The following is a 124,821-nucleotide window of genomic DNA, read 5'->3' as shown; positions in this document are numbered from 1 at the left end:
TGTATATAGAAGTATTATATATGTTTCTTTTTTCCATTATGTTTTCTAATTAGTTACTGCTGATATGTAGATAAAGGTATTGATTTTAGTATTAATCTTGTGTATTTAGACACTGCTGAATTCTCAAATTGGTTCAAATAGTGTCAGTCAATTTTCTTGGATTTTCTTGGATATGTGTTTCCCAGAGAAATGGCCATCTCTGTTTGGTTTGTTAAGTATGTGCATGCATGTTGTATATATGTGTTTTGAAAGCAAGAACAAGATTTTTTAAAAAAATGTTTTAATGCTTTTTGTGCGTCTTCTCAGGTGATCATATGGTTTTATCCTTTGATTGTTTAGTATACCAAATGATATTGCTGGATTTTTCTGTTAAAGCATCCTACCATTACTCCTTGGAAGGAAAGTTATGACCAACCTTGATAATATATTAAAAAGCAGAGACATTACTTTGCCAACAAAGTCCATCTAGTCAAGGCTATGGTTTTTCCCGTGGTCATGTATGGATGTGAGAGTTGGACTGTGAAGAAAACTGATCGCCGAAGAATTGATGCTTTTGAACTGTGGTGCTGGAGAAGACTCTTGAGAGTCCCTTGGACTGCAAGGAGATCCAACCAGTCCATTCTAAGGGAGCTCGATCCTGGGTGTTCATTGGAAGGACTGATGCTAAAGCTGAAACTGCAATACTTTGGCCACCTCATGCGACGAGTTGACTCACTGGAAAAGACTCTGATGCTGGGAAAGTTTGGGGGCGGGAGGAGAAGGGGACGACCGAGAATGAGATGGCTGGATGGCATCACCGACTCTCTGGACATGAGTTTGAGCGGACTCCTGGAGTTGGTGATGGACAAGGAGGCCTGGCGTGCTGATTCATGGGGTGGCGGAGAGTCGGACACGACTGAGAGACTGAACTGAACTGAACCATTACTACTACTATAACCTCTTCGCATTCATGCTTGGCATTGTTTACTTTTTAAAATATACTCCAGGTGGGATTTTTGCCTCCTTGATTGAAGTGGTATTAAATTATGGATTTTCTCCATGCTATCCTTACAAAATGTTGGTATAAACATTGTAATAGCCTCATAAAATGAATTGCCATCTTTTTCTCTGTTCACTTTGAAGAACAATGGCATTATCTATTCCTGGACAATTTAATAGAACTTCACTAATAAAACTCTTTGCTTCTGGTATATCTATGGAGAATGGAGTTGACCTTTGATTACCATTTCAGTATTTTGTGGTTATTACTCTTTAGGTTTCCTCACTTTCCTTCAGCTAATTTTGGTAATATTCCTCTTTAGAAAATTGTTTCATTTAGGTTTTCACTTATATTGCTATAAATGTAGGCAAGGATGTGACACAACTAGGATTTTCATACAGTGACAATCTCTTATATAGATAAACTTACATTTACCATCAGACCCAGAACTTCCACTCATTTAGGAGAAATGAAAAAAAAAAAACCACTTGGAAATGAATTTTCATAACAGTTCTATTTGTAAGAGCCTCAAACTGGACAACCCAGATATTCATTAAAAGAGGAATTGATTTTTAAATTGTGGTATATCCTTATTACCAGCTACCCTGGTGGCTCAGATGGTGAAGAGTCCGCCTGCAATGCAAGAGACCTGAGTTGGATCCCTGGGTTGAAAAGAGCCCTTGGAGTAAAGAAAGGCTACCCACTCCAGTATTCTTGCCTGGGGTATCCCATGGACAGAGGAGCCTAGTGGGCTACAGTCCATGGGGTCGCAAAGAATCGGACATGACTGAGTGACTAACACACACACTTATTAGGCTGCTATTCAGGAAAGAAATGTAATGAACTATTGATATTTAACATGGATGAATTTCAGGATAATTTTGTTGAGTGAAAAAAGGAATATATAAAAGGGTAGAGAGATATCTTGATTCCACTTATACAAAACTCAAGAAAAGGCCAAACTATTGTATAGAAATAAGATGAACAGTTGTTGTTTAGTTGCTAAGTCATGTCCGACTCTTTGCAACACTGCCCCTGCCCACCTCCCACCCCTCATGCCTGCCCCAGGGGTTTCCCAGGCAAGAATACTGGAATGGGTTGCCATTTCCTGGGGATGTTCCCAGACCTGGGATGGAACCTGTGTCTCCTGCACTGACAGGCAGATTCTTTACCACTGAGCCACCAGGGTTGCTCAAATCAGCAGTTACCTAGAGCTAAGAGGTAGAGGGAGGGGAATGACTGAGAACTGACAAGAGAACCCCTGCGTTGTCAGAAATATTTTATACCTTGAGTACGGTGGTAGTGGTTACAAGTGGCATATAGTTATCAAAATTTCTCAAATAATACATTTAAAAGGTGTGCATTTTATTGTGTGTAAATTATACTTCAATAAAGTTGATTTAAAAAACAAAACTTATTGGCATAAAATAGTTACAATATTTGTTTATAATTTAAAACATACATATTCTAATATTGCTTTCCCTTTTCATTCCTAAATGTTATTACTACCTCCTGTCTTTTTTTCCTCTTGCAAATGTTTATTTTACTGATCTTTAAAAAAAAAAAAAAGGTTTGGGTTTTTTTTACTTACTTTAATTATATTATTGTATTGGTTTTGCCATATATTGACATGAATCTGCCCTGGGTATACATGTGTTCCCCATCTTGAACCCCCCTCCCACCTCCCTCCCCATCCCATCCCTCTGGTTCATCCCAGTACACCAGCCCTGAGCATCCTGTATCATGCATTGAACCTGGATAACATACATGTTTCAATGCCATTCTCCCAAATCATCCCACTCTCACCCTCTCCCACAGAGTCCCAAAGACTGTTCTATACATCTGTGTCTCTTTTGCTGTCTCGTATACAGGGTTATTGTTATCATCTTTCTAAATTCCATATATATGCATTAGCATACTGTATTGGTGTTTTTCTTTCTGACTTACTTCACTCTGTATAATGGGCTCCAGTTTCATCCACCTCATTGGAACTGATTCTAATGTATTCTTTTTAATTGCTGAGTAATACTCCATTGTGTATATGTACCACAGCTTTCTTATTGATGAACTTTACAGTTTTTCTGTTCCTTTTTATTTCTGCTTTAAGTTTATGGAGTCCCTCTGTCTATTTCCTTCAGGCTATTTTGTAGTTCTTTTTCTAGTTTCTTGAATAAAAAGCTTCATTCAAGTATTTTCAATTTCTGTTTACTATTGTTCTAGGTTTCTTATTTTTCCATTTTCTGCTTTAGATGGATTAATCAGTATTTTTTACTGTGCTTTTTCTTACAGTGGTTTTAAGTCATGCTTTCTATTTTGCTTCATTCAGGAGCTATCTATATTTTTAAGATACTTGTTTTAAAACATTTTTATAACAACTTATACAGTTAGTAGGTATCCATACCCATTCTTCAAATAGACAAGAAGCTTAGAAAACTTGCTTTCCCTCACTTAGTATCCCAACTCACTGCTCCACCATTCCACTTGTTATTATCTGAGATTTTAGTTTCAGATTGTTTTTTTATACCAATGTTGCGACATAATGGAAGTATAGTAAATTAAATGCATATATCTAAATCATACAACTAGATGAGTTTTAACATATGTATACAGCTGTGAAACCATCACCACCATCAAGATAATAAACATGAAGAAGAAAAAGAAGAAGTGAAGTCGCTTAGTCGTGTCTGACTCTTTGCAACCCTGTGGACTGTAGCCCACCAGGCTCCTCTGTCCATGGGATTCTCCAGGCAAGAATACTGGAGTGAGTTGCCATTTCCTTCTCTAGGGGATCTTCCCAACCCAGAGATCGAACCCAGGTCTCCTGCATTGCGGGCAGACGCTTTAAGCTCTGAGCCACCGGGGAAGTTCTTTTACTGCCTCCTTAGGCTCCTTGAAGTTGGCCCACAATTCACTGACACTCTGTTCGTTTGTTTTTCCTTCAGCCTTTGTTCTCTGTGTTTCATCCTGCAGTTTCCACTGTTTCTTCATGCTTACTAAACTTTTCTTTTGCTAGACCTAATTTGCTACTAAACCCATCCAGTGTATTTTTTTGTATCAGATCATTTAGTTTTCATCTCTAGAATTTTATTTAAATCTTTCTTATGTCTTCCATATTTCTACTTAACATGGTCGATCTGTCTTCTACCTTTAACATTCAATGTAGTTATAGTTAACTACTGACTGACCACACATTCCATCATCTGTGTCATTTCTGGGTCTGTTTCTACTTGTTGATTTTTCTTATTATTATGGGTTTTATTTTGTCCTGCTTCTTTGTAAGCTTGGCAATATTTGGTTGGATGACTGTTTTAAATTTTACTCTGTTGGATGCTGCATATTTTTGTAATAAATATTCCTGTGCTTTGTGTTATGTTTTTGGAAACATTTTGGGTCTAGTTTTACCTCCTTTTGAGGTTTGCTTTTATGCTTAGTTATTCAGATTTCAGATTTAGAGCAACCTTTAGGACTAATTTTCTCCTCTGCTGATATAACATGCTTCTGAGTACTGTGTCTGATAACCCATGAATTTGCAGGTTTTTCCACTTTGGCTAATGGAAACACAGACTATTTCTAGCCCTGTGTGAATTTCAAGGATTGTTCCTTCCAGTCCTTTCAGGTTGTTCTTTCCCTGGCACTGTATAGTTTCCTCCCACACATGCACTGATCAGTATTCAGCTGCAGCTCCAAGGGAGATCCTCAGCAGATTTCCAGAGCTTTTCTTTGTGCTGCTCTCTTTGTCTAGTACTCTGTCCTGTGAACTCTAGCCACCTTGGCCTACCTAGACAACAAACTCCATCTTTCAAGGAGACCACAGGGCTCTGCCTAGGTTACTACTCTTGGTTCTGCATTCTGGATACTCTCTCTGAGCAGCAACCTGGGGCAATCACAGGGCTCACCCTGTTTGCTTCTGTTCTTTCAGGGATTATTCACCTCTGCTCCCTGATGTCCAGTTTCTGAAAAGATTGTTTCATATATTTTGAGCAGTTGATAAATTCATTTCCTGTTACTCCATCTTGGCTCAGATTGCTTTATCTTATTTTAAACACTTAAAATAATACTTGGATTTCACTGTTAAATGTTTAGATAGGTGATCAGAGGCAAATCTTTCTGAGATGTCATTTAAAATGAGAAAGAATGCAAAGATATGGAGCTAGTCATGTTAAGAGTTGAAGAAGTGCATTCCAGTCAGAGGGAACAGTGTATGAAAAAGCCTCACACAATAAAGAGCTTGGTGAATCCTCAGAACAAGCAGTATTCTGAGGTTGCTGTTGCTGAAGTGTATCCAGTCAGGTGGAGTGTGGTGCTTACTGAGGATGGAGTGACCAGCAAGGACCTGGACATGGCCAGTATCAGGGGTTCAAGTATTATCATAAGGACGCTGGTGGTCATTTAAGAGATTTTTAAAGTGTCACATGGTTTAGAGTTTAAGAAGGTCACTCTTGATGCTAGCTGGAGAACAGTTTCAAATCAAGAATGGGCACGAGGAGATGAGTTAAAAGGTTCCTTCAGGAGTCCATGTGAAATAATGATGACCTAGAATAGAGACATGGAACAGACATGGAGAGGTGACCATGGTTTTAATTGTACTTTGTGGAAAAACAGAACTAGCCGATGGATTGGTTACAGAAGTAAGAGAAAGGGAGGAAAATTAGGCTTTTGATTTGAGTAACACAGTGGCAAGTGGTATCTTTTTCTAAAATAGCAAGGACTGTACTAGTACTAAAGAGGGTCTGCTCCTCATAATACTATTATCTACTCCCCTCCTTCTTTGTTTCAACTGATTGTTTTCTGGTTTTACTTAAGTAAGGTCTGACGTAAACAGAATAGCGTTCCCCTCTTACCAGCCACATGGATCTTCCTATTCAGAAATTCTACAGGGTGGCAGGTTTTTGTTTGGTGCATGCACGGCAAGGGCAGGGGGGGTCAAGAGTCCAGTTATGGATGTTAATTTTGAAATGCCTATTATACATTCAGGTGAAGATGTCAAGCAGTCAATCGGCTATCTATCTGGAGTTCTGGGCTAGCAACAGAATCTGGAAGTAAGCCACATAAAGCTGGTACATAGACTTATGGAAATGGATGAGATCACTTAGGCTGAGACTGAAGAGAGAAAAAAAGGACCCACGATGGAGTCCTGAGGAACACCAGCATTTAGAAGTCAGTTCATGGCACCTTGTCCCATCACATCATGGCAGATAGATGGGGAAACAGTGGAAACAGTGACTGACTTTATTTTTCGGGACTCCAAAATCACTGCAGATGGTGACTGCAACCATGAAATTAAGAGATGCTTGCTCCTTGGAAGAAAAGTTATGACCAACCTAGATAGCCTATTTAAAAAGCAGAGACATTACTTTGCCAACAAAGGTCCATCTAGTCAAAGCTATGGTTTTTCCAGTGGTCATGTATGGATGTGAGAATTGGACTATAGAGAAAGCTGAGCACCAAAGAATTGAAGCTTTTGAACTGTGGTGCTGGAGAAGACTCTTGAGAGTCCTTTCTAAAGGAAATCAGTCCTGAATATTCATTGGAAGAACTGACACTGAATCTGAAACTCCAATACTTTGGCCACCTGATGAGAAGAGCTGACTCATTTGAAAAGACCCTGATGCTGGGAAGGATTTTGGGTGGGAGGAGAAGGAGACGACAGAGGATGAGATGGTTGGATGACATCACTGACTCAATGGACATGAGTTTGAGTGAACTCCAGAAGTTGGTGATGGACAGAGAGGCCTGACATGCTACAGTCCATGGGGTTGCAAAGAATTGGACATGACTGAGCAACTGAACTAGAAAAAGAATGGGGCTACCCTGGTAGCTTAGCTGGTAAAGAATTCCCTGGAAAAGAGGAGACCCTGGTTCAATTCCTGGGTCAGGAAGATCTGCTGGAGAAGTGATAGGCTACCCACTCCAGTATTCTTGTGCTTCCCTGGTGACTCAGCTGGTAAAGAACCCGCCTGCAATGTGGGAGACTTGGGTTTGATCTCTGGGTTGGGAAGATCCCCTGGAGAAGAGAAAGGCTACCCACTCCAGTGTTCTGGCCTGGGAAATTACATGGACTAAATAGTTCATGGGGTCGCAAAGACTCGGACATGACTGAGCGACTTTCATTAGAAAAAGAAAACCTAGTAAAAGTAAGGAAGAAGGAATATCTGAGGAAGCAGGGAGAAAACTAGGGAAACAAAGAGTTTCCAAGAGGAAGTGCTTCATTCATTTAATAAATATTTGTTCAGAGTCTATGCAGTACCAGGCTCTACTTCAGGCACAATAATAAGTAGAACAGAACAAAGCTTATAATGAAGAAGGCAGAAAATAAAGAAATAAATAACTACGTATATAATATGTTGTCTGAACACCTTATTGGACAATAAGTCCAATGAAGAAAGACAATGCAGGATAAGGAAATAGGGATTGATGGAAGGTACAACTTTAGCCTGGTCAGAAAAGGCCCTATTTGAGGAAATGACATTTAAGTAAACTCTGGAAGTGAGGAAGCAAACCATGAAGATATCAGGCAAAGATCACTCCCAATCAAGGGAATAGCAAGTGCAAAGACTCCAGGATGGGCACATGTCAGGGATGTCTGAGGAACAGCTAAATAAGTCTGTGGTTGGAGTGAAGTGAGCAAGGCAGGGGAGGGGCTCAGAGAGGATATTGCAGAGGGATCTCAGGCCAAATCATACAGGGCTTACAAAGACAGTCTAAGAATTTTGGATTTCAATCTAAATGGGAGAGAAGCCATTAGAAATATGGATTGGATGGCTTCTACTTTTTTAAAAATATTAAGTATGAGGTGTGATTTTCAGCCAAGTGAGTATGAAACCACCCCAAAAAACACGGCATTTTAAGAGAATGTTTTTCTTATGTTATTTTTTTTCCTGATGCTATTTTAAATTAAGGCCCTGACAGGATAGAATGCATCCTCCAACCTGTGCTAATAATAGTAATAATAGCTAACATTCATTGAAAGCTATTGTGTCAGACTCCCTGCTAAACACTGCACAAGGGTTATCTGATCTCCCCTCTCCATAACAACCCTATGAAAGAGATTCTATGATCTTCTGCAATGTGCAGAATGGGAAATTGGGGCTTCCCCAGGGCACACAGCCCATGAATGGCTCTGACCTCTGTGAGATCCCTGCTTCTTTAACACAAGTATTCCAGCTGTTCATTATAGATGCTCAAAGTGTTTGTTATACAAGGTTTTGCCAAAGCAAAAAAGGGGAATTTCCAAGTTCCCCATCATCTCTAGATGTTGCCTGAATTCACACCACATTCCTGAGTAACTCAGCCTTAAGTCTGGCTGATTTCTCAGCTTGCTCAGTCTATACATATACAACCTCTTGTCAGGTTATGTGATTCCACTTCCTATGTCTCCCTGTAGTGTCTCTCACGTAGAGTTTGCTTCCCATTCCTGCCACCCAATAGCGGAGTTCTGCTGCTTGTTCCTTCTTGGGTTCTTATGATGAGCTCTCCCACTGAATAGGCCTCTGCCTGTTGTCTCTCTTTCCACCAATACATCCTACATCCTGTGGCCACAATAACTTGAGTGAAATATATGTCTGATCGTGTTTTTCTGCTTAGATATCCTTATGAGCGGTCCACTGCCTGCAGAGTTAAGTCCAGGCCTGGTAGCCTGGCTCCCCTTGTTCTGACCTCAATCTGCCTTTCCAGCCTCATTGCTGACTCACGCTCCTGGCAGCAGGCCCCACTCTCACCTCAGCCCATTGCTTGTGCATCTGCCTTACCTCTTGCTCCACTTCTGCTTCTAGAAACTCTGCCCAGATCACGTTTAGGACTTAGCTCAGGGGTCGCCTTTTCATGATGACATCTCTGACTGGCACTCCCACAGGTAACTGACCCCTCTCCCTTTGTGCCCCCACCATACCTACAAATGTCCCTACATAGGTCCTGCCACACTATCACGTTCAAAGGCCATGTGTCTGACTCTCACTGCCCCCAACACACACACCCAGCCACACCCACAACTGTAAGCTCTTTGACAGAAGAGGCTGTGAGTCATCCATCTTCCAATACCTACTCATCATGCATTTCCGGGCAGCATAGTGTCTAAAATATATTAGGTGCTCAATGAATGTGTATGGAATAAGTAAATGAATGAATTCAAGAAAGAGAGAAGAGAAGATGGGGAAAAGGGAAGTAGGCCTTGGAACAGGTTGAAATCAGACAAAAAACATCTTGATCATCTTTGTGTACAGGGAACTCACTCAGGATTGGGATAGGAGTACAGAATTAACAGTCTATGAGACAGCCTCATGCTACAACTCCAACACAAAAGTCAAGGCTGCTGTTTTCTAACACTAGTTTTCAAGAGCCCACAAATGACCCTTCTGTTGCTTGAGCAGCTTCCTTTCATGATGTTCAGTGTTCTGGCTCCATTTTCCCAATTGCCTTACCTGCCTATTTTCTGGGGGTGAGGTCAATGGATGACATACTTATTCACTTCCTTCCCTTAGGGTCCATCTTAGACCTGTGCCTGGGGAGAAGGCCTCTAGGAGAATGCTTAGGGCTGAGAAGCAATCTTCTAGTTTAATCACCAAAACCTAGAACCCAAAGAACCGATAAAATACAGAAAGACAGGCTCCCTTCATCATTCCCCCTTTGGGCTAAAGGATGCTGCTTGATTACTGGAATCTGCTCTGCTGCTAATTTGGGGGTCTGTCAATGCTGTTCTGATTTCCAAGGGATGCTAACACTGAAACAAAAACAGAAACAAAAGCAAAAGCCAAAGATAGGGCTCATAAAGGAGAAGCAGACTCACTTCATGTTTGGCTCTCTGTTACTCAGAAAAATTATAGGTTGAACTGTCAGAAAGGGTTCCCAGGGCTTCAACCACTAATAATTAACTTGATTAACAGCTCATGAATGAGACAGAATGAGAGCAGGTGTACATTTGGGGGCTTTGTATCTGGCTAAAGATATAGGCCTGACAAAACCTCTGTCATCACTTCTTGCTGACTCTCTCCTTCCTCCAGTGATGTCCCAGAGACTGAGGAAATCATGGCACAGCTGTACCTATTGTCTAAGCAACAGCTTCTACACTGCAGAACCATTCACGCATATAGAAAATCTAAAGAAGAAAATATAAGGGAATGACTGCACTCCCTGATACAACCATTATTACTCTTTTGTTGTTTCCATTGACTCCTTTAAATGCATTTTCCATATTTGTGACCATGCTCTAAGTATAATTTGATGTTCTGCTCTTTTTTCCTGCACATTATCCTTGGATGGACCTCTATGGGGAAAATATAGAGAGCTAACTCAGGTGGGGGCTGCTGACTGTTGGTGGGGTCTGGCCTCAGGATGAGGCAAGCTGACATCATCTAATTCTGTACCACCCCCTGCCCCCAGCACCACTGCAGTTTGATTTGAAGCCTGAAACAGCAGGCTCTTGGGTTAAATCTGCTTCAAGTTCATGAAATTTTCAGTGTGTTCTCCCAATCTTTTACTGTTTTGGCAGTACAGCTTTTTAAAATTCTTTGGCATCATGCACTTTCTATTTGCATTTCCTTTCTTTAAAGCATTTTCTTAATGAAACAATTTATTCTTCAATATGAAAGGGCTTTCAGATGGAAAATGTTTCCAGTTTCTAGTACAGGGTGCTTAGAGTCTTCAGTATTTGTTTGTTCATATTTATTTATTTATTTTAGTTTCTCACATTAATTTAGACTTTAAAAAAATTATAATTCATTGAAGGTGGTTTTGGAGAGATGAGGGATGGGAAAGATAAACTGAAAAGATAGCACAAAGGAAGGAAGAGAAACAAAACTTAGATAAGAAACACGGTGTCTGTTTGAAGGTCACACCTCATAGATTTCTCCTGGAAGACCAGATAGGACAGAAGAAGAAATGTGATATTATCTGTGTGCTTTAAAAAGACCTACATTCCACAGAATTCATGTGCATACATGCCTATGTGCCTGCAATGAAATCATGTTTTAAAGAGGATTCAGCTGCATTATATTTATAACTATGTGGTTGCTACCAGCTACCAGCCTGTCCCCTTGCAGTGGTTCACTTCTCTTTTCTCCATGTCCTAATTCTGTTCTAAAGGGTGCAGCTTTGCTGAAGCCACCGGTCAGTCCACACCCTCTTCTCATCATACACAATTCCAGCTGTGGCTTCCTAGGAATCCTGAACTGGTCCCACATGGGCCTATGTTCTGACATTTTTGTCTCTGGGTTGCATAAGAAAGTTTGAAGTGTTGGGGATCCAGTCCCTTTCTTTGGTGATGAAAGATGCATCTCTATGGGAGTCCTGTCCTATTTGACCAGGATAAACAGATAATTAGAGATTAACTGGATCTGAATCTGAGGCTCATTGGCAAACATGAAGTCAACAGCTTCCCCAGAAAACAAAGAAAGTGACTAAGTAGGTCTTCTTAAACATTAGTGAGCTTTAGAAGCATGCGAGGAAGGTGGTTAAAATGCAGATTTCTAGGTCTCACCCAAAGTTTCTGATCTCAAACTTTTTAGTAGACCCTGGGAACCTGCATTTAAGCCAACATTTTCATGTGATTCTGATGCTGGACGTTCAAAAACCATGCTTGGAAAAGCATCAGGGTTCTAGTGTTATATCCTGCTATGAACACCAATTCGGCAAAATAATGCCATTGTCCCAACCTCCTCTTACCTCTGTCTTTAGGTTGCATGTTGCGAATCATTAGGTGTAATGATTTCCTCGTAACCCTCCATTACCTTTGTTAATATGTATATTGGGGAGGGGCACACACTCTCCAATGACTTAGTCCAGTTTAGCATCTCCTTCTTGGAGAAGAAAGTGGCAACCCACTCCAGTATTCTTACCTGGGAAATCCCTTGGACAGAGGAGCCTGGCAGGCTATAGTCCATGGGGTCACAAAGAGAAACACGTGACTTAGTGACTAAACAACAGCAGTCGCATCTCCTTAGGGATGGCCCGGACCCCATCCGCTTAGGCAGTTGCTGACCAACTGTACCGCCCTACTTAGAAGACAGATGCACAGGGCGCTACACAGAAAACAAGTTCCCAGAAGGTGGACAAAGCCCCTATGTTCTATGATAAACCCTGGAACAAGCTCTTTTCCAAGTGCCCAGACTCCTTGCTGATGTACACACTCTAAGCACACATTCAAAGCTCACTTTTATGGACTTTCACTTTCCACTTTCCATGCACATCCAGGTTTCCTTCATCCAGTCCATCTCCCATTTCCAATTTCTCAGCTCCTAATCCAGTTCAGTTCAGTCTCTCAGTTGTGTCCAACTCTTTGCAACCCCATGAATGGCAGCACGCCAGGCCTCTCCGTCTATCACCAACTTCCGGAGTTCACTCAAATTCATGTATATTAAGTCGGTGATGTCATCAAACCATCTCATCCTCTGTCAGCCCCTTCTCCTCTTGCCCTCAATCCTTCCCAGAATTATGGTTTTCAAATGAGTCAGCTCTTTGCATCAGGTGGCCAAAGTACTGGAGTTTCAGCTTCAGCATCAGTCCTTCCAATGAATACCCAGGACTGATCTTTAGGATGGATAGGTTGGATCTCCTTGCAGTCCAAGGGACTCTCAAGAGTCTTCTCCAACACCACAGTTCGAAAGCATCAGTTCTTCAGCACTCAGCTTTCTTCATAGACCAACTCTCACATCCATACATGACTACTAAAAAACCATAGCCTTGACTGGACGGACCTTTGTTGACAAAGTAATGTCTCTGCTTTTTAATATGCTGTCTAGGTTGGTCATAACATTCCTTCCAAGGAGCAAGCATCTTTTAATTTCATGGCTGCAATCACCATGTGCAGTGATTTTGGAGCTCAGAAATATAAAGTCACTCACTGTTTCCCCAACTATTTGCCATGAAGTGATGGGACCAGATGCCATGATCTTAGTTTTCTGAATGTTAAGCTTCAAGCCAACTTTTTCACTCTCCTCTTTCACTTTCATCAAGAGGCTCTTTAGTTCTTCTTCACTTTCTGCCATAAGGGTGGTATCATCTGCATATCTGAGGTTATTGATATTTCTCCCGGCAATCTTGATTCCAGGTTGTGCTTCTTCCAGTCCAGTGTTCCTCATGATGTACTCTGCATATAAGTTAAATAAGCAGGGTGACAATATACAGCCTTGACGTACTCCTTTACCTGTTTGGAACCAGTCTGTGGTTCCATGTCCAGTTCTAACTGTTGCTTCCTGACCTGCATACAGGTTTCTCAAGAGGCAGGTCAGGTGGCCTGGTATTCCCATCTCTTTCACAATTTTCAATTTACTGTGAGAAAAGCCACACAGTCAAAGGCTTTGGTATATTCAATAAAGCAGAAACAGATGTTTTTCTGGAATTCTCTTGCTTTTTCGATGATACAGCGGATGTTGGCAGTTTGATCTCTGGTTCCTCTGCCTTTTCTAAATCCAGCTTGAACATCTGGAAGTTCACAGTTCATGTATTGCTGAAGCCTGGCTTGGAGAATTTTGAGCATGACTTTACTAGTGTGTGAGATGGGTGCAATTGTGTGGTAGTTTGAGCATTCTTTGGCATTTCCTTTCTTTGGGATTGGAATGAAAACTGACCTTTCCAGTCCTGTGGTGACTGCTGAGTTTACAAATTTGCTGGCATATTGAGTGCAGCATGTTCACACCACCATCTTTCAAGTTTTACATAAAATATCCTTCTTATGTATGCTTAGATACTAAGCATTATTCAGACTTTCTTTCATGCTTTGTGTGCACATGCCCACCAGCGTACAGACACATACTCAGTACATGTGTGTAAATAAGTTGTAGACAATAAACATACCTCGTTAGATCAACCCTCTGGTCTAGATGTCCCTGTCATAATGCAAACGGCATATGCTTTGGAGGAAATGGAAACCACTCCAGTGTTCTTGCCTGGAGAATCCCAGGGATGGCGGAGCCTCGTGGGCTGCCGTCTATGGGGTCGCACAGAGTCGGACACGACTGAAGCGACTTAGCAGCAGCAGCAGTTCAAATCTACATGGAAACAACCTAGATGTCCATTGACAGATGAATGGATAAAGAAGCTGTGGTACATATATACAATAGAATATTACTCGGCCATAAAAAGGAACACTTCTAAGTCAGTTCAATTGAGGTTGATGAACCTAGAGTCTATTATATAGAGGGAAGTAAGTCAGAAAGATATTAAGCAGAAGATATTAAGAAGAGATGGCAAGAATACACAGAAGAACTGTACCAAAAAGATCTTCACGACCCAGATAATCATGATGGTGTGATCACTCACACTCACCTAGAGCCAGACATCTTGGAATGTGAAGTCAAGTGGGCCTTAGGAAGCATCACTACGAACAAAGCTAGTGGAGGTGATGGAATTCCAGTTGAGCTATTTCAAATCCTGAAAGATGATGCAGTGAAAATGCTGCACTCAATATGTCAGCAAATTCGGAAATACTCAGCAGTCACCACAGGACTGGAAAAGGTCAGTTTTCATTCCAGTCCCAAAGAAAGGCAATGCCAAAGAATGCTCAAACTACTGCACAATTGCACTCATCTCACATGCTAGTAAAGTAATACTTTAAATTCTCCAAGCCAGCCTTCAGCAATACGTGAACGGTGAACTTCCAGATGTTCAAGCTGGTTTTAGAAAAGGCAGGGGAACCAGAGATCAAATTGCCAACATCTGCTGGATCATTGAAAAAGCAAAAGAGTTCCTGAAAAACATCTATTTCTGCTTCATTGACTATGCCCAGGCCTTTGTGTGGATCACAATAAACTGGAAAATTCTGAAAGAGATGGGAATACCAGACCACCTGACTTGCCTCTTGAGAAACCTGTCTGTAGCTCAAGAAGCAACAGTTAGAACTAGACGTGGAACAACAGACTGGTTCCAAATAGGAAAAGGAGTACGTCAAGGCTGTATATTGTCACCCTGCTTATTTAACTTATGTGCAGAGTACATCATGAAAAACTCTGGGCTGGAGGAAGCACAAGCTGGAATCAAGATTGCTGGGAGAAATATCAATAACCTCAGATATGCACATGACACCACCCTTATGGCAGAAAGAGAAGAAGAACTAAAGAGCCTCTTGATGAAAGTGAAAGATGAGAGTGAAAAAGTTGGCTTGAAGCTCAACATTCAGAAAACTAAGATCATGGCATCTGGTCCCATCACTTCATGGCATTAAATAGATGGGGAAACAGTGGAAACAATGGCTGACTTTGTATTTCCGGGCTCCAAAATCACTGCAGATGGTGATTGTAGCCATGAAATTAAAAGACGCTTCCTCCTTAGAAGGAAAGTTATGACCAACCTAGATAGCATATTAAAAAGCAGAGACATTACTTGTCAACAAAGGTCCGTCTAGTCAAGGCTATGGTTTTTCTAGTAGCCACGTATGGATGTGAGAGTTGGACTATAAAGAAAGCTGAGTGTCGAAGAACTGATGCTTTTGAACTATGGTGTTGGAGAAGACTCTTGAGAGTCCCTTGGACTGCAAGGAGATCCAACCAGTCCGTTCTAAAGGAGATCAGTCCTGGGTGTTAATTGGAAGGACTGATGCTGAAGCTGAAACTCCAATACTTTGGCCACCTGATGCGAAGACCTGACTCATTGGAAAAGACTCTGATGCTGGGAAAGATTGGGGGCAGGAGGAGAAGGGGACGACAGAGAATGAGATGGCTGGATGGCATCACCGACTCTGTGGATATGAGTTTGAGTGAACTCTGGGAGTTGGTGATGGACAGGGAGGCCTGGCGTGCTGTGATTTATGGGGTCGCAAAGAGTCGGACACGACTGAGCTAGTGAACTAAACTGAAGTCATAAAGAGAAAGATAAATATCGTATACTCATGCATATATCGGAGAAGGCAATGGCAAGCCACTCCAGTACTCTTGCCTAGAAAATCCCATGGATGGAGGAGCCTGGTAGGCTGCAGTCCGTGGGGTCGCTATGGGTCGGACACGACTGAGCGACTTCACTTTCACTTTTCACTTTCACACATTGGAGAAGGAAATGGCAACCCACTCCAGTGTTCCTGCCTGGAGAATCCCAGGGACGGGGTAGCCTGGTGAGCTTCAGTCTATGGGGTCACACAGAGTCGGACACGACTGAAGTGACTTAGCAGCAGCAGCAGCAGCAGCATGCATATATATAGGATCTAGAAACATGGTGCCAATGAATTTATTTACAAGGTAGCCTTGGAGAAACAGACATAGAGAACAGACTTACGGACTCCGGATGTGGTGGAGGAGAGGGTGAGAGAGTAACATGATAATTCAAATTGCTGCTGCTGCTAAGTCACTTCAGTCGTGTCCGACTCTGTGCGACCCCATAGACGGTAGCCCACCAGGCTCTGTCATCCCTGGGATTCTCCAGGCAAGAAACTGGAGTGGGCTGCCATTTCCTTCTCCAATGCATGAAAGTGAAAAATGAAAGTAAAGTCGCTCAGTCATATCCAACTCTTCACGACCCCATGGACTACAGCCTACCAGGCTCCTCCACCCATGGGATTTTCCAGGCAAGAGTACTGGAGTGGGTGCCATTGCCTTCTCCCAATAATTCAAATTACCATATGTAAAATACATAGCCAATGGGAATTTGCTATATGACTCAGGGAACTCAAACTGGGGCTCTGTAACAACCTAAAAGGGTGGGATGGGGTGGAAGGGATGCTCAAGAGGAAGACGACATATGTGTACCTATGGCTGATTCATGTTGATGTTTGACAGAAAACAGCAAAATTCTGTAAAGCAATATCCTTCAATTTAAAAAATCTTAGTTCAAATCTAACTACTGCCATTTATTAGCTAGCTGATCTTCAGTTCAGTTCAGTTCAGTCGCTCAGTTGTGTCCGACTCTTTGCAACCCCATAAATCACAGCACGCCAGGCCTCCCTGTCCATTACCAACTCCCAGAGTTCACTCAAACTCATATCCACAGAGTCGGTGATGCCATCCAGCCATCTCATTCTCTGTCGTCCCCTTCTCCTCCTGCCCCCAATCTTTCCCAGCATCAGAGTCTTTTCCAATGAGTCAACTCTTCGCATGAGGTGGCCATAGTATTGCAGTTTCAGCTTTAGCATCAGTCCTTCCAATGAACACCCAGGATTGATCTCCTTTAGAATGGACTGGTTGGATCTCCTTGCAGTCCAAGGGACTCTCAAGAGTCTTCTCCAACACCACAGTTCAAAAGCATCAATTCTTTGGCGATCAGCTTTCTTCACAGTCCAACTCTCACATCTATACATGACCACTGGAAAAACCATAGGCTCGACTAGACGTACCTTTGTTGACAAAGTAATGTCTCTGCTTTTTAATATGCTATGTATGTTGGTCATAACTTTCCTTCCAAGGAGTAAGCGTCTTTTAATTTCATGGCTGCAATCTTAGAGAAGTTAAATTTTCTGGGCCTGAGTTTCCTTATTTGGATTGAGAAAGATTGTAAAACATCTAGGACTATGTCTAGAACCTAATAGGAAATCCACATCCCATAGACAGAGGAGGCTGGCAGGCTACAGTCCATGGGGTCACAAGAGTTGGACATAACTGAGCATCTAAACCAATTAATTGTTAGGTATCTCCTTTATTTCTATTTTATTTCTTAATTTTTTATATGAAAGAAAACAATCCTTCAAACTTCTCTCACGCAGCATCTTAGTTAGGGTTCTTAATTGCAAACTTCAGAAAGCATCTCTGGACATATCAAGCAAAGAGGGAATGTACAAGGGGACATTGGGAAGCTCACAGAATCACTGGGAAGCCTGAAGAGGTAGGTACAGAAAATGAACTGGAACTCAGAGACGATTTACAACCAAAAGCACAGCCAAGATCTCACCTCAGAGTAGTCTGATGGCCTGATATCTGCCACCATTGACCTGTGAACACTGGAGGCTGCTGTCCCCTCAGTGGCAAAACCAATTCTCTGCTGACTCTGCTTCTTGCCTCACGTACTCCTGGTTCAAAAAGCTCTGAGTGATCAAGGAAAGACAGGATAAACTCTACTCTGGGTTGTACCAGCATCACACCTGGGTGTGCGTTCTCCTAGTCTCCCATCAATTCCTCAGCAATTCCAGTACAGGCTTCCAAGCAGCCTGCCCTTAGCTTATTCAGAGGATCCACCATGTTGTAGTCTGACTTGTCCACTTGGGCTTGGGAGGCCTGCAAACAAAAAAAGAAAAGCTCTGAGTGAGAGGGTTCCTGGTTGGTGAGACTACTCTGGAGTTTTTGGTTTTCAAGTTCTAGTTCGGCTTCCATCCTTGACAATAAGAAGGGAATTGAGATGTCAGGAAGCCATGAAAAACCAGAGTAAATCCTCACCATTTCTGATATTCACATCTCATCCTCATTTCACATATACGCACATTCATTCCTAAGGTTGTAGAGTCTCTCTCCAGGGACTCTCCTTAAGCCTAGAACCACTCTGTTTTCAGAGCACCTTTGTGCCTCATCTCCTTTCTTTCCTCTGCCCAGTATTCCCCTGCCCTGTCCCCTTTCCACCACCAATCCCTCAACATAACAAATCCTGTCCATTCTGTAAACACCAATTGAGACATTAATTCATTTTTACTGGTGTTGCTCACTCCCCCCACTCCCCAGCCCCACTAAACTGCTCCTTTCTGCATATCTCCACCATCATATTTGCTCTGTTTTTCCACCAGTATGTGTTTTGTGTTTAATGGTCTGATTTTCCTCCCTCTCCTGTACCCAAGATGAGGCCCCTTAAAGGCAGAAAGTCTGCTTTCCTCATCTTTGCAGCTTTGGCTCTTAGCACCTAGTAGATGTGTGATACATGTTTGTTAATGTATATATTTCTTGGTTGTCTTGAAACATACATTTAGGATCCTTTCCTACACACACAGATAAATCTTTTTTAAAACTGAAGTAATCCATTTACATACGCCCTGCAAACTGTAAGTGAAAGTCGCTCAGTCATGGCCGACTCTTGCTCCCCTGTCCATGGAATTCTCCAGGCAATTTACCAGGCAACAAGTGGGTACCCATTTCTTACTCCAGGGTATCTTCCCTACCCAGGGACCGAACCGGGTCTCCTACATTGCATGCGGATTCTTTACCATCTGAGCCACAAGTGTGCCTTTTTTTAGACAAAAGGCCGAGAAGTGATTAAATGCTGGACAAATGTGAGCCGTATAATTGTTCACTTCATTCTATATTTACCTATTTTCTGTTAAAGAGCTGCGTGCCCTTATCTCATAATGTTTTAACCTCATAACGTTTTAAAAGAAGAAAGTTCGGATGCGGATTCTCGCGTACCTTTTCCAATTCTGCGGAGCCCCTTGGTTTTTGGCATTGTCAATAAGCGATCGGGATGGGGGGGCAAGGGGGTTCAGCGAAAGCCCACAGCCTTGCCAACAAGTTATGCCAAGTCGCCGTTGGTCCCTCTCTCTCCAGTTAGAATGGCCCTAGCCACGTGGGTACCCAGACTCCCTCCTCGAGCCCACAACCCCGCTTCTGGCTGCGGTCCCGAACGCTGGCTTCGCTGGGAGCTGCCGGCGCTGATCGCTCCCAGCTCGGCGCAGCCCGCCCAGCCGCCACCCCCGCAGCCCTCGCCCCCTTGTACTTTGTCTCTCGGCCCTGACCTCGCGGCCGCAGGGGCGTGCACGTGACAGAGAAACTTTGGCAGGCCCTGCGCGGCGCGCGGCGGGGCGGGGGCCGGCGGCCGAGCTCCCCCGCGCGGCGCGCGCTGCGGCGGGAAGGCGCCCGGCCGGCTGCGCTGCCTGCGCGAGCGGGTGCGCCCGCGGGCTGGGAAGGCGCCGCCGAGCGCGGGGCGGACTCCGGGAGCCCGCGGCAACGCGCGTGCAGCCTGCGGCGCTGCCGGCCCGGGGCCCCGCCTGCGCTGCCGGGCCGGCGGGCGGCTGCACCGGGGACGCCGGGGCCCCGCTCGCGCCCGGCGCCGCGGCTGCGCCGCCGCCTCCGCCGCTCGGTTACATAGATCCTCCATCTCTGCCGCTTCCTACTTCCCTCACTCCTTAATCTGGATGGGAAGTTGGGGGAAATGGACAGAGTCGTGATGGCTTGGGTTGCTCTCCTCTGGCTAACAGGTAAGAGGCGTTTTCAACCGAGACGGATAACTTGACACGTATTCCGCTACTGGTACTATTCTCACCCTCCTCGCCACCCCATCCCCAGTTCCCCCAGACTGTCTTTAAAGCTGCTTAGCAGGCTGGTGGTAAGGGGGGAGGGGTGTGTGTGTGTGTGTGTGTGTGTGTGTGTGTGTGTATTAGAATGGTGGGGGAGGCCAAGAGAAGCCCGATCATCAAGCGAGCCGGATGGAGATGCAGGTGTTTTGACTCATTCGAGATATGAGATTGTTCTTGCCAATGTACATTTCCCTTTCCATACCACGGTTCTTCCTCAGTCTTATCCGGAGTTTGTATTATGTGAGTCCTGGGAAAAACCTGGCTGGGAAAAAAATGAAAGCTCAGGGGAGACTGATTAATTAAGAGAACTAGTTTTCTGGAGGTTGGAGGTACATGAGTACCTTGATTCCTTCCCTGGAGAAGCCCGGAGCCCCAGGGGCATTCTTCTGTGGCTTCCAGGGGTGCAGGGGAGCTGGAATAAGGAAGGAGACTGGGATGAAGGCTTGATTGGTTGTGGAGTTGAGGGCCTTGCTTGCGCTCACTCATTTGGTAGCATTTGGGGAGTGGTTCCATAGAGGAGAAGAGCCTTCCTCCCCTGATAAACAAGTGGGAACGCCTCCTAATAGTGATAATTTGCAGAGATATTCAGAAGGTCGGGTTTCTCTTTACCATTAGAGTCACTTCCTCTAGCTTGGACCCCCATATTTCCCCCTCCCTTTTGGTGAACTTTCTTCTCACCCTCCTGGGATCTGGAAAGGCTGTAGTTCCGAACCTGTGTTCCCACAGGATGATCTGAGAGGTTGAGAGACAGGTGGCCAGGCAGGGTGGGCAGCCCTGAGAGATTCATGGAGCAGCCCTGCCTGGGGTGGGGATGGAGGGGTTAAGCAAGCTGGAAACCAGGTGATGGAGGAGAGGAACAAGGGAGCAGAAAGGTGAGGACAAGAGGGGGCAGTGAAGGGCACGAGAGAACATGTAAAATAGCACCAAAAATAAAGTTGTGTCCCCTCTGGGGGCATTGAAGACTGGGAAAAATCAAGTCAGTAGGAAAAGAGGAACGAGATTAAAAATCTAAAGCAAGTGATTGAAAGAAGGTCAATAATACCGTTAAGAAGAAAGACAAAACTACTATTTCCCTTCGTTTCAGAGTAAGGTTATAAATTGCCTCAGTTTTTTTCCTATTCCTGATTAAAGGTCCCTAACACGGGCTCCTGCCCCCTGCTAGGTTTAGGTTTGGGGGGAGCCTTTAGCAGAGTTAGCCACTTCTTTTGGCTGCTCTGAGTTCATCCCTCCCACATTATTCAAATCTTATTCATCTCTAATTTCAGGGTTTGGCTGATCCATGCTTCCCCACTCCTCTGGCCTCCCAGTGCCTTCCACATCTACCCTTACTGATTCTGAATGTCCTTAATTTGCCTCTGCTTCTCAGTTATCATATTTGAGGGGAACTTTGGCCTTGAACCTCTATCACATCCCTAAAGTCCGCTAGTAATCTGTGGAAGAGTCCTTGATTCAGAGATGCTCTTCTAGACACCCTGGGGTGTACCCTAGGAAAGCTCTCTAAGGATTTTCAGGGCATGGGCAGAAGGGGAAGGTATAGCCCACGCTAGAGGGCTGACAGCTTTTTAATGCAATGGTCCCTGGAAGGAACAACCTAGTTCAGTCCTCTCAATTTATACAAATGGAGACCCAGAAAAGCAATATTAACACAGCAAGTTTGTGTTGGAGCAGGGGCCAGAACCCAGTTCTCTCGAACCCTGGGCCTGTCCTTCTCCTGTCGGCACCTGGAGAGATTGCTCCTGCCTGGAAACAGGCAACAGGTTATCAGGGCCATCCCAGCTGTCAGACGGCCAGAGCTTCTAGGCTCTGCAAGTCAGGTGGCTCCAGAGATCCCACTGATCACCCACGGGCATCCCCTGGTCCTAGTTTCCACTTCCCTTTCATCCCACGGTGGACAAGCCCTTCAGTCTCAGCCAAGTGCAGGAGCTAACAATGGCGGCTGGGGAGGGGAGCGGGGAGGAGAGAGGAGCAGTCAAGGATGAGATGGATTCAGACTCTTCGTTCACAGAGCAACCAGGAGAGGAAAGGTAAGACCTTTTAGTCCAGCCCAATCAATGAATTTTCTCTTGAGGGGGTGGTGGAAAGGGAGGGAAAAAGGAAAGGACAGATTAAAAATGAGTCAGAGAGCCAGAGGGGAAAAAAACACATTCATTCTCCCTCTCCCTCCCTTCTCTCTCCTCCCGCTTCTCTCCTTTTCTCCTACTCTCCTCCCATCCACCCTCCCCGCCCCCCCCCCCTCCAGTTTCTCTGTTTTAATGCAGGCTGAGCAATTTCTAATCAACACTTCAGGTTTTTTTTTTCCTCAGGCTCTAGCAGCTTCTTCCTCGTCTTTCAATGCAAACATTCTGCATTTCTTCCTGCTGTATGTTTAGCCTCCTGATTTCCCATTGTCAGTGTGAGGGAGCCTCCAGCAGTAGACTGGTTGGTTGTTGCTATTGTCCTTCTTGTTTTGCACAAAATAAAATGCTTACAGCTGCTACTTTAGCAACAGGTTCCATCTGGCAATAGGACTTGAGGAGGGTTCACTGTGTCTTTTTTCCTGAATACGGATGGCGTTTCAACCTTTCTGGCAGCAGAGGCTGTGAGAAACGCCAGAACTGTGGTGACACTCTGGGAACATACTCTAGGAGCAGGCAGTGCATTTTCCTGGAGACTCTTTTGGGTCTCTCTGTGATAAAGAGTGCTTATTCTATTAGTATTTCTTTTGGTACCTTTTTGGTGGTATTGACTGATTTATTCATCCATTTTCCAAGTATGTCCCTAATACCTGTGGTTTCTAAGTATTTTGATAGGTGCTGAGAATACAGAGCGGAGAAGGCAATGGCAAGCCACTCCAGTACTGTTGCCTGGAGAATCCCATGGATGGAGGAGCCTGTAGGCTGCAGTCCATGGGGTCGCTAAGGGTCGGACACAACTGAGCGACTTCACTTTCACTTTTCACTTTCACACATTGGAGAAGGAAATGGCAACCCACTCCAGTGTTCTTGCCTGGAGAATCCCAGGGACCGGGGATCCTGGTGGGCTTCCATCTATGGGGTCACACAGAGTCGGACACGACTGAAGTGACTTAGCACCAGCAGAGAATACAGAGAGAAAAGACATAGTGTTTGCCCTCAAACAGTGGTCAGTCTAGTCAGTGACTCAAATGAGTTTTCAGATAATTTTGATATGGAGGTAAAAAGTCCTACAGTAAGAGCCGTGAGAGCCACACAGGTGCTGTAAGGGCATGGATGGGGCATAGCTGCCTCTAGCCTGGGGTGGGAGTCGAGCAACTCGGAAGCAGACTCCTGGAAGAGGTGATGGCTGAGTTGGCATGTTTAGTCACGCACAGTCAGCTGCTGAGTTACTATCACATCCAGGCATTGTGCTGCGGTTAACAAGACAGCCCTGCACCCCAGCAACTTACAGTCTGGTGGTGGTGACATCAGGGGCGCAACTGTGAACAGTTACGGAGGACCACTTGCAAAGGCGACCGTGGAGACATGCACCAAGTGTTGTGGGTGCCGTAAGGTGGCTGCTCACCCAGGCTACATACAGCAGGAAGGGAAGTTTCCAGGAAGGGTTGTTACCTGGTTTGTTTGCATTCAGGTAGATGCCTGGTGACCATATGAGAATGGGCTTGCGTATGGGGAATTAAAGTGTTATGAGTCCTAGAGAGGCAGGAGTTTCTTTTAAAGATTCCTGACACCTCAGCATCTGGCGTGCTGCAGTCCATGCGGTCACAGAGTTGGACACGACTGAGCAACTGAACTGAACTGTCACCTCAACTTCCATTATCTCTTTTTTTCCATCCTTTCAATTCCCTTCCCTCTGTCCATTTTTCCCCATAGAAGAGACCCTTTTTGTACTGGAGCATCTTTTAGCACTTTATTTCAACTCTCTCCACTTTCTACCATAAGTCTGGATGCTTCTTCCCGGACTAGGAAAGGGAGCTTGTTTCATATCCCATTCACTGCTCGGATTTTAGAGTCGTAGTTCTGCTGAGTGTCTAGCTCACACAGACGTGGGCATTCGTTCTAGCCGTCCTGGTGTGATACTGTGCTAGCACTACACTCGTCTTAGTGGGAGTGCCTAGTCCTTACAGCGTTAGTCGTGTTGGCACCAGGACTTGGTCAGTGGAAAGAACTCTAACCTAGGATTTGAGGACTGGATTCCAGTCCCTTCTCCACAGATTAACTGTATATCCATGGGATCTGGGTCTTACAATCTGTTTTTTTTTTTCTTTTGGCACGTAATTTTATTGAGATATAATTGACATATAACATTAGTTTCAAGTGTACAAGATTCCATATTTATATACGTTATGAAATGATCACCATAATAAGTCTAGTTAACATCCATCATCATATATAGTTATAATTTTTTTCTCGTGATAGCTTTTAGCATTTATTCTGTTAGCAACTTTCAAATATGCAACATATTATTATTAACTTTAGTCACCAGCCTGTGCATTATATTGTTGTGGACTGCAGAACACTGGGCTTCCCTGTCCTTCACTATCTCCCGGAGTTGGCTCAAACTCATGTCCATCGATTTGGTGATGCCATCCAACCATCTCATTCTCTGTTGTCCCCTTCTCCTCCTGCCCTCAGCATCAGGGTCTTTTCCAGTGAATTCGCTCTTTGCATCAGGTGGCCAAAGTATTGAAGCTTCAGCTTCAACGTCAGTCCTTCCAGTGAATACTCAGGGTTGATTTCCTTTCGGATTGACTGGTTTGTTCTCCTTGCCCTCCAAGGAACTCTTAAGAGTCTTCTCCAGCACCACAATTCAAAAGCATCTATATTTGGTGCTCAGCCTTCTTTATAGTCCTACTCTTACATCTGTACATGAGTACTGGAGAAACTATAGCTTTTATTACATGGCCTTTGTCAGCAAAGTGACGTCTCTGCTTTTTAGTATGCTGTCTAGGTTTGTCATAGCTTTTCATCCAAGGAGCAATTGTCTTTTAATTTCGTGGCTGCGGTCACCATCTGCAGTCATTTTGGAGCCCAAGAAAAAAAAAATCTGTGCATTATAAACTCAGGACTTATTTATAAACTAGAAGTTTGTACCCTTTGACCCCCTCACCCATCCCCCACCTCTGGCAACCACCAATCTGTTCTCTATATCTTATGAGCTTGGTTTGTTTTTTTTTTTTGGTAATTAATTTATTTTTTATTGGAGGCAAATTATTTAACAATATTATATTGGTTGATTTTGTCATACATTGACATGAATTCGCCCCAGGTTTACATAAGTTCCCCCTCTTGAACCCCCCTCCCACCTCCCTCCTCCCTTTATCCTCCCTCTGGGTCATCCCCGCATGCCAGCCCTGAGCATCCTATAACATGCATCGACCCTGAACTAGTGATTCGTTTCACATATGACAACATACGTGTTTCAATGCCATTCTCCCAAATCATCCCACCCTCACCCTCTCCCACAGAGTCCCAAAGACTGTTCTATACATCTGTGTCTCTTTTGCTGTCTCGTATACAGGGTTATCATTTGCATCTTTCTAAATTCCATATATATGTGTTAGTATACTGTATTGGTGTTTTTCTTTCTGGCTTACTTCACTCTGTATAATAGGCTCCAGTTTCATCCACCTCATTAGAACTGATTCAAATGTATTCTTTTTAATGGCTGAATAATACTCCATTGTGTATATGTACCAAAGCTTTTTTATCCATTCGTCTGCAGATGGACATCTAGATTGCTTCCATGTCCTGGCTATTATAAACAGTGCTTCAATGAACATTGGAGTACATGTGTCTCTTTCAATTCTGGTTTCCTCGGTGTGTATGCCCAGGAGTGCGATTGCTGTATCATATGGCAGTTCTATTTCCAGTTTTTTGAGGAATCTCCACACTGTTCTCTATAGTGGCTGTACTAGTTTGCATTCCCACCAACAGTGTAAGAGGGTTCCCTTCTCTCCACATCCTCTCCAGCATTCATTGCATGTGGACTTTTGGATAGCAGCCATTCTGACTGGTGTGAAATGGTATCTCATTGTGGTTTTGATTTGCATCTCTCTGATTATGAGGGATGTTGAGCATTTTTTCATGTGTTTATTAGCCATGTTTATGTCTTCTTTGTAGAAATGTCTGTTTAGTTCTTTGGCCCATTTTTTGATTGGGTCATTTATTTTTCTGGAATTGAGCTGCAGGAGCTGCTTGTATATTTTGGAGATTAATCCTTTATCAGTTGCTTCATTTGCTGTTATTTTCTCCCATTCTGAAGGTTGTCTTTTCACCTTACTTATAGTTTCCTTTGCTGTGCAGAAGCTTTTGATTTTAATTAGGTCCCATTTGTTTATTTTTGCTTTTATTTCCAATATTCTGGGAGGTGGGTCATGGAGGATCCTGCTGTGATTTATGTCGGAGAGTGTTTTGCCTACATTCTCCTCTAGGAGTTTTATAGTTTCTGGTCTTACATTTAGCTCTCTAATCCATTTTGAGTTTATTTTTGTGTATGGTGTTAGGAAGTGTTCTAGTTTCATTCTTGTACAAGTGGTTGACCAGTTTTCCCAGCACCACTTGTTAAAGAGACTGTCTTTTCTCCATTTTATATTCTTGCCTCCTTTGTCAAAGATAAGGTGTCCATAGGTGCGTGGATTTATCTCTGGGCTTTCTATTTTGTTCCATTGATCTATATTTCTGTCTTTATGCCAGTACCATACTGTCTTGATGACTGTGGCTTTGTAGTAGAGCCTGAAGTCCGGCAGGTTAATTCCCCCAGTTCTATTTTTCTTCCTCAAGATCGCTTTGGCTATTCGAGGTTTTTTGTATTTCCATACAAATTGTGAGATTATTTGTTCTAGTTCTGTGAAAAATATCGTTGGTAGCTTGATAGGGATTGCATTGAATGTATAAATTACTTTGGGTAGTATACTCATTTTTACAATATTTATTCTTCCAATCCATGAACATGGTATATTTCTCCGTCTATTAGTGTCCTCTTTGATTACTTTCACTAGTGTTTTATAGTTTTCTATGTACAAGTCTTTTGTTTCCTTAGGTAGATATATTCCTAAGTACTTAATTCTTTTCGTTGCAACAGTGAATGGAATAGTTTCCTTAATTTCTCTTTCTATTTTCTCATTATTAGTGTATAGGAATGCAAGGGATTTCCGTGTGTTGATTTTATATCCTGTAACGTTACTGTAATCATTGATTAGCTCTAGTAGTTTTCTGGTAGAGTCTCTAGGGTTTTCTGTGTAGAGGATCATGTCATCAGCGAACAGTGAAAGTTTTACTTCTTCTTTTCCAATTTGTATTCCTTTTATGTCTTTTTCTGCTCTGATTGCTGTAGCCAAAACTTCCAGAACTATGTTGAATAGTAGTGGTGAGAGTGGGCACCCTTGTCTTGTTCCTGACTTTAGGGGAAATGCTTTCAGTTTTTCACCATTGAGGATAATGTTTGCTGTGGGTTTGTCATATATAGCTTTTATTATGTTGAGGTATGTCCCTTCTATTCCCACTTTCTGGAGGGTTTTTATCATAAATGGATGTTGAATTTTGTCGAAGGCTTTCTCTGCATCTATTGAGATAATCATATGATTTTTATTTTTCAGTTTGTTAATGTGGTGTATTACGTTGATTGATTTGCAGATATTGAAGAATCCTTGCATTCCTGGAATAGAGCCCACTTGGTCATGATGTATGATCTTCTTAATATGTTGTTGGATTCTGATTGCTAGAATTTTGTTAAGGATTTTTGCATCTATGTTCATCAGTGATATTGGCCTGTAGTTTTCTTTTTTTGTGGGGTCTTTACCAGGTTTTGGGATTAGGGTGATGGTGGCCTCATAGAATGAGTTTGGAAGTTTCCCTTCCTCAGCAATTTTCTGGAAGAGTTTGAGTAGAATAGGTGTTAGCTCTTCTCTAAATGTTTGGTAGAATTCAGCTGTGAAGCCGTCTGGACCTGGACTTTTGTTTGCTGGAAGATTCCTGATTACAGCCTCTAGTTCCGTGCTTGTGATGGGTCTGTTCAGATTTTCTATTTCTTCCTGGTTCAGTTTTGGAAAGTTGTACTTTTCTAGGAATTTGTCAATTTCTTCCAAGTTATTCATTTTATTGCCATATAATTGCTGATAGTATTCTCTAATAATCCTTTGTATTTCTGTATTGTCAGTTGTGATCTCTCCATTTTCATTTCTGATTTTATTGATTTGGTTCTTCTCCCTTTGTTTCTTGATAAGTCTCGCTAGTGGTTTGTCAATTTTATTTACCTTCTCAAAGAACCAGCTTTTGGCTTTGTTAATTTTTGCTATGGTCTCTTGTTTCTTTTGCATTTATCTCTGCCCTAATTTTTACAATTTCTTTCCTTCTACTGACCCTGGGGTTCTTCATTTCTTCCTTTTCTAGTAGCTTTAGATGTAGAGTTAGGTTATTTAGTTGATTTTTTTCTTGTTTCTTGAGGTGTGCCTGTATTGCTACGAACTTCCCCCTCTTAGCACTGCTTTTACAGTGTCCCAGAGGTTTTGGGTTGTTGTGTTTTCATTTTCATTCATTTCTATGCATATTTTTATTTCTCTTTTGATTTCTTCTATGATTTGTTCATTATTCAGCAGCGTGTTGTTCAGCCTCCATATGTTGGCATTTTAATAGTTTTTCTCCCGTAATTGAGATCTAATCTTACTGCATTGTGGTCAGAAAAGATGCTTGGAATGATTTCAACTTTTTTGAATTTACCAAGGCTAGATTTATGGCCCAGGATGTGATCTATCCTGGAAAAGGTTCCGTGTGCGCTTGAGAAAAAGGTGAAATTCATTGTTTTGGGGTGAAATGTCCTATAGATATCTATTAGGTCTAACTGGTCTATTGTATCATTTAAAGTTTGTGTTTCCTTATTAATTTTCTGTTTAGTTGATCTATCCATATATTATTGCATTATTGTTAATTTCCCCTTTCATACTTGTTAGTAATTGTCTTACATATTGCGGTGCTCCTATGTTGGGTGCATAAATATTTATAATTGTTATATCTTCATCTTGGATTGATCCTTTGATCATTATGTAGTTTCCTTCTTTGTCTCTTTTCACAGCCTTTGTTTTAAAGTCTATTTTATCTGATATGAGTATTGCTACTCCTGCTTTCTTTTGGTCTCTATTTGCATGGAATATCTTTTTCCAGCCCTTCACTTTCAATCTGTATGTGTCCCTCATTTTGAGGTGGGGTTTTTTGTTTTTGAAGATTACACGTGTAAGTGAGATCATGCAGTATTTGTCTTTCTGATTTATTTCACTCAACATAATGATCTCAAGGTCCATCCATGTTGTCACAAATGGTAAGATTTCATTCTACTTTATGGCTGAATAATATTCCATTGTGTGTGCATGGATATAAATGTCAGTTATACACACACGCATGTATAAATACGTAGTGTGGCATCTTTTTATCTATTTATTAAATGACAGATGCTTAGCTTGTTTCCATATCTTGACTATTGGCTATTGTAAATAAAGGAGCAGTGAACACGGGATTGCATATATTATAATCTTTTAAAAACCCTTTTCTTTTTATTATTTTATCTTTAATTGGAGGATAATAGATTTACAATGTTGTCTTGGTATTATAATCTTTTGAATGAGGTCATGTCTTTCAGCTCTAAGACTCTTTGGTGCGGAACTTTTCTCCCTTTAATTTTGATGAGTTGGAAATCAGACTTACAGAGCCCTTAGTGCCCCTTCATGGATCACAGCCTTGTCATGGCAAAGGGACTTGCATAACTCAATGAAGCTATGAGCTACGCCATGCAGGGCCACCCAAGATAGACAGGTCGTGGTGGAGAGTTCTGACAAAATGTGATCCATTGGAAGAGGGAATGGCAAATCACTCCAGTATTCTTGCTGTGAGAATCCCGTGACCAGTATAAAAAGGCAAAAAGATATGACACCAGACGATGAGCCCCCCAGGTCAGAAGGTATCCAGTATGCTACTGGGTAAGAGCAGAGGGCAGTTACTAATAGCTCCAGAAGGAATGAAGCGGCTCAGACAAAGCAGAAATGACGCTCAGTTTTGGATTTGCCTGGAGGTAAAAGTAAAGTCTGATACTGTAAATAACAATATTGCATAGGAACCTGGAATGATTGCTGAGAGAAATATCAGCAACCTCAGATATGCAGATGATACCCCTGTAATGGCAGAAAGTAAGAGCCTCTTGTTGAGGGTGAAAGAGGATAGTAAAAAAGCTGACTTAAAACTCAACATTCAAAAAACTAAGAACATGGAATCCAGTCCCAACACTTTAAGGCAAATAGGAAGGGAAAAAGTGGAAGCAGTGACAGACTATTTTTTTGAGCTCCAAAATCACTACTGATGGTAATTGTAGCCATGAAATTAAAAGACGCATGCTCTTTGGAAGGAAAACTATGACCAACCTAGACAGCATATTAAAAAGCAGAGACATCACTTTGCTGACAAAGATCCGTCTAGTCAAGGCTATGGTTTTCCATTAGCCATCTATGGATGTGAGAGTAGGACCATAAAGAAGGCTGAGTGCCAAAGAATCGATGCTTTCGAACTGTGGTTCTGGAGAAGACTCTTGAGAGTCCCGTGGACAGCACGGAGATCAAACCAGTCAACCCTAAAGGAAATCAACCCTGAATATTCATTGGAATATTCATTGAAACTGAGGTTCTAATATATTGGCCTCCTGAGGCAAAGAGCCAACTCATTGGAAAAGACCCTGATGCTGGGAAAGATTTAAGGCAAAAGGAGAAGGGGGCAGCAGAGGATGAGATGATTAGAAAGCATCACTGACTCAATGATGTGAATTTGAGCAAACTCTGGGAGACAGTGAAGGACAGGGGAGCCTGGTGTGCTGCAGTTCATGGGGTTACAGGGAATCAAACTCAACTTAGCAACTGAACAAACAAACAAACAAAATGTCCTCAGTGAGGAGCCACAGAGGGAGCCCCTGTTATCTTCAGCCTTTCTCTGACCACTAAGGACTGGAATGAAAAACAGCAGCTGGGAAGGGAGAGCCCATGTTCGCATTTTCAGAGCAACGAGTAGCACCCAGTGCCTGGTGGACAGGATAGGGTCAACTCTAAATTAAAGGTTGTCACATTGGGAACTGTTGAAGTGAGTCAAGTGCTTTGGGCCAGGTGGGATGAATCCTGCTCTAGCCAACATGGCCCTCAAATGTCCTTTCTGGTCTCAACTTTTTGTTCCAGGACACACTTACCTCTTTACTCCTTCCAATTATTTTAGCTCTTATACTGACTTTCCCCCAATTAGGAATTATAAAGAAAGGTAAGGTATAATCTAATTGTTGCTCTTGCTTATTTAGATACTATAATGCTTTTCTAGTTTTGTGAGTGGTAAAGAATCTGCCTGCCAATGCAGGAGATGCAAGAGACACTGGTTCAGTCCCTGCCTCGGGAAGATCCCCTGAAGTAGGAAATGGCAACCTACTCCAGTTTTCTTGCCTGGAAAATTCCATGGACAGAGGAGCCTGGCAGGCTACAGTCCATGGGGCTGCAAAGAGTCAAACATGACTGAGCGTGCACACAATACTTTTTTAACGTGTTTTATGACTTTTTAAAATGTCTTTTGATGCTTCTAAGTAAGACTGGTTATTATCTCCCTACACAGAAGAAGAACAAGGCTCAGAGGAAGTAAATGACTTGTCTAAGCCCATTGCATCTTACTGATTAAACATTAGAAATAATGTCACTGACTTACATGTGACTTGGTTGTTTCAAATGCCTGCATCCAAGGGAAACATTTTCTAGTTAAGGTGGGTGAAACTAGAACTCCTGACTTAAGGGTGCAAATCCAGGTGTCTGGGCTTCCCTGATGGCCAGTGAAAATGAATCCACCTGCCAAGCAGGAGATCACACATTTGATCCCTGGGTTGGAAAGATCCCCTGGAGGATAAAATGGCAGCCCACTCCAGTATTCTTGCCTGGGAAATTCCATGGACAGAGGAGCCTGGTGGGCTACAGTCCAGGGGGTCATAAAAGAGTCAGATGCAACTTTGAGACTAACAACAGCACAGCGTGGTTATCTGTCACAGGGCATTGGGTAACGAGGCTCAGAATTCACAGAACTCGGGGAAATGTTACAGGGAAAAGTGGTAAAGAATAGCTTTTAGTATTTCTAATTAAATCCTAAGATCTACAGGAAAGGAGTGAGTGAGGATTGCTCCAGTGAGGCACAGGAGAGCATCAGCTGTGGCCCCGTGACAGCAGAGGCTGCTGGCATGTCAGAGCCCAGCTGGGAGTAGCGGCTGGTGCTGTGCATCCAGGAGCCACACAAGAGGTAGCATATGTAGCTTTAAAATCTTGGTCTTTAAGATAGCTTCTGGCTTGCTGGAAATGAAAGATGGCATCTTGGATGACTAGAGTTCGTTATGGGCCAAGAAACAAGGAAGAACTCAGAAGAACATGCTGCTTCCCTATTCTCCTCCAGCGGCTGGAGCCTTGCAGGAAGTATTGCTCTAAATTAGGAGTGGAACCTTCACATTCAGCTGGAATCCTGCATCGTCACTCCTCTCTTGCCCTGGGCTCATCAGGAGGCAGCTGGGAAAGAGGGATAAGGCTCAAACTGACTTGGATTTAAATACTAAATCAATAGTTTACCTTGTTTTCTTTAGCTTTAAAATGGGAAAGCTAACTTACCTTGTAGGGTTAAAATGATCATTAAAATGAAATGATGTATAATTCCTAGCACAGTATTTGGTACATAGTATGCTCTCGATGCTTTTTATGGGCCCAAAATAGGAATATTAGTCAGCATTTTGATGTAGCAATAATCAACCTCATAATCTCAATAGCTCACAACACCAAACATTTAGTTGTTCATATTATATGAGAGCTTCAGTCAGCTGCAAGTCAACTGTGAATTGGCTAGAATTGGTGGACTTGGCTCATTTCCAGATGTCTTCTTATTCCAAGACCCAGGATGAAGGAGCAGCTACAATGTGGGCATGCTGTTCTCCTGGTGGAGGACTCAAGGCTGATAGGGAGAGGGCACAGAGCCAAATGGCACAAATGCCTTTTAAGCTTCTGCTTGGACAAGTCTTATGGCACATGTACTCACATTTCATTAGCCAAACATGTCACCTGGCCAAGCCATAGTCTGGAGTGTACTCTTCCTATGGGGAGCAATGCAAGAGTGAAGAGAGAAAACTAACTGGGAACAAATAATACAAAACTGGGTTAAATCATTCACCTGAATGTGTTGAGTACCTACTAGGTAGCAGCTTTTAAAAGCCTTCAGGAGAGAGCTTGTTGTTATTAACAATGGCCAAGACATAACTAAATAGAAAATTCTTGGACAAGATGATGTGCTTCTCTAGGGTACTATGACTGCAGTAAGAGTGAGAAGAAACTTTTGTATAAGAAGTGATAGCTAAGGAAGTCAGGAAAGATAAGTTGAAGTTACTAGAGGAAGAGTGGGATTGAGGGAAGGGAAATTTACAGAGGAGACAGCATGTGCAAAAGCCAGGAATCAAAAGAGGACATGATGTTTTTTGAAAAGTATAAATATTTTACTTTTTTTTTTTTAAGTGAGTGAATAGCCTGTCCCTTCTCCAGGGGATCTTCGTGAGCCAGGAATTGAACTGGAGTCTCCTGCATTGCAGGCAGATTCTTTACCAGCTGAGCTACCAGGAAAACCCCATGGAAGAGGGTGCCCCCATTAAAATGAGTCCTTGTACTTCTGAACGCCTACAGGGAGTATTTGAAAGTGTGAGAGCAAAGGAGTGCTATGACCAGATGTGCCTTTTAGAAATATTATTTGAACCTCAATGTGGAGGGTAGATTAAATGTAGACAGACATGCAGCAAAAACCAGCTAGAAGATCCCTGCAGAAAGAGAGGGGAGACACGATGAGATTCTGAGCTCCGGTGGTGCAGTTACGATGGGAGGAGAAGACAGTGACAAGAGATGGCAGAGGTAATCCTGGCTTGGTTCCAAGTGGAAGCTGAAGGACAGGAGTATCAAAGATGTCTCCAGGTTCCTGTCTCGGGACTGCTGGAATGCCATTTGTGGACATGAACTAATATAGGAGGAGGAACATGTAAGGGAGGGAGATACAGGTTAAGTTTTTTGCATTATATTAGTTAGAGTAAGCCTAAGATGCTAAGCAACAGTTAGAACTGGACATGGAACAATAGACTGGTTCCAAATAGGAAAAGGAGTACGTCAAGGCTGTATATTGTCACCCTGCTTATTTAACTTATATGCAGAGTACATCATGAGGAATGCTGGGCTGGAAGAAGCACAAGCTGGAATCAGGATTGCCAGGAGAAGTATCAATAACCTCAGATATGCAGATGACAACACCCTTATGGCAGAAAGTGAAGAGGAACTAAGAAGCCTCTTGATGAAAGTGAAAGAGGAGAATGAAAAGGTTGGCTTGAAGCTCAACATTCAGAAAACAAAGATCATGGCATCTGGTCCCATCATTTCATGGGAAATAGATGGGGAAACAGTGGAAACAGTGTCAGACTTTATTTTTTTGGGCTCCAAAATCACTGTGGATGCTGATTGCAGCCATGAAATTAAAAGACGCTTACTCCTTGGAAGGAAAGTTATGACCAACCTAGATAGCATATTAAAAAGCAGAGACATTACTTTGCCAACCAAGGTCAGTCTAGTCAAGGCTATGGTTTTTCCCGTGGTCATGTATGGATGTGAGAGTTGGACTGTGAAGAAAGCTGATCGCCGAAAAATCGATGCTTTTGAGCTGTGGTGTTGGAGAAGACTCTTGAGAGTCCCTTGGACTGCAAGGAGATCCAACCAGTCCATTCTAAAGGAGATCAATCCTGGGTGTTCACTGGAAGGACTGATGCTAAAGCTGAAACTCCAATACTTTGGCCACCTCATGCGACAAGTTGACTCATTGGAAAAGACTCTGATGCTGGGAGGGATTGGGGGCGGGAGGTGAAGGGGACGACAGAGAATGAGATGGCTGGATGGCATCACCGACTCGATGGACATGAGTTTTGGTGAACTCCGGGAGTTGGTGATGGACAGGGAGGCCTGGCATGCTGTGATTCATGGGGTCGCAAAGAGTCGGACACGACTGAGTGACTGAACTGAACTGAAGATGCTATATCAAAGAGACCCTAATAATAGTTTAGAACTCACATAAAATAGTTTTTTTCTCTCTCCTGTAACAGAAGAGAACTAGTGGGACTGAGTCTACTGTTCCCATATGTGGCTCCCAAGACTGCTCCAGTGATAGGTATTTTTCAGCTAGTAGAGGCAAGGAAAACAGAGGATCAAGTATTTGTTTTTAGGGAGGTGAGGTGAAAATCGCATACATCATCCCTCCTCACTATGTCCTGAATCTAGTCCTATGACCATAATTAGCTACAAGGGAGGCTAGGGAATATAATATGTGTCTGTCTTGGCTGGCCAGATTAAAACCTGGAAGGTTCTGTTTCTAAAAGAAGTGGACAGTTAGCATCTCCATCTATAGAATGATGAGCTTGGGGCGCTTGCGTAACATTCGGATGGAAAAAGAAGTTATATATTTGGGTCTGGAGCTTGGGTAAGAGATCTGAACTGGAAATACAGGTAACTAGTTGATCAAAGTGGAGAAGAGCTTTCTCACAGGAGCTTTCTCTGCCCACATGGCTGGTCCATCCAAGGAGTCTGACCCACCTGATTGAATCAGGACCGCTTCCACAGTTCCTGGGCCGTGCAGGGTAGACTGACCTCTTTTAGTACTGCTTTAGTCACACTGGAACAGCATGTAAGCCGGCTAGACGTTACCCATGAGCTTGCTTCAGATCTCTGGAAGATGAGCAAATCAAATAGAAAGGAGATGTGCTTCTGGCTTTCATTTGCACAGTGGTGGCAGAGAACGGGAAAGCATGGCTCAGTGGGACACACAGGACGTATGCTTAATGAATGGCAAGCTCTGTGTGCATAAGCGCCAGAGCTATAGGCAGCAAATAATAAGTAGGCCATGAGCAATGCCCACCTGAGCAAGGGTAACACCAGTGTTTACTTTAGCCCAATAGAAATGGGGAGATACTGATGCTTTTTAGGACCCTTGGGGAGAAAACATGAAAGAATATTGTCATATTTTTAAAATATTTTTTAAAAGAAATCTCAAAATAGTACATCTGGTTACCCTAACCCTAAAATGGATCAAGCCATTAGGTACTGTGGTAGCAAACAAGAGAAACTGATTCTGTTCAGTTTAAGCAATTGGACAGAAAGAAATTTATTGAAAGAAAATTGATTAACCTACAGGACCAATAAGCAAACTGGAGAACTAGGCTTAGAAAATAGGCAAACACTAAGAGAATGTCTATGATTCTTGGTAAAGCCTTTTTTGTTTTATAACCCAACTATATCAAAAGATGAAGTTTCTACTTCTGGTGGTTAAAAGGTTCAAGTTGTGTTTTGTCTTTAAAAATTGAGGTCAGAATTTCCCAAAATGCTTTGTTTTCCATGCTGACAGTACTAAGGGATGGACACACTGTGGACCAAACCTAGTGGAGATGCTTTAGCACGCATTATTCATCTCTTCTGCTTAGAAAACCTGCCTATCAATTGTTCCTAAAACAATGTCATAGGAAATTGGGACAGTGTGTTAAAAATGTGAAGACATGTTTGATTTGCATTTCTCTGATTATGAGGGATGTTGAGCATTTTTTCATGTGTTTGTTAGCCATCTGTATGTCTTCTTTGGAGAAATGTCTGTTTAGTTCTTTGGCCCAGTTTTTGATTGGGTCGTTTATTTTTCTGGAATTGAGCTGCAGGAGTCGCTTGTATATTTTTGAGATTAATCCTTTGTCAGTTGCTTCATTTGCTATTATTTTCTCCCATTCTGAAGGCTGTCTTTTCACCTTGCTTATAGTTTCCTTTGCTGTGCAGAAGCTTTTAATTTTAATTAGGTCCCATTTGTTTATTTTTGCTTTTATTTCCAATATTCTGGGAGGTGGGTCATGGAGGATCCTGCTGTGATTTAGGTCGCAGAGTGTTTTGCCTATGTTCGCCTGTAGGAGTTTTATAGTTTCTGGTCTTACATTTAGATCTTTAATCCATTTTGAGTTTATTTTTGTGTATGGTGTTAGGAACTGTTCTAGTTTCATTCTTTTACTTAAAAGTAGTTCTGATTTGAGGTTTAAGATAAAAAGGATAAAACAGAAAAATATGAAATTCTGAGATCTTTATCTGAAAATTAGTTAACAACTTAAATTAACCAATGTATTTCTTAACATTTTTAATGATAAAATTAGAAATAAGTGAAATAGCAATAATAATAATAGTATTTATAATAAAATTTTCACTTAAGATAATTTTGAAAACTAATTCTAGTGGAAAGAGAGAAATATGAAAGAACATTTGTTGACTCAATTTTTTTTTTTTATAAAAGTATTAATGCAAAAACAATAGTTTGTGGAGCTGGAAGATGGGAACAGACATAGTAGATTTAATGAGATATGAAAACATAGTTAGAAAACAAATATTAATAAAGTGTTATGAAAATTGTCAAAAAAATGTGAAGACAAAAAGATGAATTTCTTAAAGATCTAACTTAAAGGCAGGAAAAAGAAGATATGTATTGTCATATTGAATGAAGAAAAAACGCAGGGCTCTGAAAACCAAGACATGCTGGTGAATGGGCAATTCTGAGGGCTTCAAGAGTTGAAGGATGGATGAGCTTGATATAAATTTCTAAAGATGCCAGTCTGTTGTGATAATAATTTTCCATTATCTTTAGCAGCAATCTTTACTTCTCTAAAATGGGGCTGTGCTTACAGATCTGCGTCTCAAAAATGCTGGCAGGAATAGCTTACAACTAGTGGGGAAAAGAGACTTGCTTTGAAAAAAAAGAAAGTGCTAAAATAAGAACAGCATTGCTGTAGATAACTGCTTTTGTTATCCTTGCAAGAACACAATTCCTCATGTATAGAATCCTTTTTTTAAAAATGAGAATTGGGTCAGGAACTTATTTTGCCATATGTTACTTGTAGCTGATCCTCCTGGTGATTAGCTGAGATGGGGCCTGAGGCTCTGAGCTGTCACTCATCACTCTACTTTTAGGCAGCTTTTCTAGTTATTGATCAGAATCCATTCTCTGCACTGAGGACCACCTGCTGAGAAAGGCCCTTTGGATTCACTTACTCATTTCTTCATTCCTTCTTTGATTCATTCCACATTTTTGAGCTTCAGCTCTATTTTATGGCCTTGCTGTATAATGAGGATACAGAGTCAACCAAATCCACCAAGCTGGATTTAGAAAAGGCAGAGGAACCAGAGATCAAATTGTCAAAATCATTGGATCATCTAAAAAGCAAGAGAGTTCCAGAAAAACATCATCTACTTCTGCTTTATTGACTATGCCAAAGCCTTTGACTGTGTGGATCACAACAAACTGTGGAAAATTCTGAAAGAGATGGGAATACCAGACCACCTGACCTGCCTCTTAAGAAATCCGGATGCAGGTCAGGAAGCCACAGTTAGAACTGGACATGGAACAACAGACTGGTTCCAAATAGGAAAAGGAGTACGTCAAGGCTGTATATTGTCACCCTGCTTATTTAACTTCTATGCAGAGTACATCATGAGAAAGGTTGGGCTGGAGGAAGCACAAGCTGGAATCAAGATTGCCGGGAGAAATATCAATAACCTCAGATATGCAGAGGACACCACCCTTATGGCAGAAAGTGAAGAAGAACTAAAGAGCCTCTTGATGAAAGTAAAAGAGGAGAGTGAAAAAGTAGGCTTAAAATACAACATTCAGAAAACTAGGATCATGCCATCTGGTCCCATCAATTCATTCAAAATAGATGGGGAAACAATGGAAGCAGTGACAGACTTTATTTTTGGGGGCTCCAAAATCACTGCAGATGGTGACTGCAGCCATGAAGTTAAAAGATGCTTGCTCCTTAGAAGAAAAGTTATGACCAACCTAGACAGCATATTAGAAAGTAGAGACATTACTTTGCCAACAAAGGTCCATCTTGTCAGAGCTATGGTTTTTCCACTAGACATGTATGGATGTGAGAGTTGGACTATAGAGAAAGCTGAACACTGAAGAATTGATGCTTTTGAACTGTGGTGTTGGAGAAGACTTTTGAGAGTCCCTTGGACTGCAAGGAGATTTAACTAGTCCATCCTAAAGGAGATCAGTCCTGAATATTCATTGGAACGACTGATGCTGAAACTCCCAATACTCTGGCCACCTGATGCAAAGAACTGACTCACTGGAAAAGACCTTGATGCTAGGAAAGATTTAAGGCAGGAGGAGAAGGGGACAACAGAGGATGAGATGGTTGGATGGCATCACTGACTCAGTGTCCATGAGTTTAAGTAAACACTGGGAGTTAGTGATGGACAGGGAAGCCTGGCATGCTGCAGTCCATGGGGTCGCAAAGAGTTGGACACGACTGAGCTGAACTGAAATCCACCAAATCCTGTTCCTTGCCGTCAGGGACCTTAGAGTTAGAAACCAATGTATATTGGTTCAATATATAAAATTCAATTTATATTGAATTTTTCAAGATCAGAAGCTGGTCTTTTAAATTTATTTCCCCAGAACTTAACACTGTATTTTAAAACATGTTTTTGAATGAATTTGAGTTAGATAGTCAAGGGCAGTTTTCCTGAAGATCAGGGGCACAGTATAAACTGGAAGAATGGTCTGGTGATCCAAGAATGATGACTCCTTCTTTTGCAAATATAGGAAACCACCTATAATCTTCAATCTTCAGTGTATCATCTCGTGCTTCTTTTGGCCAGGAATCCTAATTTTTACAGATATGTTCCATATAGTATGATCCCTTACTTGACTTACCTTCTTTTTCTGTCTTTTGCTGTCTTCTCTAAGCAGTCTCCTTCCAGTTTGGGCGGATACTTGCTTTATTTTGTAGAGTGAAATATGGATTCTTCCCATACTTCTATAAATGTTTTTATAAGAGCTTCAAAACACATATCCTTTCTGGTGTCACCAGTGCCCAGATTCCTAGTCCCAGCCTTCCCCTTGTGCCAGCGGGTGCTTCTCACGTGTGTGCATGACCTACACTCAGTGCTGCTGTCTACCTCCCAGAAACTCCCCAGCTACATGTCCTGATGTTTCCCTAGCTGGGGGAATAACATGTTTACAATAAAAGAATGGAAAACATCTTAGTATGCCTGGAACGTGTGTGGGGCCAAATCATGGAGAAAATCTTACATGCCATGTCAAGGCATTTGGACCTTATCCTGGAAAGAGTAGGTAATCTTTTGAGCCTAAAAACAGGAGACTGTCTTTTCTGAAAGAATATTCAAGATATAAAAAATGTGGAGTGCACTGGGCTGGAAGTAGGGAGACCACTGAAGAGGCTGTTATAAACCAGGTTTTGAAATGAGGACTTTTGTAAAGTGGTAGCAAGAGCTTTGGGCCCAGTCTAGCTTTGGGCTTCCCTGGTGGCTCAGCGGTAAAGAATCCACCTGCCCATGCAGGAGACCCAGGTTTGCTCCCTGGGTTGGGAAGATCCCCTGGAGAAGGAAATGGCAACCCACTCAAGTATCCTTGTCTGGGAAATGGCATGACCAGAGGAGCCTCATAGGCTATAGTCCATGGCGTTGCAAAAGTGTCAAACACAACTTAATGACTAAAGAACAATAAAAGCCTAGCTTCAAATCTGTCACTTGCTAACCCTCATGTGTTAGGTAAGATACATACATTCTCTGAGAATCAGTTTCTTCATCTATAAAATGGATGTAATGATAATATCTACTTTATAGGATTTTTTGAGAGAAAGATACTACATGAATGACACTTAATACAATTTCTAATATATAGTAATTCTTTCACAATTACTTCCTGGTAGAAGGAATAGAAACCTGATTTATTCCCCCTGGGAATGACCGTAGGAATAGAGAAGAGTCAAATTGGAGAAAGATTTGGAATTAGTGACCATCATTAGAGGAAATGATCAAAGCTTTAATTTCTATCTGCAGGGACAGAACACGGGCAGTACTGGCAAAAGAGCTAGTGAGACAAGGAAGACCAGTCTATGAGCAAGAGTTGAGGTGGGAAAAGAGAAAGTGATGTATGATTAATTTGAATATAGAAAGTGAAGTCGCTCAGTCATGTCTGACTCTTTGCGACCCCATGGACTGTAGCCTACCAAGCTCCTCCGTCCATGGGATTTTCCATGCAAGAATACTGGAGTGGGTTGCCATTTTCTTCTCCAGGAGATCTTTCTGACCCTGGGATTGAACCCAGGTCTTCTTCACTGAAGGCAGAAGCTTTACTGTCTGAGCCACCAGGGAAATCCTGTTTAATTTGAACTATCTGTTAAACATGCAGGTGAGGTTTCATGAAGTTGAGGGTCTGAGACATAATTGGTAGTTAGAAATATGGGAGAATAAGATTTCTTAGATCAAATGCACAGGTGAACATTACAAAGTGGCTGAAAATTTTCAGTTTATTTACCTGGCACTCAAAGATGTTTTTTATTAGCCTGTATAGACCAGTATAAGAAGTACTAGGTTTTTGACATCTGACAGGTGGTGACATAGAAAAACAAAAATCTATAAAAGGTGGGACTCAAGTTCAGGACACTAACCTAGCCCCAGGGCAGATCTCTTGGGAACTAGAGTCAGAGGGAGGGTGTCCCCAGGTCAAACCTCAGTGTCCACAGGAGACTGTCAGTCTTCATCCTCATCCAGACTTGCCATGACTCTGAGGGGCCTGATCTGGGATAGGAGTGGGGATTCCATGAGAGGTGTTTTTTGAAGTTGAGTGAATAGCAACTTTACAGTTTCAGATATAGATTAGTCATGTGTCAGTATATTGGAAACAAAACCTAGTCCTCAGGAGAAGGGCCTTATATCAGGGCCCAAGCAAGCAGGGCTGGATCTCGGGACAAGGCTTTGGTCCCAGTGGATAGCAAGCCAGGTGGAAACACAGCCTAATATAAGCATGGACTGAGGGAAAGACATGTGGCTCAGGGGGTGTGGGAATCGCAGCCCTCACCCAGAACCCAGGGTTAGGGCCAGAAGAGCAGTTCTAGGCCTCGCCCTCCGGTGGGAATGGGGCATCTGACAGGGCTGGCCAGGACAGGCTTGGGGCCTGGGTTCTGTGTATCCTACAGTTTTGAAGCTTCTAGAGCTAATGCAGGGATTGGCTTCTTTACCCTTCTAACTCTTCACTCTGGTCCTCAAATGTTCAATAAGCTGACATTTCCTTGAAATCCCTAGTTTTGTCCTTTCCAGCTATCCAGATGTATCCCTAGCTTAGAGTTCCAGGATTTCCATAAACCTGCGTATGTATGCATGTCTGTGTATGTGCACACAGAATCAGGGGTACCCTCTGTTTCCAGCTGCTAGAGGGTATGGATGTGACTGTGCTGGGCACCCAGTCATTGCTGAACACCGAATTACCCAGTCTGCAATACTATTCCTTTGCAGTTTCTGCCCATTTTGCCCTGTAACTCACAACTGTGTGCTCACCTAGCTCTAGGTTAGGAGAAGGCAGTGGCACCCCACTCCAGTGTTCTTGCCTGGAAAATCCCATGGACGGAGGAGCCTGGTGGGCTGCAGTCCATGGGGTTGCTACTAGTCGGACACGACTGAGCGACTTCACTTTCACTTTTCCCTTTCATGCATTGGAGAAGGAAATGGCAACCCACTCCAGTGTTCTTGCCTGGGATGGCAGAGCCTCCTGGGCTGCCGTCTATGGGGTCGCACAGAGTCGGACACGACTGAAGTGACTTAGCAGCAGCAGCAGCAGCTCTAGGTTATATGGCTTTACAGAAGTCAACAGATTGTTATTGACAGCATTAGCAACAACTACATTTATTGAGTGCTTACTTTACATCAGTATTATCCTAAATGCTTAGGATAAAATCTTATTTAACCCTCAAACAGCTCCACAAAATAGTTACTATTATTCTGGTTTTACCAGTAAGGAAACCGAAACTCCTAAGAAGAGTAATCTGCTGCAAGTTATGCAGCTAGGAAGTAGTAAGACTTGGATTCTAAATGAGGACACACTCTAAAATCCATGCCTTTAACTATTGTGCTATAAAGAGGCAAATGTTTCTGAAAACATATTATTTATTCTTTGGAACATGAGCCTATGTGTATGTCATAGAAAAAACTGAGTTAACTAACCTCTGTTAACAATTGAGTGAGTCCATGATTTTAAAAAATAATGATTAATGGTGTCCCATGGCTTGGTCAAGTGGCCAATCTCATTAACAAACAGAGCTGAGAAGGAGGTTATTCTTGGTAATCATGCAATGGAGAAAACCCTATACGTAAACAACCCTTCCCCCAACACTTTCTGTGCTGCACCTGCTGTCTTTGCTGGCTTCATTTATCCTGGAAGGGCTAGGAAATATTTCATTTCCCAAGTACAGCCTGAATAGGTAGCAGAGAAGAAAGGTGGTTGGTCAACAGCCAACACTGTGATTGACTGGTCATCCAGCCTCAGCGACTGCTCACTGAAGTCATTTCGCCTCTCTGTCCTATTTTGTTACCTGGAAAATCAGACTGTGAATAAGGATTTGAAGAATTACAAGGTTAAAAACGCAATAGAATTCAAGGAGAAGCTGTAGAAAACAACAACAACAACAACACACACAAGTCTTTTCCTCATCTAGATTCTAGATGTGTGAGTTGGGAAGAACGGAATCAGTGACACCAGCGTTTGGGGGTGGTGGAGGGAAGCAGCAGAACCGAGGAGGTTCTTTTCTGAGCTGCCAGATGGGAATTATCTGCCCCTCAACGGCACTGATCTACATAATCTGGCTATAATCAAACCTTTTGGAGACGAATGGTCATCAAGATTCAAGAGCGTGTGAATGGGAGTCAAGGGGAAAGGCAGGAAAGGTAAAAGAGGGTTCTCATTTGAGATGTACCATCTCATGGTCAAGGCTCTCTTAAAGAGTCCTCTCTCTGCAGGCACCCAGAGAGATAAGGTTAACAACTCTGTTGAGTTAAGGAATATGAGGCTCATTTTACAGGTGGAGGTGGCTTAAGAGACTTCATTTAGGCCTTACCATTAATGTGTAGCCAGATGAGATTCAAAACCTTATCTCTCTGATGCCAATGCTCTTTTACGATACTATGCTGTTTATGTCATTGAAACGTAACTGAAGTCCTAGAAATTTTCATAATTATAGTCACTCATTCATTTACTTGCCCATCCCTTTATTTATCCTATAGCAGCTATTCAGTACTTAAGGTTCAAAACACTAAATCTTAAACACTCTGCTGTATTCACTTCCCAGTTCGATAGGATGAAAACCTTTTCTTCTTAACAGGAATTAAAACCTAGTTTTCACAGTGCTTTCATGGAAGAGAGGCTAGTCTGGAAATCAGAAGTGAGTACAAATGTGGTATCTTGCCCTTGTTGAGCGAGCTATAAAGCTATTATTCGTGACTCTATAAAGAGTCACGAATACATGCATATTCGAGTTGTGAGAGTGAGTTTGCTTTGTGGGATGTCATCGTGACCATGGGCAGTAATGAAGGACAGTAGGCCCCCCTAGGAAACTCGTCCTTCTGCCTCTGAAGTCCACCTGCAATTCTAGGGTGAAACTCTTTGCCTCAAGCTACCTGAAGGTGGCTTGGCAGCCTCCTGGTTTCAACTCTGGACCTCTTTAGCCTATCTTTCTCTTCATATTCCTTTTTTTGCTTCTCATCATGATTCTGCTTCTGTTACAAAACAGAATTAGACCAAGTTAGAAACTCTTAACTCTCCCAGTAACCTGAAGAAGTTGTGTTCTCTTTGTCTGGAGTTTCTAGACCTAACCATTGAGTTCATAGAAGCCCTTTGCCTCTCAAACACTCCCCTGGGCTTTCATTCATAGAAACTTCCCTCTCTTTCTTGGACACCAAGCTTCAAATTGATCTTTTTAACCACTTAAACTTCTCGTCTGCTTTCTAGTCTCCCCCCACCTCTTTTTGGATCACCTTCAAAGCTTTTGAACTTGTTCTACTGCTTTTGATCTGAAATTCTCCATTTCTGTCAAAGCCTTCTTTCTCCCTTAATCTCTGTCTCCTTTGCTTGGTCACCAGCTAGAAGGGAAGTCACTTCCTCCTAAATTCACACTTCCTGGATTCATTGTCCTCATTTATCAAATAGTTTAGTGTCTATGGGCTTCAGGAGCCAGGACAGCTAAGTAAGACACATTACTTACTTGACCCGACAAGTCTGATGGTGTGAAAATAAGAACTTGCGAAATTATTATAGTAAATGTCTGACGGAGAATGCTGGGGACACTATGGCGCAAAGGAGGAAGTGATAAATAGATTGACTGGTCAGAGAAGGCTTGACAAGAAGGCTTTGAACTGGGTTTTAAAAGATGAAAAAGAGTTTCCCAGGAAGATAAGTGAGGAAAAAGCTTTCCATAAACAAGAAACATTATGTGCCAAGATCTAGAGGTGTGATACAGCACATCCCACTTAGGGAAGCTGTTAGTTTGGTGTCCTCTGAGGTTGATGCTGAGACAGGTGCTGCACGAAGTGAGGCTGAGGAAGAGTTAGACGATGAAGCACCTTAAAGGCCTTGCTGAGAACTCTGGGTTTTGTTCTGAAGGCCATGGAGGATGAGTGAAGGATTTTAAGGAGGAGAGCCATAACAGTCAGGTTTAGAAAGATAACCTGAAATTATAGCAAGGAGAATGGATACATGTGGGCAACTGCAGGTGGAGAGACCAGACAAGAGATTATTGCAAAATTATAGGCAAAAAATGAGGAGAACATACACGGAAGCAATGGTAGTGGGGTTAAAGAAGGGGATGGAAATATTAAAGATGTTAAGAGGTCACGTCGACCTGACTTTGTGACCAACTGGGTATTAGGAATGAGAGCAGGTTTCTGGGCAGGGCAACCAGGTAGATATTGATGTTATTCATTGTGATGGAAACAACCAGGCAAGGGACAGGTTAGGAAGGTAAGGCAGAAAGGCACGCCTGTGTAGGGTGAGGTGAGGTCCAGGACACAGATGCTGTTTGGACATCTTCTTTCTGTTTTGCAGCCATGGCTGAAGGCCTTCAGGTTACAGTGCCCGACAAGAAGAAGGTGGCCATGCTCTTCCAGCCCACTGTGCTCCACTGCCACTTCTCTACGTCCTCCCATCAGCCGGCAGTCGTCCAGTGGAAGTTCAAGTCCTACTGCCAGGATCGCATGGGGGAATCCCTGGGCATGTCATCTCCACGCACCCAGTCTCTCAGTAAAAGAAACCTGGAATGGGACCCTTACTTGGATTGCTTAGACAGCAGGAGGACTGTTCGAGTGGTAGCTTCTAAACAGGGCTCGACTGTGACCCTGGGAGATTTCTACAGGGGCAGAGAGATCACGATTGTTCATGGTAATAATGCCTCTGTTTTTAAGGAATGGGAGGGAGGTTGGTTTCATTCTTCACAGGTGCAAGAGGATGTCAGCCATGCACTTTTTCAGTCTCTCAAGACTTTGATTTTATGGGAGATGATAGCATCAAGACGCTTTCATGAGCTTGACCTTTATTCTGATAATAAATTTATTATTAGCACTGAATTGAAATAGGTCTAGTGAAAGCTTTCTCAGTCAAATACTTTACACCTTGACACCAGCCTTTATTGCCCTTAACTCAGAAAGTAAACTTCTCTAAGAAGTTCTTTGCTGGGAAAAGGGATGCATGTGTGTAAGTGCAGAGCCAGGTCAGTGCATGGCCCAAGTCCCAGGCAGTTTTGCATCTGTTCCACTTTTTCTCCTGGTCCCTAAATCTTTGGACAAGAAAAGGTCCGAAGTCTGGTATAACCTACTTGATTATTGGAATTTTGAAGATCTCCTGTGAACCAGTCTTGGGCTTCCCTGGTGGCTCAGATGGTAAAGACTCTGCCTGCAATGCAGGAAACCCAGTTTCCATTTCTGGGTTTGGAAGATCCCCTGGAGAAGGAAATGGCAATCCTCTCCAGTATTCTTGCCTGGAAAATCCCATGGACAGAAGAGCCTGGTGGGCTAACAGTCTATTGGGTCTCAAAGAGTCAGATACGGCTGAGTGACTAACACTTTTCACTTCCTGTGAACTCAGCTCATTTCCAGGAGTCCAGGTTAATTCTGGAATTTACTTGGCTTTCAGGGGCCTCTGTTAGCCTGGTTGAAAGCAAGGGTTCTATTCCTGAAACCAGCCTACAACTAGACCAGTTTCTGTGTGTGAATTCTCTCACCTTAGGGATGATAGATTTTATCATTGTTTTGTTGTTTGTTTCCAATAAAGCAAACATCACATCAACCACCATTCAGGTGAAAAAATAGAACACTGCAGACACCCAGAAGCACCCCACTTCCACCCACCCTCTGTTGTTCAGTGTTTTCTTCAAAGGACAGAAATTAGAACCAGGTCCTTCTCTTTGTGATAACAGACGCAGATCTTCAAATTGGAAAACTCATGTGGGGAGACAGCGGACTGTATTACTGTATCATCACCACCCCTGATGACCTGGAGGGCAAGAACGAGGATTCCGTGGAAGTACTGGTGCTGGGTAGGTGACAGCCCTCAGCAATATTTTCATCTTAGACCGCTTGTACTGCTCCTTCTTCTCACTTCTCCCTGCGTGTATCAGCAGGTTGCACACACGGGCTTTATCTTCGGTGCACAAACTGATTTTAGAATATGTTCTTTATGAGCAGGAGCAGTATCTGTTGTATTTTGTTTCTTGGCTGCTGTGACCCCCTTTTTCGCATTGCCTAAATGTTTCTTCTTCTTGCTTAGCTTTTTTCTCCTCCTTTCCACTTGTACCTTTAACCCTGATTTCTTTCTGCTTATTCTTTACATATGCTGCTAGTGAGGAAAATGCCAGCCGCCTTTGAAGCAGGGTAGAGACAGGAGTTCACTGGTGTGTTAGGATCTCCTGAGGCCTTTGGGCGTCTTTTTCCCATTCAGTTATCTCCCCTTAAGGCAATCCTAAGGAAAGATGGCTGTGCACTTTTAATAAGAAAAGGCACCCAGTGCAAAGAGCTCTGGGGTTGACCTGCTGGTGTGTAATTGGAGGGCAAATTTCTTGAAAGCTAAAGTGCCTGAATTAGTCTCAAAGCAAATATAATCTCATCCTTATTAATATTAATTCCCTCATAAGTGAAAACTCATTACTTCTGGCTACTTTTCTCTTTTGTGGCTTAGAAGACTGTCAGTGGGAGATGACCTCCTTGTATAAAACTGAAGAACAGAGCACGTATTTCAGGCTCTATAAATGTTAGTTGAACAAGAAAATTGGAATAAAACATACAGAAATTAAGACAAGAAACAGCATTAACGATAGGATAAAATGTACATCCTTGAAGCCATTTTCAAAAGAAATTACATTTTTTGTAGCGTCTAAGAAACCAGGTGATAACAATTTGGGGGCACAAATAAGGTGCTTTCTTTTAGAGGCAAATAAAATTAAAGGTTACTTTTTACCCCCTGTGAGAAATTCAGTGACCAGGGAGAAAACGGAATTTTCTACTGAGGATGTTTAGTGTTACTCTGTCATGACTGGCAAATCAGGTTTACTGTTGCCTTGATTTTACAGTTTACAAAATGGACTAAGGTAACTATTTATTAATTATTAACCCTTTAATAATAATCAACAAATTGATGCTTTCAAATTGTGGTGCTGGAGAAAACTCTTGAGAGTCCCTTGGACTGAAAGGAGATCAAATCAGTCAATCCTAAAGGAAATTGACCCTGAATATTCACTAGAAGGACTGATGCTGAAGCTAAAACTCCAATACTTTGGCCACCTGATGTGAAGAGCCAAGTCATGGGAAGAGACCCTTAGGCTGGGAAAGATTGAAGGCAAGAGGAGAAGGGGGCAACAGAGGATGAGATGATTAGGTAACATCACTGACTCAAAGCACATGAATTTGAGCAAATCCTGGGAGATAGTGAAGGACAGAGGAGCCTGGCATGCTGCAATGAGTTAACTGCTGTGATCTGTAAAAGAAAGGGAAATATGACATATATTCAAAAGGAAATAAAAATGTAAAAGGTTTATATTGACATTGTAAAAGACTACAGGGAAGTCAGATTCAGGACCTGCTGTGACTCTGTAAATTTGTAGGAATTAAAAAGATAAATTTCTGCCTAATAACACAACTCTAATGGTCAAGTTTGAAGGAACAAGTGGCTCATTGAGCCTGCAATTAGCTAATTGTGAACACAAGTTATTTGGCTAGTGCAACCATTTGCAGCAAAGTAATTGCTTGTGCAGGAAAAGGAGGCCAGGTAAAAACCACTTGAAATAACTTGGTCCCAGTTCTGCAAATGTGGGGAAATAAACAGAGTGAAAGCCTTGTCATTAGAGGATGTGCTGAAGTACATGAAGGGCATTCCTCTGGATTGAAACCTACAGAGTAACTTGGGCAAAGATGCTATCCTCAGGACCAAAAGGTGGGTGAGGGGAAGGCTCAGATGAAAAGGGTCAGCAATGATGGGAGAGAAGATAAGAAAAATTAGTGTTATCCTAAAAAGGGATCAGAAAGGCCAAATGTGGATGCTGCAAATCAGACAGAAGCAGCACATTTGTGAGGTAAACAGATACACAGTGGAGTTCTTAGGGAGGAGAAACACGTAATTCTGCTATTGTTGTTTAGTTGCTAAGTTGTGTCTGACTCTTTTGCAACCCCAGGGACTGTAGCCTACCAGGCTCCTCTGTCCGTGAAATTTCCCAGAGAAGAATACTGGAGTCTGTTGCATTTCCTTCTCCCGGGGATCTTCCCAACCCAGGGATCGAACCCGTGACTCCTACTGCGTCTCCTGCATTGCAGGCAGATTCTTTTCCACTGAGCCACTGGGGAAGCCTGTATCCCACATTAATTAGAAATGTTCAAAGCATGGTAAATTTGCCATGTAAACTTTTTAGGGCAACACTGGTTGTGTTAGTTAATTAAAGGTGTTAGTTTGAAATCTAGGAAAATTTTCTGAATGCAGTATTTACTTTCCAAATGCAACATTCTGAATCTTCTTGGTCTTGACACCCTATTATGGAATTTTTCAAAACATTGTCACAGTTTTTAAAATTCTAATTATTTAGTGGTTATATCCTTCAGGCCTGTTCATGAGGTATTCTTTCTGTGTGAGATCAATAGAGCAACCTGATTTCTGAAGTCAACCTCAAGGAGATAAAGACCTCTGTAGGAAGATAATGCTGACTACAACCGTCACAAGCCACTTGTGGTCACTGAACTTACTATGAGGAACAGTTGGAGGAACTGGGAGGATTCGGTCTTATGAAAGAGGACTTGGGAAAGGGAGCATGGGAAGTCTCTCCAGATGTCTGAAGTGAAATTGTGTAGGAGAGATTGGAAACTTAGCCTATGTAGCTAGGTAAAACTAGAGCCAGGAGTGGAAGTTACAAAGGGAGGGAGTCTGTCTCAGGATAAAGAAAGAACTGTTAACAATTGGAGAGACATCTGAAGATGCAGTGTTCTTAGGAGTATTAATTTCTATGTCCTTAAGAAGGTGGAAGATTTCTTTTGAGTTATTGTATCAGGTATTTATAGGAAAAGGTGTTCAACTCATTTATTTTTGAGCTTTACTTCAAATTTAAAATTATTGGTTTAAAAAGTAGATGAATAAGAGTGCTGTGACTACTCTGATAAATGAGAAAATAACTTCCTGGTAATTCAGTCCTCTTGACAGAGATAAAAGGGTTACAAGTTGGTTACAAGAACATACAGGATAGCATTCACTCAAAAGGAAGCCAGTGGGAATGCACCGTGGTCTTTTGTGGTAGGTCAGTGTTAAAAGAACTGATTCCACAAGAATCCGAATAAACTTGATGGAGGCTTGTAGGAACTGAAACGAGCTCTTCTTAGAGGATGATCACAGCTTGAGGAATAGAAAGCTGTAGAATTTCAGATGCCCAATTAGTAAGGGAGATAGTTAAAGGGATGAATCAGAGGCAAAGTTAAGAAGAATTTGTTTTTTTCGTTATACTCACAAAGATAAAGTTGGAGAAGATTATGAAGTGTCTTATATATCAGACTAAGCACTTTGTGTTCCATCTGAAGACTCTGAGGAGCCAGTGAAGAAGCCATCACAGACGAATGAGATTAGAGTTCAGGATCAGAGCAACAGTGGCAGGGTAGACAATGCATTAGACAGGGGCACTGGAACAGAGGGCTCAGTTATGGGCCTGCAGCAGCAGGGTGAAAGGGCACGAGATTCGGAACCAGAGTAGTGAGCTGAGGGCAGACAGCATGGGAACTCTTCTCAGAGGGAAGTGATGGACATTGAGAGAGAGGGGTGTCAAAAGGACACCATGGTTTATAGTTGACTGGGTGGCCAACTGTTCTGTCAACCAAGGGAGAGGCTACAGATTGGAAACCAGGCTGGAGAGGCCGGAAAATGAGTTTGGTTCTTAATACATGGAATGTGAGATGTCTTGATGACAGTAGAAATATGGTCTGGAACTCAGTGCAAAAACAGGGATTAGAGATTCATGAATGATAGTCACAGCCATGAAAGAATAGATGAGTCACCCAGAAAGATTATATAAAGTGAAAAGGGCCAAGGACAGAGCCTTACCAGTCTTATACTCTAGTCTGACTTCCTGTCAGTGGTGACATTGGTACTGCATGTACATTCGTCTTACTGTCCCTTACAACATTGGACCCTTCTCAGGAGCGCTGGAACATGAGCTTTTCAATGGCCAGGACCAGCTCTCATTCATCCATTTGCATTGGTTTGCAGAGTTTCTAGAATAAAGAAGTTTAAGTGAATGTTTTTTTAAATGATAAATGGGCAGAATCTGTAACTAATACTTGCTTTGTACCTCTTAAATATTAGTCAATGCTGAGTATGTATTTGTTGACTTATGAAGTGTTAATACAATAAATGTTTACAGTCTCAAGTGAGATATAACATCATTTAATCTCATTGGTCATGATTCTTTATCTAGGTATTTAAATTTTTCCTAGTGACAGAACCATCAGGAAATATGGTTGAAGCCACAATACCACACAACCTATCTATATTACGAAGCTATAGAATGCTCCCTGGCATCAATCATGTTTTCAAAAATGTAACTGCTGCTTTAGGTAATGGTTTTTACTTGTCCCAGATTTGCTTTAGTACTTCATTTCATTTCTCAGTGAAACTCTATAATCATTAACCTAGGCCCTCACTTCAAAGACATAGTTATCCTGTCTTTACTGCTTACCTCCCCACTGAGTATGACCTACCTTCTTTGCCCCATATGTCTGAACTATCTATGAATTGTTGCTGATGCTTCTTTCAAAGGTTCAGAAATATCCAAAGATGTGATTTAGAGAAATGCGAGGATAACCACTGATTCACCATTAAACTCAAACACTGTACTGAACACTTTTTAATCTCTTTTTGATGATTCAGAAGGTAGAGTCATTCTGAAGAAATGCACGTGGTGTTTAGGGTGCTTTGAGATGATAGTGACAGGTACCTTAGAAATATTTAGAGAGATGTTTGGGATTGTAGAGCCATGCCAGCAGACAGTTACAGAAGGTGGAAGTGTCCAGAAAATCTGTCACCCTGAGATTAGACATTGGTCTAGGATCAGGAACAATCTGTTTATAACCTGGAACCATGCCACTGTTTGAATAGGAATAAAGTTCCCTCGGGCAGTTCCAGCTGGCAGGAAAAGGACTTCGCCATTCAGGAAGGCTCAAGTAGGGAAGTTGCTATTTTAAAATCTAAAGGCAGCTCCCCTTGTTCTTACTTCTTTCTGTGCACAATGTAAGGGCCTGACCCCTTCTTTCTGATGTCTCATGTGATAGCTTGTTTCTTAAGGGCCAAAAGAAAAAAGGAGGCAAAGGGCCCCTTTATTTTTTTTTTATTGGAGGCTAATTATTTTACAATATTATATTGGTTGGTTTTGCCATACATTGACATGAATCCGCTCCGGGTGTACATGAGTTCCCCTTCCTGAACCCCCCTCCCACCTCCCTCATCCCCTTATCCTCCCTCTGGGTCATAAAGGGGAAAGGGCCCCTTTAGGGGACAATGAACACTTGTGCCTCTGGACTGAGAAAAGAGTAACGACATGAGCCTGTTTCAACGTGGAACAGGTTCTCTTGTCCAGGTTATCAGGATAAACAAGATGGCTTTAGCGTCCTTTCTATAATTTTGACTTTATCTAAAATATCCACAAATTGCAGAATTAACTCTATGTAGGTGATGCCCAAATACTGCTGTCCTGTTTTGTTTAATACTGCTCTGTTTTAGGAAAAGTGATACCTCTTTATTATAAAAACCAAACAAAACAGAAAACACAAGAGAAGAAAATATCTTTTAAAAAACTCACCACCCAGAGCTAACTATTGTGTTCTTCAGAACTCTTTAATTGCAAGGGACAGATTCTCAAACTTGGCTTAGGGGAACTTTTTGGCTTAGGTAACCAGTAAAGTGAAAGTGAAGTTGCTCAGTCATGTCCGACCCTTTGCGACCCCATGGACTGTAGCTTGCCAGGATCTTCCATCCATGGGATTCTCCAGGCAAGAATACTGGAGTGGGTTGCTGTTTCCTTCTCCATGGGATGTTCCTGACCCAGGGATCAAACCTGGGTCTCCAGCACTGCAGGCAGACTCTTTACTGTAACCAGTAAGCCCAAGGGTATTCCTAACTTCAAGCATGGCTGAGTTCCAGTGTTCAGATTATGTTTTAAATATCTCCATCTCCAGCAGGCTGTCTCCAAATGTGACCCCTAGCAGATCTTTAACACCTTTGATCTCAGGAGGATAAACTGCCTCTTTCCATAGTGTGGCAAAAATCCTATTGCTGGGGGTGGGCTGTGCATTCTGAGAGGAACATAGGGTACCACCAGCCCCAAATGAACCATATGAATTGAAGGGAATAGTAGTAGCTTCATAAAGAGAAATTGGACATTTGTTTCCAAATGAAGAAGAAAAGAATGCCAGGCAGGCAAAAACACAGAGTTTATATCTTTATGGAATTCATCAATTTCTGCTTCTTTTTAGGCCAAATGCAATGCTATTCCAGGAGGCCAGAAATAGGCTTGCTCCCAGCAGGTCCTTGTGAGTAGGCACTAAGTTGGAATTGATTCTTCCCTGTGAAGGTAATGCAGCAGAATTACCTATGTTTTCCTGTCATGCTTCTGTTTTCCCTTCCATCTCCTCCTGTGAGTTATCCTGAAGTACAGCATATATTACCTTCACAAGAGGTGGAGAAACAGGCATACATTAAATTTTTAAAAAATCAAATTATTCACAATACTGTGCCTGAAATTGTTATTCTGGTCTAAAATCAACTTTTTGGTCTGCTAGCATTAAAAAGCCATTAAGAACATAATGAGAAATCAGGGAATTCTAGGGAGGGACATCTCAGAACTAGTGGTCCACTTTAGGGATTTTTGATAGGAGTGTGTTTCTGTGGCTGTGCAGAAATCTCAGGCACACACCCTCTGTCAGCACTGCCTCAATTTGAATCCCATTGTACTACCCGCCCCCCCCCTCCCCCCGCCATTAGTTCTGGCTGTTTAGAAAGATTACTTGTTGCCAAGACTCCCCTCCCCCTTCTCTTCCTCCCTGCCAGCCCATGCTGCTAACCAAGGAGATTTGCCGATTAGAAGGGCTTCAGCTCAGAGAGTTCCCATGGCAACAGACTCCTCAGAGGTCTTTGTTGCCTGCTAAAACTTTGATCTCTGAGAGTGGCTGCTGCTATTTCTCTCTAAGATTTACAAACAGGAAGAGGAGAAAAGAATTGGAGGAGAAAAAAAGTTTACTCCTGGCCAAAAGGAGAGAAGGTATTAATTACAGCCACACTCTAGCCATAAATCTGGAGGTTACTCCTTTGGAACATCTTCCATTTGGGCTGTTCCTACATTTTCATTTGTAGACTCGATTATATTTCAGCTATCATGGTTTCAAATGAAAGACTTAAAGTGGAGTTGATTCCTCTTGGAAGGTGGACCTATTCTATCCATCGTCAGATTTCCAGAAGAGTCGAGATAACTGCACTGGCTGCCAGGAAAGCAGAGACACAGAACTAAAATCGGGAGAGAGCTTTTTAGGCCCCAGACCCACTGGCTTTTCTCCCAGCCCTTTCTCTTAATTCTGGCCTACTCTGCTCTGAGCTTACCTACACGCCTCTGTTGATCTTGGTTTTGAGAAGAACCAGAGTAACGTGTTGAAGGGGTGGAGAAGAAGGAAGAGGCAGAAAAATCAGCCAGGCATCAATAAGAAGTTGATTCTGTTTACTGGCTGTCAGTGAGCCTTCTACCATCTGAGGAGTGATGTGGGGTTTGTGGTTGCTCCAACGACTGGAGATCATGCTTTTCACTCTTTGCAAGAAACCTTCACGCCTCTTTATGGCATAATCACAACCTTGTTCTTTGATGGGCATCATGGAATGGAGTCAGTTTTGTTTCAAGTGTGACTTGTATTTGCATTATGATTTAACTTTTAACCAGTCTTGTTTGCATACTATGTCCCTAACACAGGGAGGATACAAAATAAATAAAAGGCACTGTTCTGTCCCTATATAAGTTACCATCTTTTGATAAAGATGAGTATTATATTTCTGAGGCAATGAGAGAACAATACAATAAAAGTTAAAAAGTGTATTGATATTAAATATCTAGGCTACTGATTCACTTTTGCCCCCCAGAAGATATTTGGCAATATTTGGAAACATTTTGGTTGTCACAGCTTGTGGGATGCTATGGCATCTAGCGGGTAGAAACCAAGGAAACTGCTGAATATCCAACAATGCACAGCCCTCCCACCTCCAATAAAGGATTACCTGTCCCTACATGTTAATAGTGCTAAGGTTGCAAAACCCTGATCTTGATCAAAGGTCAGTCTGGATACTGGATAAGATCCACTATGAAGGGCAGGGGCTTTGGGGGGTCACATTTATGTGGACTCTGTGCAGCCATATAACCTTTAATGACTCAATGTTGATGAGTCATGGTTTCCTTATCTGTAAAAATGAGGGAGGAAAAATAAAAGTTAACATGGAAAACCTATTGTGAGGATTAAACAGCACAGAACGCAAACTCAGTACATGTCAGTTCGGGGCTTCCCTGGTGACTCAAGGGTAAAGAATCCGCCTGCAATGTGGGAGACTTGGGTTGGGAAGTTTGATTCTTGGGTTGGGAAGATCCCCTGGAGAAGGAAATGGCGATTCACTCCAGTATTCTTGCCTGGTAAAGCCCATGGACAGAAGAGCCTGGCAGGCTACAGACTGGGGGTCACCAAAGAGTCGGACACAAGTGAACGACTACATAGCAACAACAAAATGTTAGTTTCCTTCTCCTACTTCTTCCCATGCCCCACATCTAATTTGCAGTGTGCCACCCCTCATCTGAGGGATCCCTCTACAGGGAATTCTGTGTTCTGGGACTCGTCCTAGAGAGCGATTTTCCTTTAGCCTGTTCCATAGGCAGAGGTTTTAACGAGCCATCTGAATTGGCGATCCTGTTAATAGGTTCATGTTTTTTCCGATGACATCTGTGCAGTGCTGTGTCGTGGTGACCCTAATCAGCCCCGTGGGAATCTTCCTGCTAGTGGGTTTCAGGGATTCTGTCCCAGCATGCAATCTTTTGGTTGCGATGTTTCGGTAGCTGTTGAAAGCCCCTGTTTCTCAGTTAATTACACAGTGTTTGCTACCTGACCTACATACAAGGATGAGGTCATACAGGCCACTTGATGAAGGCCGGAAGGGTTTGGGGAACACCTAAGACTTGGATTAGGGTCTGGATGGACTTGGAAAGACTTTAGATAGGACAACCTTATAATTTCTTGTCCAAATTAGGACACTCTTGAGAGTGAAAAGGGGATACTTTAAATAATTTATATCAAGACAACAGGCATACAGGTGTGATGATCACCCCGTCTTTAGAGATAATCACCTGTAAGGGTTTTTTGTTTTTAAATAGAGAACAGAAGAGCCAGAGGAGCTGGGAGCAAATTAGTTTCAGCTCACCTTCACCTGCTGACCCCAGGATGTTAGCAGGCATTCTAATTAGGGAGCCTATGGATGTGCACCAGCTTCCCTGGTAGCTCCTGCCAATGCAGGAGACCCTGGGGCGGGAAGATCCCCTGGAGAAGGGAATGACAACTCACTCCAGTATTCTTGCCTGGAGAATTCCATGGATGGAGGAGCCTGGTGGGCTGCAGTCCATGCGGTCACCAAGAGTCTGAGACCACTGAGCAACTAACACTTTCACTTTTGCAGGACTGTGTACATCTCCATCCATTTACTAGAAGCAGGCAAAGAGGTGGTGGTTTGCGGTACTACTTGTTCATTGAAAAATGTGTGCGAAGACTTCTGAAGGGTAAAGGACGTTTAGGCTCTTCACTGCCCTGGGTTGTTAGGAGAACAAGCGAAGTCTTGAAGGCACTCATTGCCCTCCCCTCACCCACAACCACCCAGCCCCGAGCTGCGACTGCTCTCCCCTCCCCGCTTCCTCCGTCGAAGCCTTTATCCCGCCTCACTATTTTTGCTTCACTTGTTGCTCATCACTGTGGGAGGAAACTGGGCCTTCAATTAGTGCGCATTCCTGAAGCCCGCGGTTGCCGTGGTTACCCGGGCGGGAGCGGGAGCAGCCGGGTCAGCTCGCCGGGCGCATTGTAGTCGGTGCACCGGGCGGGCGGCGGCGAACGCGCCAAGCTGGTGCGCGTGAGGGCGGGGACGCGGCCGGCAGACCGTGGCGCTGGGGCCCGCGGGAGAGTGGGCGTCGCCGAAAATCGGCTCAGCTCTGGAAAGAAAGAATGGCAGCCCTTGAAAGCCAGTCAGGAGACAGTGACGGCAGTTTTCTCCAGAGCCAGCTGCCGGTTTTCGTTCACAGAGGGGATAGTGCCTCTGAGTTTGCTCTGGGAAATGCCCCATGCTCAAGCCCCTCACACTGAGAGGGGGCTGGCCATGGAGGAAAGGGCAGAGTTCTGACCATCCAAGGCCTATCAAGCTGTGTGCCCCTGAGGTCAGCCTCGGACCTCCTGGGCTTTTTTGGTGAAGGAAACTAGCCATTTTGATACCTTTGCATCTGTGCTATCTGTGCTGGTCTGATGGATGGAGCACAGTGAGCTCAGGAAATCACACTGGGCACCAAGAAACTAAATTTCCTTCTTCCATTAAATCCCACCCTCCTCTATGCTATTTTGGAGTCAAATCTACCTGTATTGAGCATTTCATCTCATGCCAAGTTGAGCATGTTATATTACTAATAATACCTTTGCATCTGTTCACTCTTTAAGACTAGGGAGTTGGATCACTATAGCACTTTGCAAAGGCAGAGTGCTTCACAATCATTTTTATTATTACTTTTAGTAGTTTGCAGCAGCACAGTGAATACCTTTTAATTAGCTCATCCTGTGTTATGTATTCAGTAATCATTTTCTGGTCACAGCTTCAAAAGGTGTTGAATTGTTAACCATCTCCAGTCCAAAAATTAGACTTGAGTTATGCAAGTAGAGCAATAATGCCACAAACACAGATTTCTGCTTTGCTCATTGCAAAGACTAGAAATGCTTCATATTTCTAACGTCTCTAAATTTAGAACAAGCAAAGCTTGAGGCGGACTGAGATATTGGGAAGGATACAAGAATACCCGTGAATAGGCCCAGGTTCTACTCCTGGTTTGATTATTAATCAGCTGTGTGATTTGGGGTAAGATTCTTAAGCTCTCTGAACCTCAGGTTCTTGAAAATATGAAATGGATTATGGATTAGATGACCTCTGAAATCCTTTGTAGCAATACAATCTGATTCTAGAATTCTGTGTGAATAGAAGTCAGTGCCTTAGGCTAAGCTTACAACCACTGCCCAAAAGCCTGAAGCGTTTATTAACAGTTAATTGCAGATGGTCTGATACCAGTCATTTTGTGGAGAGAATTCAGTGTCAGAATTACTCCCTATAATTTGAAGTGAACTAAAATGAAAGGGACAAGAAGAGAAAAAATACACACACGAAATGCTTACATAGTTTAAAAATATAAAAGAGAAGCTATTCCACATTTGTGATGGATAATCATGAACTGTATATATTGAATGCATGGTTGTCATGGGAATATAGAATAAAAACAGAGATGTGTGTGCCCTTGGGAAATTTCCAATTTGGGGGGATTCCAAATAGTCATAGAAACAACTTTACACTTTAAAGGACCAGAGAGAAACATCTGCTCTTCTCAGAGACTTAGGAGAGAAACATTCTGAAGGGTTAGTAGCTGAGACAATAGGGGTGGATATAGTACATCACTGAAAATGGATCCAGGGAATGTTAGGAAAGCTTGGAAGTATGATGAAGGCCAGATGTGCATTAAGCAGAAGGGGAAAGGAGGGAACCTCAAGGATCTGGGGAAGAAAAACATTCTAGATTATCCTGAACAGAAGGTTCATTTTATAATATATTGGCAAACCCAAGGAGGACTCCAAGCTAGTATATTTCAGAGAAATGGATGGAGATATCAATGTTGTCAGTAGTTTGGGCACCACATGGATGAAAGGAAGTACCATTTTTCCTTTTCATAAGTTCCAGTGTATAACATAACGTGTCTTATTATTACTTATATATGTGTCTGATAATTACTTAATCAAGTAATTAAGTAGCAGATCTAAAAATCTGAAAACAAGTTTGTCCTATGTACCTTCCATTGTACTTCAAAGGCTTGAAACAGAATCTGGATTTAAGTTTTAAGACTAGAGACAAAAACCAATTTGGGGATCTCTCTGTAATGACTCGGAGAAGGCAATGGCAAGCCACTCCAGTACTATTGCCTAGAAAATCCCATGGATGGAGGAGCCTGGTAGGCTGCAGTCCGTGGGGTCGCTAAGGGTCGGACATGACTGAGCGACTTCACTTTCACTTTTCACTTTCACACATTGGAGAAGGAAATGGCAACCCACTCCAGTGTTCTTGCCTGGAGAATCCCAGGGACCGGGGAGCCTGGTGGGCTTCCGTCTATGGGGTCACACAGAGTCGGACATGACCAAAGTGACTTAGCAGCGGCAGCAGCAGCTGTAATGACTGCCTTGAAAATACCCTAGCCTGGTGGCTTTCAGCTTGTAGGGTTGGGGTAGGGTGGTGCTTCAGTTCCCCGAGATGGCAAGATGGCATTTGGGGATATTTCAGTGACCTGAAGATCTTCCTGACATTGAGCCCTGAGTCCAGGGCTGCTAAATATTCTCCAGTACATAGCATAGTGCTGAATGAATGGGCAGTTCCTTTAGATCCTCATTAAGAGCCCATTTCCATCTGGGATGGATAAAAGGCACTGTGGTGAACAGTAAATCAGAAGTCTAGCATAGAAAACTTGGGATTTGCTGCTGGGAGAACTTCAAGGTCCTGATGGGTGAGGTGAGGCTTGTGCCAGGCTCTTAGGGATGCACCATAGACACAGTCCCTGCTCCAGAGGGGTTTCCATCCTGCTAGTGGAGAAAAATGTAAAGGAATCACTGCAACCAAGATGTGTTCTCATGAAGGTGTGTACAGTGGTCATCAGGAGCATGGAGGAGGATCACCCTCTCAGAGCAGTATTCTTAGAGGACTCTGTCAGGACATATTTCGGAGTTTTGTAGACTGTGCATGGTATGGATTTGACTGAAGCAGAAGTTCATTAGCTAGTTATCTTAGTACAGAAGGTAAGTACGTCCTGCATTGAGGACCTGGCCAGCCACGGAAAAGGGATTAGAACCTTGGGGAGATGTTACCAGGACATGGTCTGTTGTTAACATACAAAAATAATGCCATGGGTAGGAGAAGAGTGGGAGACCAGGGAAGGACTGTGTCTCTGAGGGAAGGCCTCATGACTAGGGGGAACCTGTTGTCAAAAATGCCCCCCAAAGCTGATGAAAACATGGAATTTGGCAGGAAGATAGTCCTTTGACCTTGGTAAGTCATGTGACACGGAAGCAGATAAGTAAAGGTGAGTTCTTAACCTCACACTGTTGGACAAGCTGCATGGGCAAGCCTGTGACTTTCAAGCGTAGGGATCATGTCTTCTACTCTGTGTCTCCACCTGGCACAATACACATTTCTTTATTGATTGAATGAATGAATTGGAGACATTCCAAAAATGAGCTTGTTCTCGGGAATATGTACCAAGAGTTTAGTTGGGGATAACTTCAAGTTTTCAGTGGCAGAAAACAGCTGAAATGGGGAATTATATAGTTAAAATCTGTAAGTTATTTTATTCACCATGATTGTTTTCTGCCCTCATCATTCAACCCAAAATATGTGAATGTTTTGGGCTGTGAAGTTTCTGATGGTATGGTATGGTATCATATTGGCACATGCATATGTGCATTACAAACTATTAGTATGCTTGATTCATTTGGTCTATTCATGTGGAAGTTTCTTTAAAATAATGGATTCTGCAAGGTTTGGGGAAAACTGAGTGCTTACATGAAAACTATTTTCTACTCATAACTTGAGCTGGGTTTGAAAAGAGTAAAGGTGGCCTATTTGCGGGGTCTGTTCTCTACCCTTTTCTTAGACATTAAAATAACTTCTGATTGCCACTCTAACTGAATCCTAGAAGAATGACAGTGATTCACAAGTGTTAGTAAAGTGCGGTGGAAATCTGGAATGTATTTACTGCAGTTGTTCGGACTCTCAAAGATCAAACCTTCATTGGATATGATAGAATAGAAGAGAATGGGAAGAAAAGAGCATTTCTAACTGACAACAGCATTTCCTAGAAATTGTTAAGCAAGAAGCTGAAAGCAAAATGACGTTCAGAAATATAGGATTTCAGTATAAATCCACTTTTTAAATTGCCTTTAGCTCCAGGAAAATATAGGTCATGGTACAAAAGCCAGAGAGCTGTTCTCTCTCTCCCTCTTCTCTGTACTGTTGACATGACATAGTGGTATTATCAGCTATCCCCAGACTCCCACTATGTTCTGAATTTTGAAGACATTTAATTTTACCCACTTTACTGCCAAATTCTGTCACTCACACCACACTGGGGCTAGCCCTGCATGGGGGCATTATGGGAAGGCTTTACCATCTTCTGAAACTTCAGCTTTTGGCTGTTGCTTCAGGGAGAATGAGAAGCCTGATGCATGTCTCTCTGTTGGAATGACAAGTTTTGTGAACCTCCTGTCCATATTTCTTATTGTAAGTTTTTTAATTATACATATAAAAAATCTAAAAATGAAAGCCCCTTCATTGTTCTTCATGATGCCCATTCCAGTTCCCCAGAAATAAGGGCTAACAATTTGGTGTATCATATTGTTGCTTTCAGATTTTAATTTGAACATCGTGCCTAGAGCTTATATTCACTAACATTCTGTTTGTAGAAGTAGTGTCAGAACACCGTCAAGATGTTGTTTTAATCAGTCTCTGGGGAAACCCAGCTTTTGTGTTTTACCCATCATAATTATATCTGTGTTGATAACTCAGTTGGTAAAGAATCTGCCTGCAATTCAGGAGACCCCGGTTCCATTCCTGGGTCAGCAAGATGCACTGGAGAAGGGATAGGCTACCCGCTTCAGTGTTCTTGGGCTTTCCTTGTGGCTCAGCTGGTAAAGAATCCACCTGCAATGTGGGAGACCTGGGTTCGATCCCTGGGTTGGGAAGATCCCCTGGAGAAGAGAAAGGCTACCCACTCCAGTATTCTGGCCTGGGGAATTCCATGAACTGTGTAGTCCATGAGGTCGCAAAGAGTAGGACACATCGGAGTGGCTTTCATTTTCATATATATCCCTCAGTGATTGCAAACACATGATCTCGGGGTTTTATAGTCCCCAAACATATTTTGCATGGCTTGCCCAATGATTTTTAACAATCTATGAATCAGTTGCCAGCATCTGAAAATCAGTATTCTTTAGATAAAAATCTGAGGTCTGGCTAATCTTGAAAAATAGGAAGATTTGCAACCTTGAAGACACATTTCTGTGAGGTAACAATTGTCTAGAGGTGGGTAGGAGCAGCCGCTACAGATACAATATGCTGTTTGCCATACCCTTAACTGCTGTTGGTTGTATTACAGAAGGGCAGCTGCACTTGTTTTCATTACCTACTGGTCCATATAAATATATAGAGTTGAATTTACAACTGTAATCACTAACTATCAGATTTGAGAGTAGAAAATGTTATGGATACGGTGACCACATAAATAATTGTCCAAATTAGAAGACTTTGAAATTAAAAAGGGATGTTCTTAATAATTACACCAGGCATAAACCAGGACTGTCCTAGACAAACCACATAAATAATTGTCCAAATTAGAAGACTTTGAAATTAAAAAGGGATGTTCTTAATAATTACACCAGGCATAAACCAGGACTGTCCTAGACAAACCAAGATGTAAGGTCTCCCTATTTATTGATCTCTTCCTTCCTTGACTAATGAGAAAACTGAATCCTAGAAAGAGGAAGGAATTTGCCTGTTAACGGTCAGCAAGTAAACTCATGGCAAAGCTGCCTTCCTGATTCCCAGTCCCCTACTTTCTCCAATAGAACATGCTCTGTATAACAGGTGTGAGCACCATATCCTCCTTCAATTTTGTATAGTTAAGGATTTTATATTTATAGTTAATGATTATCACGTAGCTAATTTTCTGGAGAAATTGTATACAAATCAATAGCTTGTATCATCGGTAACATTTCTATTATGAATGTAATTAATGAAATGGGCTACAGTACATAAACGGATGTTTAAAACATTGGTAGGCTTGAGAACTAGAGAGTGAACACAATAAATGTCTCATTTTTCTAGACACAATAAGAGATATATTTAAAAGTGCTAATTGTCCATATTTAAAAAAAACCTTAAGTTATCTGATAACTGTCTTGATAAAAAGCAAAGAATATTGACTTTTTGATCATTGGCTGTTGCCTGGTAATTAATACTAATTATTCCTTTAAGACATGTCTAAGATCCTAAATTCCCAAATCCTTGACCACCTGTCTATTACCTTGTTGATTTCCAAGAAATATTTGTCCACAGAACACTCCATATGAGACCAATGGATGCTCTTCATCACTTGCTTGGACTTTAGCCCCATATCTGTGTCTCTTGTAGGGAACTGGACTGGACCACATGTAAGCTTTACCGTTACCTCTTAGCCTTTCATGAAGGCTGAGGCCAAAGGCTAGTCAGAAAACTCTCCTTCAGGATGCCACTTCCAGTGACCTAGTTGGCCCCCACTTGTCTTTCCGAGAGCCCTTGCAAGCAGCAGGCTACTCTTACCATATCAGTGGCACAAGAAGGAAGACAGAAAGAGGAAACCCTTCTTCCAAAACCTGAAACAGAGCTAACCGAGCGGCCCGCTCCATGCTTCATTTTCCTTGGAATGTACTCTGGTCCTGACTAACTTTTCAAATGTGGGACCATGCAGGAGAATGACAGGGACACATTTCACTACACTGGCCTTGTAGTTGAGGAGAGCCAAGAAAAGTCAAGCGGAGTCCTCTCACCTGGCTCCCTTACAGCTTACCTCTGCTGCAACATCTTCCTCTAGTCCTGCAAGAGCTCCTCTTTTCTTTGCCTTTTGTCAGACCTGCTTTTCTGTGGAGTGATTTGATAGAGGAGAGGATCAGTGATCAACTATGTCCTTTAGGCTCAAAATATAAGCCACACACATGGGTAACTTTTTCTTTAACACACCTCAACAGGAAAAGTTGTCTTCTGAGTCAGAGAGACCAGGCCACAACTCAGTGCCTGGAGCTGTGCTTTGTAATAGTGATGTGTGGCCACTGAGCCTTTGAAGCATCAATATTTTGGCTACATTTATACAAGTGAAAATATTATGAAGCTAATTTCATCTTTTTTTAAATTTAAACAACATACCTTTTTATTTACAACAAAGCCAACTGAAACAGCTACAAAAGGAAATCTTTTCAAACAAAACACAAATTTACCAAGATAGAACTTATTTTCAACAAATCATATTTTTCCATAATATAACTGTTCACAAAGTTTTTCATATGAATTGTTTCATCCCTCCTCCCCTAGAACTGTGTACAGTATGCAACCCTGTCCCTAAATGGTGGGGGGTAGGGTGGATAGAATGTGCAGATGCATACATACAGGATGCTTCTATAGGTGTGAGACATCTCTGGAAGGATTCACAGAGACTCATAACAATGGTCACCTCTAGAGATGGGTCCTGAGAAGCTGGGGTCAGAAGTGAGAAGCCCACTTGGCACTGCATGCCATTTTATACCTTTTAAATGTTGAATTCCATGAATACAGTTTTAACTTTAACAAAAATGGGATCATACTATACACTGTATTATAATCTCTATGTTACATGATGTTACAAGCATCTTTCCTCATTAACATTCCATCATGTATAGATTCTATATCTTAGCTTTATGGCTTTAACAATTCTGTTAGTAAAGATATAACAACTATGTGTCATCCCACCAAACTAGGCTAATCATTTGAATTCTCAGTGGCAATTCCATCAATCTTCCTTCGATATATCCTGAATTATATACTTTGTGCCAGGCCCTGCTGACTCATATGGTGAAGAATCTGACTGCAGTGCAGGAGACCCAGGTTCAATCCTTGGGTTAGGAAGATAATGGCTGTCCACTCCAGTATTATTGCCTGGAGAATTCCATGGACAGAGGAGCCTGGTGGGCTATAGTCCATGGAGACGCAGAATTAGACACAACTGAGCAACTAATACTTTTACCTTTCACTTTGTGCCAGGTACTATATTATATATATATATATGTGTGTGTGTGTGTGTATATAATATATAATAAATATACAACTCATTGAGTCCTATCAACAGTTCTATGAGGCAGGTACCATGAATATGCCCATTTTATAAAATTTAAAACACAAAACTGAGGCTTAGAAAGATTAAATAACTTGTCTAAGGTCATAAAGTCATACATTCTAAAATCCACGCTCTTTTAACTTCTTTTTGTCCTAGATTGAACCCATTCAATCTAGGAGAGACAACTCTCCAAGACTGAGCTTGTTAGTTCCTTAATTGATCTCAAAGCAGCAGTGTTGCCTGCATACATTTTTATGTGGTTTCAACAGTGAGAAAAAGAATGGTGAACCAGGCACTTCACCACACAAGATAAGTCTACAACATTAATAATTCATCTCTTTCACAGCTGATGAAAATTATGCATAGCACATTTTACTTTACAAATTACAAAAGTCTCTAAAGTATATGTGCTTGTGAAAAACATATCGAACAGTCTATTCAGTTAATACACAAACAGTAATTACAGTATTAAAAATTTTAAAACATACCTATGTACAAAGTTGGGGCTTCCCAGGTGGCACTAGTGATAAACAGCCAGCCTGCCAATGCAAGAGACAAGAGATGCAGGTTTGATCCCTGGGTCAGGAAGATCCCCTGGAAAAGGGAATGGAAACCCACTCCAGGATTCTTGCCTGGAGAATCCCATGGACAGAGGAGCCTGGCAGGCTACAGTCCACAGAGTCTCAAAGAGTTGGACACAACTGAAGTGACTTAGTATGCACCCATGTACAAAGTTAGTTGTTCCATCAGTAGGGTCAATGACCCATGTAGGATTGTCAGTTAAGACACCTTTTTTACCCCAACTGCCACAGATTACCGGAGAAGGCAATGGCAAGCCACTCCAGTACTCTTGCCTAGAAAATCCCATGGATGGAGGAGCCTGGAAGGCTGCAGTCCGTGGGGTCGCTAAGGGTCAGACACGACTGAGCGACTTCACTTTCACTTTTCACTTTCACACATTGGAGAAGGAAATGGCAACCCACTCCAGTGTTCTTGCCTGGAGAATCCGAGGGACGGGAAACCCTGGTGGGCTTCTGTCTATGGGGTCACACAGAGTCGGACACGACTGAAGTGACGCAGCAGCAGCAGCCACAGATTACTCACCAATGAAACTGCAAGATGTATCAGTTCAGTTCAGTTGCTCACTCATGTCCAGCTCTTTGCGACCCCATGGACTGCAGCACACCAGGCTTCCCTGTCCATCACCAACTCCCGGAGCTTGCTCAAACTCATGTCCTTCGAGTTGGTGATGCCATCCAACCATCTCATCCTCTGTTGTCCCCTTCTCCTCCTGCCTTCAATCTTTCCCAGCATCAGGGTCTTTTCCAGTGAGTCAGTTCTTCGCATCAGGTGGCCAGAGTATTGGAGTTTCAGCTTCAGCATCAGTCCTTCCAATAAATATTCAGGACTGATTTCCTTTAGGATTGACTGGTTGGATCTCCTTGCAGTCCAATGGACTCTCAGGAGCTTCTCCAACACCACAGATCCTTTTCCTTTATGGAAGAGGTAAGCATTTTTTCAACTTTATGATCAGTGTCTGTTTGTATTAGTTGCTCAGTCATGTCTGACTCTTTGCAACCACATGGACTGTAGCCTGCTAGGCTCCTCTGTCCATGGGATTTTCCAGGCAAGAATGCTGGAGTGATTGTCATTTCCTCCTCCAGGGCATCTTCCCTACCCAGTAATCGAAGTTGGGTCTCCTGCATTGGCAGGCAGATTCTTTACCATTTGAGTCACCAGGGAAGCTAGTAGCAGTTACCAAATCAATTGGAGAGCTTTTACTCATAGCATTCGTTTCATTTCTTAGAGCTTCATGAACCACCTCTCCAGCTTGACTTGCTAGGGTTACTGCATAACCAATGCACTTGTGCCAAGGATCAACCACCTCCTCTTGCAGGAGGACATGAAGCTGGGACCCCCCAGCAGGATCCAATGCTGGGCTCTTCCAGAGGGATAACTAATTTCAACTTGAAAAAATAAAAGCGCTATTTTAATGCTATTACTGGAAATGCTAAAATTGCCAGTTACTCACATTAATTTCTACTGGACAGAGCTATTCTATAGGCATATGGCATGCCCATAAATGAAGTCAGATTCAGTTGCAGGCTTAGGAACCATAGTGGCCTTTGCCGTCACAAGTCTGAAATGAGTAGAGTTTGCTAGTTGTTACCTAGTAGAACTTGTTTACTAACAAGGCTGCATGTGATAGAACCTGGTAGGGGCAGAAGTTCTATCATGGCCTTTACATTTGCCTGGATATGAGAACATGGTGGAAGCACTCAGCCCTTCTTTCTGTATAAGTCAGGCCAGTTTTTTAAAAGACTAATTTCCTTCTAGGGTGCTGTTTCTTGCACAGCTTCCCAGGGTCCTGAGCAGCACCTGTTCTGACACCAGCCCTTAAGTTTCTGTGCTATATCATGCAGAAGGCACATGGTTCCATACCACACCAGCTGTGGGTGCCATATGGAAAAGCCATACCATATACATTGAACAGAGTGTTTCTGAAGCCAGAAGGAATGTCGAAGAATGTGTAACTGATCTAGCTGTATCTTTTCCTTCCCTTTGAAAATTTTAATCATTGACATATCTTTAGTCTATAAACAGAATCATGTCATGTAGGGAGATAATTCTGAGTTAAAACCAAGTATGTACTTTTGTTTTTATATGGACAAGGGGCTGTATATAGATGTATGAAGATGTAGGTTGCCCATTTAGATACAGATGTGTTTGACTTTCCGATAAAATATGTGGCTGTATAAATGAATGGAGATGGTATGTATGAAGCAGGACTGTTTTTGTATTTGAAGCAAAGATCTCCTCCTTCTATAATGGTTGGAAAGTTCTGTTTCTGCTTCTGCCTGCTTTAGGTGCAGAGTTCTCCTAAATGGCTGCCGAGGATTGTTGGAGAAGGTCATTGTCTTGTCTGGGCCCAGCCTTGGTGATGTGCCTTTCATCACTCAAAGAGCAGGGCTCAGTGGCCCCATGTAGGGATGGTACCAACTGAAGCCAGGCTGTATTTGCCTTTGGAGTAACTGCTTTTCTTCTTTTCCTTCCACCTCTTCTAGGCAGAACAGGGCTGCTTGCTGATCTCTTGCCCAGTTTTGCTGTGGAGATTATGCCAGGTATTCAGTCATTTAACTCTGTATTTGCTTAATTTGCTATCCCTCCATCTGTCTTGCTTCTGCATTAGTTACTAATTGCTCCTTTAACTTATTTGCACATTTTTCTATATATGTCTGTGGTATTTTCCAGGATGAACTGAGCCCATTGGAAGAGCCTTCAAATTGTATTTCTTCTGTTACTAGGCCCTGAAAGAATAATGGTGGTTAAAAACAGGCTGAGATGGGTAGTTAGAAACAGCCCTTCCGTGTCAGGTGTGCAGGCCCTGTGGCAGTCTCAGCATCTTGGTTGCACCCTGTTGCTATAAGTGTCTTTAACGGAATTGTTATTTGTCTGCATTCCTTGTTCCCTAAGTTTCATGTTTGAAAAGTGAAAGTGAAAGTTGCTCAGTCGTGTCCAAGTCTTTGCGACCCCATGTCCATGGATTTCTCCAGGCCAGAATACTGGAGTGGGTAGCCTTTCCCTTCTCCAGGGGATCTTCCCGACCCAGGAATCAAACCGGGATCTCCGGCATTGCAGGTGGATTCTTTACCAACTGAGCTATCAGGGAAGCCCAAGTTTAATGTTTACCCATTCATTATTGTACAACCATGTTACTTGGAATTGCCTTTTATAACTTTATCAAAACATTTTTTCAAACCTTATGAATGCTATGTACCCCTTCCACCTTGAAAAGTACACATTTACAGGTCTGTATTGCTTTGTGTACAATCTATATTGCTTTTGGAGAAGGCAATGGCACCCCACTCCAATATTCTTGCTTGGAAAATCCCATGGATGGAGGAGCCTGGTGGGGTACAGTCCCAGGGGTCACTAAGAGTCGGACATGACTGAGCTACTTCACTTTCACTTTTCACTTTCATGCACTGGAGAAGGAAATGGCAACCCACTCCAGTGTTCTTGCCTGGAGAATCCCAGGGACGGGGGAGGCTGATGGGCTGCCATCTATGGGGTCGCACAGAGTCGGACATGACTGAAGCAACTTAGCAGCAGCAGGAGCATATTGCTTTGTATACAATAACAAAGCAATTACAAAGCAATTAATACTTTTTGCCCTCCTAAATCCCTGGGGTCCATGGACCCTGTCAAGGACACCCGCACCAGATGCACACCTCTGTCTTTTTATGTAGCTTCCGTTGAACATATCAGCTAGACCAGCTAGGAACAGTTTGATGCTGCACTATAGTCCATCATGGGAGGAGCTCAGAGAGAAACAAGAATGAACTATGGGAGAAGTCATATCCAAACACAGAAAGCAGAAAAGGGTGAGATTCAGTTTTGCCTTACAGGGCTTCTGCCAAAGGGTTAAGAGCTGACTAATAATTGAGGGCGACAGAGAGATACAAAATAATCCTGGCGATTTGTAGACTTGATTCGAGCTTTAAGAAACATCCAGAGTCCTCACAGTTGAGCTTCACTCTTCTGTGAAATCTCCAGATCTTTCCCGTTAGCTGGTTAACCCAAATACAGACATTCTTCTTACTGATGTTGATCCCAAGATCACAAATAGATATTTCTTTGTGATCCGCCTTATCCAGAGTTCAGTCTAATTGTGCTCATTTTTTCATCACAAAAAAATCCACAGTGTTACACTGCATTGCTTCAAACTAGATGTTGTATCCCCAAGTCCCAAGGAAAAGTTATTGTATTTCTCATATCCGGTCCTGGTCCTCTGAATTTCCCCGCCTTCTGACTCCAAGAATCCTTTCATGGCTAACGTTTTTTGTTTCTCCAAGGCAACCTGCCAGTCTTTAATCCTTGACTGCCTGACCCGAGCTGTAGCTACCGTGCCACACAGCTCTTCTAGTCCTCAGGGCGCATATCTGTCTCGGGTCACATCGTGTTATTATATTAGTGCAAAGGCAAGGCCAAAGCCTTCAACATCTACTGTCCTCAGCAAGAAGCTCTTCCAGAACATTCTGGCCTTCTCACTTCTGCCCTGAAGAGAGGGTGACCTGGTTAATTTGAGTGTATTTTTGTTGGGTGAGTGAAGAGGGACACTTAGGAAATCTAAGTTGTGTGTTTTCTCTGAGAAAATTATGTTCTAACCAAAGGTCAAATAACTTTATCATTATCACAAAACCCTTTATCTAACCAAAATGTCATATTCTCAAGCTCCAAATGAATGTCCTATTTTGTTGAAGAAATATTTAATAACTAAAATTCAAAGAAAATAATGTATACTTGAAGTTGGTTGCAAAGGGATTTTTGGTAGGTGGTTTTCAATCAAAATGAATCACTTTAATCTTTTGCTTTGAAAGGAAATCATGGCTCATTCCAGCCCATCCCAGGCCCCCAGCAGGACATTAGGTCTTTTAGCCAAGTCCCAAAAGCATGACATCAAGTCACTCGAGGGCCACAGTCATTTTTATCTAAGCCAAATAGAATTTGTTTCCTTTCTCTTTAACTGTTAGATGGGCAAATGAATTAAATTCATGTTCAGTCTCTGGCAGAGCTGTGAAAATAGCTGACATTAACAAACATGGTCAGATGTACACAGTAGCCTTGCCAGTCATAGCCTGAATCACTTTAGTCCGTGGCTATGCTGACTATTGAGCGTGGTCAGCCTGCCTGGGACAGGGACAGCATTTCTCTATCAGAGCCTATGTCTCTAGTTTTTCCTAGGAAATGGTTTTCATCTCAGCTCTGATGCTGAGCACAGGAAAGGTGTCAAGAAGCGGTCAGCAGGGAAAGCAGGCCTGGCCACCTAACGCTGTTCTGAGTTAGACCACGCAAACAGGGAGAAATTTTCTCAGGACTTACACTATTAAGGGATGAGACTAACTTGACTACAAAAGAAATGTGTACATGGAAATCACCACTTTATAGCTCAGCAAGCCAAGTCCCCTGTCCCCAGCCAGGAATTTCTCCGATCTTGTCCCCTACCTCTTCTGACACCAGTCAATAAGGTAAGCCCTTTCCCTGGGAAGGGGCCCTGAAACTGCTCCCAGCATTTTGTATTGGACATTTTGCGTGCTCAGTGTGACCTGGGCACCGTCCCTGCCCTCCACGCCCCAGCCCTGGGCCGGGCTGCGCCTCTCAGTCTCAGAGCCCCTCCTGAGTCTGGGGGCTCTGCGCCCTGATACAAGGTGCCGGCTTCCCCAGGCCACGCCCACTCGTCCCCCCACGGGAGACGCCAGCAGGGGGCGGCCGCGAGTGTGGGTTTCTCTGTGCATCCTTCCAGAGTGGGTGTTTGTTGGTCTGGTGATCCTGGGAGTCTTCCTCTTCTTCGTCTTGGTGGGGATCTGCTGGTGCCAGTGCTGCCCTCATAGCTGCTGTTGCTACATCCGCTGCCCGTGCTGCCCGGACTCCTGCTGCTGCCCTCAGGCCTGTGAGTAACGTGACGCACGGGGAGAAACAGAACGAGCAAAAGAAACGTCAGCTTTCCGTCGGACAGCTGTGTGCCCTGAGCGCTTGTCCTCCACCTTCCCTGTCCTCTGCTGGGAGCCCCTGACTTCCTGAGATGACCACTCCTGTTTGCCTTCTCACACACAGGCACCTCTCCATGCTTTTGATCCACGCTTACCGCCCCTGCATTTGGAATTCCCTTTAACACTATTGATGAAGGGCAGGTTCAGGATGGTGAGGTTGCGGGGTAAGGCTTCTGCCCTCTCCTTGGGATCCAAACTAGAGAACACTTTCTCTGGCCATGCCTCTCACATGCAGAGAACTCTTCTTTTTACCAGCAGCATGTGCAAAGTACAGCCTTTGGGTCCCCTCCAGCCACAGATGAGTTTTATTTACTCCTATGACAAAATGGTCCACAAAGGAACTAGTCCTCATTTGGGGATTCACAATTTTACCTCCCCAGCCAAGCCCATATAGGCATTAAGTTTGGCACCCCTGCCATAAACATCTTGAAGGAAAGACACACAATCTGTATCTTTAGTATTCTTAGACACACAGTGGTTTCTGTGAGGGGTCAGGTTATTTGCCCTGTCTTTGAACTCAAAGAGCAGGGCCATGTGTCAGCGCATTGCTGGCTTCGCCTCTCTAGAAGAGGTTAGGATCCTCTTGGAAGCAACCCTGGGCAGTCCCAGTGCCAGGCCTCCTACAGAGGGCCGAGGCAGCCTACAGACAGGGTGGCTAGGAGTGGGCTGCTGCTGTCACAGGGGTGCTTCTGTGACGGCTCCCAGCACCACTGAGTCACTCAGTTGCCAGGTCCTACTAAACACTGTAATGTCACTGCTGGAGGAGTCTGAGAGAGTAGCGGAGAGTGTTTGCAATGAATCAAGTCAGGCCTAGTAGAACACACACACATGCACACGCAAGCCCGCGCCCACATCCAGGGGCTCCCTTAAGCGCATCTTCAGGGATTTTTGGTGCGAGGGTTGTGGAGGGTGGAACGATGTAATCTCTCTTGCTCTTCATCTCCCTCCACAGTGTATGAAGCAGGGAAAGCAGCAAAGGCCGGGTACCCTCCCTCTGTCTCCGGTGTCCCTGGCCCTTACTCCATCCCCTCTGTCCCCTTGGGAGGAACCCCCTCATCTGGCATGCTGATGGACAAGCCGCATCCACCTCCCCTGGCACCAAGTGACTCCACTGGAGGAAGCCACAGTGGTAAATGCAGTTCCAGACTGTCCTGCCCCATGCTCCTGTCGGGCTTCCACTCTGATTCCTTGCTGATAAGAACCATCAGCCCAGTGATGCTTCTGTGGACAAAGATTATCTCCATTCTGGAAATGGGATCCTGACAGCTGTATCAGATATCTACTGAAATGCATGTCAAGCTTGCCAAGGGCTGCAGGACATAGCTGCCCCTTGCTTTCTTCCTGGGCCCCACAATAACTAAAATCATAAGAAAAACAGGCAAGGTACCCCCTGAATGTTGATCATTCAGTTAATAAATGGTTATCCCTTCCATACCTAGTGCTCAGGACTTTACCGGGCACTCTGAGGAACACCCAGACGTGTAGGACATGGTTTGTCTAACCAGCAGCATGGCCCAGCCAGGGAAAGAGAATGGACCTTCACTAGACAATTAGATGCTATAGTGTATGTACTGGGAGTTCAAAGAAGAGCTGGAATGCTTACAAAGTCTTCAGGGAGGAGGTGAGATTAGAGCTGGGCTTAGAGGAGTGAGACGGATTAGGAAAGCAGAGACACTCACAGGCCAGCACAGTGGAAACCCAGAGCTAAAAGAACAGTGTGTGTGTTTGACAGTGTCCAGCTTCTTGGTCTGACTGGAAGACCATAGAAGAATATGGTGGCGCCAGATTAGGCAGGGCCTTGGAACCCCTCCAGAAGAGCCTGGGTTGGTGCCATAGTAAATGAGAACCCCTGCAGCCAGGCTCCTGAGTGGTGAGGCGAGATGCCGACAAAGCTAGTGGTGCGTCGGGTGGAGGAGAGCCAGAGACCTTGAGCCGAGGTGTGACTGACACGTTTTGGGTGGGACATTATGATGCAGACAAAGAGAGTTGAGTGGTAAAGCTGAGAGATGCTTTCAAAGAGCAACCAATTAGATGTTAGAAATCTTTAGGATGAGCCCAAGTTGTCTAGCGGTGTATATCCTAGGCAGAGATGAAATAACTGGTAAGGAGAGTTTATCTGGATGATTAGTACCGCTGAGGGCATAATAAATTTGTTGTTGTAGGCAGGGGTAGAAGAGTATAGGGGTGTTAAAATGTAGCTTTCCTGGAGGCGTCTGAAGAGGACATACAGAGTAGTAAAGGTTAGGACTGGGCACAGAATATATTTAGGAGGTGACCTTTAAATCCCTAGATGTAAATGAGCCACTAGGGTTGGTGAAACAGACGTTGCTTCCCTGGAGGGCTCTGGACAGACTTCAGTGGGAAGCGGGGGAGAATGTCTAGTTCATTTGGTGGCCTGTCAGTGCTCCACCATGGAAGGGGTGGATATCCTCAGTGAGTAATTGGTACTTGTGTTTTTTCTCTCTCAGAAACTATTAGTAGAATTCTGACGTATGAGATTGGGAATGAGTCATAGACTGAGAAGTAAAAGTTAATAATCAAGGACACACGGGGTATTAGAGAAATAAAGACAATACCGTCCATTTTCCCAAAGGATGGAGAGGACAAAAGAGGCATTAATAGGACTCGTCTCTGCCTGTTTCTCCCAGTCTTCTTTCTCTTTCCTTCCCAGCAGGACCCTTCCCCCTTAGTTTTTATTGAGTAGATTCTCTTAATAAAATGACTGTCATTTATAGGATGGCAAATACTTCTCTCCTGTTTTCAACTTTTTCCCAGTTCCTGCTTGTTGCAGTTCACTCATTTTGACTCCATCCTGCCATGCTAACCAACTGCAGTTAGAAGTGGCTTAAAAAAGTAGGAAAAAAAATATGATTTCACATAGTGAGGAATTCCAGGGTAAGACGGTCCTGGGCTTGGTTAATGGGAGACTCCAAGTGGCATCGCCGAAGGACCTGCTTCTTCCCATCTTTTGTTCTGCATCACGAGTGCATCCTCTTCTCCTGGGCCAGCTCCCCTCCAGATCCCACAGTCTCAGATACTACATGCATTCAGAGATGGAAAAGATCTGCTTCTTCCTTGTGCTCCTTTTCCCAAGAGGGAGGAAAGCTTTTCCATAAGTCTCCTTCCCTTCCAGCAGACTTCTACATGCCATTTTTTTGGCAAGAATTATGTCCTGTCTCCATTCCTAAACCAGATTGACTTAGACCCACCAAGACTCATCTCTTAGGCCAAAACACCTATTCACCTCAGAAATGAACAGTCAGAATTCTGTTAGTCAGGAAAAAGGGGAAGAGGCACAACCAGCTTTGGCCACAGCTAGTCTGGCTCATGTTATCTGGCTTGCTGAGTCAGGAGTGAATTCTTCATGATCCCTACCAGGCACATTTCTGTACTCATGGTCCCATGGCCAGAATTACTGATGGCATTTAGCTATTTCTCCTTTAAGAAATGTGGCTTAAGTAGTGTTCCATGTACATTGTTTTTCAAAGAATGTTAGAAGTGTTAAGAAATGCTGATTTATAAAGATGTAAATTTAGCCTATCTTATATTTTCATGCTACTTCAGTTTTAGGGTAATCATCTAGCAACAGTAATTTTTCAGATTACATTTGTACACAATACTCTTTGAATGTTCTGTGTGGTTGAAAAGGCATCTTTGATGAGCTATGTATAGTATAGCCAGTTAGTTACCAAATGGGGGAGACAGAAAAGGAATCCTGACTCCCTTTCCCATTCTTCATAGCAGCTTTACAAAAAAAAAAAAAAAGGACTGTCTCCTCCTGCCCTGCTGTGGATCCATTGCTTTGTCAAGGTTCTCTTTTTATTGATTCTCCAAATCCCACCCCATTCCCACCTCAGGCGTCCGGCCTTTCCTTCTTTAATGACTTCTTCCTATCAGCATTCAATGCGTGTGCAGATCTCTCGCATTAAAATACAACAATTTGCAAAAACCCTTAGTCCTCTAATGCTGTGTCCCTGTCCACTTTCCCCTCTTCACAGATAAACTCCTTGATAGAGTTTTGAATATTTAATGTCTCCATTTCCTCTCCTCAGCTAATTTCTGTCTTGCTGTCACTTTCACCACTCAAAAGACCAGCTCTTGCCAAGACTGCCTTATCGCTAAATCTAATGGATGCTTCTTAAAAGTTGCCCCCCTTGACTTCTCAACAGCACTGGCCACCCCTGATGATATATTCATATTCTTTGCCCTCCTCAACACTGTGTTTTGTAGCTTTTCCTAGCCATTTCACTATATGCTGGCTGTTCTTCCTCTCCACACCCCCTCGATGTTGGTGTTTCTGTTTTGTCCAAGGCCCTCTCCCTGGGAAGTCTTCTTGCCCATGGCCTCAGTCATCGTCTGTATGACTGCGAGTCTTTATGTCCATCCTCTCTCCTGTTCCTCGGTCCCACATATCCAACTGCCTTCTGGACATTTCTACCTGAATGTTTTTCAAGCATTTCCAATTCAACCTCTACCTAGGAAATGGAATTAATCTGCTGTTTCTCAGCCTCAGAACAACTCCAGCATTTCTTATTTCAGCGGATGGCACTGTTAGCCACCTAGAAGCCCAAACCAGAAGCAGGGAAGTGATCCTTATCCCTTCCTCTTCCTCACTTCTCTCATCCAATTGGTCACCAAGTCCTTCAGATAGGATCTCAAAATAACTTTGAATTGGTCCATCTCTACTCAACTATCCTAGTCATTGCTGCCATCATCTCCCACCTATTAATGCAGTTATCGCTTTCCTTGCTTGAATCCATTTTATTTTCATATTTACCTGGTCTCCACTCATCCTTCTTACAAAAGAACTGAATAGGCAAGTAGGGTTTTGAAATGTCATTTTTCAAACTAATAAGGATATATGCCTACTGTATGTGTACAGAGAATATGCAAATTTTAAGCATCACTTCTCCCACAGCTGAGTTGCTGTCACACTGGGGGTGGAATCTGGCAGCTGTTCTATTATCCATAAACAGCCTTCCTTAGCTTATTAAGATAGGACAGGAAGAACAAGTCTATATACCCATGTATATCTGCCTTAGACCATTTTGCAAGTTCTACAAATTTGATTTGGCATTAAAGGGGAAATTAGCTGAAAAATAGTTGAGTCTTAATTGGATCAGAATTATCAGCTCTAATCTTTTAACAATAAGAATTTTTAAAATTTGGCATCAAAATGAATATCCCAATATTCCCTCTCCAGTAAAAATCAAAGTTGGTGAGGCTAGTAAATTAGAGGAGCTGAAGTATGAAAACCACACCAACCAAAGGACTTGGACCAGACTGAAATTCAAAAGAGAAATAAATCTTCCATTGACCCTGAACTGAAACATCACCAGGAAAAAAGTCATTTTCCAAACAATGCTGGTCTTTGACCAATAAAGATATTGTAGGATATTTGTTATTAAATATTATAGGATATTTCTTTTTAAAATATCACCACACTTCAGAGAGTTATCTGATCTAAATTACAGATAAAAATCAGCCCGACACCATTCTGTTTTCAAATCAAGAAAAATTTAATGAATGCCTACAAATTTTTTCTCAAGGATTTTATAGTCCAGCAGAATGGTTTTGGGGGGCTTGTGAATGGAAATAAAATGAATAAAATACAAAGGAGCATGTGATAAGACTGATCTCTGATGTCAGCTCAGAGAAGGCAAAGTCTCATCTGCTTGGATGGATAAAGGTTTTCTGATGTTTTCTACGCTCCTGAGCATATGTGTGACACAGAGTCAGTTCCTACCACAATGAGAGAAATTAGTTATAGTGTGCTGCCTAATCGAATTTACAGCTTTTCATTAAAAAAAAAACAAAAATCTTTTCAAGGGAGAAGTGCCTAGCTTTTTAACTGCTGAAACCAAACGGACGATGCCTCTGAAGTCTATCAGTGCTCCACTCTGCCCTTTTTGCCGAAGGAGACAGGTTTAGATTTCTGAAGTTATGAGCTGCTGTGACTGAGAATAAAAGCTGAAAGTATTGGGCTGGCCAAAAGGTTTGTTCAGCTTTTTCATAAGATGTTACAGGAAAACCCAAACAAATTTTGGCCAACCCAATATGTAGTACAGTAATGTCTCTTTATAATGCCAGTACTGAAAGGCAAAGCTGACATCTTCATCTGAGACTGTAGTTACTGTAACTTTTCAGAGGCACGATAACCTACACGTGCATGATCAATCTGTGTCATAATTAGGAGCGTAAATTGTCATAATGACACAGAAAGCAATCTAAGCTCCAATCCAAGTTGCAGTTAAGGGAGATTTCCAACTGTTGCTTGGGGTGGCGGCCTTCTCTTGCCACCAGGGGACAGCTGGCACATATAGCAACGCTCTTCCCCCCTTATCTAAGTATTACTGAATGTCTGCCATAACGGCGCTTCACATATTAACACCGAGATAAAGACACATCTGCAGGTAGAGTAGACCTCTTCCTTAAGGCCTGTAAACACGCTCCTTTTCTTAACTAAAAATGTTGCTGTTTACAGTCCCTAAGTTGTGTCCGACTCTTTTGGAACCCCATGGACTGTAGCCCGCCAGGCTCATTTATCCATGGGGTTCTCCAAGCAAGAATACTGGAGTGGGTTGCCATTTCCTTCTCCACGGGATCTTCCCGGACCAGGGATCAAATTTGCATCTCCTCCACTGGCAGGTGGATTCTTTACCTCTGAGCCACCAGGGAAGCAGACTAAAAATATAATATCAATAAAAATAACAAAACTTGCCTAAACCTTGCTGCTCCCTCAAGCTACCATTCAAGGCTTTCCCTTCCTGTTCAGAATTCTCCCACAAACCCACCACATGTCTCTTCTGCCTTACTTTGTAATTCCTTGTAATACAGCTTCTATTCCTGATTTTTATTTCTTTCATTCATTCATACAAACTCACATGTTCGGAGTGTCTGCCATGTGCTAGGCTCTATGCTAGGTGCTCAGCAATCATAGATACACTGAGAGAACTGGTCCTTGATCTCAGGAAGTTTATAATCTAGAGAGAGAAATTCTACTGTAAATAATCTTTCTTAAGAATGCATTAACCTCACACCCATCCCCAGGCTGGCACCATTCCAGCTCAAACATACTACGTTTGTTTAGGAATATATTCTGTGTCGAGAACCATCCTGGGCATTACACTGAGCTAGAATGATACGCATTCTTTTCCCTCAAGATTCTTTTGGAAGATTAGACATTTATTTACAGATATCATTTGAAACAAATAGGAATATATTAAGGGATATATGGTGAAAGTTCAAAGTAAATGATTTGTAAGTTGGGGGTTGGATAGAGAGAGAAAAGAGGAAACTTTTCTAGCTAGAGAAAAGGAAAGCCTTTTGGATGAGATGTTGTTGGCGCTGCCCCTAATAATTACAAAGAACTCAAAGTGCTCCACTGAGTTGGTCCTTGTTGTCTTCTTTTTTTTCTTCCTTTTTGGTTTATGCATTTGTCTTCTCTTTCTTATAAGATTATTTAAAAGGTGAAAATTATTAGTTGTATTTTGTAGACATGAAAACTGAGTCCTGGATAAGTCACTACTTATTTGAGGTCTTCGTGGCCTACAGGGTGCCCAGTTCCCCACTTCCCAGCCCTGTGTTTTATGCATCAGACACAAACGCCTCAGAACAGACAGAGCAGTTCTGTGGGATAATTGCATTTTAATTGAACTGTCTGTGCTACTCTGTAAACGCCTCTGCAGAGATGGAAGGGAGCGGAGGCTGATAAATAAAACCATTTCTGCTAATAATTGCTTCTGCATAAGGATTAAGGATCTAACCTCTGGGAGAAGGTGTCACTAAAAAGCGTGTGCTGAGATTCATTAATTTTTTAAAGTAATTCCACAATTGAAGCTGAATGTGGACTGCCCATCCTGTGCTTATATAGAAAACCAGTGCCCTGCAAATGGATGTGTGGGTATCTTCCCAGTTTTCAACACCAGAGCTGTGATTAGAGCCGGGGAAAGGTGATATTTCAATCTTCCACATACATGCCTGTGTAGGGGGCTATGTCCACAGCAGGGGAACATAACCTGAGAGCAGAAGGCACAACTTTCTCCAGAGATGCATGCAGTTGTGTGGTTTCTTTATTGTATTTTCCCTGCTCTGGGAATAGAGAATGCTGGGGTGGCTCATCTGCTTCCATCCCCATTGTATGGTCCTGACTGGCTGCATGGTAGGATAGTGCCTCGGGTGCCCAAGGTCCACCTCTGCGTTCTTCCTTTTTGTCTTCCTTTCGTGTCTCTCTGCTGCTTCTGGCCCCAGACTCCAGCCAGACAAGAGGCCCAGTATGGTTGGGCTTCCTTCAGACTACATTCCAGTCCCAGCACTGTCACTTATTGCTGAGCAAGTTGTAAAACTTCTCTGAACCAAAGTCTCCTCGTCTGTGCAATGCGGCTGCTAACAGCTAACTCCTTATGCAGTTGCGAGGACTCAGTGTCCGCGGAAAGCATGTAGCACAGTGCCTAGCACGTTCCAGTGCTCGCAGGTGTTGTCTGCCACCCTAGCTGTTCTGTCCCCACCCCAGTCCTTTCTCTTTCTTGTTTTCTCTGTCTTATCTGTGAATATTAGATCTGCCTGTGTCTAATCACCCTTGGGGCTGGTATTGGATTAGATTGATGCTTAAGTGATACCAAGCTTCAGCAGCCTTTCTCTGACAAACGTGAGTGATGAAAATGTAGAGGATGGTATTCTCTCTCATGCTTTAGTTTTGTTTTGTTTTTATTAAGCCCTGAAAATAGCACCTGCCTGTAATCACACTGCAGCAGGTTGACTTAATCATGTCTAAAATATGGTATTCCCTTTCCTAAGGGGAAAATGCTTAAGAAATAATAATGGAACCATAATTAGTAATCCATGTATTTTGCATTTTATTTTGTTCTAATGTGTGTAAAGCCTGCAATCTAATATTAGCTCTTCTGCATCACCTAGTTATGGAGTTTTTGTACAATCTCCCAGGCAACTACAGGCTTTTAGGCCACCTGTGTCAAGGTCTCTGATGTTTTTGGATATCTGTTTTAAAGCTACATGTGCTTCCACCAAGTGAAGGTATGATCCTCAGACTGTAGAGTGATCTATATCCCTAGTCTAGAAAGTGGTCTTTTTTAGTGTAAGTATATTGGGGGAGGGAGGAGAAGGGGACAACAGAGAATGAGATGGCTGGATGGCATCACTGACTCTGTGGACATGAGTTTGAGTGTACTCCGGGAGTTGGTGATGGACAGGGAGGCCTGGCGTGCTGTGATTCATGGGGTCGCGGAGAGTCGGACACAACTGAGCGACTGAACTGAACTGAATACTCCCCTAAACTTTGAGAAGATGATTTTTAAGTGGAGCTATAAGAGGTCAGGAAGTAGGAAGGAGAGGTTACTGCAACAGAATTTTTTTGTTGATGTGCCAATCCTCCATCCTAATGGAACCATCTGATAAAGGGTATCCATATATAGAAATATAGGTTACTATTTCTGGGTGATTTCAAAAAGAGTTGTTCTATCGGGGACCCATGTTTTCTACTGGTAAGTTACATGGAAGTCCCCTTTTCCTGATTTTTTTTCAGCTTACTATCTTGTTTGTTTCTCAACAGTTCGCAAAGGTTACCGGATCCAAGCTGATAAAGAGAGAGATTCCATGAAGGTCTTATACTATGTCGAGAAGGAGCTGGCTCAGTTTGATCCAGCCAGAAGGATGAGAAGCAGATGTGAGCATCTGTTAGTTTTATATGATCTGTGCATCATGCTAAAAGGGATTTGGGGGTGACCATACATGGGGAACCCTTAGCTTTCAGGGTTGGAACTAGTAGGGATGCTGGTGACACCACGCTAAATAAAGTAGCTTTGAGTACACGGAGGAAAGAAAAAAGGGGTTCTGGTATGAAGAATAGGGTGATAACAGGGAACTATATTCAATATCCTGTAATAAACTATAATAGGATAAAAAAGAATAGAGCAGTCATGTACCATCTTGGCTTCTGTTGCCTCTCTCCATGGGGCAGTCAGTATTGCTGGGCTGTGCAGTGGGGTTGGCACCATTTCATTAAAACAGCCTTTCCCTACTACTCCCTTTCAAATATATTCAAAATAATGGCTTACAATGTGGAAGCTTCAGTATCAGTTTTTTCCAACATGAAAGGCCCTAGCCTCAAATGACAGTCCAGCTGCCAACTTGCCATATCAATGAAAGTAAAAGAACAAGTCTTCCAAATGAATCTCATAAAAAAAAGATGCCTACATTCCTTTCAGATACCCAGTGGCAGAGACTGAGGGGCAAGCAAAAAGTCAAAAGAATGTTTTAATTATTGAGTCTATAGGCAGCAGGGCCCCAACCCTGAACTCACCCACAGACCTTGGAGACTTTGCTGCTGACATAGCTGATTCTTGATTTGGACTCCAAATTACTATCTACCATGAAAAGCAACACAGGGCAGGTCTGACATGGATGGGCTAATTATCAGAGGTGCTGGCAGGCGTGGGAGTGCGGTCACTACATTTCTCTCTTTGAACCCTCCTTGCCTTGGAACCAACTCGAGACTCAATGGCATTGTTGGGAAAACAGTCCCAGACTAGAGGAACTTTATTCAGATTAAGGACAACGTATTCCTCCCAGTTTGCAATTCTAATTTCATCCTGTCTGAGTTGCATCCATTGCTGCCTCCTCCCACCACACTGGCTATAAAAAGACCATCTCCAGATTGGAATGTCAGGAATGCAGATGTCACTGCACTTGACAAGCTAGTTGTAACAGTGTTGTCATGGATCCCTGTAAGGGGACAGACACAGAGATAGTCAGAGTTCAAGGAGAAAGAGCCTGTGGAGGAAATCTGTGAACACACAGCTCAGAGAAAAAACAGAGGTTAAAAATAAAGGGTAGATCCCGGTTTAGGTGATGTCTCCCATCTGCCTGGATTAAAATGGTCTCCAAAGGCCTGGCTGGCCAGAAGGTAATGACCAAGGAATCTTAGAGTCCAAGGGGTGGCCTGGGTCAACAGATGAAGAAACAGAAGCCCAGAAGGTTGAAGTGACAGTATCAGGACTACAACCCAGGTCTGCGGATTGTTGTCCTGTGCTTTTCTGCTTAACTAGAAACTTGGGCACCAACTGTGGATGATGCCATGGCTGCAGTAGCAGTTTATGTTCAAAGATCAGAGCCTTCTAACTCTTAGGACTTTAGGATTTTGGAGCTGGAAGAGACTGAGATTGTTGAATGTACCTCCCTCATTTTATGGAGGAGGAAAGGGAGGCCGAGGGGTACTCACTGGAGTACTCACTGCCAGTGCCAGAATTGGAACCCAGAGCTCCTGGAACCTGCAGGTTCACATTTCAGTAACTGCACAGAAATGAAGTAGAAATCTAAGTTCTCTTTACTTTGAGAGGTTCTATCCCTGAAGAGCAAAGTAAACCCTGGGATGGATCATGCCCATGGGATAGTCTTGAAGATCTCATCATAAAATGAGCCACACCTAGTTTCAGGTGTGGCAAAGGAGTAATAGATTCTGTGAGAAATGGGAGTTTCAGGGTCAGGCCTATGAATTTCCCAGAATGTGTGATCCTCATTCACCTGCTCCCTATAAGTAGGGGGTTGCTCTGGGGATATTTTAGTCTGGAATCAGCAAACCACAGCTCCCAGGGCACACATGTTCCACCTCCTATTTTTGAAGTAAATTTTCTTGGAACACAGCCATGCCAGTCTACTTGTCTTATCTATGATTCCTTTCATATTGCAATAGCAGAGTTGAATAGTTGTGACAGTAAGACTTGCAAAGCCTACAATATTTACTATATGGCCCTTTACAGGAAGAGTTTGCCTCTCCTGCCCTAGAGTTCCATTGTTAGGTGTCTCTGAAGTGGGGGATGTTGATGTTCATGTTCACTGTGGCAGAAGTTTCAGAACAGCATACAGCCTGGACCATCCATCATATGAATGGAGAAACATCTCTCCCTCACTATCTGAAGAGATGAAAAATGTCCATTATTCCCTGAAGTTCAAGGCAAGTTCTGAGCCAATAATGTAATTTTTCAATAAACACACTTGGTGCATTTTAAAGTTCTCTTCTGTATGGTTCCCAGAAGAGTGGAATTCACTGGCATCGTGAGAAAAGGAAGAATCTAGATTTTATTAATCAATAGGATCTGAGTTATTTCCCTTTAAAATAGGCAGGCACTATAACATTCTCCTTACAAGGAAGAAAAGACTTAGATTATAATTCAAAACCAACTGATCACATGACCACACTGAATGGCATTCCTGGTCAGCCCTGTGTCCTGATAAAACAGGACAAGGATGTTGTGTTTATGCTGTGCAGGGAGGCCCTCCCTTCCCTTCAAGGGTGGGAACCAGCAAAATTCCTCTGCTCCTCTAAGGACTGTTGGGGATAAGGAGGAGATAAGGTAGAGGGGAACCTGAGACACACACTTGTGCTTCCCACATCTGATCTTAGTTTACCTCTCATTCAGCAGCCAGGCCCTACACCTTATAATTGTTGATTTTGATAATAGTTTGAAGTTCAAAGGATTTTTAGAAAACAAATGTATTCAGTTACATTACAAATAGATTTGGTAGATTTATTTTTTAAGTAATGTGAAATTCAATCCATTTCAAAGTTTTATAAATAAATAGTTTCTTTTTTTTTTATTTTCTTTCTTTCCAGATTGTGATTCTGGTCCTTATTCACAAGTGCTTTTGCGAAAAGCTACTTAGGCCACCCTAAAAAATGAGAAAGCTGTGACCATCCCCTCCCTTTTTACATTTTTGGGCTGGGACCAGAGCATAAGTGGAGGCCCATAGACCATAAGTGCAGCCTAACCTTCCCCTTTTCTTCTTACACTTCCAAACAGCTATCCTGGCCATTCATGGCCACATACACCTGGAATAGTCTGGGGAGTGAAGAGGTCTACTCAAGCCACAGAAATGGACTTGGTACTGTTCAGGGAAAATATTCCAGGTTCCTGGATGAACATCCAGAAGCAGGGTGTGCACACTCTCTTTGTTCTGTGGACTCCTTGCTCTGTGGGGAGGGGCAGAGCAGCAGCTGGGATGGGGTGCGTGTGAAGCACGGCATGGGACTGGCTCTGAAGGCTCCATCTTGGGACTCAGATAACAGCAGGGAAGATACTGTGATCTGTGGCTTTTCTCTCTTTTTGCCCCTTTTGCCTCATGCCTGGGATCATCATGGCTCATTGCTGATTTAAACAAGAAGAAGCAAAACATTTGAGCGAGGATGATGATGTACTAAGGAGACCAGCTGCAGAGAGCCTAAGTTCTGGAAAGCCTGCCTTAGGTGGAACAATAATTGTTTTCCTATTCCAAGAATAGAGCATGTGGGAAACCTCCCCTCTGTAGACAACTTGGCTTCCATCTGAAGCCAGTTCCTGCTGAGCTGAGAACCCAAATACCATTAGTTCAGGTCTACAACCCACCCTGGACAGGACTGAGACCCTCGGGTGGGAGTTTCCCAAAGCTTCCAGTCTTAGCCCTTAACCAAGTTCCTGTTCTGTCCTGCAGGTAGAAAGCTCTGTCATGCCTAGCTTTTGTCCTTGCAGATAACAACACCATCTCAGAACTCAGCTCTCTGCATGAGGAGGACAGCAGTTTCCGCCAATCTTACCATCAGATGCGAAACAAGCAGTTCCCTGTGTCTGGGGACTTGGAGAGCAATCCTGACTACTGGTCAGGTGTCATGGGAGGCAGCAGTGGGGCAAGTCGGGGGCCCTCGGCCTTGGAGTATAACAAAGAGGATCGGGAGAGCTTCAGGCACAGGTGAGGATAACTGTGGCAAGGCAACTCTGGTGCTGGGCATGAGGAGGCAAAGGCTGGGAGGCAGGATGGGTCTGAGGCTGCAGTGATCCGAGAACGTCTCTGTCTGCCCTTCGAGGTTATCTTGCCTCATCTCCCTGTGGCTCCTGAATACCCCCTTTCCCATGTGTATTAAGCAAGGGAACACTTGAGGTACCATGTGCAGAAGCAAGCAGTCAAGGCTTTTTGAAGGGGTACTCTAGACCCCTTAATGAACCCTGTTGACATTTCTCTGCCCTTCTCAATATATTTTATCTTGTAACCTCTAAAAGACCCCACCCATCATCTCTCTCATTTTTGATCATTTGTTTTGTGAAAGGTCAAATGCCAGTTATGTTATACTGTTGGATTTGATTCTCTTAGTTCTAAAAGGCAGGTACTATTAATGTTCTCCCAGTTTTAGGTTGGGGAAACTGAAACTTAAAAATTTCTAAGGAACTTACACAGGGTCATGTGGCCAGTGAATGGGACAAGATGTCCCAGTGAATGGGACAAGATGAGTGTCTGGTTTGGTATGGCCAATGCCCACTGATAGCACCTTCCCCACTCACCTATCCTTTATACCGAAGGACAGTAGATATTGCTCTTCTCTCAAAGAACCAACTGCGGGGTCCCTCTGGCCTGCTGCCCCACGAGGTAACTTGCCCTCTGCTCCGAGGGAGGAAAAGGCCTCTCTGTTTATCACCAAATATTGCAGGGCTCCGTGGGCCACAGCTATTTGGACGGCAGGCCACATCGCCCATGCCGGGTTTGACGGTGTGAGAAGTGAGTCAGGAAGCTGTCAGCCAGAGGTCATCATATCATAATGGCCCAAAGAAGGCCCCACGTGTGTTTCAGCACCGTGTAGATCACAAAGTAGTTTTAGTCACACAACCCCTTAATCCTTAACGCTAACTCACCAGATGGACGGACGCCTTGACTTGGCTGTGATTCTGAGGCGCGAGAGGTGCCTGGGGTGAGGCATCCAGCCAGGAGCAGAGCCGTGTCTCGGGCCGCGCAGTCTCCTGAGCGAGGCCCCAGCCACGATGGGGTCCTTAGAGCCCCGCTCAGGCTCCCTGCCTCGCGCGTCTGACAGGTCTTGGGTACCTGGGCCTTTCAGGGACTGACCGCGCCTCCTCTGCCCGCAGCCAGCAGCGCTCCAAATCGGAGATGCTGTCCCGGAAGAGCTTCGCCGCCAGCGTGCCGGCCGTCTCCATGGATGAGCTCGCCGCCTTTGCCGACTCCTACGGCCCGCGGTCCCGCCGCGCGGACGGCAACAAACAGGAGCTCCGAGGCGGGAGCCGCTTCGAGCGCTCGGAGGCGCGGGCGCACGGGGCCCTCTTCCAGGACGGCTCGCTGGAGGAGTACTATGGGCCGCGGAGCCGCAGCCGGGAGCCCCTGACCGACGCGGACCGCGGCTGGTCCTACAGCCCCCCGCACCGGCGGCCGCCGGACGACGCGCTCTTGCCGCGCCTGGTGAGCCGCACGCCGGGCACCGCGCCCAAGTACGACCACTCGTTCCGCGGACCCGGGCTGGAGCGGCAGGTGCGGCCGGAGGGCGCCAGCCGCGGCGGCAGCCTGGAGACGCCGTCGAAGCGGAGCTCTCAGCTCGGCCCGCGCAGCGCCTCCTACTACGCCTGGTCGCCGCCGGCCACCTACAAGGCGGGCGCGCCTCCGGGCGACGACGAGGACACGCCTGACGACACGCTGCCTCCCTACAGCGAGCTCGAGCTCAGCCGGGGCCCGTCCTACCGCGGCCGCGACCTGCCCTACCACAGCAACTCGGAGAAGAAGAGGAAGAAGGAGACACCCGCGAAGAAGACGGTGAGGCCCAGGCGGCCTCCCCGGGCGCCCGGGGACACGATCGCCATCCGGGGGCCGTGGGGCTGGGGAGGGAAGCGGGCAGAGCGGGAGGGCCCTGCCCTAGATGCGCAGACGCCCGGTGGGGCCCGAGTGGAGAGAGCAGGCCCTCCTGCTTGGGGAATCCGGATGTTAGGCTGGTTTGTCCCCCACCTCCTTCCACCCAGGCAGGACCAGGTGAAGTAACTGGGCTTGGAGCCCGGAGCGTTGAAAAAAAGCAGGAGTAGCAGATCTGCAGGTGTAGCAGATTAGCGTTAATGGCCAGCTTTAAGAAGCATTTAGCATCAGGGATTCTAGGGGGTCATTCCCACCACAGGCCTTTAGGTGGGTTTCTGAGGTCTGCATTCTGACGATCTATGCTCTATGCATGCTTATGTGTGCATTCCTCCCTACCCCCAACTCCCTTTAGGGTGAGGGTTTGTAACTTGCATCAAATGCCTGAAGAGTCCACATTCCAGAGAGGGTCAGTAGCCGGTGGTATTTATGAAGGACAACTCACTTCTTTTTTTCCTTTGACGTTTTATTGAGTGTAAACTGTACTATGCCTGTATATGTGAAGGAAATCTTTCCGTCCCTGCCCAACTCATTTGTCTCTTGTGTTCAGTTCAGTTCAGTTCAGTCGCTCAGTCGTGTCCGACTCTCCGCGACCCCATGAATCACAGCACGCCAGGCCTCCCTGTCCATCACCAACTCCTGGAGTACACTCAAACTCATGTCCACAGAATCGGTGACGCCATCCAGCCATCTCATTCTCCGTCGTCCCCTTCTCCTCCCGCCCCCAACCTTTCCCAGCATCAGAGTCTTTTCCAGTGAGTCAACTCGTCGCATGAGGTGGCCAAAGTATTGCAGTTTCAGCTTTAGCATCAGACCCTCCAATGAACATCCAGGATGTGGCCTTATTTAGACTTTATTGTTTTCCCTCCAAATGCCAAGAGCAGCCCAGTGAATCCTGCAGCCCCCTAATGTGATCTCTGAACCTCGGAGATTGTTGGGGGACAAATCACAGATCACTGTGGGTTTCCAGGGTGCCTCTGTGCTCAGAGGCCCTCTCCAAGCCTGGTTGCTACTGCCCCTTCCTCGGTTACCCTGCCTCTCTCGTCATTTTGTTTTTCTCATGGTTCCAAGCAGCACGTTTGCTTTAGTGTATAATATAGGGAGAGAACATGAACATAAAAAGGTTTTGGCATGATTATTAACCCCTCCAAAACAAAACTTGCAATGACCCAAGTATTATGAGTAGAGAAGGAACTTTCAGGTGATGTCAGATTTACGGTGTACCATCCACACCAGCTGTTGTGGAACTGTAAACATTTTCATTATCCCTAAAGGGGTGAGAGGTTTTTCTGTGGCCATGGAACTAAGTTTTGTGAGATGTTGGCTTCAGCACCAATTGAGGCTTAGGGGCGGTAGTCACAAACTTAATGAAATGTCCTAAAAGTCAGAGTGTACTAGGCTCTGAACAGGTGTGGATTCTTCCCAGGTAGCCATTTATTGTGTTTCTTTGATCAGGCTTTTTCTGTTCTTTCCCCAGAGTGACTTTCCAACCAGGATGTCCCTTGTGGTCTGATGTTTTCAAGACAACTCTCTGAATGACTAGGAGTTGGAAACAGAACACGGGAACAAGACACAAATCCAAGAGCCAGCAGGCCTGGGACCTTCTTGGGCCACCACCTTGGAAGATTTGCTGATCTTTGCTTTGGCAAGGGATGGGGGGCAGCCTTTAAGGGAGGCTAATTGCAAACCTCAGTGCCCATCTAACTAGTTTGAAAAACTTCGCAAGAAAACAACTACAGGTGAACACATTCCCACACATGGAGCTTCTCACCCACAGAGTTCACCCTGCCCTGTCTCCTCCCTTAGCCAAACCAGGATTCCTTTTCCATTTCTGAAAGAGAGTTAGCTCTGGGCTACTAATCTGCAGATGGTGCCTATGCTGCAGTCTGCTTTTCCATGCCTCCTGTGCTGTGCTTAGAAACAGAATCCATTACTACTGTTAGAAGGCCTTCGCCCGCAGCAGAAGATAGCTTCAGGCAAAATACACCTTTTAGTCCCACCACTTCCCAGTCACTAGTGAATGACTGTTGTTACACTGAAATCAGGCCCGTGGTGAGCTCAGTGACCACGACCTGCCGGACAATCACAGAAATGACTTCAATGTGCTGTTCCTAATGACAGTTCTTGGCTGGAACAAAACAAGAGCTGTCAAAGTGGTATTTCTTTTTCCATTCTGAGAACATGAACTGCTTTTTCTCTTTTGTCATAGCGACGTGAGTCTTGGACATCAAGGGCTCTTCTCATCCTCCCCTTTCCTGGACTGTCCACAGGTTGGTGCCACACACAGAGCCCTGCGTCCCTCTGCACTCTGATTAGGTTGTCATCAGGTGCCTTTTGATAAATGCTTAAAATACACATATGAAAGAGAAGAGGGGAAAAAAAGAGGAGAAAAGAATAATGCAAAAGAAAGAAAAATGAGAATCTAAGAAGAAAAGAATGTATAGTCTCACTATATGTTGAATATGGGTCATTTCCTCCACAGGCTCTGCTGGCTCTTCTGTATGGCTCTTTACTTACCATGAGTTGTTCCTGCCCATCCCAGTTTCATCATTCCAGCACACCTGAGTGTGGAGCAGGCATCCCGGGGATCACCAGGCTGCCACTCTAGATGCTCTTGGGAAATGAGGGATATTGCTTTCTTAGGAAGAAGCAGTTCCTACTCCATATGTGCATACTAAGTCACTTCAGTCATGTCTGACTCTTTGCGACCCCATAGACTGTAGCCCACCAGGCTCCTCTGTCCATGGGATTCTCTAGGCAAGAATACTGGAGTGGGTGCCATGCCCTTCTCCAGGGGATCTTCCGAACCCAGGGATCAAACCTGCTTCTCTTATGTCTCCTGCATTGGCAGTTGGGTTCTTTACCACTAGCACCACCTGGGAAGCCCTTTTCTACTCCCACCCCTGCTTAAAGGATAGATTTTGCCTGAATCTCAAATCTAGGTCTCTCTAGATTTCATAATTTGTATAGATTGGTAAAAAAAAAAAAAAAAAAGGCTACAAACTCTTCCCTTCTCATCAAGAGGTGCCATCTATTTCTCAACCCTTTGAATTTGGGATTGGCCATGTGATTTGATTTAGCCAGTGGCCTAATAGCAGATATGACAGAAGCAGAAACTTGACAGATTCTTGTGCATGAGGAAATTTGTCCTCTCTTGCTGGTTTTGGGAACCTTGCATCACCACCAGGTAAATTAGCCTGGCTGGCCTGCTGCATGGTGAGAGAAAGGGCCCAGTTACCCCCATCACCCTAACTGGCAGCCTGTCAACTCTCAGCTTAGTGCAAATATGAGTGATCCCAGCCAAAACCAAAAGAAGAACTACCCAGCTGAGCCCAGCCCAAATTGCTGATCGCTGCTCAAGGCATGAGAAGCTGGTCCACTGTTTAAATGTTCATTTTTCTTCAAGGAAAAAGCTTACTTTTTTTTCTTGTCTGAATATTTAACCCCCCAAACCCTGACTCTGTCTAACCTTAGGTGAGTGCTGGTCTCTACTTTCTTTGACAGACTTTTGTCAAAGCTTTTCAGCCCACATTCTCACAGTGGGATACTTGGTTAGGTCAAGTCACTGGTCGACAGTGTCGCTTGGTCTCTGTATGCCTCTACTTCAGCAGTGCTCCGTCCTCTGTCTGTGGATCCGTGGACAACTGCAAAAGAAAGTTGCTTCCTCAGCATCTCTTTGGTCTTCTCCGGAACCACCTGACTGGGGCTAGGCCCTTTTCTCAGAGTACCATTGCACTGACATCCATTTAACTCATGGCATTTCCAAACCAGTTCTATGTGTGCAATGAAATAAATAAGTGGCTGGGTGAGGGTCAGAAGGATGAGTTGATATCATTGCTGGGGGTAGAATTGGGCTGCCAAAGGACTTCATAATGGCCTTGGCCTGTATGAGTTGAACCAGGAGGACAATTCAGTCCACTGCTGGCACTTCCAAGGGCTGGAAGACACAAGCCATAACCCTGGTGCTGAGTTTTTAGACTTGCTAGTGTCCTTGTCATCTGAAAGCCTGGGTCTCATCTGTCTGTTTGGTCCCCATTTCCACTGGAAAAGATGATTAAAACACCAATTCTTAGTCACCAGCTTTGGATTTTAAATTGCTCAGGCAATTTTGGAGAATCTTGGGTAGCTGAAGTAGTTATTATTTTTTTATACTGAGCACTGTGTCAGGCTATTCACCACCAAAGAGCCCCATAGCACCAGCTGCAGAGACTGAAAATACTGCTTTCATTAGCCGGGGGCATGTATGATTTTGGTGAAGGGAGCCATGGGAAAGAATTATTAAAATCGGAAACCTGAAGGCAACAAAACTACCGACAGACAATAAAAAATACAAAGATGATAACAGGCTACTGAAATAACCTGGGTACATGGGACCAGGTTGTCCTCAGGAGGGCTGCATAAATCACTCAGACTGCCAGGTTTCTGGTCAAGAGATAAAACAGTCAATTCTGGGTATGTGGACAGGAGGTAAGACTGACCGGACAAGTAAAGGCAAAGCTGGCCATCCTCAGCACCCTGGCTTTTCTCAGCACATCCTTCTGTTTCTTTTCCCCTGACTAGTCCTGTGTAGAAAGTGCTTACACATGTTAGCTTCCTTCCTTTGTTTTATTGGGGGTAAAAGGCTTGTGTAAGACAAGATCTCTGTCCATGCATGCGTGCATGTTCAGTCACTCAATCAAGTCTAACTCTTTGCAACCCTATGGACTGTAGCCCACCAAGCTCCTCTGCCCTTGGGATTTCCCAGGAAAGAATACTGAAGTGGGTCACCATTTCCTCCTCCAGGGGATCTTCCTGACCCAGGGACTGAGCCTCATCTCCTGTGTCTCCTGCTTTGGCAGTTGGATTCTTTACCACTGAGCCACCTGGAAAGCCCACTCTGTCCATGGGGACCCTGCAACTGAATAGAGGAAACAAGAAATGCCCAAGAAAGAATTGGGAGATTTTATACATATAATATGAAATATTGCTATGGATAAATTACAACAAACCCAGAGAATTAAAGTTTTTTTATTTAAATGGGTATATTTTGATATCTAAGTGTTGTGTGTATTTGTCCATCCATCCTATTTAAAGACATGCTCAGTGATCTGAAAAGCCAGTGTTAAAAAATCTGAGCTGAAAGAGGTGAGTTAAAATGGGGAGGGGTGAGAGGCAGAGGGCTGAGGAGGAGGATGTGGGAGCGTGTTTGCCTGTGAGTCACAGCTGAGTCAGGGACGTGTTGGATGAGGGCGCAAGGAAGCAGGTGGCAGGTAGATGAACTTCTCTAGGCCATGCAGAGACTCATGAGGAAGCTGGGAACATTTGCCATGGACCTGGTGCTCATGGGGTGATCTCCATCTTCTCCTCCAGGGGTTCAGTTCTGCGGCCATGGAGTGTTACTGTCCACCTTCACTCACACAGGGAGCATCTTGCAGAGATGATGGTTCTCCCATTTCCCTTTCCACACCAGGCAGACTGTGCAAACTGGGCATGGGAAATGGCTGTCACTCTAGCCTAAGGAACATCTAGACCTAGCCACGTCTGTAAATATTTCTAAATAGTCTGAAAGACTTCATACAGGTAATCCAGTCAGACCTTAGGCAGCCTTTGAGAGAGGCTTGAGGTCACTGATTGTGTTGTAATCCACCCCCTCTTTTCTTTATAGATGGAGAAATAAACCACTGCTGCCATTAGTGAAGTCAAAAACCTCACTGAGTCTTTTCTGTTGGATCAGCATTTCCCCAAATTGTCTAACCATATAAGTTACCTGGTTGCTGCTAAAAATGTATTGTTGGGCCCTGCCCAGAAGATTGATAGGATGGGGCTGGAGCTAGGATTTGTACTTTTAACACGCATATCAGGAGAGTCCTGTGATCACATGTATTTGGAAAATCTTACACTAGATCATACCTCATCATATACCCCAAACACTTAGCCCTGAGGGTTCCTTGGGCTTCTAATAGTTTTCTTCAGATGTCCTGGTGAGGTCACTCATACTCCCTTGGGCCTGACAGTGGCGAAGCCCCCAGCAATTTCACTAGGATGGTGGTGGCTGGCTTATCAGGGTCCAGGGGTAGGAGAACTGTACAAGGCAGAGGGAAAGGATGGCAAGGAGCCCACCCTAGGAGGCTGTTCCCAATGCTTCCAGTCCTGGAATAGAGATCCTGCTGTGACGATCTTAGATCTGACAAGAATTGCAGGTAATTTTCTCATTCCCCTGATGTCATTCTGAGCAAAACTTAGATCATGAATAGAAATAAACAAGACCTTTGGGGGAATGGCAAAAATAAATCATTTTTTGAAACATTCAAATTGCAGCCTGACTGGTCAACACCTACTTCCTCCTTAAGGACCCAAATTGAATGAGCAAAAATCCTAAAAGTCTATGTTACATATCCTTTCAACATCAGATTTAAATGCTGCCACAATCTTACAGGGCTTTGAAATTGATTTATAGAATGTAGAGATCCAAATTCACCAAAATGGGGGCCAGGTACTTAAAAAAAGTGCCTAGATTTTTCCTGTCAGGATCCTTCCTCCTTTTCACCTGGGAAACTGTTCAATGAAGCTCCGAGTAAGGGACTTGTAACGTGAGGATGGAGCAAGGGTAGTGTGAGATGCTTTAAGACGGTGATAAGAATAAAGTTTCTATTATTTTTATGGTGTATTACTGTTTACAAAACACTTTCACATACATTATCTCATTTGATTCTCTCACAGTGACCTCTATGATAAAGGCAGGGTGGATGCGCTGATCCCGTCAAACAGATGGGAAAACTGAACCTGAAAAAGGCTAAGTGATGTGCCTATTGTCAAATGACTTTTTCAGTCACAGGGCCAGGCCGTCTGACTGTCTCTCCAGGGCTCTTTCCAATTCCTACAATACCTGTGGGGCTGGAGTCAGCCTGATAATCTGGGAGAAGGGTCCTGGAGGTGATGCTCACTCATGACATCACTGGAATGAGCCTTTGGAAGCCAGCACTGTGGGTTCTTCATCTTGCCAAGCACTGGGCCTCAAATGCTGCTGTGAGAGGAAGGCAGTGCTATGCAAGAAGACTTTTGTTAGCCATGCTGGAGTTGAGAAAAGGTTTTGATAAAAATGTGCTTTAGATTTTAGAATCCTTCCTGGGAAGGAATTTCTGAGCCAAATAACAAATTCCTGTAGACTCAGAATTCCGAGGCTTGGGGTGACCTGCCTGGAATGAACAATCTGGCATCTTCACTGCATTTGGTGATTTTAGACAGAACTGAGAGTGGCCGGATATAGAGGGAGCCATTTGGCAGTTTAGTTAAAAGTTTTATTTCTTGGTGAGGCTGGGTACAGGTTCATGTAGTCTGGCCTATTTCTTTTGGGAAGGCTAGAAGAGATACAAATAGCTTGTCTCTTACCTTGGCTTCCAAAAAAGTCACTCTGTATTAACAAATGTATTAAGCACTATCCAGCGAGAATTTTCTTTGTGGGAATAAAGGAAAAGGGAATAGAAGGAACAACAGGCCAAGGAAGGTTGGAAAGCTGCTTCCTGATAGTTGCCTGCCCAGTGTTTTGTGCCTTGTCTGTGGCACCAAAGCGGAAATGTTTGGATCACTATTGCCCATGACGCTTTTTCGGTGTCAGACATATAAAGTGAATTTGGTTGTAATGTTTAAATAAAGCATTGTCACCTACATTGGTTATCAAGAACTCATGATTTATCATAACTGTTTAATCATGATCTGTCATTAAATGATCTGAACAGAAAAAAATTCATATGATTCATGACCTCCTCAGATTTTCTTAAGTACTGTAATGGAGAATGAATACTGTGGGACTAGAGGCAAGTAGTGACCAAGTGTGGTGTATGTTTTTATATATTTTAATAAGCTTTCAGTGCCACTTTCACCACTCTGCACAGACTAACACTCAGGAGGTGAGGAGTAGGACAGATGATGGGACAATGGGATGGTTCTTAGTTCATTTTCCAAAAGGGTCCAAGAATTTGCCTGATAGAAATGGCATTTGGGGAAAGGAAGAAGGAAACTGTCTTGGGAAGATTAAATTCTGAGGAGATTTGGAAAATTCCACAGCATCATAATTTAGAGAAGAAAACTTAAAACCTTTGTTAGCACAGTGAAAGTTGAGTGTTAGTCGCTCGGTCAAGTCCAACTCTTTGTGACCCCATGGACTGTAGCCCGCCAGGCTCCCCTGCCCCTGAAATTCTCCAGGCAAGAATACTGGAGTGGGTTGCCATTCCCTTTTTCCAGGGGATCTTCCCAAACCAGTGATTGAACTAGGGTCTCCTGCATTGTTGGTAGATTTTTTAAACCAGCTGAGCCACCAGAGAAGCCCTTTGTTAGCAAAATAAGTGATAATTACCCTCAGAGAACTCTTAATCCTCTCTTCTTGGCCAGACCCTCTCAAAGAAGTTCTAGACTTTAGGGTCCCGGTTGAATGAAAATTTTGTCCTTGCTTGAAGCATCTAGACTCATTTTTCTTCTTTTAATAGTTAATTAAAAATGTTTATATGTAGATTTAACATAAAGATAGACACTAAAACAGTTTAACTCTGATTTCCTCCTTTGAACTTTCTGCTATTTTATCCATTTTTAAATTTCCATCTTGCCTTTCAGCTTTAAAACATGGTATTTGACTTATTAAGTATTTGTTTAGAATCACCTACATCTTTTCTTTCTACATTTCAGATCTGCTTTTGAAATCTTCTCCCTTCTTTCTTTTCTTTTTGTATTTATTTGTTTTTAATTTTTATTGGAGTATAGTTGATTTACAATATTGTTTGTTGCAGCAAATTGCATCAGTTATGCATATACATATACCTACTCTTTTTTCAAGATTCTTTCCCACATAGGCCATTATAAAGTATTGAGTAGAGCTCCCTGTGCTATTCAGTAGGTCCTTATTAGCTACCTATTTTATATATCCGTTCCGTTCCGTTCCGTCGCTCAGTCGTGTCCGACTCTTTGCGACCCCGTGGACTGTAGCCTACTAGGCTTCTCCGTCCATGGGATTCTCCAGGCAAGAATACCGGAGTGGGTTACCTTTTCCTTCTCCAAATATAGCAGTATGTATATGTCAGTCTCCATCTCCCAGTTTATCCCTCTGTCTCTATGTCCCCTGGTAACCATAAATATGTTTTGTATATCTGTGACTCTACTTCTGTTTTGTAAATAAGTTCATTTATACTCCTTTTGATGGCATCACCGACTCTGTGGACATGAGTTTGAGTGAACTCCGGGAGTCAGTGATGGACAGGGAGGCCTGGCGTGCTGTGATTCATGGGGTCGCGGAGAGTCGGACACGACTGAGCGACTGAACTGAACTGAACTCCTTTTCAAGATCCCACATGTAAGCAATATCGTGTAATGTTTGCCTCTCTCTGTCTTAGTTCATTCAGTATGACAATTTCTCGGTCCATCCATGTTGCTGCGAACAGCATTATTTCCTTCTTGTCTCTGACCGAGTAGTACTCCATTGTATATGGGTACTACATCTTTATCCATTCCTCTGTTGATGGACATTGAATTGCTTCCATGTCTTGGCTATTGGAAATGGCGCTGCAATGAATATTGGGGTGCATGCATCTTATTGAATTATGGTTTTCTCCAGGTGTATACCGTTTCTGGGTCATATGGTAGTTCCATTTTTACTTTTTTAAGGATCCTCCATACTGTTCTCCATAGTGGCTGTGACAATTTACATTCCCAGTGATAGTGTAAGAGTCTTCTCCCCTCTTTCTTACTAAAGTTTTCTTTAGTAATGGTCTATTGGTAGGATATTCTGTCAGTTTGTATTTGTTTAAAACAAAATCTTTACTTCATTCTTGTTCTTGAAAGACAATTTCACTAAGTATACAATTTTAAATCAATATTTTCTCTCAGTGCACTGAAGATATTATTCTACTGCCTTCTGGGTTTTGTTGTTGATTTGAGAAGGCAACTACCAATCTAATTATCCTTCTTTCAGAAATAATCAGTCTTGTCTCTCCGGCTATTATTAAGATTTTCTTGTTTCTATTGTTTTTTGGCCTAGTCAACATGTGACCAGTTGTGGGTTTCTTTTTACTTATTCACATTAGAATGTGTTGTGCTTCCTGAATCTGGATTTTTCATTAATTATGAAAAACTCTCAGGCATTAATATGTCACCTATTTCTTCTCCCCTTTAAACTCTCTTTTGAGAATTCTGATTGAATGTATATTAGACCTTTTCATTCCGTTCTACATATTGTTTAAATCTATCTTTTGTATTTTTCATCTCTATCTTTCTATGCTCTCTTCTGGGTAATCCTTTCAAGTTTATCTTCCATTTCACTATTTTTCTTTTTAGTTTCTTCTAATCTCCTTCCTTTGAGTTTTAATTTTAATTAATAAGTTATTATAAGGTATTCATTTATAAAAATTCAATTTAGTTCTTTTTCAAATCAGTGTGGTCATTGGCAATAGTGTTTTGCTCTTACTGCTATACAATTTCATCTTACTTCTTTGAATATATTAAATGTACTAATTTTATACTTTATCCCCAGTAATTCCAATATTTGCAGCCTTTATGGGTCTGCTCATTCTCACTTGTGGTTTCTTATCCCCTTATATGTTTTGTAGCTTTTGATTGTGAATTCATGTTTGGTAAAATGTCACATTATATTGATGCCAGTCAAGAAAAACATTTCTTGCTCCTTCTCCTTACCTGTCCTGTTCTCTCCATAGTAACTCCACATCTATATACATATACACAGCAGCCCTGGAGGATCCAAAAAGAATACGTAATTGAGGGAAGAAGGAATGGAAGTGCTAAGTGGGAAAATGTGCATTTCTCTCTAATGTGAACTTCTAGAGTAAAATGATCCTATGATAGGGGAGAATAAGAAGACTTAACTTTACAAATTGTCCGGTTTGATCATTATAAAAGAATCATCATTTGAATTACAGAACTAAAACTATTTGGGTGAGTTGAAGGTGAATAGAATGCCATGTATTATTCAAGAGTGACCAAAGAAAGTATGGATCTAGATTTCATTCATGAAGCAAGGAAGGGCTTGACCCATAGGATTAGAATTAGGCAGTTGTGGGGAAAAAAAATCAACTATTTAATGTTTTAACCCTACTGATTTCCACTTGCTTCATGTAAGAGTTATATTAAAAAAAAATATCTTTATTGATGTATTTATTTTTGGTTGTGCTGGATCTTCATTGCTTTGTGGACTTTTCTCTAGTTGTGGTGAGCAGGAGCTACTCTATACTTGCGGTGCATGGGCTTCTTGTTGCCATGGCTTCTCTTCTTGCTGAACACAGGCTCTGGGGTGCACAGGCTTCAGTAGCTGTGGCTCCCGGGCTCTAGAGCACAGGTCAATAACTGTGGCGCATGGGCTTGGTTGCTCTGTGGCATGTGGGATCTTCTGGGATCAGGGATTTAAACCCCTGTCTCCTGCCTTGGCAGGTGGATTCTTTACCAGTGAGCCACAAGGAAAGCCCCCAAAGTCATATTTTTAAATACATTCAAGAAACAAAGAAGTAGGCTGATTTCAGGCTCTGAAAAAAATCTTGGCAGAGGCATCCTAATAATGTTCATCACACCATTTAGATGAGTTATATTTTCTGCTGAATTGTTCTTAAGCATTTCCTGAGTGTTTATCAGGTGGCCTGAAATGACTCACCAAATATTGCAGGAGGTGTAGAGGCAGCTAGCAAGTTGTTCAGAGAACGGGAGCCAGTTAGCCTGACACGCCATCTAGTGGCACACATCTAAAGGAGCGTCTCAGGTGCTAACTTTCCAGGACTCAAGGTAGAATTGATGCTGTTGAATTGTGGTGTTGGAGAAGACTCTTGAGAGTCCCTTGCACTGCAAGGAGATTCAACCGGTCAATCCTGAAGGAAATCAGTCCTGAGTATTCATTGAAAAGACTGATGCTGAAGCTGAAACTCCTATACTTTGGCCACCTGATGCGAAGAACCAACTCGTTGGAAAAGACCCTGATGCTGGGAAAGATAGAAGGCGGGAGAAGAAGGGGACGACAGAGGACGAGATGGTTGGATGGCATTACCGACATGATGGACATGAATTTGAGTAAGCTCTGGGAGTCGGTGATGGACAGGGAAACCTGGCGTGCTGCAGTCCATGGGGTCACAAACATTGGACACGACTGAGCGGCTGAACTGTGCCTCACATTGTCTAAGAGATGTATTCTTAAAACACCGTGTTTGAATTCACTTTTGGCAAATAAAACTAAGTGCATTAGGAGTTCTTTATATAGAAGTGATGAGTCCTTGTATATTCTTTGCAAGTTTAGATCTTGCCATGTTTTATTTTCAGGGCGGACTTCTGTGGTTACAGAGTTATAGTGAAGTCAGTTTACCATTAGCAAGCAAAAATTATATCATTGAACTGTGCAACCAAAGGATCTAAATAGTCTATTCCCTGGCTTTTGGCTGAAAAAATTTGAATCAATATTTCTCTCTCTCTCTCTTCTTTGCTTGTTCACTTGCTCTTGTTCTATTTTGCTGTCTCTAAAAAATAAGTGGAAAAAATTCCATAGTTTCTTCCATGAAAACACTTTTTATAAAAAGCAATACTTGCTCTCAAGACATGTTTTCTTGTATTTTGTTTACATGTCTTATGAAGCAGCCTAGTACCAATGTTTTCTTGGCTTATTTTGGTTTTTCATGAGATGTTCAGTCTCCAGTAGAGCAAAACCAGAAAGAGAGAGAGAGATGCCAATGTCTATTTAGCACTGTTCTTATAAAAGCCCTTTGTTCAACCGAATGACTCCATTTACAATGGACATTACTGACACCCCTTCTCCCCCGTAACCTCTATGGTCCAGGCAACTGGCTTTTCTTATTCCATCATGCCAGGGAGACAGTCACTGAAGTTCTAGTTGAAGTTACTTTACTTTTGCAGAAGTATTAGTGAAAAATCTTCTGGTGGAAAATAACAGAAAGCCATCTCAGGCTAGCTTAAGGGGAAAAAAGGAAGAGAGGGAGGCTGTTTATCAGAAAGACCCTGGGATAGTTCACGGGATGGAAGAAGAGCTGTAGGAACTGTGGGTAAATCTGCATTGTGATGTATTCAGATTCTCTCTCCATCTCTCGCTCACATCTGTTTGACTTTTTATGTCTATATTTTTCCCATTGAGGGCAGACTTCTCTACAAGGCAGGAATATATCCAAAAGCAATTCAAGAGTTACAATATTTCAGCTCATGTGGCCCCAGAGAGATGAAGGGCCTTCCTCATGGGAATGATCCTGGGGAAATGCTTGACTGAACCATCTGGAGTCATGTGCCCATGTTTGAGCTCATCCTTGTGGCCAGAGAGATGTCTAGTCCATTCTAGAGAGATGGCAAGTCCATTTTTGACTAGGAAGTTGAGATTTGGTGATGGACTGGATCATGGGATAAGAATATTTCTCCAAAGGAAAGAAGACGGTGTTATTAACAGAAGTAGGCAAAGGGATGTGGGGCAGACAGGACACCAGAACCACAGGCATCCACGACTGCATCCTGAAAGTTTCTTCTATAGTATGGAGCCTTGAAAAGCCCTCAGGTGTAACATCACTATGCAGGGTACTGCTGCTGCTGCTGCTGCTGCTGCTGCATCACTTCAGTCGTGTCCGACTCTGCGTGACCCCATAGACAGAAGCCCACCAGGGTCCCCCGTCCCCAGGATTCTCCAGGCAAGAACACTGGAGTGGGTTGCCATTTCCTTCTCCAATGTGTGAAAGTGAAAAGTGAAAGTGAAGTCGCCCAGTAGTGTCCAACCCTTAGTGACCCCACGAACTGCAGCCTACCAGGCTCCTCCATCCATGGGATTTTCTAGGCAAGAGTACTGGAGTGGCTTGCCATTGCCTTCTCCGGATGCAGGGTACTAAGGAGGCTGTTTTCTTTGCAATCCCGTGAAAATCCCGCCGGAGCCTTCCACATACTGGTGTATCTCCTTGGTTACCCTCTGCTCATTCTAAATTCAGAAATCTGTCTCTGGGTCACTGCCTTAGTGAAGGCTTTTCCTCTCTGTCCTGAGTTAGTCTAATATTCCCTCTTTATTCTCTCCTGCTTCCAGTGTTGTCCCCTAATAATCCACCTTCTACTTTGTTGTCAGAAATTCTAGCTAGTTTCATGGGAAATACTTGATGTTGGGCAAAATGCCTTCTCCTTTCCTCTCCAAGCTCCGCAGAGCTGGGGAATTCTAGTCTCTCTGTGCACTCTCATTCTTTTCTGTACCAGCAGGAAAGGAAAACTAACTGGATTACTGAGAATCCCTGAGGCTCACCGCCCCACGATTTATGCGTAAAGGTAAGGGTTCACGGGCTACACACGCTTTTCCGGTCCCACTTCCTCTTCCATTTCCTGTTCCCAAGATGCCCAGCGCCTCTGGGCGTCCCTCCCCCGAGGCGGGGCGACGCATGCGGGCAGAGTCAGCACCAGGCTCCTCCACCTCAGAGCACAGCTGTGTTCTCTTACATTTCTCTCACTTTTGTCCCTCAGAGCCCTCATTTGACTTCTACTCATTCTGGGTACAGGTAAACAGAGTTGTGCCTCTCCAAACCTCTAAGGCTGCTAAGACATTTGTTGATATTTGTGCAGCTACAGAAAATTTATTGAAGTATCTTATCTATACAAACAACTTTTACATTATATTCAGTTCAGTTCAGTTCAGTTCAGTCGCTCAGTCGTGTCCGACTCTCCGCGACCCCATGAATCACGGCACGCCAGGCCTCCCTGTCCATCACCAACTCCCGGAGTTCACTCAAACTCATGTCCACAGAGTCGGTGATGCCATCCAGCCATCTCATTCTCCGTCGTCCCCTTCTCCTCCCGCCCCCAACCCTTCCCAGCATCAGAGACTTTTCCAGTGAATCAACTCGTCGCATGAGGTGGCCAAAGTATTGGAGTTTCAGCTTCAGCATCAGTCCCTCCAATGAACATCCAGGATTGATCTCCTTTAGAATGGACTGGTTGGATCTCCTTGCAGTATAAGGGACTCTCAAGAGTCTTCTCCAACACCACAGTTCAAAAGCATCGATTCTTCGGCGATCAGCTTTCTTCACAGTCCAACTCTCACATCCATACATGACCACGGGAAAAACCATTGCCTTGACTAGACGGACCTTGTAACTTTAAATATATCTTTTCAAAAAATTTATTGCTTCCAAGCCACCAATAGCTCACACCCATCTGACCATAGATTTGCATTTCCTTTCCATTCCAGCATTTGACGCAGAAATTGAAACAGAATACTGAACCAAGTGTTAACAGATTTAAAGCAGCAGGTTCTTGAGGGGAAAATCCATTTATTGAAAGATGTTGCCTCAAGAAAAGTGAGTGCCATGTCCAAGATCTCCCCATGAGGAGAACTTGGAGAGCACCCATAGAGAGTCTTCAGATTTAAATAAGTCCATTGAACAAAGGTAGATTTTCACAGTGATCCAAACTCTGATCACTCAGAGCAGGACATGGGCATTTTCAGAAGGAAACCTCTTCTCCGGGTGTTTGAGGGCTCTTGTGTCTACTTTCAGTGCTTCAGAAGGAAAAATCTTCAAGAGCTGGCAAACAGCTCTTCATCACAGCAAATGTATCTCTCATTCCAAGAAACATTAACACATGTTTTTCCCTCAAGGACATTTGAAACAAACAAACAAAAAAAAATGTTTTAAATTCTTGACTTGAGACCTGGATTTGTTTTATATATATAAAGCTGCAAAATGCTCCTCAGCATATAAGGAAAAAATCTACCCAAAGACTCTCACTGTAGGAATTATAAGGGAGAAAAAAGAGCTAGTCAACTCTGGCTTGTAGTAGAAGGCAGCCTGACAGTAGGCAGTGCTGACTTGCACAGAGGATAGGGTGCTGGGGCACTGGGCTGTGTGCCAGCAACTGGTGGGTACCAGAGCCCCTGGATCCAGGCCAAAAAAAAAAATTAGCCACACATAGTTCATCCAAGAGGGAGAGCCTGAACACTCTCACACAAGCCATATTACACCTTGATAATGACCCTCAGTTACAAAAGTCCAGATATGCAAATATTTCCTAATCCAAAAACTAAAATAAATAGTTCAGTTAAAATCAAGATACCTGGCAAGATCAAAGTCTGACTTTGTCACTCCCTGCTTAAAACTTTTCTGGCTCTCCACAGTCTTCTTGGCATAAGGTCAAGTGCCTTAGAAAGTACACAAGGCTCTGTGATCCAACCTCTTCCTGCCACTGCAGCTTCACTGCCAGTTTCTACTTAGACTTCTCTTTTTTCTTTTTCTTTGCTGTGCTCTCACATGCAGAATCTTTTGTGGACTTAAATACACTGCATTGCTTTGCATCTTTGTATAGATGCTTTGCATCTTTATTATAGAATGCCTTCTTCCTCCTCCGTGGGCACCTCCTTATACACATTTTAAGATTCATTTTGGTTGTCACATCCTCTAGGAATCCCTGCTCTCACCAGGCTGAGCTAAGAGCCCCAGATCCAAGCTTCTCTGGCAGTGTTCATCCTGTCACCGCAATCAACGTAAATTCAAAATGATTCCTTTTTGTGCCTGTCCACCCACTGAAATGCAAGTTTATTGAAAGTATGCTTTTCCTGTCTCCTTCAAATCATCCTGGTATGTGGTACACAATAAATTTCCCAATGTTAGTTGAACTAAGCCAGAGTGAGTTCATGTTATGATATTCTGAAAGCTCTGAATACAGAAGGGCTGGAAAGCAGTTACTCTTATGCTGGTTGAATATGCCCAAACTTTTACATATCCAGGTCACAGCTCAGCCAGGACAGATGATCTTGGTCACCTTGAGGCTTTTCTCATAGCCATATGCTCAAACAGAGGTTTGAAAACTTCTGAAAGGGACTTGCCAAGAAACTAGTCTCTTTCTCGGTGACATGTAAGCCTAGAGATCTTTGGAAGGAAGGAGATGGGGATTGTGTTCACCTATAAGCCATGGATGACAGGCCAAATATTTTGAAGGTAGAAACACCTGATGCTATATACTGGCTGCCAACCTCAGCTTTTCACTCCAATTGAGGATTTATATCCGTGGAGAATTTTTCATGCTGTTGTGACTGAGACATGAAAGAAGCAGCCAGTCTCTAGGCCACAAGATGTTTATGTGTGTCTCCATTAGCACCTAGATCAGTCATTATTATCCCCAAGCTCATGAGAACCATGAAAGATTATGAGCTGTGTATCCAAGACAGAGACAGCAGGGTTGGACAACTCAGGAGGCCTGGAAGACATCCTGTCCAGATTGCGGGGAAGATGAAGCCTGAGCTGCTACAGAAATCTGCTCAGTCACTGGCAGGCTCTGGGTCTGCTCCCTTCCTCTCCATGATATCCAAGCCTCAGTTCTTTTAGTTTAAAAGGCAACAAATCAGTGTGTTATGTAGAATATATCAGTGGTATGGCACCCCTTAACCTCTTTCTGTTTCAATCTACACCAAATTCTGAACAGCCAGCTTAGTGTCTGCAACTTGTGCTATAAAACAAGGTAATGAGTGAGTCATTCCCTCGTGGCTCAGATGGTAAAGAATCTGCCTGCAATGCAGGAGACTCAGGTTCAATTCCTGGGTCAGGAAGATCTTCTGGAGAAAGAAATGGCAACTCACTCCAGTATTCTTGCCTGGAGAATTCCATGGACGATGGAGCCTGGAAGGCTACAGTCCGTGGGATTGCAAAGAGTCAGACACGACTGAGAGACTAACTGGGTGAGGGCAGAACCCAGAGAATCCTGGCCTGGCGTGGTGGATTCACACGGAATGAGCAGAGTGTGGGAGAAAAGACAGTAAAAATAATGGTCAAGATGAGCTAGGAGATTTTGGAGAGGGGAGAAAGGGTTATAGGTTATTAAAAGATATTAAATACAGTTCCCAGTGCAATACGGTAGACCCTTGCTGTTCATCTATTTTATATAGAGTAATTGCTGCTGCTGCTGCTAAGTCGCTTCAGTCATGTCTGACGCTGTGCGACCCCACAGATGGCAGCCCACCAGGCTCCCCCGTCCCTGGGATTCTCCAGGCAAGAACACTGGAGTGGGGTGCCATTTCCTCCTCCAGTATAGAGTAGTGTATACCGCTAATCTCAGACTCCTAATTTAGCCCTTCAGCTCCCTTCCCCTTTGGTGATTACAGTATTATTTTCTATGTCAGTGACTTTATTTGGATGACACAAATATGCTATCTGAGACTGATGAGTCCAAGCAACCCTAGGAGAGAGTCAGAGAAGAAGATACAAAAGAAAACTCTTGCTGGGCCTCAGTTTCTGTGTCTTAGAAACCCAGTTTTTTTGGACTGGAGAATGATCATAAAAGAGTCTAAAACTGTCTCTCTTTTGTGAGTCAAGCCTCTGATATTTTCAGAAACCAGGCCTTGAATACAAAAAACAAACTGCCTGGGCCTAAGGGGAAAAAGCAGCCTTAGTTCAGGATGAGGGACACAAGGGAAGAGAACCAGCAAGAAAAATGTGGTATCTTAAACACCTGGGCACTTACCAATTAGCTTCCATCGGACACATGGAGTCTGAACTCCCACTAGTCCTAGATTGTACCCCCTCCCCCCGCACCCCACCACAAGCCATCAGCTCCAATTGCTAAGGATAGAAGGTGGCCAAATAGATCAGACAAAGCTATGAAGCTTCATTTCTGATTTTTGATTTATTTTAGATGTGTTCCATCTATTTTTTTTTTTCTTTTTCTTTTTTTTGTCACATCGCGCAGCTTACAGGATCTTAGTTCCCCAATCAGGGTTGAGTCTAGGCCACCACAGTGAAAGCACTGAGTCCTAACCAGTGGACTTCCAGGGAATTCCCTCCACCTATCATTTATACAATTTCTTTTTAATATTTCTTTGGTGTATTGCCTTCAAAAAATCAGAGTTAACTATTACTACAAAGATAATATAGAAGGTAGGAAATTAGAAAAGAAGCAATTATTTTTTTACATTCCCTTAGAGATAAACTGGGAGTTTTAACATAGGAGTAAAAATAACTTAGCACTAACCACATCAACCCTAAAACAAAAGTCCTGCCTTTTCACCTGCTTTTTCTACCTGTGTTGATGGCCTCATCTATCCCAGCTAGTTAAGCAGAGTCCTAGAAGATCATCACAGACTTCTCTCACTCTTCTACCCTAGCACGAGGGTGAAGTCCAGGTCCAGAGTCAGACTTCTTGGATTCAAATCCCGTCCTTGCTATTTTCTAACTCTTTGGATTTAGGCAAGTTATGGAGACCAACATCTTCCCTGAGCCAGATACCAGACCTACACCTATGCAGTTCATGACTACAGGACTTCAGGGGCACTCATGACACACTACTGACATCTCGTCTATCAAAACCCTTCAAGCTTTGTCATCTATACTGCTAGCTTCGCTCTCCATAGGTCACTTTTCACATTGAGGCTTCAAAAACTCTATTCCAGTCATATGGGCCTCCTTTCAGTTTCGTGAACCATCTTATTCTTGACTTTTCTTCATTTTTAATATCTTGGCTTGAATGTCCTTTCTTTGGAGAAGTCTTCCCGATCAGCCTGTCGACCTAATTCCTTTCATGGAACATAGTATCACCTAATCAACTTGAGTACTTATTGGTTACTTCCTAATGGTGTCTCTTCTCCAATAGGAGAGAATGTAAACAGACATGGAATATAAGCTCCACGAGGACAGGAATCTTATATTTTGTTCATTTATCACTGGAGTCCAACACCTTTCTGGGAATTGTGTCCTGGGCAATTATTTGTTTAAAGAATTAATATAAAAACACTGGACCGTAAGTGAAGTGAAGTGAAACTTGCTCAGTCATGTCCAACTCTTTGCAACCTCATGGACTGTATAGTCCATAGAATTCTCCAGGCCAGAATACTGGAGTGGGTAGCCTTTCCCTTCTCCAGGGGATCTTCCCAACCCAGGTCTCCCACATTGCAGGCAGATTCTTTACCAGCTGAGCCTTCAAGGGAAGCGCAAGAATACTGGATTGGGTAGCCTTTCCCTACTCTAGGGGGATCTTACCAACCCAGGAATCGAACCGGGGTCTCCTGCATTGCAGGCAGATTCTTTACCAACTGAGCTATCAGGGAAGCCCAGAACCATAAGGATGATGCTATTTAAAACACACACTCAATGATATTCCATTTAACTTTCCTATTCTGCCTAGGGATGGAGCACTCAAGTAAAATAACCAGAAAATATTAACACTATTGTTAATACAGATCTCATTTCATAGATGAGAAACCTGAGGTTTGTCTTTTTCGTAGATAGCTGTCCAGAGCAGCTCAGCAGTAAAGAATCTACCTGCCAATGCAAGAGACATGGGTTCAGTCTCTGGGTCAGGAAGATCCTCTGGAGAAGGAAATGGCTACTCACTCCAGTATTCTCGCCTGCAGAATTCCATGGACAGAGGAGCCTGGTGGGCTACAGTCTATGGGGCTGCAAAAGAGTTAGACACGACTTAGTGATTAAATAACAACCACAGTCCAGAGCCACACAGTTTGTTAGAGTCAATAGTGAATTGATCTGTGGATTCCCTCAAAAATATACTTGTATTCTAAACCAGATCCTGTGATTGTAACTTTATTTGGAAAAAGAATCACTGTAGATGTGATGAAGTTAAGGATCTCAGGATGAGATTATCCTGAATTATCTGAGTAGGCTCTAAATCCAATGACAAATGTAAGAGACAGAAGAGAAGATGCAGAAAGATAGAAATGAAGTCCATCTGAAGAAGGAGGAAGAGATTGGAGCTGTGCATCCAAAAGCCAAGGAACACCTAGAGTCATCAGAAACCTAAGGGTCAGGGAAGGGTTCTTCCTGAGAGCCATCAGAGACAGCATGACCCTGTAGACAGATTGACTTCCAATTTCTGGTCTTCAGAACTAGGAGAGAGTAAACTTCTGTTTTTTAAAGCCTTCAAATTTGTGATAGTGTATTAGTGCAGCCACAGAAAATTAACACAGGGGAGGGGCCTGGCAAGGAACTACCAGCCATACTTAACCAGTGTACTTTCCATGAGCACCTAGTTCCCCAGGTGACTATGAGTAATTACAATATAATCAAGTTCCAGATGACAACCCAACCATTAACCCCCAAGTTTAAAGACACAGATCTCAATCCCAGACAAACCCCCCAAAGCTGAAACCTAAACAGGGGACGTCTGAATTCTGAATCCAGGGAAAGTTGCCTTTTAAACCATGAAGGGAGGGAAACTCTGGGCTCTAAAAGTGTCCTGCCACTTAGTTATTGATGGACAGGGCTTGTTTCTCATGGGACCACACTTCTCCCTGACCTCCATTCCAAGAATGGAAGCATCAACATTTTGCTCAGGTCCACCACCAATACACAGCCCATCTCTGCACAACTATGCTGAGCAGAGGTCCCTCTTTCAAGAGTCTTCTCCATACTTGAAGTGGGAGAATGCGCTCAAGCCAAAGGTGGTCAGTTCTTTTCACCAGCTCATTAAACATGCCAACCATCACATCGAGTCTTTACCAGGCAGTCAGTGTTTACAGAGGGATTGAAATCTAATTCCCCTTGTGTAATAATAGCATTTCACAAAATTCCACGTGGAACTCTTTGCGTGGTGCTTCTCAAACTTTGTTGCTATTGTTCAATCGCTAACTCCTGTCCTACTCTTTGCAACCCCATGGACTGCAGCATGCCAGGCTTCCCTGTCCTTCACTATCTCTTGGAGTTTGCTCAAATTTATGTCCATTGAGTTAGTGATGAGTTGGCTATCTAAGCATCTCATCCTCTGCTGCCCGCTTCTTCTTGTGCCTTCAGTCTTTCCCAGCATCAGAGTCTTTTCCAGTGAGTTGGCTCTTCACATTAAGTGGCCAAAGTATTGGAGTTTCAGCTTTAGCATCAGTTCTTTCAATGAACTTCAGGGTTGATTTCCTTTAGGATTGACTGGGTTCATCTCCTTCCAGTGCAAGGGACTCTCAAGAGCCTATATTGTGAGTTTAAATGATGTGGGTTTCTTATTAAATATGCAGATTCTAATTCAGTAGGTCTTGCTGGGACCTGGGATTCTGCATTCTAATAGGCTACCAGGTCAATAATGCTGTCAGATTTTGAATGGTCCAGAGTAGCAAGAAATAAGAGACAGTCCTTGCATTGTGCTTTGACAAGTGTGACAAGTGACCATATTTGGAGCTCCTATAGATTTGTTTGCATTCTACTTTCATTGAGCTTGTCCCAAATGGTTCTTCCTCTTTCCCTAGACCACATGTCCATATTCACAGAAGCGACGGAGCAAGGGGAAAGAGAGCTGTGTAGGAAAAGTTTGTGCATGCTGAGTCACTCAGTCATATCTGACTCTTTGTGACCCCATGGACTGTAGCCTGTCAGGCTCCTCCATTCATGGAATTTTTCAGGCAAGAATACAGGACTGGGTTGCCATTTCCAAATCCAGAGAATATTCCCAACCCAGGGATTGAACCCATGTCTCTTGCGTCTCCTGCACTGGCAGGCGGATTCTTTATGACTGTGCTACCTGGGAAATGTTTATTGATATATAATATATAATATGTAAGACACATATCATAAAATGTGAATATGTATTCATATAAAATAATATACATGTACATGAAATATAATAAATGAAAGAATATAAAAATGTTTTAAAAATCTAAAAGTTTAAAATCCAAAAATTTATAGTCCAAAAATGGAGAAATATTTTATTTTCTGAAACCCAGTTTCTTCTTCTGGACAGTTTTTTTTTAGTATTTGTCTGTGTTTGCCTGCACCAGATCTGACCTGTGGCACACAGGATCTTCAATCTTCATTGCAGTGTGTAAGATTTTCTAGTTTCAGCGTGAGAACTCTTAGCTGTGACATGTGGTCTCATTCCCCGACCAGGGCTCAAACCTGGGCCCCCTGAATTGGGAGTGTGGAGTCTTAGCCATGGACCACCAGGGAAGTCCCTATGGAGAAATACTTGAGGAGACAGTAAAGAGACTTATGACTCATCTTGACTGTATCACCCTTGTCAACTCTAAGATGGCTTTATATTAGGTTACCTCTTCAATTACAATTTACACAGTCACATGATCAGAAAAATTTGGTTTGCAAGTAAGTGTTCAAATTCCTTCAGACTGTAAAAAGTCATGTCTTTCCATCTTCATATCCTTAACACTAAGCACATATTAGGTGCTAAAATACTTTTTGGAAAGAAAAATGAATGTCTTTGGCATTTAAAAACATGACGTTTCATCATGTTATATTATGCAAAATTGATAAGACAAACTTTATCTGCAAAGAATCACACTTGTGCCCTCCCCAGGCAGAAGAAAAGGAAGAAAGGGCAAAGTCATGTAGGCAGATAACAGATAAAAATCAGTGAGAACTGAGGATTAATTGCACACACGGTGGGGAAGGGTGTGCTTAGAGCCTTCTGGTTGTCAAACCTCTCCAGATCACTGACTCAAATTTGGGCAGGAAGGCACTTCCAAGGGCCACTTAAGGCCAGACTGGAAAGAGAACGAAGAGAAAGGAGTAACTTGGTGGTGGTGGTGGGGTAGGGGGACGTGTAGAAAAGCCAAAGACACAGGAAGACTGTGGAGTGGGATGTAAGTGAATGGAAGGAACAAGGAGACTTAGAGGACAATAAAGCAGAAAGATTCCTATTTCAGCCTGTTAGTTGATCACCATCAAATCTTTGTCCCCAGCCCATACTCTCTCCTGAACCCCAATTGCATTGCTTTCTAGACATATCAACCCTGAGGACAATAGACTCTTCAAAGTTGACAAGCAAAACACCAGATTCACCTTCCTCTGCTCTTACTCAGACCTGCGTCTCTTATTGAGCTTGTTATACCTTTAATCTAAACACTAAAGTCGTGCTTGACTTGCTTGCTTTCACCCTGCCGCACGATCCTGACACTAGCTAGACAAGTTACATTTAACAGGCCAGGTGCACATTCTTCCACAAGACTGTCCTTACTTGAGATGTCAGCTGCATGTTCAAGGTTACTATGTCACATGCTAAAGAAAGCTGAGCACCAAAGAATTGATGCTTTTGAGCTGTGGTGCTGGAGAAGACCCTTGAGAGTTCCTTGGACTGAAAAGAGATCAAATGCTAAAGGAAATCAGTCCTGAATATTCATTGGAAGGACTGATGCTGAAGCTCCAATACTTTGGCTATATGATGTGAAGAACTGACTCTTTAGAAAAGATCCTGATGCTGGGAAGATTGAAGGCAGGAGGAGAAGGGGATGACAGAGGACAAGATGGTATGATGACGTCACCGACTCAATGGACATGAGTTTGAGGGAGCTCTGTGAGTTTGTGATGGACAGGGAAGCCTGGTGTGCTGAAGTCCATGGGGTCAAAAACAGTCAGACGTGACTGAACAACTGAACTGAACTGACTGATGTCACATGCACTTCTGACCAATTGGCTATAAATTGGAGGGTCTCCCATGACCTTTTCAGATTTGATCATTTGCTAGAATGACCCTCAGGAAAGTGCTATGCTTCTGATTACAGTTCATGATAAGAAGATAAAAATCAGGACCAGCACAAAGAAGAACCGCAGGTGAAGGCCCTAAATGTGAATTTTCTGTGTCTTCAGGATGTATCACCCTCCCAGTACATCAGTGAGAATCACTAGCCATAAAACTCACTAAAGTCTCAGTGTCCAGAGTTTTTACTAGTATTAGGGTTTCGTTAGAGAGGCATGGTTGCTGGACTCTTTGGCCATGTGGTTGAAATAACTCTAATCTCTCTTCCCCTCCCCGAAGTTCAGAGGTCTAGCATATATCACTTGGCTCAAAGCCTCAACCCCCAAACTGCATGATAGGCCCTTCTGATGTGGCCAGTCCCTATCTTGAAACTTTCTAGAGGCTCACCATGAGTCGCCTTATTAGCATAACTCAATTGTGGTCCAAGGGCCCCACCATGAATAATAAAGACACTACTGTCACTTGGGAAATTCCAGACTTCAAGATAAAATATTAAAAGCAACAAGGGAAAAATGATAAATAACATACAAGGGAACTCACATCAGATTATCAGCTGATTTCTCAACAGAAACTCTACAAACTAGAAGGCAATGGCATGATATATTTAAAGTGATGAAAAGGAAGAAACTGCAGCCAAGTTTACTCTACCCAGCAAGACTCAGGTTCAGATTTGATGGAGAAATCAAAAGCTTTCCAGCAAGTACAATTTAAGAGAATTCAGCACCATCAAAACATCTTTACAACAAATGTTAAAGGAACTTCTCTAGGCCAGAAATACAAGAGAAGGAAGAGACCTACAAAGAATAAACCCAAAATAATTAAGAAAATGGATCATACAAATTAATAATTATTTAAATGTAAAAGGATTAAATGCATCAATCAAAAGACTGGCTCAGTTCAGTTCAGTTCAGTCGCTCAGTCGTGTCCGACTCTTTGCGACCCCATGAATCACAGCACACCAGGCCTCCCTGTCCATCACCAACTCCCGGAGTTCACTCAAATTCATGTCCATCGAGTCAGTGATGCCATCCAGCCATCTCATTCTCTGTCGTCCCCTTCTCCTCCTGCCCCCAATCCTTCCTAGCATCAGAGTCTTTTCCAGTGAGTCAACTCATCGCATGAGGTGGCCAAAGTATTGGAGTTTCAGCTTTAGCATCAGTCCTTCCAATGAACACCCAGGACTGATCTCCTTTAGAATGGACTAGTTGGATCTCCTTGCAGTCCAAGGGACTCTCAAGAGTCTTCTCCAGCACCACAGTTCAAAAGCATCAATTCTTCGCTGATCAGCTTTCTTCACAGTCCAACTCTCACATCAATAACCTCAGATATGCAAATGACACCACCCTTATGGCAGAAAGTGAAAGAGGAGAGTGAAAAGGTTGGCTTGAATCTCAACATTCAGAAAACAAAGATCATGGCATCTGGTCCCATCACTTCATGGGAAATAGATGGGAAAACAATGGAAACAGTGTCAGACTTTATTTTTTTGGGCTCCAAAATCACTTCGGATGCTTATTGCAGCCAGGAAATTAAAAGACGCTTACTCCTTGGAAGGAACAACCTAGATAGTATATTAAAAAGCAGAGACATTACTTTGCCAACAAAGGTCCGTCTAGTCAAGGCTATGGTTTTTCCAGTGGTCATGTATGGATGTGAGAGTTGGACTGTGAAAAGACTGGCTAGATGGATGAAAACATGTATAGGTTTACACTTCTACTTACCACATCATTCTACTTAACCCCCTAAATTGTGTGTAATTATTTTATAAAGTGAAAGTTGCTCAGTCGTATCTGACTCTTTGAGACCCCATGGACTATACAGTCCATGGAATTCTCTAGGTCAGAATAGTGGAGTGGGTAACCTTTCCCTTCTGCAGGGGACCTTCTCAACCCAGGGATTGAATCTAGGTCTCCACTGCAGACGGATTATAATTGCAAGCCATAATGGAAACACGATTAGCCTAACAGTATACTGAAATTATCTTTTATCTTTTGTCTGGCTGTTAACTGTGAACACTTTTAATTTTGTGATTCAGTTCAGTTGCTCAGTCATGGCCGACTCTTTGTGACCCCAGGGACTGCAGCACGCCAGGCTTCCCTGTCCATCAACAACTCCCAGAGCTTACTCAAATTCGTGTCCATAGAGTTGGTGATGCCATCCAACCATCTCATCATCTATTGTCCCCTTCTCCTCCTGCTTTCAATCTTTCCCAGCATCAGGGTCTTTTCCAATGAGTCAGTTTTTTGCATCAGGTGGCCAAAGTATTGGAGTTTCAGCTGCAGCATCAGTCCTTCCAATGAATATTCAGGACTGATTCCCTTTAAGATAGACTGGTTGGATCTCCTTGCAGTCCAAGGGACTCTCAAGAGTATTCTCCAACACCACAGCTCAAAAGCATCAATTCTTTGACACTCAGCTTTCTTTATAGTCCAACTCTCACATCCATACATGACTACTGGAAGAACAATAGCATTTACTAGACAGACCTTTTTTGGCAAAGTAACATCTTTGCTTTTTAATATGCTGTCTAGGTTGGTCAGAGCTTTTCTTCCAAGGAGCAAACGTGTTTTCATTTCATGACTGAGGTCACCATCTGCAGTGATTTTGGAGCCCCAAAGAATAAAGTCTGTCACTGTTTCCATTGTTTCCCCTTCTATTTGCCATGAAGTGATGGAACTGGATTACATGATTTTAGTTTTCTGAATGTTGAGTTTAATTTTGTGATTATGTAGCTAATATTCATTTTAATACCATTGTGTCATGATTGGTTAACAGAAAATAATTGACTTCCATATCACTAAAACAACCATTTAATGGAAAAACCTGTAATCACTTTTAAAAATCCAGATGCACAATAGAATTATCTTGAAAATTTTTGAAAAATACAAACGCTAAGGTATTGTTTTTTTTCCTCCAAAGCTCCAGAGGTAATTCTAATGAGTAGTCATGTTTAAAAACAACTGGACTATATGATGACCTTTACTTTTATCTAGTTGTTTCATTTTTTTCTATTTCATATTCAATGCTCCCATTTCATTCAGTTTATGTTTTCCAATTTCTCCAACTCTTTTTTTGTTGTTCTTTCTCAAGACTTTATCAAGAGTAGTAGAAAAGCTTTGGTATATGTATGTGTGTGTGTATATATATGTAGAGAGAGATAGATACAGTGAGTATAATATATATATTTTAGAAAACTTCTGAATTTTTGCCTAGTTAAAAAATTTATGACATTTGAGTCTACTTGTTTGACTTCATATAAATAGAATAATAGATTTGTAATTTATAGTCACTCAAAACTTTGATATGTTTCCATTTATTTTGGCATCTAGTATTACTGCTAAAAGTCTAGAAAATTTATTATTTTAGTGATTTTTAAGAAAATATTTGAATGATAAACTTCTAGGGTTTCCCTGATAATTCAGTTGGTAAAGAATTTGCCTGCAATGCACAAGATCCTGGTTCGATTCCTGAGTCAGGAAGATTTGCTGGAGAAGGGATAGGCTACTGGCTGCAGTATTCTTGGGCTTCCCTTGTGTCTCAGCTGCTAAAGAATCCACCTGCAATGTGGAGACCTGGGTTCGATCCCTGGGCTTGGAAGATCCCCTGGAGAAGGGAAAGGCTACCCACTCTAGTAGTCTGGCCTATAGTCCACGGGGTCACAAAAGAGTCAGACATGACTGAGTGACTTTCACTTTTACCTTCACAGTATTATTAACTAAAGTACAGATTTTGTTCTAATTTCAGAAAATTTTATACTAGTGTCCATTCTCTTTTCATTTTTCTTCTGTTACAAATATTTTCTAATTTTCTTTGTTATGTCTCCTTAGAAACACCCATTATTTAAAAGTGGACATTTAATTTCCAAATACATGGGGTTTTTTGAAGAATCTTTATATTAATTTATCATTTAAATGTTTCTTTCTCTGCAATTGCTCTCTGTAGTTTTTTAGTCTTTTAACCTCCTTGAGGCTTTCAATAGCTCAATCAAAGATCTCTCTGGCTAAATCAAAGATTTCTGTGGGTAAATCACAGATCTCACATTGCACTTGAAAATATATGGGTTAGTTTCAAGTATCTTTTGATATTGACTCCAAACATAATTCCACAGTGATAAGAGAACAGACTGTGTATACTTTTTTCACATCTCTGGATATGTTTCTGTGTCTCCTGGTTTATAGTCTATGGGAACTTGAATAAACTTGTACCCTTTTGTTGTGTGAAAATTGTATAAATCTTAATTATGTTGAATTGGTTCACAGTACTTTTCAGGTCTACTAGATCCTTCTACTTTTCTGTCTATTCATTCTATTAATTTTTGAGAGTTTGATATTTAAACTCCAACTAAAACCTTAATTTATCTACTTGAAATAATAATTGTTATAGGGGAACTATATCTTTGTTCTGTATTTTCCAAGTCTCCTGTAAATGTGTCACCATACTTTCATAATTTAAAAAAAATTAATTAAAAAATAAAACCCCAATCTGATCACATCCATTTCCTGCACAAAATCTCTCAGTGGCTTCCAACTGTCTATAGCAGCACAGTCCAACAAAAATACAATGTGAGTTGAGCACATAATTTTAAAGGTTCTACTAGCCACATTTTTAAAAACTGAAAAGGAACAGTGAAGTTAATTTTAATCGTGTACTGTATTTAACCAACCCATCTAAAATATAATCATTTCAACCTGTTATCTATGTATCTTTCTATTTTATACTATTTCCATTTTTAATTTACATAAATGAAATAAAACATAAAACTCTGCACTTTAGTTCCATTGGACACATTTCATGTACTCAAGAGCCATATGATTCATGGCTATCCTACTGGACTACTAGAAGGTTAGCTTCCTGCCTATGATATAAAGTCCTTCACAGGTTGCCTCCTGCCTGCATTTCATCCTGCTTCCTCCCATCCACCCCCCCTGCCACCAACTCAGATACTTTCTTCTCTGACCGCATTGAAGCACTTCCCTCAAACAGACCAAACTCTTTCCTACTTCACACCTTTACACACACACACACACACTTAACTGTCTGCCTTAAAACCTATCTCTCTCCTGTGCCAGGAAATGTCACATATATTGCTGAATATTAAACTCCAACTTTGTCTCCTCTGTGAAGAATTCTCAGACCCTCCAGGCTGAGTCAGTCCTCCTCACTGCTGAGCATCGATGGCGCTTTAATACCTCTGTTTGAGCAAACCATGTTTTCTGCATCAAAGATTGCAACACATGATTTGCCACATCAATTGACAGCTAGGCAGACTATCTGAAAATCAATTTTGTGATTATAGTACTTACCATGTTATACTGAAATTGTGTTTGTACATGCCTGGGTGGCTAGCTCTTCAAGGACACAGATCGCTCCTCTTCACCTCTGTGTGCCCAGTTCTAGCTCAGTGCCTGCTGACTGCTGGCTCCTTCTCCATTTATTAGATTAAACAGAACAGATCTAACCCTGGATACAGCAAATACTCCTGGGAGAGGAAACATACAGACCAGTTAGTTACATATACTGCAGTTCTTCCCCTCAACTTTCACTGCATTTTGCTTAATCGAAGCACTTAGAACATTTGTTCCTGTTCAAGGTATATGTAATTGATGACAACAAAAGTTGTTACCAATTGTACAAGAGTTTGTATTTTGACAGAGTTCAAAAACTCAAACTGTTTAGATTAAATATGAGGACAGAATGAGAGGCATCTTCCAACTAATGGCTGATCAGGGAAGTTTTCTGAAGTCTCTGAAAACTCACCTCATATAAGTACTGCTGGATTCAAGATTAAGTCATTTAAAAAAAATATATATATGTATACCTTGGTATAACTGGTTTTGAAGTTTGAAGGTTTCTTACAAAACTAAACAGTCTGAACATATATTCCAGTGATCACATTCCTTGCTATTTATCTAAAGGAATTTAAAACTTATGTCACACAAAAATCTGCACACAGATCTTTGTTGCAGTTTTACAGAGAATTGCCAAAACTTGAAGACAACCAGGATGCCCTTCAGTAGGTGAATGGATAAATGAACTGTGGCACATCCATACAATGGAATATTATTCAACACTAACAAGAAATGAGCTATGAATCCACAAGAAGACACGGAGGGATATTAAAAGCATATTGTTAACGAAGGAAGACAATCTGAAAAGGCTACATCCTCTATGATCTCAAACACATGACATTCTGGAAAAGGCAGAACTGTACAGACACTAAGGAGATCAGCGGTTGCCAGGGGCGTTGGGTAGAGCACAGTGAATGGGCAGCAAGCATAGGATATCTTAGGCAGTGAATTGTTCTGCATGCACCACAGTGATGGATGCATGTCCTTATGCATTTGTCAAAACCCATAGAATGTACACCAAGAGTGAACACGAATGTAAACCATGGATTTTGGGTTACAGCGATGAGTCAATTTAGGTTCTCGTATTGTGACAAATGTGCCACTCAGGCAGGATGTTGATAGTGGAGGAGGTTATGCATGTGTGAGGGCAAGGGGTATGTGGGAACCCTTTGTACATTCTGCTCAGTTTTTCTGTGAACCTAAAACTGCTCTAAAAATTAAAGTCTGGGCCTTCCCTCGTGGTCCAGTGGGTGGAACTCTGTGCTTCCAGTGCAGAGGGCGTGAGCTCAATCCCTGGACCAGGAATGAGGATTCCACATGTCCCACGACAGAGCCAAAATAATAATAGTATAAGAAAAGGAAAGAAAAAATAAAGTGTGTTAAACAAACGCTGTAAACTGAGGAAAATTCTGTGTATGAGCTTCTCTGATGCTTGAGGAAAAAGCAGCTTCTACACTCCCCAAGGCTGAGCGGCCTCTCTGCATCTCACACCGTTTAAGGGAAGTACTCAGCTTCACTGACCACTCCCACCACATTTATTTACTTCCTCGCCTCCGCTCTAGACTGCAAGCCCCTCAAGGACAGGGACTGTATGCGATTCAGCACTGTAGCCCCATTGCCTGCGACCTACTGGATGTTTAGTGTATGTATGCTCATTCACTGAGCCAGAGTGTGGGCGGCTACAGAGCTGCCCTGAGGCGCACTTGGCTGAAGCCACAGCTCTGGACGCCTCACAGCACAGCCTCTGGGAAAGCATGCTCTGAATCTGCAACACTCTGTCCAGAGAAGATGTGGCAACTGCTTCTGGTGGTATCGTTTTGAGTTCTGCTTGAGACGCCACCTGAAAAAGAGAGCTGCTATTTCCGAAAATATCTCAAAAAAGGGAAAGTTAAAGCACCAGGTTGGCCTTCCTCTCTGGATGAGAAATATATTACACCAGCAAATGAAAAACTGACTAGGATCTGGCTGAGCTCATTTCAGGCCCAACTCTTTCCGTCACTGACTGTGTGAAGGTGGACACGTCTGTGAACCTGGTTCTTTGTGAACAGAATGAGCAAACTCTTGGGTTGGTCGAGCCCGAAGCTCTCTTTGAACTTTGGGATTTAGTACAGCCCAACAGCAAATGAAATGCTTTTAGCCTTCATGGCCTATGTCTTCCCTGAAGCAATTTACCAGCTATTCCTGCTATGTTTTCATTCATCATCTTGTTAAAAATTGTTGGTAATGATTTTTACTTCTTCCAAGACTATCCCTGTGGAAAAGAAATGCAAAAAAGCAAAATGACTATCTGAGGAGGCCTTACAAATAGCTATGAAAAGAAGAGAAGTGAAAAGCAAAGGAGAAAAGGAAAGATACACCCATTTGAATGCAGAGTTCCAAAGAAGAGCAAGGAGAGATAAGAAAGCCTTCCTCAGTGATCAATGCAAAGAAATAGAGGAAAACAACAGAATAGGAAAAACAAGAGATCTCTTCAAGAAAATTAGAGATTCCAAGGGAACATTTCATGCAAAGATGGGCTCAGTAAAGGACAGAAATGGCATGGACCTAACAGAAGCAGAAGATATTAAGAAGAGGTGGCAAGAATACACAGAGGAACTATACAAGAAAGATCTTCACGACCAAGATAATCATGATGGTGTGATCGCTCACCTAGAGCCAGACATCTTGGAATATGAAGTCAAGTGGGCCTTAGAAAGCATCACTATGAACAAAGCTAGTGGAGGTGATGGAATTCCAGTTGAACTATTTCAAATCCTGAAAGATGATGCTGTGAAAGTGCTGCCCTCAGTATGCCAGCAAATTTGGAAAACTCAGCAGTTTTGGGCCTTCCCTCGTGGGGAAGGACTGCAAGGTCAGCCTTCATTCCAATCCCAAAGAAAGGCAATGCCAAAGAATGCTCAAAATACCGCACAATTGCACTCATCTCACACGCTAGTAAAGTCATGCTCAAAATTCTCCAAGCCAGGCTTCAGCAATATGTGAACCGTGAACTTCCAGATGTTCAAGCTGGTTTTAGAAAAGGCAGGGGAACCAGAGATCAAATTGCCAACATCTGTGAATCATGGAAAAAGCAAGAGAGTTCCAGAAAAACATCTATTTCTGCTTCATTGACTACGCCAAAGCCTTTGACTGTGTGGATCACAACAAACTGTGGAAAATTCAGAAAGAGATGGGAATACCAGACCACCTGATCTGCCTCTTGAGAAACCTGTATGCAAGTCAGGAAGCAACAGTTAGAACTGGACATGGAACAACAGACTGGTTCCAAATAGGAAAAGGAGTACGTCAAGGTTGTATATTGTCACCCTGCTTATTTAACTTCTATGCAGAGTACATCATGAGGAACGCTGGGCTGGAAGAAGCACAAGCTGGAATCAAGATTGCTGGGAGAAATATCAATAACCTCAGATATGCAGATGACACCACCTTTATGGCAGAAAGTGAAGAGGAACTCAAAAGCCTCTTGATGAAACTGAAAGAGGAGAGTGAAAAAGTTGGCTTGAAGTTCAACATTCAGAAAACAAAGATCATGGCATCTGGTCCCATCACTTTATGGGAAATAGATGGATAAACAGGGGAAACAGTGTCAATCTTTATATTTTTGGGCTCCAAAATCACTGCAGATGCTGATTCCAGCCATGAAATTAAAAGATGCTTACTCCTTGGAAGGAAAGTTATGACCAACCTAGATAGCATATTAAAAAGCAGAGACATTACTTTGCCAACAGAGGTCTGTCTAGTCAAGGCTATGGTTTTTCCTTGGTCATGTATGGATGTAAGAGTCAGACTGTGAAGAAAGCTGATCACCGAAGAATTGATGCTTTTGAATAGTGGTGCTGGAGAAGACTGTTGAGAGTCCCTTGGACTGCAAGGAGATCCAGCCAGTCCATTCTAAAGGAGATCAGTCTTGGGTGTTCACTGGAAGGACTGATGCTAAAGCTGAAACTCCAATACTTTGGCCACCTCATGCAAAGAGTTGATTCACTGGTAAAGACTCTGATGCTGGGAGGGATTGGGGGCGGGAGGAGAAGGGGACAACAGAGAATGAGATGACTGGATGGCATCACCGACTTGGTGGACATGAGTTTGAGTGAACTCTGGGAGTTGGTGATGGACAGGGAGGCCTGGCGTGCTGTGATTCATGGGGTTGCAAAGAGTTGGACACGACTGAGCGACTGAACTGAACTTAACTGATAGTGCTCATATTCTCAGTTTGCTCTCACCCCAACCTCACCCTAGATTCAGTTCAGTTCAGTTCAGTTTAGTCGCTCAGTCGTGTCCGACTCTCCGCGACCCCATGAATCACAGCACGCCAGGTCTCCCTGTCCATCACCAACTCCCGGAGTTCACTCAAACTCATGTCCATCGAGTTGGTGATGCCATCCAGCCATCTCATTCTCTGTCGTCCCCTTCTCCACCTGCCCCAAACCTTTCCCAGCATCAGAGTCTTTTCCAGTGAGTCAACTCATCGCATGAGATGGCCAAAGTATTGCAGTTTCAGCTTTAGCATCAGTCCTTCCAATGAACACCCAGGATTGATCTCCTTTAGAATGGACTGGTTGGATCTCCTTGCCCTAGATTAAAGGACACTATACCCTTTTCTGCAGACTGCATCTTCTGTGGTTTGTTTGCCTTTTGACTTTTGCCAGTGGCATGCATTGGCTGAGATCAGAATGTCAGGAGAAGGGAAAGGCCATGGCTCATCCACGTGAGCTAAGTCGTTTCAGTCATGTCTGACTGTTTGTGACCCTATGAACTGTAGAGTCCCAGGCTCCTCTGTCCATGGAATTTTCCAGGCAAGAATACTGGAGTGGGTTGCTATGCCTTTCTCCAGGGGATCTTCCCAACCCAGAAATAGAATCCACATCTCCTAATTTGCAGGTGGATTCATTGCCACTGGGGAAACCCAAAGACCAGGTATTTCTTCCCTATTTTTTCTCTGCTATATTAGTTTTCTAAGGATCTTAAAGCAAATTATCACAAACTGCATGGATTAAAACTTTGGAAATGTATTCCCCTCTCACAGTTCTGGAGGCCAGATGTCTGAAATCAAGGTGTCAGCAGGACTGATTCTTTCTGAGGCTCTTGGGGAGAACGCCTTTCATGCATTTCTCCTCACTTCTGGTGGTTCCTGGCAATCCTTGGTGTTTTTTCATGGCTTGTTGATACATCACTCCAATCTCCACCTCCATTTTCCCAAGGCTCTTTCCTTTGTGTGTTTCTATGTTTCAAGTCTCCCTTTCTAATCTTTAATAAGGACATTGGTCATTGGTGTCGGCCTAAATCCAAAATGATCTTTTCTTGAGATATTGGAAAACATTTGCCAAGACCCTATTTCCAAACAGTCACATTTTTAGGTGCCAAGGATTGTTGCTGTTTAGTCACTAAATCATATTTGACTTTTTTGTAACCCCCTGGACTGTAGCCTACCAGGCTCCTCTGTCCATGGGATTTCCCAGGGAAGAATACTGGAGTGAGTTGCCATTTCTCCTCCAGGGGATCTTCCCAACCCAGGGATCGAACCCCTGTCTCCTGCATTGGCAGGTAGATTCTTTACCACTGAGCCACCAGGGAAAGTGCACCGAGGGTTAGACTTGGAAATATCCTTGGAGGTGTCGCAGTTTAACCCCCTACGTCTACCTTGATGTTGTGTCCCAGGCAAAAGCAGAGACATATGGAGGAGAGGTGTTCTGATTGCCTTTGGTCACACTATTTCCTCTCCACGTCCACTTCACCCTAGGAGTGGTGATGACCTTCCATGATTTGCTAGACTCAGAGAGCCTACCTTAAGGGATCGAGTTATTGGATATCCTTCTAGTCCAAAAAAGACTGTGGGAATAAAATTTGTATTCCCGGAAAATAACTGGCAAGAAGTAAAAGTGAACTTGGATAGAAATCCTAAGGATGCAAGTCAAGCAAGAAAGTAAAGGGTGAATTTTGTTTTTCTCTAAAGAAGAGTCATCTCATATTTGGTTCATTTTCTCCAAACCGTTTTTTTCAAAGTTCACTATTATAGGGCAATATGAAAACAAGAAGTTATAATCAGTTTAAGTTAAGGACTCACCTAAAATTAATGTCATCTCCAAAAGGACATTTAGGTCCAGTATATTGAAGTTACCACTAGGCCATTCAGGTATGATCTAAATCAAATTTCTTATGATTATACAGTGGAAATGAGAAATAGATTCAAGGGATTAGATCTGACAGACAGACTGCCTGATGAACTATGGACAGAGGCTTGTAACACTGTATAAGGCATGATGACCAAAAACATCTCAAAGAAAAAGAAATGCAAGAAGGCAAAACGGTTATCTGAGGAAGCCTTACAAATAGCTGAGAGAAAAAGAGAAGTGAAAGGCAAAGCAGAAAGGGAAAGATATACCCAACTGAATGCAGAGTTCCAAAAATAGCAAGGAGAGATAAGACAACCTTCTTAAAGGAACACTGCAAAGAAACAGAGGAAAACAATAGAATGGGAAAGACTAGAGATCTCTTCAAGAAAATTGGAGATATAAAGGGGATATTTGATGCAAAGATGGGCACAATAAAGGACAGAAATGGCAAGGACCTAACAGAGATTAAGAAGAGGTGGCAAAAATACACAGAAGAACTATACAAAAGGTCTCAATGACCCAGATAACCACAATGGTGTGGTCACTCACCTAGAGCCAGACATCCTGGAATGTGAAGTCAAGTGGGCCTTAGAAAGCATTACTATGAACAAAGCTAGTGGATGTGATGGAATTCCAGCTCAGCTATTTCAAATCCTAAAAAATTATGCTGTGAAAGTGCTGCACTCAATATGCCAGCAAATTTGAAAAACTCCACCGTGGCCTTAGGACTGGAAAAGGTCAGTTTTCATTCCAATCCCAAAGAAAGGTAATGCCAAAGAATGCTCAAGGTATGATACGGTTGCACTCATTTCACATGCTAGCATGATTATGATTAAAATCCTTCAAGATAGGCTTCTTTAGTACATGAACAAAGAACTTTCAGATGTACAAAACACAGAGATTTAGAAAACACAGAGAAACCAGTGATCAAATTGTCAACATCTGTTTGATCATAGAAAAAGCAAGAGAATTCCAGAAAAACATCTGCTTCATTGATTACCCAAAACCTTTGACTGTGTAGATCACAACAAACTGTGGAAAATTCTTAAAGAGATGG

At 43.0% G+C, this 124,821-nt stretch overlaps 1 protein-coding gene and 1 long non-coding RNA gene across 7 annotated transcripts; one reads left to right on the top strand and one right to left on the bottom strand.

Annotated features, from left to right (window-relative positions):
- The first annotated feature begins 19,597 nt into the window (after positions 1-19,597).
- ILDR2 (immunoglobulin like domain containing receptor 2) lies at positions 19,598-100,097 on the top strand. Of its 6 annotated transcripts, XR_008682768.2 has the most exons (12): positions 19,598-20,003; positions 46,034-46,366; positions 47,400-47,519; positions 68,759-68,815; positions 71,998-72,144; positions 73,197-73,373; positions 81,813-81,926; positions 85,765-85,981; positions 87,145-87,820; positions 89,388-89,649; positions 90,120-90,180; positions 92,693-100,097. XR_008682768.2 is itself a non-coding variant. In XM_055402773.2 (10 exons), the coding sequence occupies exons 1-10, from the start codon at positions 19,958-19,960 to the stop codon at positions 89,421-89,423; spliced, it is 1,923 nt and encodes a 640-aa protein (XP_055258748.2). In that variant the 5' UTR covers positions 19,598-19,957; the 3' UTR covers positions 89,424-100,097. The 6 variants fall into 6 exon arrangements, 3 of the variants coding, with proteins under 3 accessions (XP_055258748.2, XP_055258749.2, XP_055258750.2); XR_016037341.1 differs by having other exon boundaries at positions 90,120-100,097; XR_008682766.2 differs by having other exon boundaries at positions 89,388-90,180.
- On the bottom strand, positions 64,336-67,687 carry LOC148778251 (uncharacterized). The gene is made up of 3 exons (XR_016037342.1): positions 66,798-67,687; positions 66,182-66,232; positions 64,336-64,468 (listed from the first exon to the last, which is right to left on the bottom strand). It is a non-coding gene; the product is annotated as an uncharacterized LOC148778251 (long non-coding RNA).
- Positions 100,098-124,821: the final 24,724 nt, after the last annotated feature.

Source organism: Moschus berezovskii, chromosome 4, assembly GCF_049115385.1.
Source record: "Moschus berezovskii isolate FMDL1 chromosome 4, NW_MosBer_1.0, whole genome shotgun sequence".
Lineage (NCBI taxonomy): Eukaryota > Metazoa > Chordata > Mammalia > Artiodactyla > Moschidae > Moschus > Moschus berezovskii.
Note: the sequence above shows the minus strand (reverse complement) of the source record. Positions and strands in the feature narration are given on the sequence as shown.

Coding starts and splice junctions, on each gene's coding strand:
- ILDR2 (XM_055402773.2), top strand. CDS start 19,958: ATGGACAGAGTCGTGATGGCTTGGGTTGCTCTCCTCTGGCTAACAG. Junction 20,004..46,033: donor TGCTCTCCTCTGGCTAACAG/GTAAGAGGCGTT, acceptor TCTGTTTTGCAG/CCATGGCTGAAGGCCTTCAG. Junction 87,821..89,387: donor AGACACCCGCGAAGAAGACG/GTGAGGCCCAGG, acceptor TTCTTTCCCCAG/AGTGACTTTCCAACCAGGAT.